General features: G+C 36.4%; 9 protein-coding genes, 3 long non-coding RNA genes and 2 pseudogenes across 35 annotated transcripts in view; 8 read left to right on the top strand and 6 right to left on the bottom strand.

Annotated features, from left to right (window-relative positions):
* The first annotated feature begins 6961 nt into the window (after window positions 1-6961).
* Window positions 6962-8163, top strand: LOC147501150 (uncharacterized). Its single transcript, XM_086603736.1, has 4 exons — window positions 6962-7160; window positions 7296-7408; window positions 7492-7607; window positions 7728-8163. The coding sequence occupies exons 1-4, from the start codon at window positions 6962-6964 to the stop codon at window positions 8161-8163; spliced, it is 864 nt and encodes a 287-aa protein (XP_086459862.1).
* Window positions 8164-16808: 8645 nt separating this feature from the next.
* LOC147501149 (putative transferase At1g60990, chloroplastic) lies at window positions 16809-21890 on the top strand. The gene is made up of 12 exons (XM_086606187.1): window positions 16809-17062; window positions 17128-17229; window positions 18093-18126; window positions 18920-18993; window positions 19123-19188; window positions 19325-19389; window positions 20115-20202; window positions 20308-20373; window positions 20680-20845; window positions 20932-21015; window positions 21112-21239; window positions 21330-21890. The coding sequence occupies exons 1-12, from the start codon at window positions 16853-16855 to the stop codon at window positions 21510-21512; spliced, it is 1266 nt and encodes a 421-aa protein (XP_086462313.1). The 5' UTR covers window positions 16809-16852; the 3' UTR covers window positions 21513-21890.
* Window positions 21891-22099: 209 nt separating this feature from the next.
* Window positions 22100-28942, bottom strand: LOC147501148 (alternative NAD(P)H-ubiquinone oxidoreductase C1, chloroplastic/mitochondrial-like). The gene is made up of 11 exons (XM_086606186.1): window positions 28647-28942; window positions 28374-28558; window positions 28185-28280; window positions 27959-28025; window positions 27637-27820; window positions 27341-27434; window positions 26898-27113; window positions 23728-24129; window positions 23503-23579; window positions 22596-22699; window positions 22100-22511 (listed from the first exon to the last, which is right to left on the bottom strand). Exons 1-11 carry the CDS (start codon window positions 28687-28689, stop codon window positions 22372-22374), a joined length of 1608 nt encoding a protein of 535 aa, XP_086462312.1. The 5' UTR covers window positions 28690-28942; the 3' UTR covers window positions 22100-22371.
* Window positions 28943-28958: 16 nt separating this feature from the next.
* On the top strand, window positions 28959-30841 carry LOC147501147 (uncharacterized; annotated as a pseudogene).
* An 8041-nt stretch (window positions 30842-38882) lies between these two features.
* On the bottom strand, window positions 38883-40021 carry LOC147501146 (uncharacterized). The gene is made up of 3 exons (XR_015219772.1): window positions 39863-40021; window positions 39674-39771; window positions 38883-38995 (listed from the first exon to the last, which is right to left on the bottom strand). It is a non-coding gene; the product is annotated as an uncharacterized LOC147501146 (long non-coding RNA).
* Window positions 40022-40258: 237 nt separating this feature from the next.
* Window positions 40259-40813, bottom strand: LOC147501145 (uncharacterized). The gene is made up of 2 exons (XR_015219771.1): window positions 40567-40813; window positions 40259-40440 (listed from the first exon to the last, which is right to left on the bottom strand). It is a non-coding gene; the product is annotated as an uncharacterized LOC147501145 (long non-coding RNA).
* A 2534-nt stretch (window positions 40814-43347) lies between these two features.
* On the bottom strand, window positions 43348-44519 carry LOC147501144 (aldehyde dehydrogenase family 3 member I1, chloroplastic-like). Its single transcript, XM_086606185.1, has 3 exons — window positions 44408-44519; window positions 44078-44226; window positions 43348-43799 (listed from the first exon to the last, which is right to left on the bottom strand). Exons 1-3 carry the CDS (start codon window positions 44502-44504, stop codon window positions 43560-43562), a joined length of 486 nt encoding a protein of 161 aa, XP_086462311.1. The 5' UTR covers window positions 44505-44519; the 3' UTR covers window positions 43348-43559.
* Window positions 44520-44891: 372 nt separating this feature from the next.
* On the bottom strand, window positions 44892-48507 carry LOC147501143 (aldehyde dehydrogenase family 3 member H1-like; annotated as a pseudogene). The gene is made up of 7 exons (XR_015219754.1): window positions 48241-48507; window positions 47884-48160; window positions 47373-47441; window positions 47190-47286; window positions 45903-46109; window positions 45042-45155; window positions 44892-44960 (listed from the first exon to the last, which is right to left on the bottom strand). The product of XR_015219754.1 is annotated as an aldehyde dehydrogenase family 3 member H1-like (transcript).
* Window positions 48508-53799: 5292 nt separating this feature from the next.
* Window positions 53800-56570, top strand: LOC147501142 (uncharacterized). The gene is made up of 2 exons (XM_086606184.1): window positions 53800-54695; window positions 56139-56570. Exon 1 carries the CDS (start codon window positions 53867-53869, stop codon window positions 54689-54691), a length of 825 nt encoding a protein of 274 aa, XP_086462310.1. The 5' UTR covers window positions 53800-53866; the 3' UTR covers window positions 54692-54695; window positions 56139-56570.
* A 217-nt stretch (window positions 56571-56787) lies between these two features.
* On the bottom strand, window positions 56788-60435 carry LOC147501141 (uncharacterized). The gene is made up of 2 exons (XM_086606183.1): window positions 59151-60435; window positions 56788-58149 (listed from the first exon to the last, which is right to left on the bottom strand). The coding sequence occupies exons 1-2, from the start codon at window positions 59967-59969 to the stop codon at window positions 58060-58062; spliced, it is 909 nt and encodes a 302-aa protein (XP_086462309.1). The 5' UTR covers window positions 59970-60435; the 3' UTR covers window positions 56788-58059.
* A 12065-nt stretch (window positions 60436-72500) lies between these two features.
* LOC147501140 (uncharacterized) lies at window positions 72501-73522 on the top strand. The gene is made up of 3 exons (XR_015220858.1): window positions 72501-72723; window positions 73040-73146; window positions 73398-73522. It is a non-coding gene; the product is annotated as an uncharacterized LOC147501140 (long non-coding RNA).
* Window positions 73523-81706: 8184 nt separating this feature from the next.
* On the top strand, window positions 81707-85916 carry LOC147501139 (protein neprosin-like). Its single transcript, XM_086603735.1, has 7 exons — window positions 81707-82114; window positions 82250-82336; window positions 82881-83069; window positions 83447-83548; window positions 85277-85330; window positions 85465-85614; window positions 85716-85916. The coding sequence occupies exons 1-7, from the start codon at window positions 81983-81985 to the stop codon at window positions 85914-85916; spliced, it is 915 nt and encodes a 304-aa protein (XP_086459861.1). The 5' UTR covers window positions 81707-81982.
* A 16143-nt stretch (window positions 85917-102059) lies between these two features.
* Window positions 102060-109182, top strand: LOC147501138 (uncharacterized). Of its 16 annotated transcripts, none has more exons than XM_086606170.1 (6): window positions 102060-102603; window positions 102740-102792; window positions 102952-103129; window positions 104856-104954; window positions 105354-105425; window positions 105523-106624. In XM_086606170.1, exons 3-6 carry the CDS (start codon window positions 103039-103041, stop codon window positions 105984-105986), a joined length of 726 nt encoding a protein of 241 aa, XP_086462296.1. In that variant the 5' UTR covers window positions 102060-102603; window positions 102740-102792; window positions 102952-103038; the 3' UTR covers window positions 105987-106624. The 16 variants fall into 16 exon arrangements, 13 of the variants coding, with proteins under 13 accessions (XP_086462296.1, XP_086462295.1, XP_086462303.1 ...); XM_086606169.1 differs by having other exon boundaries at window positions 102702-102766; XM_086606177.1 differs by adding an exon at window positions 103587-103647 and having other exon boundaries at window positions 102060-102766; window positions 102952-103102.
* A 724-nt stretch (window positions 109183-109906) lies between these two features.
* The window catches only part of LOC147501137 (uncharacterized), a 10742-nt gene continuing 7874 nt past the window's right edge, over window positions 109907-112774 (top strand). For 3 of the 8 annotated variants that reach the window (XM_086606164.1, XM_086606165.1, XM_086606163.1), the window contains exons 1-2: window positions 109909-110334; window positions 111669-111786. The gene's annotated coding sequence lies outside the window, so the exon portion shown is untranslated. Of the gene's footprint in view, window positions 110339-111668; window positions 111787-112774 lie in introns of all 8 variants that reach the window. The other 5 variants (XR_015221243.1, XR_015221241.1, XR_015221242.1 and 2 more) reach the window with 5 other exon arrangements.

Here is a 112774-nt window from a genome sequence, read left to right as displayed (position 1 = left end):
GATATGGTCCCCCACTGCCAGCCAATATACCCACCCGGGAGGTAGAGTAAAAAAAAAAGCTTTGAGTGACGTGTAAAAACTTCACCTTCTCTAACTCACATCTCAACACTGTACCAGCATAACTTTTTTACACTGAAATAAAATGGAGTAAATTTTGTATCATCTGGCAGTTGGAATAACTGAAAACACAAAGTATCCTTCCAAGGCTAGTCTTACTAATTGTCTTTCATTTCAACAAGAGTCTTGATGCGTTAGTGGTTTCAACAAAAAGCTAAAAGTAATCCCTACAAACCAAGCTAGCAAAATTGTTGAGGTCTATATAAGTAAGCCTTTTAGGTTCCACAACCTTATATCATTTTACACTTTAGAGTGGCCAAAAATCAGTTCTGACAGGATATCTTATTGTTTTCCAGGATACTAACAACCTTGTTAATCCATAACTTTATGAGAGCAATAACAACATGTTGATCATGATGAGGGAATGTTCTAAAGTGAAACAGTAAATCACACCTATGGCCATTTGTATACAAATATTGACGATTACAGTAATCCCAAATATGCTAAATGCTGTAACGTATGCATATGACTCAAACACCCCATTAATCCCAACTGAAGGTGTCATTAAACCAATCCCTAAGCATATAAAGACAGTGCCACTACACTTAGACAGTTGGTCTACAGCACTTGGCATATTAGTAGTTAGATCAACTGGAATTTTTGTAGTTCTGGCTCTTCTATTTGCTTCGAACTTGGAAGGTCTTCCGAATACTATTTATTTGTTTCAGCAGTTTATATATTGTCAGCAGGTTGCTTTCACCAGTTGGGAACTGTTATCAATTTCTCTTGTTTATTAACTTAATTTTCTACGCATTATCACTACAAGTCTACAAGGTAAGAGAGTAAGACCAAGTATTCACACTGCATAAGTGCAGAATCATCTATAAGCCAATTGGACCAATGCCGTTTGAAAGCGATTCCTCACCAGCGAGTTAACTGACCGTTTCTTCTTTAGTTGATATATTGACTTCGCTTTTGGTTAGAGCAAGAGTCATACTCTTTAACAAATGAACTAGCAAAGTTTGTAAAAATTTTGGGTGATGATACCAAAGGTCTGGGAACCCGCCAGCATTATTGAATGATCTCATTTAAAACAGACTTGCCAAAAAAAAAAAGAATAAACCAGCACTTTTAAACAAGTGAAGTAGTGAACTACACAACCACAAGTTGTAAGCTTTGGCAAGAAACATCGAGAAGATTACTAGACAAGATTTTGATGAAATGGAACACAAACATGCTATTTTAGGTAAGTATTCACATAACAATAACAAGGGTGCTAGAATTTTCCAACCCAAATTCAGAATCCACATGCAAGAAACATCACATAATGGATTCCAGACAACACAAACACATAATGATCGTTCTTATTCTTATAATGACTGCAATTATAGTCAGCACCACACTTATTCTAAGCACACCAACATGAAAACAGAGAAAGAAAAAAACATACCAAAGGATAAGTAGCAGTACTGCGCTACTACAAAACGATTTTGGAACATGCGCACCTAGCATTTTCAAGAAGAAGACTTTGCGTATGCGAAGAGAAAACAATGAAAAATAAAAAAGACATGCAATGAAAAAAAAAATTACAAGAAGAAAACTTTACTGTACCTTGAGCTTGTTGCAAAAGAGAATATGTTTGAGGTAGACAATAAAACTTGGAGTGGAGTTGTTAAATAGATTTGAGCGTAACAAACCCTACTATTCTCGGGGCAACTAAGTTTGCGAGAATTCCCCCGCCAAATGTGGTAGTCCTATTCTCACGGGAAAGCCCATGAATGAGAATGGTAAAAACAATAGGAAATTCACACCTACGCCATAAAAAACGAAAAAACAAAAAAGGAAACTTGAAAAGTGAGAGCTCTCCCAGGAAACCTTGATTTCAAATTATAAGAACAACAAATCTACATAACAAGAAAAGAAATCGATCTCACAGAAGAAGAGCAATCGACAATAAAACAAAACCACCAACCTTCGTCAAACGTGATCACAAACTCTGCTCCCAGAATATGTCCCTGCTCATCCTTAAGAACTGCTGCTCCAGCTGCTTCTCCATTATCCCTTTCACTATCAAATGTTATGTGGAAGAGCAAGCCAATTAACATTTCTTTCAATATTATTTCCGTATTTCACGATGGAGTATTAGTGAATAACTGCATGTGTTTGACGGGGATGTGTAAATAGTGTATGAGGACAAAAACACCCAATGCCAATATAGTGGACTGTACATACGAAAAGAAACCAATACCAAAATGGTGGGACTATACAAAAAATGATTTTGGAATTGTCACTGATTATAAGGCTTAATTGTCGTTGATAGGAATAATAGATGATTATGGATGGAACTTGATTTTTGGCAGTACTCTTACAAATCATGGGATCTTAGACAAGAAGGACTTGAGCATATATGCTTAAATATCATATGAAGGTTAAACTCATTATGGGGAAGGAACCTTCAATGGAGCCATACATAGAAGTAGGTGTTGACAACTCTATAACTCAAAAGAATCTTAAGATAAGAAATTGAATGATGAACCCAGACCGTGAAGTAGACTAGGCTCAAATGCTCAATTATGTCAATGGTGCCTTACTATTGTTGTTGGAGTGGTAATTTTATCTGAAAAAACAATGTTGTACATGTGATAAAGTAGACTAGGCTCAATTATGTCAATGGTGTATTGTTATTATCCATTGAACTATATTCTTGAATACAAATGAGAACAATAAGATTTTGTATTAGTGCAATATAGCTACACTAAAATTTTGACATGGACAGTTCTTCAATTCTCCAGTTTGGTTTGGTAACTCTTAACAACATGTTGTGCTTAAGGGCACCTGCTGAAACTGATATAGTGTTGTTCCAAGGCCAAACTAAGTTCTCATTATGATACCTAAGTGTAAGAGCATCTTTAGGTGAGACACTATCTTAGCATCAAACACCAAATTTTCAATAATTTGGTGTTTTTTCATCTTTGGGAGAAGACATGTTGATGAAAATACCAAAAAAACACCAAAGCAAACACCAAATCGGTCAAAATTTGGTATTTGCTTTGGTGTTGTATCAAATCAAACCGCGCGGTTTTTTGAACACCGTATGGGCTTGGGCTAGAGTGTGGGCTTTAATCACGCGGTTTTGCGAAAACCACGCTAGAAATTTGAAAAGAGAAGAAAAAAAAAGTTGATGTGCGACACATGGAGCAGTTTTTGGAAAACCGTGTGGACTTGGGCTTATAAGGTTGGCTTTTGTGGCGCGGTTTTGCGAAAGCTGCGTGGGCTATACGGTGTGATTTATCCAAAACCGCACCATTTGATGTCAACTATTTGATATCGCTCATGAAATTGGTTGGTGTTTTTTTAGTTTGGTTAAAATATTTGGTGTTTTCTTGGTTTCTCTCGTAAAGATGCTCTAATGAGGAGCTTGGTTTAACTCAACATAACGTGTCTTAATAGCCATAAAACAGCATCAAGAAATAATAATTCTGTCTTTTATTACTGTGAGTTCTCACATGATTTCTTGGATCCTCTTACAAATTTGATTTCTCCTTCCTCTTACAATTTTTTCCTTTGTTCGTTCGCTGGTTCTCTTTAGTTGATTTTAGCTTAAATTGAAGTTACCAAATTGGGAAAGTGTGAGTGAAGAAGAAAATTATAAATTTGTGGTCTAAACAATTAACACAAGAAATGAAGTTGATGGAATGGATGAATGTGATTAAAACAAGAAATGGAGTTAGTGGAACTGATCGATATGATTGAAATGGTGTAAATAAAGTTGGTTGAGGCTATAAGGGTTGAGGATTTGAGGGTTGAGCCTTTAATGACAAGTAAATGCATGTGAATGAAGAATTGGTTGAATTTGGCTAAGTAAAAATCATGTTGAGAGTCTGGATGGTATGGAAGGCAGACTTTCTACCGTCCGTCCATTTAATTAAAATGGGAGACAGATAACACAATTTATACCGTCTGTACACAACTTACTAATAGACGGCAGAAACTATGTCGTCCGTCTCCCGAAACTTAATTATGGCAGCTGTTAAACAAGGCCACAAATTTTACTGGGTTTATCACACCATCCAAATTTAGGAAACTTTTAGCAGCCCTCATTAGAATGCCATTTTGGTGTTTGGGGTGCTATATATATTGGCTTTAGCAGCCCCATATATCACCCTATTGGACTTGATGCACCCCAACACCCCATACTTTTTCTTTTTTCTTTTTTTTTCCGAAGAAGTTATGGGTTAAGGCAGACCCAAACCTGTATTAAGTTAAAACCTTTTGTATATACATCCTGTGGCATCCTCGTGCACTATTATTCGATTTTTCCTCAAGCGGACATATATGACGGCTTAGATTTTCATCTTCGGGGAACAAGATTTAGCAACAAAATCACCTGCCTATTGGCTTCTCTATAAATGTGTGCGACCTCCAGTCTATTGAATTTATGCTTATGCATCTTGATAGCCTACAACACATATATTCCAACAATACCATGGTGTTTGCCTCATTCTCATTTACTATATTCACTACTATTTCGAATCGAGTTTATGTGTAAACACCGAAATCTCATCCCATCGCTATCCTCATGCATACTTCAATGCCTAAGAGTTCTAAGAACACAATAGACCTCTTCTTGCAGCCACCCTTATACAAAAGTATAACTCTTCCTTCTTCGTCCCTAAACACTCCACCATAGCCTACACGAAGATTTTGAAGTGTACCATCACAGCTTTAGCATAACAAATGATGAGGAGGAGGTTTATGCCATTGCACTTGCTTTATCCTTATACTTCTATAGCTCATGTTGATGCCCAAACTATCCATCATATGCCTTGTTGCCACCGTGTTTATCAGCATTCTTGAGTTCCTGCTGTAAATAGAGCTTCATTTTTTTAATATATCCTTTAGAACTTGAGAAGGCGAAAGGGAATCTCTTCTTGAATATTCTCGTTGTTTCTCTCGCTCCATAATGCATAAATCACGCACTAGCTACGACCCTTATGATCTCGAAATCGATGTATTCTTCCTTGTTATTCTAAATATCCTGTACCACTCTTGATTTGAATCAAGTACATCCGCTTCCAATCCCATACTTCTCTTAGCTCCTGACCACACCTCCTTGGCATAAGGACAATTGAAAAAGAGATGATGTGAATTCTCTCTAGAATTTTTTGCAATATACATTCAGATTGTTGGAGCATGTTCTTCTTAGAGAGTCTATCCCGAGTAGATAAGCTGCCAAGATATAAAGGAGTGTTTAGCTAGGTACACGAGTTTCCCCATACAAGTTTGTACCATTTCACTTTTCCCTTTATATGCTTAAGCCCCAAGTAAGTTGATTTTGTCTTTGTAATTCCCGGAAAGAAGTAGCGCACAAACACAATCTTGTCCTCCCCAAATAATGGTGAATTTCGACACTCATTATGCTCTTTTTCAACGCGACCGCACCTCCTCGGTAAGCTTGTAACCTTATGGTTCCACTGACCTTGTTGAATCGGTTCAAAGAACCGTAGCCTCCTCGGATAGCTGTAACATTTGTCTGGCTTCCGCATTGCTGTGTAAACACTCAGTTGAACACTATGGCTGATGCCATAGGCCAGTACCTTCCCCATTACAGATCAAGTATGGTTGATGCCAACACCCCAAACTGACCAATTCAAATGGGGAACAAGGACATGGGTCTCAGGCCCAAAGGTTAGAAGTACAGACACAGGGAAGTGAGCTAAAGGACCTAACTGAAAGGGGGAAACACCTAAGCCCACAAGTTAACCAGATGAGTCTAGGTCTCGTGATGATGGATGCTCAAGCGACTTTGGGCTTAACCCACTCTGGAAAGATTTGGGATAATAAGATGGAGGCCTCTCACGTAGAAGCGGTTTGGGTTTTGGATACTGCTAATAAGGGAGATCAGGTGGAAGGAATGGCTGATGAGTGCGATAGGAGTAGGACAGTGGAAGATAGATTAGGTGAGCAGAGTGTTTATCCATCTCCCAAAAAACCTTCGCCTATTTTCAAAAATGGTGCCTCGAGCCTCAAAAGATCTGTATCAGGCCAACCAAGCCAGAAGCTACATGTGCAAGAGAACCAAGCTGGCAAGCAAGCAAGCAACCACACCAGACCAACATGTGGTAGAGACTTTAAACTCATGGTTTCCCGAGGTGGAAGAGAAAAGGGCTCCAGAGCTGAGATTAAAGCAAGGCTGGAAAGAGACGAAAGGGAGCAAGGAGAGATCTTTAAAAGAAAAGAAAAGAGAAAATTAGATCTGAGTTGTGTCGAGGAAGGGGAAATGGTGTTGAATGGGGGAGTTGGATGGGTTAGGAGAAGCAAAAGGGTAGTAGAACAAAGGTCAAAGAAAGCTAAGCAAGAGGCAGCTGAGATGAGAAATCAGGGGAAAGGGCACCTCTTGATTCCAGAAAATGCTTAAATAGTGCAAGTATCGAGTGATTCAGCCATATCAAACTCCTCATAGGAGTATATTGATATTGTTTCTACTACAGATCCTACCCCAACTGCATCGGAGGAGACGATGGATACAACAACAAATGAGTCAGGAATTTCAGAAGAGATGATTGGGGAACGTACATCAAGTACCAACGGAATTTTATTTTTCGGATAATGAAGAGGAGTTGGAAAAAGAAGGGGGAAATCAGAATCAAAGGGGTAGACATGGACATGAGGAAGAGCTAGTAATCCAACCAGCACCGTTGGCTATCGATGACTCCACTGTGGATAGAAATGAAGCTCAAGGAACACAAAGGACTCAGAGGGAGCAAGGATATGCTGGAGTGAGCAAGACATGTTCAGAACAGAGGATGGAGGAAGAGCAAAGCATGGGGAACTCTTACAGTGGGGGTCTGGATACTCCTCCAGGGTTCGCGGCGGCTATCCCATCACAGCTGCCTTGGTATCCATGACGATCTACGCCTGGAACTGCCGGGGGATAGGTACCACCACGGCGGTTCAACAATTAAAGGACCTGATGGGTAGGCACAATGTAGATATAGTGTGTTTGGCAGAAACTAAAGCTAGCAAGGAGGGTATTGGTAGGTTAAGTAAGAAGCTCAAGCTGAGTGGTCATTTTGCGGTGCCTGCACAAGGTCTAAGTGGAGGTCTGGCAATTCTATGGAAAGAAGGAGTGGACATAGAGATTCCGGGGCATCTACAATGAATCAAGTCCGCAAGTAAAATTTCAAATTATTTCAGTCCTGTTGACTGGTTTTTCTCTTTTGTTTATGGGGAACCAGCTGCCCACAATAGGAAAAAGGTTTGGGATGAGTTGAGGGGACTAGCCCCTCTGATTCCTGGACCTTGGGTGTTGTTTGGTGACTTTAATGCCATAACTCAGTTGAATGAGAAGGTGGGAGAAGTATCCTTACCAAGAGTATGCAGGAGTTCAACAGCCTTATTAATGATCTTGGCTTGGTGGACTTGGGTTTTAAGGGACCCAAGTTCACCTGGAGCAATAATCGTAGACCTGGTGCCCATGTTCTTGAAAGGCTAGATAGAGCTTTGGCCTCTCCTGAGTGGCTAACTCTGTTCCCTCATGCCCTTGTTCGGTGATCAGGCCAATGCCTCCTCGACCATATTTCTCTTATTATTAAGATGGTTAACAGGGAGGAGTATAATCCTAGACCTTTCAAATTTTTTAATATGTGGCTCACTAATGATATGTGTAGACCTGTGATAGAGAAAGCTTGGGATACTATAACCCATGACCTTCCTGATAGCAACTTGATTCATAAGCTTAACAAAACTAGGGTGGATCTGTCTGTGTGGAATAAAGTTGTGTTTGGTAACATTTTCTCGAATATCAAGGCTACTCATAAGGAGCTGGACAAGGTCTTGGCTAAGCCTTTCTCGATTAAGAATTATATTAAAGCAAAAGAGTTGAAAGAGACTCTGCTGGACTGGTATGATAATGAGGAGGATTTTTGGAAACAAAAGTCCTCCACTGACTGGATTAAGGATGGGGGAAATAATACAAAATTCTACCATCTCTCAACCATATATAGAAGGAGGAAAAATAACATTGAGAAAATAAAAAATGAAGATGGGATTTGGCAGGAAGGGAGAACTGCTGTGGGAAACTCCCTCAACCACTATTTTGTTTGATTTTTTCATTCCTCGATCAACCCCGAAAGGGATGATCAGATTATGAATCTGTTCCACAGAATAGTGAGTGGGAGAGAGAATGAGATTCTCATTAGTGTCCCTAGTAAGGAGGACATTTGGAAGGTGGTGAATAAAATGGGCAGCCTTAAAGCTCCTGGTCCAGATGGTTTTCAAGGTGTTTTTTATAAAAAGTGCTGGGACATTGTTGGTCCGGCTGTGGTGGCTTTTGTGCAAGACTTCTTTACCAATGGGAAACTTAATACTAGCTTCAACGAGACCTACATTGCCTTGATTCCTAAGGTGGCGAACCCTGATCATGCCTCCAAATTTCGTCCTATCCGCCTATGCAACTTTGGGTACAAGATAGTATCAAAAGTTCTTGCCAATAGGCTGAAAGGGCTGTTGAACAGGATTGTGTCTCCTTTCCAAGGGGCCTTCATCAAAGGAAGGAGCATTGGAGACAATGTAGGTCTTGCCTGTGAGGTTTTCCACAATATGAAAAACATGAAACATAAGGGAGAGGGATGGTGTGCCCTTAAACTAGACATGGCCAAGGCCTACGATAAGGTGGAATGGACCTTTGTGGATAACATCTTTGAACAACTTGGGTTTACAAACAAGTGGAGAAGCATGATTCACCAGTGCTTATCCACTGTTTCATTCCAAGTTATGCTTAATGGCTCTCCTTTGGAGAAGGTGATTCTTGAGAGAGGGCTGAGACAAGGGGACCCCCTATCCCCATATATTTTCATCTTGATCTCGGAGGCCCTCTCAAGGATGATTGCTAGAGCAGAGGTCAACAATAAGCTTCATGGTGTTCGGATAAGGAGAAATTCTCCGGCCCTAACACACTTGCTCTATGTTGATGACTTAATCTTATTCATTAAGGCTAATCTTGCTGAAAGTGGACACCTCAAAAAGATCCTTGAGGATTACTGTCAAGCCTCTGGGCAGAAAATTAACTTTGAAAAGTCCAGTATTTTCTTCAGCAGAAATGTAAACTATAGACAAAAGATTAAGCTTAAACGTTTCTGGAAGATGAGGAACTTTGACCCAAAAGAGAAATACCTTGGGGTCCCCATTATGCTGTCTAGGAAAAAAGCTGGGGATTTTGACTTTCTTGTGGACAGAATCCATAGGAAAGTCAAAGGTTGGAAAGCCAGAGTGTTGTCTCAAGCTGGGAGAACTACACTCATCCAAACTGTTATCCAAGCCACCCCCCTATATGTCATGTCTACTTACTTGTTGCCTGTCTCAACATGTAACAAGATAGACAAAGCTTGTAGGGATTTCTGGTGGAATGGAACAAATCTATCAAAAAGTGTTCACACTATAGGGTGGGATCAGATTTGTAAGAGCAAACTTGAAGGGGGCCTGGGGCTCAGGAAAACAAGAGATATGAATGTGGCTATGTTAGCCAAACTACCCTGGAAAGCAGCCACAGACATTCATTCTCTGTGGACTAGAACAATGTTCAGTATTTATGGAAAGAAATGGATAGGAGATGTGGAGAAACCTCCTGATCAAGCCTCCTACTTCTGGAAGGGCATACATCAAACTTTTAATTCCATAAGTGGGGGGCTGATATGGAGAATAGGACAGGGATCCACTACTTCCATTATGAAGGATCCATGGCTAAAATGTCTTGATAAGCCTGTGACTCTAGAAGAATTGGGAGTAATGGATAACTCTCTGTCCAATTTGCATGTGTCTGACCTCTTTATGTCAGATAGTAGTGGCTGGGACTCAGCCAAACTTAATCAGCACTTCCACCCTTTCATATGCCAGTTGATTCAAGAGATTGTTGTCAGACCAGAGGGGGCAACAGCTGATAAAATAATATGGGCTATGGAATTAAAGGTTTGGAAAACTCACTGTGAAGTCTGTCTATGATTTTCTGAGGGGAAATAAAAATGCTGAGATGGGGCAAAGTTCTGGTATGAACTGCATAGCTCTTAAACAAATATGGAAAACCCCTCTGCCTGCCTATATCCAAATGTTTGTCTGGAAAGTGTACATGAATGTGCTCCCTCTAAGAGACAGGCTGGCTGAAAGAAATATGAAAGGGGATTTCACATGCCCTTTTTGTTACAAAGAGCTTGAGACAGCTGAGCACTTATTCTTCAATTGTGACTAGACTAGAGCAGTATGGTTTAGCTCACAAGTGGGATTGCGAATCAATCACTTCCAGCAACACCAAGACTTGAGGGAAAGAATTTATATGTTCTTGTCCTGGTGCCATAGCAAAAACAGTGAGATAGCCTTGGCTGGGACACACATCATGTATCTGTTCCAACATATTTGGAAAGCTAGAAATGAAGCCAAATTTGAACACAGGAAGGCAAATAGGGATCGCATCATCAGACTGAGCAAAGGATTGGCAGACAAGTGCTTCGAGGCTTTCAGAGAAGCTTCTCTAAACCCTCTAGAAGCTTCTCTCTCTGAATATGATTTGAATAATATGTTTCCTATTATACCAAATGATTGTATGGTGATGAGATTTGATGCATCTTTCTGCAGGAACACAGGTTTAGCAGGGGCTGGAGTTATCGCCAGTAACAGCGAAGGGGATATAGTTGGAGCTGCAGTAAGGAGATTCAAGGCTAGGGAGTCAGGGGAAGCAGAGATGGTTGTGTTGGGGATTATACCAATACCAATCGATTCCCCCACTACACAGATAACTTGTATTTGAACACAATTCAACTCCGGACAAAATCTAAATATCAACTACAACCTATACTAACATGCCCAACTCGCTAAACAACTATTAACAACAGATAATAATGTAAAGCAGTAAAAGCAAACCACAACACAAAGATTTACCGTGGTTCGGCCAATGATGCCTACTTCCACAAGAGCCAGTTCTTAATAAAGTGGGAAGGAAGATTACAATCTCTCCTTTTCGGTCTCTCACCTTGCTAGATCACTCTTATCTCTTTTTGCTGGGGTTGTATCTCTCAAAGGTTCTCTCTTTTTGTTTTAGTCTGGATTCCAATCCTTCTGACTTGTTAGGTTAGGTTTTCCAAAACCTTGATTTTGGTTTTATCTCCAAAAACCAAATTCACGGGTACTGTAGCAAAGGCCCACGAAATTAGACTGGAATACCGAAGCCTCTTTCTTTGGCCTTGGCGCTCAATGTAATCGAGTTCGAGCACACCTCGCCCTCTATGAAGGGTCGCCTATTCTATCGAACTGAGCCTTGAAGTCGCTTATCCGGCCTGGCGCTTTGACATTTTCAACGCCGAATTCGCCCTCTCTCTCAAAATTTTTCTCCCTCATGTGAGGGATAACTCATCAATCTCCCCTCCCAACGGTGAGGGGGGATACCTCCATGCAATTGCCAAATCAATCGGGGAGGAGTGTGCCGCCATTCCGCAATAGCACAACAAACATCAAACTTACCTTTCGGTAAGACTTTGGTCATCATATCCGACCCGTTCTTGTCGGTATGGATCTTCTCGATACACAAATGCTTGTCCTCGAGTACTTCTCTAATCCAATGATAACGCACGTGTATGTGCTTGGACCTAGAATGAAAACTCGGATTCTTGCTCAAGTGGATGGCGCTCTGACTGTCACATAGAACTACAAACTGTTTCTGCTTTAGCCCTAGTTCGTCGAAGAACCTCTTCATCCATAGCAACTCTTTTGCAACACTCGGGGCTGCAATATACTCGCTTACGTAGTAGAGGGCAACACACTTTTGCAACTTAGATTGCCAAGAAACTACTCCCCGCAAAGTAACCGGATAACCGGAGGTGGACTTCATCGAAATCAACATCACCGCCATGTTCCATCGGTGTAGCCTTCAAGTAAGGGCTTACTTCCACCAAAGCACAAACATGATTTGGAAGTGCCTTTGAGATATCTCAATATCCACTTAACACCTTCCCAATGTTCTTTACCCGGATTTGACAGAAATCTGCTTACAACCCCAACGGCGAAAAGCAATATCCGGTCTAGTACATACCATGGCATACATCAAAGCGCCCATCAAGCGGATGCATACGAATCTTTTCCATCCGACTCTGCTCATGCTCACCCTTAGGACACATCTCTTTGGTCATGCGGAACCGCCACCAAGTGGATAACCGACCGTTTCGCTTTTGATCCATGTTGAATCTCTTCAACACCTTTCCAATGTAGCTTTCTTGAGAAAGCCACAACTTCCCACTCTTTTCTCGCCACGAAAGTGATCCGCGATCCCAAGTATCTGTTTTGCTTGACCCAAATCCTTCATCTCAAAGGACTTACTCAAGTCTTTCTTCACTTTTGATATCTTGTTGATGTTTGGGCCAACTATCAACATATCATCCACATACGCCAATAGCACAATGAAATCCCCATCCGAAATCTCACGAACAAACACACAATGATCGGGCGGACTTCTTGTATCCTTGCTTCACCATAAAGGAATCAAACTTTATGTACCAATCGCCTCGGTGCTTGTTTCAACCCATACAAGCTCTTTATCGACCTTGCATACTAGGTGCTCCTTGCCTTTGACCTCAAACCCTCCTTGGGCGGTCCATGTAGACATCTTCTTCAAGGTCTCCATGAAGAAAAGTTGTCTTAACATCTAGCTGCTTTCAACCTCTAGGTTCATACTTGCGGCCATACCCAATACCACCGGATAGAAGTCATCTTTACTACGGGAGAGAAAATCTCATCAAAGTCAATCCCTTTTCTTTGACCGAATCCGCTTCACAACAAAGGCGAAGCTTTATGCCTTGGGTGAGGATTGTTCTCCCCATGCTTGACTTTGTATATCCACTTATTCTTGAGAACTTTTCTCTCCTGTGGGTTTCAACTAACTTCATAAGTGTGATTCTTATGCAAAGAATCCATCTCGTCATGCATGGCCTTCAACCACTTTTCTTTGTCCGTACCTTCAAGTGCCTCTTGATAGTACATAGGTTCTCCACCATCCGATAGTAGCACGTGACGTTATGTGGTGGATACCGTTGAAGCTATTCTCCTCAATCGGACCTCCTTGCCCCATCTGGCCGGTGCCTCGAGATTGCACTTCGCTTGCTCGGTGGTGGTTCATGCATCTCATCCGCATCTTCTATACCAATAGGTTCTATCCCATCATGAGCAATAGGATTCTCATCATGAGCTTCAAACTCATGGTTCTCGTGCATTCTCAATGCCTTCTCGCGACGCTCCACAAGGGAACTTCGGTTCGAATCAACAAGATCATTGGTGAAAGCCCTCAGTAGCTTCTCCCTCCTCAAAGTCTGCTATGGTTTGGTCTTCTAAGAACACAACATCTCGACTTCGGATTACCTTCTTGTTAATCGGATCATAGAGTTTGTAACCAAACTTTTCATCTCCATAACCCGGAAAAATGCATCGGCTTGGCTTTGTCATCAAGCTTGGATCTCTCATCCTTCTGAATATGCACAAATGCCCTGCACCCAAATACCCTCAAGTATCCATAATCAACATCTCTCGCCGACCATACTCTCTCCGGATAATCACTATTCGTAGGCTTTGCCGGGCGACAGGTTGATCACATGCACTGCCAGACGATTGCTTCTACCCAAGTAGCTTCTAGGTAGCTTAGAGTGAGATAGCATGCATCTCATCCTCTACAATGGTACGGTTCATTCTCTCGCTATTCCATTACATTTGCGGTGTCTTGGGGAACGGTGCGCTCGACGAATCCCATGACTCGGCAATACTCTTCAAATGGCCCAATGTACTCACCCCCATTATCCGGCGAATACACTTCAACAACTTCCCAGGTCTCTCTTTCCACCATGCGTGGAATTTCTCAAACACGCCAAGTACTTCATCCTTGGTCTTCGGACTATAGGCCAATATCTTTCTTGACGATCATCAATGAATGTCAAGAAGTACAAAGCTCCTCGGTGGGACTTTACTCTCATAGGACCACATAAGTCCGTGTGCACTAGTTCAAGGGACGATTGTCCTTTTCGTGAAGACGGGAATCTTTGGAAAGACACCCCTGTTTGCTTTCCTACCAAACGATGAGTACATGTATTTAAATGTGTACCTTTAATGTCCGGCAAGGCCTTTTGCTTAGCAAGAACTTCCATCCCTTTTATGCCCATGTGACACGCCTCTTGTGCCACGATTCGGATGAAGCTTTTTTTTCGCATTTAAATTCGCTTTACACAAACTAGCCTGTGTTTTTGTAAAGAGAGCAAGTTTTCTTTCCTCCGCCGCTACAATGGAACCTCTCTTTCGGTTTCCATACCCCGCTACCAAACGAGTTTACAAAGCCATCGCCATCTAATTTCCCGCCAAATTAGGCTTAACCGTATGTCGTGGACATGTCTTACATCCTTGAGTGTCAAGGTGTAGCCAACATTGGTTTCTATATGAACATCTCCAATGCCTATAATCTTCGAGACGCCATCATTACCCATCCTCACTTCACCATATTCACCACGGTGTAGGTAGTGAAGAATCCCCGCGGCGGTGTGGCGTGATAGGATGCTCCCCGTATCTATCACCCACTCAGATCCCGACATGAGGTACTAAGACAAAGACACACTACACCGACCTGATTCCCACTAGGTCGCCGACTAGTGCGGTAGTATCTCCCCTTGTTTCCGCCTCCGCACCATGTCTTCATGTACCGCGCTTATTCTTCTCATCCCTTTCGGTTTACTTCGACTCATATCCGAAGTGGCCTTTTATGGCACAATAGTAACAGTAACATTGCCTCTCCTGCTTTAGGAGTTCTAGCTTCACCCCTAGATTTACTTCGCCATCACCTCTAGAACGAGATGGTTTTTTTGTTTTGACCTCTCCCCGCTTCTCTGTGAAAGGATCTCCGAGTGAGAAGAGCGCTTTAATTCTTGCACTCTTCTAGTCTCCTCATTCAACAAAGACGTGGTAGCCATCTCCATGGTAACAATTCCATCCTTGGCCGCTCCATGTAGAGAAACCGCTAATGTCTCCCAACTTTCGGGTAGAGCCTAATAGAAACAAAGCCTCAACTTCGTCTCCCAAATTGATCTTCATCAAATGCATCGATTGATGATATTATGTACTTCATTAAGATGCTCGGGACATTGAAGAACCTTCTTGGTACTTCGTGGTAATCCGCAAACTTCTTAACGACTAGCACTTTGTTTCCACCCGACTTCCTCCTCATAAAGGTCTTCGAAGTTTCTTCCATAGGAAGGTCGTAGTCTCTTTAAGCACATGGTGAAAGACACCGCTCGCCAATCCACTGTCGAATGTATCCAATTCGCAAGCTTTTTCCACCACCTCATCGATTTTTCTCGGTTTTACTCCCTCATTCTCAATGGGAAGTGCCAAGTCCTTGCGGTATAGCAAGTCTTCCATCTTGGCTTTCCAGGATGGTGTAGTTCTTCCTATTCGGACTCATCATACGAAGTGTTCATGGAATGGTCCATCTCTACAAGTTATTTAACCTCAAATCTTCTCTCGGGAATTTCGCACAAACACCTTCCCACCAAGATTCGGATAACACCCTAAGGCTATTCTAACCAAGGCTCGATACCACTTGTTGGGGATTATACCAATACCAATCGATTCCTCACTACACAGATAACTTGTATTTGAACACAATTCAACTCCGGACAAAATCTAAATATCAACTACAACCTATACTAACATGCCCAACTCGCTAAACAACTATTAACAACAGATAATAATGTAAAGCAGTAAAAGCAAACCACAACACAAAGATTTACCGTGGTTCGGCCAATGATGCCTACTTCCACAAGAGTCAGTTCTCAATAAAGTGGGAAGGAAGATTACAATCTCTCCTTTTCAGTCTCTCACCTTGCTAGATCACTCTTATCTCTTTACAGGGTTGTATCTCTGTAAAGGTTATCTCTCTCTTTGTTTTTGGTCTGGATTCCAATCCTTCTGACTTGTCTGGTTAGGTTTTCCAAAACCTTGATTTTGGTTTTTATCTCCAAAACCAAATTCGCGCATCAGAAGAAAGGCCCACGAAATTAGACTGGAAGCTTTGGCGAGCTCTTTCAGAGCGCTTTAATGTACCGGAGTCGAGCGCGGTCGCCCTCTATGAGCTGGTCGCCCTATTCTATCGAACTGGCGAAGTCGCGCCTATCTGGCGGCGCTCTCGACATTTCCAACGCCGAATTCGCCCGTTTCTCTCAAATCTGTTTTTCCTCCTCATGTGAGGGATAACTCCAACAGTTGCGTGAAGTGGCGGCAGCTCACGTTGGCTAAACAAATTGGGACATAGCAATTACGTTTTGGAAGGTGACAATCGGAAAGTGATCAAAGCGCTTCAAGGAGATGACTGCCCTTGGTTCCTAGAGACGCTGAAGACCTCTATATCTTTTAACATTTTGGGTTTGAATTCATGTTCTTTTGTTTGGAGAAGTAGGACTTTTAATGGGGATGCAGACACCCTAGCAAAATGGGCTAACCATCAGCTGGGTGGGTCTGATCTTCCGAAGTATATGCTTGATCAGAATTGTTATCCTGTCGCCATTATCTAATATAAGTCGGCTTATATCGAAAAAAAAAAGATATACTGATATACAAAGTATTTGCTGCGTTTCAACATTCAAGCCTAAACATTTAGGGCCTGTCGCCATTACAGATTTGAAGGCCTGTTTGCAAGGCCCAAATATACTTAATCACCCGATATATATATTGTTTAACCTTTGATCAGTCGACGACAATTTTTTAAACTCCACTTCACTCCACCATGGCGACTATCTCTGCTTCTTGGTGCATTGCTTTCTGCACAACACCTTTAAACCCAAAAAAGCTTCTTCTCGCCAACCATTTTGTCAGAAGCTCTGTCTTTCATTCTAACCATGTTTTCAAAATGCCAAATAAACTCACCTCAATCTCTTCAACTTCATCTTCTTTTGAATTCAACCTTGCCCCTCCACCTATTGACCACGACCTTCTGGTAAGTCTTTTTAAGTTACTCTCTCAATTCGTATGTTAAAATTTTAAGTTTCTTTCTTGTTATAGGACACCATGGTGGACTTGGGTGCAAAAGTTTCAGAAGAGGGAGTTGTCGAGACATTTGGAAATGATGATGAAGCAATTCATGCTGCTTACGAGGGCGTAGCGGTAAGGTTTCACTATACTAATGTTCACATTTCAGTAATTGATATATGTTCAATGGGGGAAAAAAAAGAAAAGTGAACTAGTTGATTGTAATCTACTTAGTCAATGGTGTCGCCCCACGCTTCTGCCCATATGAACGATCACATATTGCTGAGCTGAGGCGGGGCAGGGCCAGGGGCGGCTCAAGCCATTTGGGGGCCTAAGCGAAGTTCGAAAAGTGGCCTTCTACTATTGATTTCACTCGCTTGTTTCTTGTTTATACCTCTAATATTTTCCTTATACATCTATTGTGTGTGGACATCCTTATGTAGGGTACATAATTGCTACAAATAGTGCCACAATAAATAAATAAATTGTTTCTTTTTTGGTTCATTGGTGAAGAACTATTTATTACTTAAGTACTCTTATTACTTATGAGAAGTGAGGGGAACGAGTTGAGGGATTTGTTTATTGAAAATGTAATTGTATTTTCTTGTGTTAAATGCATTAATGTTTTTTCAAATGTTATTATAAGTTCTTAACTATTAAAAATAAAAAATGAAATCCAAATAAATTATCAGTGGGCTGAATTGGGGGCCCTTTGGACTGCTGGGGCCCTAGCTGCATATTCTGCTATATGGTAGAGCCGGCCCTGGGCAGGGCAGGGTGTTGCAAATGAAATGAAGTTACTTTCATGAGTGCATATTGAAGTTAACTGTGACGTAGCTAGTGAGGTAGCTGTAGAGGTTATTATTAGCGTAGGTATGCCCATTTTGTGTTTGGTTACTCAAAAATTACTTGCCACACAGACTTTTTGTTAGAACTGTATAAACTTATATTACTTTTCTCAAAACCTTTCATGAGTTAATTCTGTTCATGTGTCCTAGGTTGTGGACCTTACACATTTTGGTCGCATAAGAGGTATGTTTCTTTCTCCATCAAGATCCAGGCTACATTTGGCATTTCTGTTGTTGTAAAGTACCCGTTCCTTTGACATTGTACCTTATACCAAAATTCATGCCATATATCCATTATTAATTGTGTCCAAAACTGATTTTGGAGAAGTAAGCCTATTGAAAACTGTTTGTAGAATGTCAATTCAGACATGTTTGGCATTAGGATTGAAAATAGTGCAGTACTGCATATAAAAAATATTAAGAGACAAGGACTTCAAGGATCTCAACAATGTCAAATAGGTCTCTAGTAAATTTTGTTTTATCTTGCATGCAACTTTTTTTCTTTGCCCAGAACTGAAGATGTCCTATTCAAATATTAGTAGAACTTCCCCACTTGAAGCAATAGAGAACAAGTTTATGGGAGCAAAACTCTAGGAAGCACCTGTCTGCCCTACATGGTTGGAAGCTGTGTGAATCTAGAAAATCTTCCTATTCCCGAGGTTTGCATACTCAAGTATCATGGATAATTCTACAATCATAAGCATCAAAGAGTTGAATTTTCTCATGCGAAGATACTAAGTTGATCGCACTTATGAGAAACTTAAATTCATTTTCGTGTACAGATACACTCTTCTGCTGGGTATTAATTATCTTTTGATCAAAATGCAAATACTCAGTTTACATTCTTGTCAAGAATATATGTCATTGAGCGGTTGAGCTCAATCTGTGTCACGTCCTTGCATGTTAGAGATTCTTTTGAATTTTCAGTATACAACATGTATTGTTGGATTAATCGGAGATTTCCACTTTTCTTGTAGTGACTGGAGAAGACCGAATTCAATTCCTCCACAACCAAACTACGGCAAATTTTGAAGGTCTATCTGAAGGACAAGTAAGTTCTAAATTTCATTATCATGTACTTTATAACATCTTTGGCATGCTAATTCATGGTTTACCTTTTTTCTTCTTGCTTTCATTCTTTTTGTTTTCCTCTTTTTTCTGTTCCTATTGAAATATGCAGGGATGCGACACTGTTTTTGTTACGCCAACAGCTCGGACAATCGATATTGCCCATGCATGGGTGATGGTAATTTCTAAGGCCCGCATCTTATTTAGATTTTTTCTTCCTTTTTATTTTAATTGTATTTTTTATAATCGTGTAATCGACTGCCTATACAGATGCACCATAGTTCTCTATATTAAGCATGTCCTTTTGTTTACAGAAAAGTGCGATAACATTGGTAGTCTCGCCAATAACCTGCAGAAGCATAACTGAAATGCTTACGAAGTATGTGAGTGTAATTCACTATATCTTTATTTAAATATAACTCACATGAAGTGGATTTAATTAGCGTGCATTCACTGTGTCAGATTTGCTTATTGGGTTTCCAATATGTTTTTACATCCTTCTGTTTAATTTCTCCTTAAGGGTAAGAGACTCCATGTCTTGGTCCATCAAGAAGTCATAGAGACATAGACATTGTATGATTGTATCTACTAAAATCGTATACTTTTCTTTAGTAGATAAAAACTTACATTTGCAACTTTGGTTGCTTGCCAAATTATGTGGTTAGGAGTTACAACTTGAAAAGTTTCTATTGTATTCCTGAGGGAAGTACTTCAACTACCAGTGACGCTCCTGACACAGGTAAAATAACATTGAAGAAGTAATGATAACTTGATAAGGGTATTGGGTAAAGGTGCAAGGTGCCAAGGTCCAACCTCCAGTGGTATTAATTTTCATAGTGGGTGATGTTGCTCTAATCAGTTCTTGCAGATAGACCTCATATTATATATAAATATATAAAACAAGTAAGATGCAAGGTCCAACACCCCCCCCCCCCCCCTCCCCCCTCTCTTCTCCTCTAAACTGAATGTATGCAGTTTTATCAAGACAAACAACTTGAAAATGATTTTTATTACCTTAAAAGAAATGATGATCTAATATTGTGAAGGGTATGCAGTATGTTATTTTCCCATTGTGGTCACTTGTTCCTCTGTTGATGGTTGTAGGTACATATTTTTTGCTGATAAGGTAGAAATTCAAGACATCACAAAGCAAACATGTTTTTTCACACTCATTGGTCCCAAGAGCAACCAGGTACTGAACTCCATTTGCGATTCAACCTCTTTTCTACTTCTGATAATATTCTTTGTGAGTCCAAATTTGACGAAGTTCAACTGTTTCCTTTTGTAACATGCTAAGGTAATGGAGGAATTAAATCTTGGGGATCTAGTTGGACAACCATATGGTACACATCAACATTACAGTGTAAGCTCTGACTTGTTAGTGAAATGTAATAATCTATCTGTTAGTAACGTGAGCTGTCACCACCTCTCCCCTCCCCTGCCCTTCTCAAAACAAACACATACACACTCTCAGCTCTCATTAGATGTTCTTATTATTGGATTCAATCCTATCTGTAACCTCGATATCTACAGAGATGAAAACTATAAATCTAATGGATTTTGATTTCCAATGAAAGGGGACAAATGAGTTTTAGTTTTTTCTCTATAGTTGTAATTTATTGTTATGTAGAATATTGGAATAATAAAATATCAAATTATCCACATGCAGGTAAGTGGGACACCCATAACGATAGGTGTTGGAAGTGTTATTGCCGAGGATGGGTTTTCATTGTTATTGTCGCCAGCTGCTGCGGGGTCGGTCTGGAAGACTCTTCTAAGTCTTGGTGCTGTCCCCATGGGTGCTAATGCTTGGGAGAGATTTAGAATCTTCCAAGGTATTCACCAGCGATAGTTGTGAACACTTTCTAATTTCTTTGTATTAGCATCACTACTTCTGACACCGCAACCAATGGTTTTGCAGGTAGGCCAGCTCCAGACAGGGAGCTTAGTGATGAATTCAATGTCTTAGAAGCAGGACTTTGGAATGCTGTTTCTCTTAACAAAGGTTGTCTCAATTCTTACAACAATATGTTTCCACTTCCCAGTTAGATTTTGTGTTATTGGTGATGAAGCTGATCCAAAACGTTTTATAACTCTTCAGGGTGTTATAAAGGGCAGGAGACTATATCCAGACTCATTACCTACGACGGTGTCAAACTGAAATTGTACGGCATTTATCTACCAGCCCCAGCAGAACCAGGAATCCCCATCACAAAAGATGGAAAAAAGGTATGGAACATCTCCCGCCCCCTCACATGCATTTTGCTCTCCCATGTTTTGTAATTAAAAATATTAAACAAGGAATTGGGATCCTAACAGGTGGGGAAGTTAACAAGTTGTGCAGTTGGAAGAGAAGCAAATGAGCATTTTGGCTTAGGTTATATAAAGAGACGAACTGCTTCCGATGGAGATAAGGTACTCGTTGGTGACATTGTGGGGACACTTGTAGAAGTTCCTTATCTCGTAAGGCAAACACCTCTGACGAAGATCTCCAAAACATAAACATAATGCAGAGCAAAAGATACTACTTGTTGATTTCATCAATTGATACAATTTCGTGCCATGCAGCAAAGTCAATGTCCAATATTTTCAGACAATACAACAATTGTTGAGGAAATTGTAAGATGCTCGATGTGATATGTACCAATCAAGAGTTCTGAAGAGGCTGCACCACTCGCTAGGTGCCTAGGTGTAATGCTGGGCAGTTGGTATTTGATGAAATTTGCTAGGCTGCCCTGTACAACAAATAATTTGATCTGAATTGGTTTTTCTTAACCAACCAGTAACATGTCTTGTCCTCGTGTAATCCATTTACTGTGTAAATTAAAGCCCTGCCCAGACGCAGAAGTCCTTATGTACCCGAAGGTTTTTTTTTCTTCAGCCTTATATCTAAAAATGATTGCTGTTGGAATTTGTTTTTTATTTTCATAATGATGGTAAATCGGTAATATAGAGGACGGCCTTATCATACATTTCTTTTCCGAACTCTTAAGCCAACCTTCCTTCACGATCTGGGGCAGATAATACAAGTTTTCTTTACGGATTAAGTACCGCTGGAAGCCTGAAAGTGAAAGGATGCATCAATAATATACTCGAATCTGTGAGGTTCATTGAATTCCCTTCAAGCCATTACCGTCTGTACTCTGTAGTGTGCTCATTCCTCAGTTGTATACTTGTATGTGTACATTCATCTCTTTCAGTAAGAAGCTACAATTTCAGAGTTGTGACATCTGTTGTAACTTTCAAGTTTCAACTGTTTGTTTGGGGCCTTACATCACTATCTCTACAGAATGTTCATGTATTGAAATTAATTTAGATAGTGTGAAACATAACAACGTGGATTAAACTCCAGGCGCAAGATTCATGAGCCTGAAAGAACTTTGGTAACATTGCTTTGAAAGGACGCAATAGAATCTACTGCAGATTTTGTGAGCCAACTGAGACCCACCTTAACCTTATGTTCATCAGTGGGTAATCTGATCAAGTATGCTATTTTCCTTGCTACAATAGGCACAGCAGAAAACCTGGTTAGGAAATTTGACAGCCACAAATGACTAACTAATCCAGAGTAATAAATAATTTTACCAGTGTGGCCGATGGGGCCATCCAAGGTTAGCCCCTCGATGAAACTGGGAGTTATAGCCCCATCATTTCTCCCGAGAGTCATCATCTCACCAAGATTCTGAAATCTGAAAGTAACAAAAATAATGTAAATCGGCTTTTAGAGAAAGGTGAAGGGAATATGATGCTACAAGTTACCTCAGAAACGTGGAATAGTGTGTGTTGATTGCCTGAGGAATGAGGACGATATATTGGTCTAATTAATTTTCTTATTTTACCCAGAAAGACAACTAAGGAAGCACAATATTAGTACCTAGCTTGTTCTTAGATTACCACTCTCATGAAAACTTCTTTTCACGTTAAAACTAATAGCCTAATACTCTGTCGCCAACAGAAGAAACATCTGAGAGCAATGTCCCCTGGCTAAGCAATACGTTGGTACACAAAAAATAAATTACCAAATTCACCTCAACTCTATCCTAGAAAGTATTTTCCAAAAACTCATGCCAGATTCAGCAAGGAACTACAGTCTATACCATGCAATGCCATAAGTGCACTGGATATAGTTGTACGGTGCCTACTTGCCAAATTCAGCAAGGAACTTGTCATCGAGTTTTTGATGTATTCAAATCCTGCTCAGATTTTACTATTTTAGAAATAAGAGGAAAAACTAAAAAAAAATCGTTTGGAGAGTATTTCAAATCTAGAATAGAGTTCTTCTATCCTAAAATATGATAGAATACTACAGGGTAACAATAGAACTATAGAAGTATATGCAAATTTCGAAAAAAGGATTGTGCTTCTTTTCTATTCCAGTATACAACTGAAAAAATCAAAACAGAAGCACACTTTCCCGATCAAGTAAAAAATATGCGAACTCAATGCGCTGTATGTTTTTGAATCTATGGTTTATTGGTTTTAGCTCACAAACCTGAATGGCAATAGAGGTCGGTCGTTGATTGCGGCCCACAGATTCCAACCGGTAAAGTCTGCTTGTTGAAAAGCAACCTAGGAAAATAGAGGTAAACTCATCAATATAATTCAATAAGACATCAAAGCCACTTTCATGTATTCTGTCAGGAGTAAGTTTCTCTCTGGAGCCATGAGACATGCATGTTCTCTAAATGTAAGGACATATCACATAAATCAATTAAACCTGTGCAGTGGCTGGAAGAATCCTCCCAGCCGAATCCCTTAAAGCAGCAGAATCGCCAATAGCAAATACTCGTGGATGTCCTTTGACACGAAGAGTTTCATCTGTTTCAGCTTGTCCCCGGCCATTAACAGGAAGCATATGAGGTCGATCACCGAACTCCACCTTAGGAACAAGAGGTTTAGACCCCACTGTCCACAATACCAAATCTGATTCCAAAATTTGACTTTTTAGGCCCCTCTCAGCGGGCTGCAGTTCCAAAACTAGTTCCGTATGAGCTTGTTCGGACACAATGTCATTATTCCTTTCGAAGACGGACAACTTTGAATCTTCATATTTGCCAGATTTTCTAATGCAACTGACAAAATAGCCCAAGAAAAGCTGCACATTCCTGGACGAAAGAACCTGATAACCACAAAAGGCAATTATGAAGCAGAAAAAGAGGAAATAAAATAAAATTTGATCTTGAGCAAGGATTTAAGCACAACGATGCATATTATACTCTTGTTTATACCATGGCAATTTCAGCCTTAGAGATTTCCATTAGGAACATAAAAATGCATCTCTGTTCGAAATTACTTCATGAAAATGATAAACATACACAGATATGAGTCAGTATATATATGTATGTATAAATGGGACCAATGCCTGTCAATCAATGACAACTCTTCTGCATGGAAGCGAGGAGTGGGGGTGGGAAGGGACATGAAAAAAGAATAATAAATGATAAAAGATAATGCCCAATATACAGAAGTGGTCCAAGTATCAGAACAGTGTTCAAGATGAAAAGGTGTTGATGCTTCCCATACATTTATAGAGAAATAACATAGCAGAATAATGCTGCCACGATTCTCCAATTGAATAAGAAAACTGTGTTACTGTTGCTCCTTTAATGGAGGAGTGGCCTTGGCAAGATCAACTGCTATAGGACTAAAGGACTATAAGCACTAAAATAGACAACAATTCTTCTCTCCTCTTGATTGATAAAAGATCTTATTAAAATCAATCAACATTAATAAGAAACATTGCTACTGCAACTCATTTGGAGGGAGAGCAAAAGCTAGCAAAGAGGGAGATTCTCTCATTCTACAGGAGAGCACAAGAACACAACTTGGCAAAGACGGAGATCCTCTCATTCTACAGGAGAGCACAAGAACCTAACACCGATAGGCTATAATGTATTGCCTTGAATAGCAGTTTCCCAGTTGGTCCTAAGCTCCTCTACCTCTTCTCTCCGGAAGAGTGGATACCCAATACCATATGCTAGCCTTTATTGAGAAATGAGACTACAATATTCTCCACCATCATAGTCTTGTTGCGAAAAGTCAGATAATTTCAAGTTCTCCACAAACACCACATAGTCACATACAGAGTCACTTCTGACACCATTTTCCCAACATTGTTGACAAAAGGTTTTGGCCATAGCAGGAATGCGTTCTTTGTATTGAGAAGAGTAGAGCCAAAATGTTAATATCCCTACTGTTAAGTCGTTCCTACACTTTGCATTGCATGAAAAGATGAAAAATTGTCTCCTCTTCAGTTCCACAAATCACACAAGTGTTTGGAATACTCACCCCTTGCCTTTGTAATTTTTCGGCCGTTAAAATTAGATCTAAATGGCGCAAGTGCACAACACATGAAGAATCAAAGTTTTGAGGGATATTTATTTCCAGGCAACCTTGCATGGGAAGTTGATGGGTGTTGTCACTCCCGTTACAAAACCACTCTCCTCTCCAATGTTTGCATATATAAAGATCTAACCGAGAAGATGATGTTTTTTCCCATATCGAGACCGTCCTCCCTTTGACGATTTTGAAGAAGCACCAACAGATTCACCACGCTATCAACCTCCCAATAATTTATTAATTCTCGAGTAAGAAGATTCCAGGATACCATATTGCCTTCGCCAGTCATCAAGTTCTTAATCAGTCCAAACTTGCTCCTTGACATTGCATACAAGTCAGGGAACCTATTAGCTAGAGAAATTTCAGCACACCACACACCCTTCAAGAACAATATTTTCATATCGTACCCACTTTGTACTGAATTCCTTTTTATTTACCAAGGGAGCGTTCACCATGACACCCTTCCACAAGCTGCACCCATGTGTTTGTCTCACTTCCTTCAGCCACCACCCATCATGTCCCTGAAATGTCAAAAGTCCAAATTGCGTTCTCTAACTTGATCCCATGCAAGTGAAACTTCCATTTTTCTTCTCAAGAACCCCACAGAAGTCTTTAACAATCTTTTCCAGCCCATTTGCAACACTTACAGGAATTGTGAAAAGGGACATACAGTGTATGAGTAAGTTTGACAAGGTGCTTTTGACAAGTGTTAAATGTCCGCCTTTCGAGAACAACTTTCTTTTCCAGCCATTTAGCTTTCTTTGGAACATACGAGTAACCAACTCCCAAGCTTCTCTGCATTTGTAGTTTTCCCCAGTTGGTCAATTGGTAAATCCAATTACTTACACGGTAGCTGTCCCACCAAGTATTTAATAATAATCTCCAATCTCCCAATGTTCTTTACTCTTCTATGCCCATGATTAATGTCTTGGCTAGACTGGCCTTAAAGACCAGAGACCACTTCAAACAGAAAGAGATTTTTTTTCACCATGAGTACTTGACTTAATGTTGCATCTATAAGGAACAATGAACCATCTGCAAACTGTAAAGCAGCTACCTTCGGACCATTATTGACGCTCTGAACTCACAACAGATCCAAGGATTTTCTCTCTCAACCACTCTTGGACTTCTTGGTAGTGCTTCCATCATGACGATTAACAATAAAGTGAGAAATTGGGTTTCCTTGCCTCAAACATTTCTTGCTTCTAAATAAACCAGTAGGCAATAATATAAAAACTTCCGTAGAGACGCTAGTTCGGATCCATTTGCACCATAAATCGTCAAATCCCATCCTTCTCTACATATAATCTAGGAAATCCCGACTTACATTGCCGTAAGCTTTAGACTAGTCTGTCAACATGATTATAACAGGAAATCCTGGGACTGGACAGACTAGTTTCATATACTTTCATATCTAGAAGATTTTAGGAAGTGCAAATGATCTAGAATAGTAGTATCACATTGTCATAGCCTATGATTCACTGATGAGCTGCTGAAAAAGAACATCATACATACTCGAATGAAACTGACAGTATTTGACTTTTTTACCTTTGCTGCAGCTTCCCTATTTCCAGGTGGGGCACCTGGCAAGATAGTGGTAGAAACATTGATGGCTTGAACTCTTCCTCTGCTTTGCAGTCTCTCTGATACAGTGGCAGCCAGCTCAACTCCAGAGTAACCGCACCCAACAACAGCCACCCGGATTGGAGATAGATCCTTTCCGAATTTCTCTCGTTCCAATGTTCTGAGTTTAGTATTGACCTTCTGTACATAGTTAGCAAATGTTATATTGCAAGACTAGATTTAAAATAAAATAAAAAGCAAGACTAGATTTTTTTTAAAAAATAATAATAAATAATGGGTAGAGTACAATAGCCAGTGATAAAATATGAAGTATGAAATATCCTTGAAGCAGACTACCCTCAAAATTTATTCAGAATTAGAGATGGTTAAAGTAGATAACAAGAAATTACAGCTCAAAAATAACTTACAAATGCATCCTCAAGGGAAGAGAATGGTAATGCAAATTCCGCAGCACCTGGTACAAGATCAAGTTTGGGTTCAGCTCCCAGCGCAAGAACCAACCTGGCTGTCCAGGTGTAAGGACACAACATTAAGTTTTCTAAATTCAAAATAAAAACTTGATGCCGGAAGCAAACACAACAAGGTTAAACAAAAATCTGGGATTTCATACTGCGAGACCTATGGACAGTGAACTGCAAGGATTTACAAGTATATAAGATCTTAGAGGAAGATTTTTTAAAGGTAGAATGGTAGCAAATGTTACCAGTCATATTCAATGCATAGGCCACTTTCAAGTTGCACTCTTCCACCACAACTAAGTCTTGTAGACCCATTCTTTCCCAAATGATCAGATGGCTGCAAAATTTTCACCCTGTCTTGGACAAATTGCACGGCAGTGTTAGCCAGTAAATCCAAGAAGCGAGGTGCAATTTCCCATGCATCCACTTCTGCAATTAAACAAATGGGATGTAAGGCTACACCAACTATCAAAGGGAATAAACAAACCAACAGAAAGAATAACTGAAGTACTGGAAGATACACATAATAAAGGTAACTCAATTTGAGCTTTGTAAAAAAAAGCATACCTCCAGATAGAAGCTCATACAACAATGGCTTAAAAACAAATCGATCAGATTGATCTACAAGAAGCACCTGAAACGTTACCCGAAGTAAATTTCCAAATAATGAGTAAATAAGCTATATGCAAATGTAAGAAACAAATAGTGGAGCATGTACAAAATAAATAGCTAAAGAATCTTACAATAATCAATTCGAAACAAATTAACATGCCGAGGAATGATAAGTTGTTACCTGTGGTTTCTTGTCATCCTCCCAAACAAGAGACTCTAGCCTTAGAGCAGTGTATAACCCACCAAATCCTCCACCTAATATACAAACCCTTGGCCTCTGTTATACAGTGCCAAAACAAACATGTTATGTAACAGCAAAATTAACAATTGTGAAATTGAACAAAGTTTGGAATAATAAATAATTAATTACCTGTTTATCTGACCATGCATATAATGGCAAGGGCCTGGGCGTTTCCCCATCAACAACGTCGCCACCACTCTTTGCCTTTGAGCTTGACACAACTGAACAAAATGTCCTTCTCCTAGAAAATTTACCCAACATGGGTAAATTGCTGGTTGCATTTTTTCTGAGGAAAATGGGAAATTGTTTTCCACCTGAAATAGTTTTACAGATAGAATTGAAGTAAAACAGAATTTAGTTTCTTGTCATCATAATAATAATAAGAACCAAACGTTGACTTACATCTGAATGGTGTTACAGTTGCCCAACCAGCTAACGAACCCATCTCTCTTGAATTCAGGTGATAGAAAATTTAAATTGTTTTAGGACTTAACAAGACACGTTTGTTTCGGCGTAGCCTTAAAAGTTCGGTATCTTCTCCACCCGGGTGGAAAAGATCACATTTTTACACCTTGCAAATAATTATTGACACCTGTCCACTCATTTAACCCCAAAAGTTTATGCAACTAACGGTGTTAAATGCAGAATAATAATATACCTTCCAAGGTTTGTTTCAGTTTTACGTTGTACCATTTATATCTGGGAAATGTAGTACCTTTAGATGGAGTTTTCAATTCTAGTTTGATAGAATGGTAAAATTGATCCCTGGAGGGCTCGTAGTTGGCACCAGGCATTCACCTTCTTCGCTATGACTTTTATCTGATTATATTAAATTGATTATAAGGTTGGCTGCCATGGATGCAGAAATGGCTTTTCTTATGGCCAATCAAGCCTTGGTGAGTGGTGACACCGGGGAAGCTTGTATATGATCCATTTGTTGGTACTGGATGCATTCTTGTTGGGGCAATGACAATGGTCTGTGCCTCTCATATATTGTCATCATTTCTCTTTCAACAGTAACTTATCCTCTCAACCTGTGTCTTTATACAGCATGCATTTTCCACCTTAAATGAGTGGGGTCAGTGATATGGTTTGATTAGACTAACATTAAATTTTCAGGATGCAGATATTGACATTAGATGTAGAGTAGTACGTGATGGGCGTGGCCCAGAGTGCAATGTTTGAAGCAATTTCGAGCAGGTATTTCACTAGATTGGTTATGCTACTCGACACTGTCACTATGACCTGCCTATGTTAGTTCAGAGGATCTGAATGTAGGGAGATGTATTTTTCCTGTATGTGTGTATTGAGAGCATATCTAGAAAATTTAAATCCTGAGTTCATTCGAAAAAGTTTGATGTTAGTCTGCATGTGAAAGGAAAATTGATATGGATCCATCCATAATGGATTAATGGGAATATTTTTTTGAGTAGCCTTGACCAGTTCGTTAGAGTTCTGTGAATACATTTTTGCTTGATGACTAATAGAATTGTCAAAATTTGGTTTGTCAAGTTTAGACACATTCATGTATATTATTTGTATAATATTCATGTTTTTTTTTTTGCAGTATGGGTTGCCAATGCCAGTTTCTTTGTTAAGGGCAGATAACAATCTTCCTCCTTGGCGTCCTGGACTAAAAGAGGTAGCCCTTGTGCTTTCATGTTGCTCATTTAAAATTATGTCTCTATCAGTTTTCTCATATACCTAAATGGTGTCCTTGCAATGCAACTCCTGCTTCAACCCAAGTATGTAAAGAGAACCCTAAACCTGTAATATATTAGCTCATAATTAAAAAGCCTAACATTTTTGTTTTGAATATGATATAGTGTGACCGTTTACACAGTCAGATCTGCAATTGAACAACATCATTTATATTTGTTTGAGTATGAGTCTCGTTCTATATTATGCCCTGTAAGGAAATTATGATGTTTTTGTGCTGTAGCCTATAAGTGAATGTGCATGTCTGTCTTGCTTTGCCAAGTATATTTGTTAGTGATCAACTTAACCTGCTACCAGTTTTGTATGATATTTCTTTGTTAGGTGTTCGATGCCATTATATATGATCCTCCTTATGGGGTTTGTGCTGGGGCCGTAAATCTGGTGGCCGCAAATTATTGAAGGGTATTGTTGATCCATATACTGTTCCTGATGACAAACGGTTAGACCACGTACCATCAACTGCGCCTTACAGCTTAGCTGAGTGCATCCACGATTTGTTTGAACTCGCTGCTCGGATGCTTGTCATGGGTGGGAGGCTTGTATTCTTTACCCAGTACTAAGAGAAGATGGCTCCACAGACACCCATTTCCCTGAACATCCATGTTTCATGTTAGTTGCCGCTTGTGAACAGATTCTTAGCTTCCGCTATAGCCGTATTTTGCTAAGTTGCTAACCATGGTGAAGAAGGGACCTTACAGTGAGGAGATTGCAGATGCAGCTGTCAAAATGCATTTAGATTTTAGAGAAACCATCTGAAGTGGCTGGAAGATGGAAAGCTTCATTCTGCTGTTTTTAGCCCAAATGACTCTCAAACTGCATCTGTGGAATCCAAGTTGATTAAGGATTCAAAGCCAAAGTACAGAGGGAAGTATGTCTAGTTACACCTGTAGCATTTTTGACTGATTGACGAATATGCTCATGTAATGCATGTATGTGAAGGTCATGTGGAATTATGTGCTGTACTCTTGAGAAAGTAAAATTTAGTGCAAGGGAATACCTTAAGCACTGCCCTTTTATTGTCAGTGGGTTTCACTTGAACCAAGACGTGCGAAGAGAGAAAAAACTTTTTTTCAAATGGTGCATTGGTTCAAAACAGTTCATTATGCCTAAAAAGTCACTTACCTTTCAGAATGAAGTAATTTGGTTTAAAAGCAGGTGTTTTATGCGAAAAGGTGTGACCTTTCGAAATAAGCACCTTAAAATGTAAGAAACAAGACTTTATGCCAAAATAGTCGTCTTTTTTGAAACATACAACTTTTCAAACTTTTTCAAAGAGTCACTCTGTTGTTTGAAAATGCACTTCTCATTTATAAATAGTGGATAAATTTGGAGAAAAGACACACCATCACACATTTTCTGATCTTTCTTTTCTCCCTCTGTTCTTAGTCAAATACTATGTTTTGTTCGTTGATTCTATAAAATTGAAATGCTAGCTTTCTATAGAAAGAAATTCGTTAAATCTTGGGAGATAGTTTCCTATCAACCTTCAAGCACCGTGAGGGAGAAAATCAGTCTTAAGGACATAGTGTTTCTATACTAGGCTCGGATTTAACAAATAAGTACAAGACACTTACAAGACAAAAAGTTTGTACTGTTTGGTAATTGGTAAAGAATAAGTACATTTAAGTTGTATATTCATAACATTTGGTGCTGAGTTTTGGTCCAAACTATGTGTGGATTGGCTTCAGATCAATCTGAGTTGAGAATTCCTTCAGCATTTACACATTCAACTCTCTCCATCAATTAAGGCTATTTAAGTGAAAACCAATGTGATGATGTAAGTTTCCAATGTATAGTAGTTTTATCCATTTCGTTATTTCTTTAGATGAACTGAAGATTTAGATCTTACAACTATATCTTTCCTTAATCCCCTTCTTCTTCATAGATTTCTTATGTCAAAACTTCCTTTACTTCTTATTATTGTCTTTTCAACTTCATTTACTTTCTTACTTTCTTGTATTTTAAATAATATAAGTAGTTGTTTTTTACAAAACTAAAACCCTTCTCTCACTTTTCCTTTGGTTAATAGGTGTCGTTAAAACTAGGATCCATTAGCTTGAATGTGGTAGACACCCCTTCTTACTTTATACTACTACAAGAGAAAGCTTATAAAAATTGATAGTAGTGTTTTGTTTGGCCTTAAGTGTCTTTAGTTGTCAAAACTTCTTGCGTTAACGAGCATTACCGTCCCCCCCCCCCAGATGGGAAATGAGAGTCATCCGATCACTTAGTATGTACACTTGAATGGAAAATTATAACACATGGCACAAATTTGTGGTCCGTTAGGGCATCACCAATGTAGGCCCTCAAAATAGAGGGCCATGTCACCATTTTTAAGGTTAGTTTGAAGGAGAAGCTTGGTATAAAGGATCTCTAAATCATGTGTTCTACAACGCGAACCTTATAATCAAAGTTAAAATTCAAAGATATTGAGCAATCTGGTTAACAGTGGACACTCTGGCAAAGTTTGGGACTAAATAATCTTGAGGTTAAGAGCGCCTTATGCCAATTATGCTGGGCTTTTATCCTTTGAAATATTTATGGATGTATTTTTATTGACCTCGCGAAACGGACCGGGCTCTCTATAAATGTGATAGAAATAGAGACAATTTTAGAGGATGCTAAGTATAGAGGGGCATATACATACTGCATTGGAAGCCCATTTTCTATTGTTCCATTAAATATGAAGATAAAGGGCCATATAAAGGTCCCATTGGTGATGCCCTAACTTCATAACTCTTTAACTTTTTCTTACATCAGAATGTCTTAGAAAAATCTCCCCACGATTTTATTTTTTTTTCACTCTAGTTTCTATAGTTGGTTTGCCTGATGAAGTTTTGATTTCTAGTACAGAACTACAGAACACAATTTCTATTGTGAGCAGCAAAATTATCTCAATCCTTAAAATCATCCTTAAGATCCGACATTCCTCTGCAAGCTATAAACCAAATATTTGTTGTACTATATGTTGAATTGTTAAACAGCAAATATGAGAAAACCCATTGGCCATATAATAGCTACAGCTATGATGTGAACACATGAAATCTCCATTTTCTTCTCGAACCAACTAAAATTGACAAATGGCAATGTAAATAGGAAATAAGATTACTCAAATTCTAAAGCATCAAACCGTACTTTTCAATAAAAATATGAATTTTCAGACATGTAAAACTAATGACATCAAGTTACATATCAAATTATCAACCCCTCTCTGACATAGTGATTAGCACCAAGCGGTCTTAAGAACATATAAGGGAACTATATGGTTTTTTTTTTGTGGTAAAGGAACTATACTGTGTTGTTATACTTACACCATATTGACATATAAAATCTGTCTCTAAGAGCCATATTCTTGCTAGGCTATGCTTAAGCCATAATCCATAGTCATATATGTTGTAGCTTATGTGGAATAGTATATCTTGTCTTTAAAATAGATAATCGTCATTATGTAATTGAGTGAGGTAAATGAGGACACATGAAATGTGTTGATTGGATTTATTTCATGTTATTTTATGTTAAACATTTTATGATACATTTTTGTGATTGATTTGATTCATTAGATTTATTTTGTGATGTTATCCGATTTTAAGCATATTGGTTATTATTTATATAACTAAGACAATTTTTTTTTTTTAAATATTAAATAAATTTTACACCGCTTTTATCTAGACTAAAATAACATGAGAATATGAACATTAAAAGCAAATAAAAAAATGGAGAGGGCAAAAGTATTTATAAGCTTTATTATGATCGGAAAATAATTTTGGAGACATTATTTATTAGGGTTGTAATGTTCAAAAAATAAGTTATAATTTATTAAACTTATATTGCGATGTTTTTTTGTAATATACTATAGTTCTTAACCAATAAAGAGTCATTTATAACTTATATGGCAGTGACACGAACACATTCATCATATCACAATTCACAATTTGGGATCAATCAATATAATGAACTGAAGTAGAAAAAAACAACTATAAAAGAACAAAACATATATCAATATAAAAAACATAAGAACAACTATTTTACTATTTTTTAATTTTTTTTTGTGGGAAAATATATTTTTATTTAAAATTTCAAAACATTTAAAATTTGCCCCAAAATCTTTTCAAAAATTTCAAAATTTCAAAACATTCAAAATTTTAAAACACAAAACACTAAAAAATTCTCAAAACCCATGAAATTCTGCGGGAATTCAATTGTTTAAAACATTTGGGAGTGGTTCTAGATCTTTCTTATCTCTCTATAAATAGACTTCATACTCCACACTGAAATTTCACTCATTCTCTCTACAATTCAATTTTTATATTTTTTTCGCACTCATCATTCCCACCATAGGGTGCTTGTCCATCGTCATAGGAGAGCTTTTGTGCCTCTGTTGGATTTTCATCCTTATTCCCCAAATTTTGGGTTGAATTATTTCCAAAATATAATGGTGAGCAACCCAACAATCCTTTTTAGCTTATAGCCTAAAGTGTATTGAAACACATTTTAGTATTTGTGGTGGGCTTGCAAAAGCCCCTTTAATAAACCTTACAAGTCATTGATTATGAGAGTGATTTGAGATGATCACTCTATATCTTTTTTTTTTTTTTGTTTTTTTTTTTTATAATGATAACAATTTTTACAAATAATTATGACAAACATGCAACAAATTTTTATGTGCTTGGTTTCCGATGGCAACACTCTATATATATATATTTTTTTTTGATAATCGATAACTTGAATTTTACAAAATAAAATAATTAGGGCGATTTTTGTTTTTTTTTTTTGTTTTTGTTTTTTTTAATTTGGTAATTGACAACACCCTATATCTCTAGATCCAATCTTTTACATTTCTCATGCTTTCTCACAAACACCTAGCAATATGTAGCATTCTTCTCTAATCCCTCTAGCAATGGTTTGTAACATATATATACTTTACAGCCTTAGAGATGTTATTTCATGGTATAAACATAAGTGATGATACATTTTTTGTGATCAATGTTGATTCATTAGATTTATTTCATGATGTTATCTGATTTTAAACATATTGGTTATTATTTATATAACTGAGACAATTTTTTTTTCAAATATTGAATAAATTTTACACCGTTTTTATCTAGACTAAAATAATATGAGAATATGAACATTAAAAGCAAATAAAAGCGGGAGAGGGCAAAAATATTTATAAGCTTTATCATGATCTTGGAAAATAATTTTGGAGACATTATTTATTAGGGTTGTAATGTTAAAAATAAGTTATAATTTATTAAGCTTATTTTGTGATGTTGTTTTAGTAAGATATTATGGTTCTTAACCAATAAAAATCATTTACTTACATGATAGTGACACAAACACTTTTGTCATATCACAATTCACAATTTGGGATCAATCAATATAATGAACTGAAGTAAAAAAAACAACTATAAAACACAAAACACATATCAACACCCCATATATTTAAAAATGGCTCTCAGATTTAAAAAATTCAACTTTGTTGTCTCCGGTAATAACATATATAAACCAAACTAGCATAATTCAGGAGAAACACTCTAATTATTTGATGCTTGAATCAATGAGCAAATAAAAATAAGATATAGGTTTGGTCATTGATTTTTTTATTTGCTCTAAAATAAGATATAGGAAATTACCAAAATAATAACAATAATAAGATATCTATCTATATCTTAATATTAAAAGCTCCCACAAGGGATATTTTTTCGATCTCTATTAAAAGTTCCACGTCATCCCCTATTAAAATGAGAATTTGTCTCATATTAAATGCAGAATCTCATATAATATATACCTTTCAAGGTTTGTTTCAGTTTACGTTGTACCATTTATATCTGGAAAATGTAGTACCTTTAGATGGAGTTTTCAATTCTAGTTTGATAGAATGGTAAAATTGTTCCCTTGATGCATTCTTGTTGGGGCTGCACACTGGGGGCAATGACAATGGTCTGTGCCTCTCATATATTGTCATCATTTCTCTTTCAACATTAACCTATCCTCTCAACCTGTGTCTTTATACAGCATGCATTTTCCACCTTAAATTAGTGGTCAGTGATATGGTTTGATTAGACTAACATTAAATTTTCAGGATGCAGATATTGACATTAGAGTAGTACGTGATGGGCGTGGCCCAGAGTGCAATGTTTGAAGCAATTTCGAGCAGGTATTTCACTAGATTGGTTATGCTACTCGACACTGTCACTATGACCTGCCTATGTTAGTTCAGAGGATCTGAATGTAGGGAGATGTATTTTCCTGTATGTGTGTATTGAGAGCATATCTAGAAAATTTAAATCCCGAATTCATTCGAAAAAGTTTGATGTTAGTCTGCATGTGAAAGGAAAATTGATATGGATCCATCCATAATGGGAATATTTCTTTGAGTAGCCTTGACCAGTTCGTTAGAGTTCTGTGAATACATTTTTGCTTGATGACTAATAGAATTGTTAAAATTTGGTTTGTCAAGTTTAGACACATTCATGTATATTATTTGTATAATATTCATGTTTTTTTTTTTTGCAGTATGGGTTGCCAATGCCAGTTTCTTTGTTAAGGGCAGATAACAATCTTCCTCCTTGGCGTCCTGGACTAAAAGAGGTAGTCCCTTGTGCTTTCATGTTGCTCATCTAAAATTATGTCTCTATCTGTTTTCTCATGTACCTAAATGGTGTCCTTGCAATACAACTCCGGCTTCAACCTAAGTATGTAAAGAGAACCCTAAACCTGTAATATATTAGCTCATAATTAAAAAGCCTAACATTTTTTTTTTGAGTATGATATAGTGTGACCGTTAACACAGTCAGATCTGCAATTGAACAACATCATTTATATTTGTTATTTGAGTATGAGTCTCGTTCTATATTATGCCCTGCTGTAAGGAAATTCTGATGTTTTTTGTGCTGCTTTAGCCTATAAATTGAATGTGCATGTCTGTCTTGCTTTTGCAAAGTATATTTGTTAGTGATCAACTGAACCTGCTACCAGTTTTTGTATGACATTTTCTTTGTTAGGTGTTCGATGCCATTATATATGATCCTCCTTATGCTGTTTGGAGGGACGTAAATCTGGTGCCCTGGGGGTATTGAAGGGTATTGTGATCCATATACTGTTCCCTGATGGCAAACAGTTAGACCACATTACCATCAACTGCGCTTACAGCTTAGCTGAGTGCATACACGATTTGTTTTGAACTCGCTGCTCGGATGCTTGTCATGGGTGGGAGGCTTGTATTCTTTTACCCCAGTACTAAGAAAGATGGCTCCACGGACACCCATTTCCCTGAACATCCATGTTTCACGTTGGGTTGCCGCTTGTGAACAGATTCTTGGCTTCCGCGCTATAGCAGTATTTTGCTAAGTTGCTAACCCTTGGTGAAGAAGGGACCTTACAGTGAGGATTGCAAGATGTATCCAAGAGTCGCATTTAGATTTTTAGAAAACCATCTGAAGTGGCTGGAGATGGAGCTTCCTCTGTTTTTAACAGCCCAAATGACTCTCAAACTGCATCTGTGGAATCCAAGTTGATTAAGGATTCAAAGCCAAAGTACAGAGAGAAGTATGTCTAGTTACACCTGTTTTGACTGATTGACGAATATGCTCATGTAATGCATGTATGGGAAGGGCATGTGGAATTATGTGTTGTACTCTTGAGAAAGTAAAATTTAGTGCAAGGGAATACCTTAAGCACTGCCCTTTTCTTGTCAATCACTGTAAAATTTGGTGCTGAGTTTTGGTCCAAACTCCGTGTGGATTGACTTCAGATCAATCTGAGTTGAGAATTCCTTCAGCCTTTACGCATTCAACTCTCTCCATCAATTTAGTAAGTTTCCAATGTATAGTAGTTTTATACTTTTATCCATTTCGTTATTTCTTTAGATGAACAGATGAACAAGAAGATTTAGATCTTACAACTATATCTCTCCTTAATCCCCTTCTTCATAGTTTTCTTATGTCAAAACTTTCTTACTTTCTTGTTTAAATTGTAGTGAACTAATTTTATATATAAAATTCAAAATCAACCAATGAGTGACCACAGGCTGTTCTAAGAAGAGAGAGACAGGGAAAATGTCAAGACTTGAAAATAACCTCCATCTCATGGATTTTATCAAGTCTGCCTCATGTCTGAAAGCACGAAAACTATTTCTATAATGTTAGGAATAATACAAAGGGATGCAATACATGTGTACTCATATACACTTTCATGGTCTATACAAGACCCTCTAGAATCCCCATACCCTAACAAGCAAAGACTGATTTCCTTTTCATGCAATTGTCCTCCTCACATTAAGTCACTGAAACTTGAGACTCTATCAGAAATGGAGTAGTGATGGAAGATGACTGACACTTCACCTAAAAGTTAAGCTATCTTAGCTATGTCTGAAGATCAATCTTAAATGTGTTCATTTTCAGGATGAATTAGAATGAGAAATAAAAATAAAAATAGCCCTCCCCTTATATCCTAGTGGAGCTTAAGCTTTAGTGAATTCAAAATTTCTAAGCAGGCAGTCAACTCAAGCAAAAGGTATCAAGTAAACTTTCCTTCACCAACAGAAGAAATTCCTTTCTAAACTATAATTATGACACGGAATTGATCCTAAGACTGTGTCTCAAACAAAAGGTATCAATGAAACTTTCCTTTACCAACAGAAGAAATAATTTCCTTTCTAAACTAGTAAACTATAATTATAACGAGGAATTGATACTAAGACTGTGTAAGTAGTATTTAAGATTTATAGAGAATTTTAAAAACGCCTTGTAGATTTTGATTGTTATATATGAAAATCAAAATCCTAGATTGCAGTTATCCAACTAGAAAGGTATAGGATTAAAACCAATGGCCAATATTTTGTCCCACTTCTGTTCTAGCAGTGCAGCTGCTTCAGGAGCAGCACCTCAAATAACTCTTATGGAAGAAGTATCTAGGTATTTTCTATGAATCTTGCAAGTAATGAAGATGGCCCTTAGGAGCAATTTCTGATGGTTTAAGAACCACTGCATTCCCAGCTGCAACAGCTCCAATGATTGGATCAAGAGATAACACTGGAAGGAAACAGAAGAGAAGTTTAAAAATTAATTTCATGGTCACATAGGAATTAAGAATAATATAACAGAGGATTTAATCAAAACTTCAAAACCAGACCACCTGAAAAAAATGAAATGAATGAGTTTCAAATTAGAAAAGATGTTCGGCAATGAGCAAGAACCCTTAATATCTAGCAAAAAACTACAAACTCAAATTCGAGCAATAGAAGGGAAAAAAATGAAGAAGAGTTGATCAGAATTAGGATACAATAGTTTAGCCACGAGTTAAATAATTTTTTCCAAGAGGTAAAGAACAAAATCAAAAGAAAGGAAAATGAAGGAACTTTTGGTAGAAAGCTGAGGCAAATGAGCGAACTCAATATTCCTAGATAGTTCGAAGAACACGGTTGCAGGGTAAGCAAAGGAATATGATATGACCATATACAGTCTATTTGGACTTATTGATTACTCATAAACATATAAAGGAAATGAATCCCTGTTATGATGAACACTGAAGTGACAAAAATCTGGAACAATACCATTAGGAACTAAAGATAAAACACGAATAACTTGAATCAGTAGCACATAATTATTTGTATACATTCAAGGATTGCTAAATACTGATAGGCACTTAAGTCAGATACAGTCATACATATAGGCGTGCATCTAAGTAAGATTTCAATGATTGCTACATACAGATAGGATAGTTCCATGTCGAGATGACCAATACAGCTCCTAGTGGTTCAGACACAATTTCTGCTGATGACGGAAAAGTTGTAATTTCAGTTTTTGACCTGCAAAATGTTAAAATCTTGCATGATATAGCGTTTTCTGCATAAGTCAAAAGACAAACAATTTCCAAACTGAATGTTCATATAACATTACCTTTTGCGGCTTCATCCAGTGTTTTAGTTCTTTAAAGAGCCAGTTTACATGAGGTCTTTGTCATAGAAATCTGCACTACAAGCCTAAAGATCTCAAATTTTAAACACAAAATGCACCACAAGTTAATACATAAAATCCATTGTTGCCAAGGATGAAATTGTCGTTGCAAAGGGTTTTACTTTTACATTTAAGTCTCACCAACATTGACAATAACAAGACCAGTAAACAAATCTCCCAAAATTAAGTAAACTGATACCCAATTCAAACTAGAATCATAAATGAAAATGATGTAAAAAGAAATCGAACCTCGGCGACAAACTCTCGAACTTAGGCTTAGAAAGATCTTTAGCAAGAGCTTCAGCAATCTCTGATTCATTTTCATCCATCATCTTAATAATACTATTTATCTGAGCCACTCTCCATTCATAACTCTTGGTTACACCCGACCCAAAACTCTTTCTCAACTCCTTAACCAATACAGAAGCACTCTCACTATCAAACTTCTTGTTCTTATTCTCTTCATCAGCCATTATACCAACTTGTTCAAAACTCAGAGAAGCAGATATTCTACTACAGGTCTACAGCACAAGCAAAACAAAGCTTAAAGAATCTGCAGGCCAAGTGGATATATAATATCTATCTGTCTATCTAAACAAAACAACAAACGTTGGGATGTCAGAAGTCAGGGAAAACAAGTTACGTACGTCAGAGATTTTAGATTCGGCTGTTGTCCTCCGTGTGATTAATAAGCAAAGTACGGAAACCGTTTTGTACATGATTGTTTTGGCATTTATTGTCGACCACATATGTTAAATGTATGTATATATCCTTTTCAGTACCCACATCAAGATTCCTGTTGATCACTACCACATATTTTATTTTGTTTGTGGTGGGATTTGCATTGACTGCCACTACTCAGTGCGCGAGATGGTTGAGTGCACGATGTTTTAAATTAGGCCGTTATAAGACTCCTTAAATTTTTTTTAAGAATTTAATATCCCAATTTGAACAGAATATGAACTGAACATCTGTTACCCAACTTTATCCATAATATACGAAAATATCTTCACTTGGAAACAAACATAACCGATTATCTATCCTAGTGGAATGCAAAACAAAAATTTTAATTTCACACAAAAATTTCATTTATAACCATCTATCTTTACATTTAAAAATGCATATAATGAAAAAACTCAAAATATTATACCTCCAATATTTTGTTGAGGCATTTGACACTAGTCGTTAAGTGTAAACTCCAAATCACTGGACACTAAACCCAAAATCTTTATAAACTAGATCCTAAGCCTAAACTCTAAACATTAAGACACTAAATTCTAACCTCTATAAACTAGACTCTAAGTCTAAACCCTAAACCAACCCGTTGTATTTAATAGTAGTTAATCAAACCCACAAAATAAATAATCAAATGCATTTTGTATCTGTATTTTAAAATGCGTGGTGTGTATGCATTTTAAAATGTATAAGTTTATAACGTGGTCGATTCTAGATTTTAAAATATATAAGTTTATAACATAGTGCATCTCATTTTTAAAATGTATACGTTTATTATAACGCTAGGATTCAGATTTTAAAATGTTTGCATTCAAGAAAAAGCGTTTTTATAGAATCTGCAAAGTGTATCCATACAATTCAAACCATTGATTTTTAAGATTTAAGATGGGGGATTTACAAATTTATAAAATAAGGGGAGAGTCATGTGCATCAAAACTCGACATATAGCAAGCATCAGAGATACGAGGTGTTGAGGAAGAAGTATAGTCAAGTAAAAAAAAAAATATATATACCATTAATACCATTGATAATCACAAACCGAAACTGTTGAACATCAACCAAGTAAAAGTAAGGTGTTCTCCTACACCTTCCATAAAAAATTACACACTCCCACAACTTTGTCAAAGTAAATTCACATTTTATAACTCTGTATAATTCTATGCCCAAACAAAAGGTAATGCAAAGGAATTTAATAAACTCACACGCACAAATGTAGTTTTTCAAACAATTCTTTCTCATTCATGATTCTTGATCGCCCTACAAACCATTAAATCAGACAGGCGAGTCTCGAACTTGATGATGTGAACCCAAAAGAAAATTAGGATCCGAGATATCATTGTGGTTTTCATCTTGTTGCCTCTATTGTGAGATTTGTTCATTTGCTCTCCAAATAGTGTTTTGCTCATTAGATGATCAGAATTGTTTTGGCTCATGGATTAGCATCATGCGCTTTTACGAAAAGATTAAATTGAGAGAAGATTAAAAGAATGATGATTGCATAAACTTAAAAAAGTTATGTAAAGAAGAAGAACAAAAAATAAATTAAGGGCGGTTATTTATCTACTAAGTAGTTATTTTGCAAGGGCAAAAAAAAAAAAGAAATTATCTCAAAAAATCACAGGTGGCGGGCTTGTCTCGAGTCAAAAACCCAAATTCTAATAATTTTCTATAAAACAATACTTATGCGGATGAAAAGAAATGATGGGGTATTAAAACTCAAAAAAATTATTGGTTTGGCTTTTTAGTTGTTTTTTTTTTAAACTAGGCTCTCTAACCCATTTTTTGGTTTAGATTTAGCCATATTCAGTGATGTGGACAAAAAAGTCATTTGGTTGGTTTCTGTCTCATTTCTTCTTTTTTCGTTCCTCCTCTCTTTTTCTCTCCCTCTCCACGCCCACTCCAATCTCTCCCTCTCCCTTCTCCATCCTCCCTCTCTGCTGCATAGCAGTATACTAATTTATATACTAATATATTAATACATAGTTATGTTATAGTTCATAGGCATACTATAGACTTTAGGAAATCTTTCAGAAGAACAACTATACAAGCTTTCTCTTAAACATTAACGGACATGGTATCTTGAATAGTTTATATAGTGCTTTGAACAACTTTTTCATTTATGCTTATTACATGGTGAGGGCAAAACACTAAATAAACTGTTCAAAATACTAAATAAACTGCATCAAGACACTATATTACTATAGAGTTGAGGGAATCCTTCACACTAATAATAACTGTTTATTTCCATCATTAATGATTATTACATGCACGTGCAGGTAACATACTACCAAGGCCCAAAATATTTCTGATATATTGCTGATATATATATCGTTTTTTTGGTACACCGATATCAATATATCCGATATATATATCCACCGAATATTGAATTTTTTTTCCGATATATATTGGAATTTCCGATATAAAATATTATATCACCGATATAACCGATATATGCGATATTTACAATATATATCGTTTGACTTTTTGGCCATTTTTTAATATAAATATCCGATATTTCCAATATTTTATGATATTTTTTTACCGATATTTTTGATATTTTAAATAGTTTGGTCAAAAAAAATTGATATATCCGGTATATATATCAGTTTTTAAGTACACCGAAATATTCACAGAATTCGATATTTTGGGCCTTGCATACTGCGTATTGTTTCACATTTAAAGACACTTTCACCTTTTCTCTGGTGAACACCGATTGTTTCTGCTAAATATATATGGTATCGATTCTCAAATATGCACACCGATTAGTAAAAGGAATCGGAGGGGACAAGGTTACCATACATTCATCGTGCATGCTGATCAATTATTCATCATGAAGCACGAATATACAATTCGCTTAAACTCAATACAAAGTATAAACATTCATCAAGACAACCAATCCCATCAATCAAACTTTAGACCATCCAATTAGAGAAAAAATTGCGCCAAAGATATCACCGTTGAGGAGGGCTGTCAGAAGTCTCTGTTTTCGAGGAGTAAATGGTGGATACCTTATTGGTGCATCACCTACAAATCCACGGTACATAACTGCCTTCTTGTGACTGAAGGCATCAAATGAGAACTTTCCATGGTACGCACCCACTCCACTCTCTCCAACTCCTCCAAAAGGTAGTGTATGAGCCGTAAGCTGCAACCAAATAAGAAGCAAAAAAGGAAGTTGGGATGATTAGTTCCTGGAAAAGTGCGCGACTGTCCAGAGGACATTATGCCCCCTCCCAGCCATCCCAGATGCCATCTTAGAGTAAGTACTTTAGAATGGTGAAAATCTACACCCACATTCCCACTTATCTAAGAACAAACCCAACAAAGTGAACACCAAGACCTATATTGTTGTATTGAATGTCACACTTCACCTGTATTGCATATGCATGCATTTGTATTAAATTACTACGGGAATATAATTACATGGATGACAGTGTCGTTGACGATCATCCCTCCAGAAGAGATGGTGCTAACAAACTTCTGCTCAAGTTTTTTGTCTTTTGTGAAAAGATAAGCTGCAAGAGGCTTATCTTTAGATAGAATCAAAGCAAAGCTTTCTTCAAGTTGTCGACCTACATCAAACCAAGAAGAATGATGAAATTATTGTAAAATGCCTCACGTCCAAGATGCTTGCATGAAGAGATGATTGATCGAAGAGTAATTGAACACTTTCTCATCTGTACATAATCAAACTTGAGAAGGAAAACAAAAAAGAGAAAAGATGAAGGTTTCAGAAGCAGCCTGGGCTCTCACAGTGACAATGGGAAGTAATGGACCAAAAATCTCCTCTTGCATGATTAGAGAGTCTTGAGGAACATCCAACAAAATGGTGGGAGCAATTTTTCTGCATTGGCAGCAAAACACATAATCAGTCTAACCTGATCTATTTTTTTAAGACAAAGATTTCATGAGCCAATGCAGTCATGGAAAACTCACAGGCGTTTTTTTCATCACGCTGGCCTCCATAGACAATCTTATCAGAAACCTTATCCTCATCCAAGAACTTTGTCAAGCGTGCAAAGTGATTGGAGTTCACAACACGCTGATATTTCTTTTTGATTCCATAGGATCTTTCCCGTGGAATTCCTCCAATCTACTTAAGTAAAAGCATCTACCTGATAGAATGACAGAACTAATGAAAGAATGAAACAAAAATGATTTATTCAGAATGCTTGTACATCTCTTCCACTATAAATTCTTACCAACTTGAGCCAAAGCTTTCGTGGTAATAATGTAATCAGGAGCAATGCAAGCTTGCCCATTGTTGCATGCCCACTTTCCATAGGCAATAATGCCTGCTTGCAACCTTTGCATCATAAAAAATAAGGTCAGCCTGCTTTTGCAGTGAATATGGGACGAAAAATAAATGTGAAATGATTTTTTTTACCTTTAAGTCGATGTTTGAGTCAACTATGACAGGAGATTTCCCTCCGAGCTCTAGAACTACAGGTGTGAGGTGCTTTGCAGCAGCACTCATTATAATCTGCCACTCGACCATTACCTACAGAAATTGAGATTATCCATTATTTATGATATAAAATTCAAAATCAACGAATGAGCGACCACAGGCTGTTCTAAGAAGAGAGGAAGACGGAGAAAAAAGCTTCTAAGACTTGAAAATAACCTCCATCTGATTTTATCCAAGTCTGCCTTATGTATGGAAATCCCGAAAACTATTTCTATAATGCTATGAATAATATAAACAAATGCAATATTATACACTTCCAACATTTCATGGTCTATTACAATACCCTCTAGAATCCCCAGACCCTAAGAAGCAAAACTGATTTTCTTATCATGCAATCATCCTCCCCATATTTAGTCTACTGGAACGTGTGACCCTACCAGAAACAGAGTAGCAATGGAAAGATTACAGATACTTAAACATAGTTTAGACATTTTTGCTAGGTCTGAAGATCAATCTTATATGCGTTCGTTTAAGGATGATACGGAGGGATTAAAGCAAAATCAAACAATTAGCCACTCCTCATATTCAAGTGGAGCTTAACCGACTGCAAAAATTTCTTAAGTAAATAGTCAACTCAAGCAAAAGGTATCAAGTGAACTTTCCATTACCAAGCGTTAACAGAAGAAACAATTTCCCTCTTAAAATACATAAATGACAAGGAATTGATACTAAAATCTATATCGTAGTATTTAAGATTCATAGAGAATTTTAAAGGTATAGAAAGTCAATATTATATGTTGCAGTCATCTAACAAGAAAAGGTATAGGATATCAAAATTACCCGTGTAGAATATTTTGTCCCACTTCTGTTCTAGCAGTGCAGCTGTTTCAGGAACCGCACCCTCAACAACTCTTATGGAAGAAGTATCTAGGTATTTTTCTATGAATCTTGCAAGTAATGAAGATGATGCAGGAGCAATTTCTGATGGTTTAAGAACCACTGCATTTCCAGCTGCAATAGCTCCAATCATTGGATCAAGAGATAACACTGGAAGGAAATTGAGAGAAGTTAGAAAATTAACTTTCATGGTCACATACGAATTAATTAAGAGAAAATATAACAGAATATCTAAACAAAATTTCAAAGAACAGACCAAATGACAAAATGAAAGGAATAGGTTCTAAATTGGAAAAAAGACAGTTTAGCAATGAACAAGAACCATACATATATCTAGCATAAACTACAAACTCAAATTCGAGCAGTAGAAGGGAAACAAATGAAGAAGGGTTGATCAGAATGAGGATATTTTGGTTCAGCCACTAGTTTAACATCTCTTTGTCCAAGAGGTAAAGGAGAAAATCAAAAGAAAGGAAGACAAAGGAACCTTTAATTGAAAGCTGAGGCAACTCCCATGGGACTTACAGCCTCGATGGAGAGTTTGCCTAAGTAAGTTACATTATGTCAGAATCACCTCCATTTGGAGGGAGAGCAGTGTTGCTGCTGATTTAGTTGCTAAAGTTGCTGCAACTCTTCAACCTAATGAGAGTCAAGTGTTTGAGGGAAAGCCACCATGGCTGCTAAGATGGGAGGCTCCCTATGAGGTTTGCTTGATTGTAATGTTGGTATTAGACTATCACTTTATGTGATGTTCTTGTGTCCATTTAGCTTTGAATAGAACAGGTATGACTGTATGACCTGTTCACACAGCTTCTGCAACTCTTTGTAAATGTTCATATATTATTCCTCTTACCAAGCAAAAAAAAAAACAGAAAGCTGAGGCAAAACGAGCGAACTGCATATTCCTCTATAGTTCGAAGACACGGCTGAAGCATACGCAAAGGGAATGATAAAAAGTTAAATATTGAGTATGATATCCATTTGGACTTGCTGATTACTCATAAACATGTGAAGGAAATGAATCCCTGTTATGATGAACACTCATGTGACAAAACTAAGGATTAATACCATTACTAACAAAAGCATGGCACAAATAACTTCAATTAACAGCACATAAACATTGGTAGACATTCAAGGATTTCTACATAGAGATAGGCACTTAAGTAAGACTACAACATACAGTCATACATTTAGGTGCACTTAAGTAAGATTTCAAGGAATGCCACATACTGATAGGATAGTTCCATGTCGAAATGACCAATACAACTCCTAGTGGTTCAGACACAATTTCTGCTGATGCTGGAAACGTTGTAATTGAAGTTTTGACCTGCAAAATGTTAAAATCTTTTATAGCATAGCGTTTTCTCTAACTCAAACAATGTTCCAAACTGTATGATGGTCATATAACATTACCTTTTCCGGCTTCATCCAATGTTTTAGTTCTTTAAGAGCAACTTTACATGAGGTCTTTATAAAGGAAATCTGCATTACAAACCAAAATATATCACAATTAATTTTGAGCCGAATATTCTTAGAAAACAAAAGAAAATGTAGTACACATTAATACAAATAATTTTTTGGTCGTATATATAGCTATATTGTTTTGCATACACCGGATACATTCAGCTAAAAATAAAGGGTTTTTACTTCAATACAAGTTTCCATTGTCGCCCAAGGATGAAATTGTCTTTGCAAAGGCGTTTACTCCACATTTTAAGTCTCACCAAAATTCACAATAAAACAAAGATCCCAATTATATGTTACAGTTAACCACCCAATTCAAACTAGATTCTAGCCTATATCTCAAATCATTCATGCACCAAAATATCCAACAATCATCAACATTGATATAAAAGCCAGACTCATAAGAAAAAACATAGTACTACCCTTAATTTACTCAAAATTAAGTTAAAAGAAATCGAACCTCGGAGAAGAAAGTCTCGAAGCTATGCTTAGAAAGATCTTTAGCAAGAGCTTCAGCAATCTCTGACTCATTTTCATCCATCATCTTAAAAATACTATTTAGCTGAGCCACTCTCCATTCATAACTCTTGGTTACACCCGACCCAAAACTCTTTCTCAACTCCTTGACCAATAAAGAACCACTCTTACTATCAAACTTCTTGTCCTTATTCTCTTCATCAGCCATTATAACAGTCATTCTACCAACTTGTTCAGAACTCACAGAAGCAGATATTCTACTACAGAAGCAAAACAAAGCTTTAAAGTTAGCAAAACAAAGAAAACAGTGGACAACAGATGAAGGAGTTGAAATGAATACCGAGAAGAAGAGAACAAATGGTGGGGTGATGATGTGTTGTGCTTAAAAGAATCTGCAGGCAAGATAGAGAGAAGGGAAAGTGGCTATAAAAAAACACGAAAACACAAACGTTGGAAGTCAGAAGTGAGGGAGAACAAGTTACTAACTAGTGCGTCAGAGATTTGGATTTGGATTCTCTGTTGGTCCTCGTGCATGCGTGTGTATTTATTAATATTAATAAGCAAAGTACGAAAGCCGTTTTATATGTGGTGATCATTGGCATTTATTCATTTTATTGTAACCAAAATACCAAATCATTAAGGCAAGTAAAAATAAAAAAATAAAAAATAATTTCCAAGGAGCAAATTTTGTTTGATTTTACTATTAATAAACTTGTTGTTGTAGCTGGATCCATTTTGAATTGTCTATATTATATATCACCAGATTCACCTAACCCATGATTTTTATTTTTTTTGTTGATTATTGAGGTTTTGTAACCCCACTGCCTTTTTTTTTTAAAAGGTGTCGCAACCCCACTTCCATAGTCACGTTGTATGTGATCAGATCTGATTTCTTTTGAATCCGATTACAATGTGTCTAGCTGGTCAAAATAATTAAACTTGCATGTGCCAACTAGCAAAATTAGCAAAATTGGTAAAATTTTTGGGTGAAAAACAACTAAAAAGAATATCAAACTTGACACTTTTGACAGTTTGGGGACCAAACTTTTTTTTCTTGACAGACTGTTTGCTTTTTGCAATTTAGGAACTTCTGTCAAATTTCTCTAATACTGTTTCTAATTTTTATTTTTTTCGAAAAATAAAAAATATACTGACCTATACAACTATAACTCATACGCACACACTTTTTATTGATAGCAATAGGTCTTCCCCAAAGAAGGGGAGGTTTACTCTAACAGCTAAGTAATCTCTAAAAGCTAAATAATACTGAATTACACAGCCATACACCCCTTTAAGGCCCAAATTCTTGACAAGAATCCACTCCTGTTGAGGCACTTTAGCAACCAACAAGTAACGAAGGGTTGTGAAAACAGTGACTTTATACAAGGACCTCATATTCTTGATGTAATGCCCAAGGACAAGACTGAGTCCATCTTAAATATTGTTGTAGAAGAAACATAGTGTTGGAACCCTTTGGATTTCTGGGTTGGCCAAAAGCATACCAATGTTGTCTTAAGTTATTTTATGGGTCATTTCATACTCTAACTTTCTCTGCCTCTCATAAAACCAACCAAACATGATAAATGCAGGATGGAAATGGCAAAAGGTAACCATCCACCCTCTGGAATCTTGGTGAAGACCGCACTAACATAAACCCCTTCAATAAGGAAAAATGTGACAAAGTAAAGAGCGACCAACACAATTGAGGTCCTCCAAATCATGAGCATGACCAGTGTAGCAATATGGTGGTGATTAGCATAACTAGACTGACCACGACTCCAAATACATTGCTGAGATCTTTCCCATCTCCAAACACAAGTACATCGGTGACACAGAGAACCATGAGGATGTAATTAACTTATGGAGAGTAAACCTCCCCTTCTTTGGGGAAGACATATTGCTATCACGTGAGAAGTGTGTGTGCGTGTGAGTTATAGTTGTACACGTCAAGATATTTTTATTTTTTCGAAAAATAAAATAAAAATACAAATTAGAAACACTGTTAGAGAAATTTGACAGAAGTTCCTAAATTGCAAAAAGCAAACAGTTTGGTTCCCAAACTGTCAAGAAAAAAAAATTGGTCCCCAAACTGTCAAAATGTGTAAAATTTGATACCCTTTTTAGTCGTTTTTCGAATTTTTGGGTGATAATACTAGAAATCTAGGGCTTGAACCCTGCTAGTACCAAAGGGTTACTGATTTTATTTAAAATAGACTTGCCAAACAAAAAAAAAAAACTAAAACTAAACTTGGTGTGAAAGTGTGATGCTGTAATGGCTGCCATTATATCTTTTAAAAACTAATACTAATATTATAAATATAGTGGCTAGTTGAACCATCTCTGTCAGTTATATAGTTGAATCATTAAGGTTTTTCTTTTTCATTTTTTTCCTCCAAGCTTCACGTACAAGTTATATGTTGTACGAGTTCTTTTTTCTAATGGTTAGGTGATTCAGTCGAAACTAGGTGAAACGGATACAACAAACAAGCTAGATAATATGTGACCTGCAGAATACGTAACTCTCTTAAATCAACTTGCTTAAAAGCCTAAACAATTGAACTGTGTACAATGGTTCTTACTTCTAATTAGGGGTGGGATGGTGTATCTGTTCAACTAAACCGACTGAACTTGAATCAGATTTATAATTGTAATTCATTTTTGATAATCGATCAAATAAATTATGTGTTCCCGATAGCTATATTAAATCCTGAGTTTTGTACTGTTGTTCTAGTTTTCCTTGTGATATCGTGTTGTATATATATATATATATATACAGATTATGAATTATGACTATCTAACCGGCAATTGAACACTTCTGTTCTTCTAGCTCTTTTATCTATTATATTTGTCAAGAGTTTCTAGTATTTTGTAGCTTGATATATTAGAACAATTTTACCAATGTTAGTAGAAATTGACACTTACTTAAAGATAACAATGAAAAAGATGCGGAAATATAATAGAAGTGATACTGACGTCCAAACCAGAACTTCAACAAAAACAGTAAGAAACAGATTAGTCGTGCCTAAATAGTCCAAGAGTGCGAGTTACGTTGCAAACCATATAATGTATGCATTAATTCAAACATGTGACATTATTAGAAATACTCAAATACTTGGGTCGTCTCTCAAATCTCACTACACTGCACCTATATTTTTAAAGAAAAAGTCACGGTAATTCCTTTAGTTGGCCTCAGATGAAAATAAAAATAATAAGCTATATTTGAGACCAGTTAAGTGCTTGCATTGTAAATAATTTACTTCCAATGTGTTAGAATTTATGAAAGGGTATAGCATCAAATACTTAGCAAGTTAGCATTACTAACAAACTTGTTATAAAGAGGGGGGAATGAAACATATTAATCCTTGGAAATGACTTACTTCCACAGAAGTACAATGTGATATAAGGTAGAATAAGTGAAGATTTGGAACTAAAACTTGAAGCTAAAAAGAAGTACCTGTACTCATAAAAGAGCTCAATGCTTAGGCTGGGGAAGATGTTGAAAACAGCAGAAGGGGTAAACCGTTTAAAAGTAAGGTTTGGAACAAGGGAGTTGATACTTGATACAGCAGAGGTGATGGATGGACGACGAAAAAGTTCTCCTATCCCCCACGATGAAGGGTAGATATGCAGATAGGGATGGTGATTGTTTTGAACGTTTCTGCGTCCATGGCTCCACGCCATATGCAACAAATGAGTTATTTTGGTTTTTACCAATAATTGAATATACATTTCTGTCTTATAGCAACTTGTGACTCGTATAATGTACACAAGGTAAACTAAAACCACAATGTAAACGACGTTGAAAAGAGTGAGGAAGAGAGCAGAGATGAGCTCATGCATGATGCAGCCATTCAATTTTATTAAGGCTGAGGCTGTGTTTTATTTTATTTCATGATGCATGCATGAAATCAGGATAGAGAAAAATATAATAAGTGTACAACTCTGTTCACAAAAAATGGAACCTAAATCACATATTTTAAGCGTATGAAAATTAAGGAACACAACTTTTGTTGGTAAATTAAGGAATACGACTTATGCCATTTTTAAAATAAATCCCAAAATCTTTGGAGTGTGAGTGTGTGACATTTTCACACTGACATTTGATAGGAACAAAAACCACGAGCTTTGGTGGGCTCGAAGTGCTAATTGCTAGGGAAGAAACCACTGGTGAAGGGTAGATAAAAGCCTAATAAAAGTTGGATCAAACGTAAAATTAGACAAAAGCAAAACCGCCATTAGTTTCCTACTTTCCTTCACCTTCCTAGTTTCCGTCACTTACAATTTAACCGTTGAGGATCTAATGAAATTGAATGGACCTATCAAAGAAAGAAAATCTCTTGGGCCTGATGGCCTCGATGCTTGTCTTTTACACGGGGCAAAAGTCCAATGAAAATATTTTGTGCCATTCTCCTTCATTGATTCAAAAGATTTGTAATGTTCCGTAGAAAATATTGATTGAATGAGTTCTAAAGATAGTCAAGAACCATTGTCACCAAATTCAGAAAAAAACGCATTTAAAATCCGAGATATTGGCAAGGCATCTTGTTCCAGCTTAAAACCTGAGTTTTAAAAAAAAAAACGCGTTTTAAACTTAAAAAACGTTTAAAACCTGAAATTTTGAAAATCTCCCATTTTAAACTTTATTATTATTATTATTATTTTAAATTTAAAAGAAAACGCGATAAGAAAAAAGGGTTTTAGAGTTTATCTTTTTAAAGAGTGGGCGTTAGATTGACTTATTGAGATATTTCTATTTTGCTTTGGATTATTAATAATTGGAAATTTTAAAGTTATTAACTTATTTGTAGTACTTGATTATGCGATTATGGTTGGTAATTAGTAGTATCTTATTTAGAGTCGTGTTTTGGTACTGAATCTAAAACTTCTAGTATTTTAGTATTTGGATGAGTAACGATAATTTGATACTTTCATGTATTTAAATTTTCTTTTATTTGTATTATTTTTCTTTTTATTGTATGTATCTATTCTTTTTTCCACTCTTATAAAAAATCAAACTCCTTATTTATTATATTATCATTTTAAACCTGTTTTTTATGTCCCACGTTTTTTTACATTTTTTTTCCGAAAGGTTCTATTTAAAATACAAACTAAGTTTTTTTTTCAAGTACACCATTTTAAACCCATACTTGGTCACAATGTCAATAACCCTTTTTCAAGGTGCTGCAATTTTTAAGGCTAAGTCCAATGGTGCGGCAAAACACTAAATATCATGTAAATTGTGATCCAATGGTACGTGAAATCGCTAACCCGCTAACGCTATCGGTATAAGTCTCGCTATGTATACAGTCAATTTTAACGATATAGCGTATGATCTGCACGCCAAAACGAGTGGCGGCCAACAGAACAAAGAGCCACACGCCAGTGTGAATAGCGGTTACAAAAGTTTGTTTTTTCTCTCTCCAAGCCACACGTCATTGTGAATGGCGGTTACAAAAAAAAAAAAATTCTCTACACGGCGTAAATGGTGGTTACAAAAATTGTTTTTTCTCTCTCCAAGCCACACCAGTGTGAACGGCGGTTACAATTTTTTTTTTCCTCTCTCCAGCAGTTACAAAAAAAAAAAAAATTCTCTCCTACACGCCAGTGTGAGTGGCGGCTACAAAAGAAAAACCATTGGGTGGAACAACGCTATCCCACTAACCGCATATACTGTGCTATTGTGGTTTAGTGTTTTAGAGGTTAAAACCATTGGACTCGGCCTAAAGGGACACGAACTCTCTAATAAAATCATTGTGGCCACTAAAATGTTCACAAAATAACTGTGAACACCAGGGGCCTAGTGCATCACCACGCCACCACATACACAAAATCTCATCTGCCAAAGCCAAATTTCAAATTTTGACCATGCTTGACTCATCCTTTTAATGTGGACAAAAAAGAATGAAAGGGAAAGTGAAAGAGGAGAGAGGCAGAGAGAGTAAGTGAAGAGTTTTGAGAGAAGAGAGATGCTTTCACTAAAACTGGTACGTTCTCTAGTTTTAGGACACACCATTAACTTAACAAATCAACATAATCATAAACATGCAGACCATCAAAGTAGAAAACTTCACACAAAAACAAAGACCATCCCATTTCTTATCTTTCTTCCAACAAATGAAGTCATCAAAGATACATATAGACTATGTACCATAGCTAGAGACATGGGTATGAACTTACATCCCAACCCCTCACTTTCTCATATCATATTCTCATGGCCATCAACTTCTTCATCATCATCACTGCCATCATTGTGGTCATCGACATCATCATCCACATGGTCAATGTCTAATGATTTTGTTCCACTTCCTTTTCCTTCTTTTGCCAATGCTTCATTAACTCATCTCACTTCCTTTGTTCATCTCTCTAGAGGTTTTTTCAAGCTTGGTTTTTGCAAACTCAAGAAGAATGAGAGTGTGAATGACAATATTAACATTTGGGATTGTTCTTCACTTTCCCTTTTTTCTAAGGTGAGTGGTGATAGAATTAATAGTATGGAGAGGTTTTCTAGTGTTCTGGTTGGAAGGGGTTGGACTATGTTCAAAACTAAGAATGGCTCATCTTTTGTTTCTGGGAATTTTGGGTCTACCTATCCTGTTTCTGTGTATCTCTATAGGAAGGTTGATTCTAGTCGAGTCGAGATTGTAGATTTGAATTGCAATGTCAGTTCCTCTGAGAATGGGAAATTCAGAATTAGGGAGTTGAGATTGCCTAGTTTGGATTTCAGGAATGCCCCTTTAAGGATTTTGCAGTATATACTTCTCATGACTGATGACATCTTCTACCTCGCGTAAATTGGTATGTTTTTATATACTTCTTTGTTCTTTTTAGTGATTTTGTTTATGTTTGCGATGCACACAGATTTTATTATGTTTGTATTGTGTATTTTAAGTTATCATTTGTGTTTGTTTTGATTGAAAACCTAGACATATACTATTTCATAACACATTAGGGGCAATTTTTTAGGTTTCGTGATGTGAATGATATGATCGACATTAGCATATAGTATGTTGCTGTCAAGGTTGCGTGTTTCACACTTTTGGCGGTACCTTAGAGGCTTAGATTGCTCCAATTCTGAATATCAGGATGATTTAGTAGATTAGTGATAGCATAAATTTTAGAACTGACAATTACTCAACATCTCTGTTACATACATATATCCTTTTGTCATGGACTCCTGGTATAAATGCAAATCGGTGCAAAAAAATTGATTTGGATAAAGTGGTTCTTGTTCATTATCTCGTTCTCAATCATCTTCTTATGTATATTTATGCTCAAATTCAAATCTTCGACATAATTCCCAAACCTTGCTAAGTACGTAGTGATGTAGTGATGAGAAGGTTTTGGTTTTCTTGGTCACCTAGATATCATTTGTGATCGACAAATGTCATTGAGCCTTGATTGCATCTTTAACTCATCCTCATCTTCTTGTCGCAACATGGTTCTGCTTGCAGTAGACGGAAAAGTGAACAACAGAAAATGTGAGGTTGAATTGAAATCATCAAATTTAGAAAGTCAGTTATGTCCAATGAAGGTTTAGGTGATGAAAATGTCATATCATCTTTGAACTGTAAATAACCCCAAAGATATTAAACTTAACGTCTTCTTTGACTTGCTAAAATCAGCGGTAACACCCTAAATTCCTTGATTCCATCTATGCGAAATTTTTGACAAAGGAGTAGTGTCATACACTGAATATTGCATCATATTTTGATTTTTTCCCCCCCATAAAGTCTTTGGAGACAGCTTGAATACAAATCCATCCGAATCTGAAATTCAACCATCAGCACTATTCGATTGTCGGAGCTTTTTCAAATCTAATCTATTTGTGTATAGATAGGGAATAGGCAATATGACTTTCAGCTTAGCTGAATGGCTTCAATTCAAATAAGAATCAGAGTGATTTTTCTGTTTTTCTAAGTACTGCTTCTAGAATGCTGACTACATATCAGACCAGCGAACAGTTAAATACTGATAGAAAAGAAAAACAGGTGACAATATTTTCCTTTTCTGCCCGTTGGAACTTTTTGTGTTTGTATACGTTGCTTCTGCAGAGTGCAGCAGGTCTTGCGTTGTCTTGACGAATTACACTCGCAGTTCACTCATCCAACCTCTCTCTCATGCTGTTAATGTTTGTGATTACCGAAGTTCCTGTTTCTATCAAGTTTGCTATTTGAGTTAAAAATATCTTACTATATTACTATGTGTTTCTTAGGTTGGGTTTTGAATCTGCATTTACAGGTGTTGCTGGTTAGAGAATTAGCTGATGATGGGTGGGTGATAGTGGATTCCATAATTGTGAAGGAACTTGATACATCGCCAGTTTTGACAGGATCCCTTGGGATGGATGAATCTTCAACCATGTCCGGAGGAGAAGAACGTAGAGACGGTAAACTTTCATCAGATGGTCGTGATAAAGGATCACAACCTCCTTGAGTTAGATCCTTTTACAGTCTCCTTAACAGGACTAGCAGTTCAGCAAAGTTAGTTTTGAGGCGTTTCTTTTGAATCTTATGTAATGAAGCCTGTGCGTTATACCTAAAGTTGCTCCTTGTAATCAATTTTAACATTACCAGTTGACAAACACGAAGATGTCAAACGTTAGATGTGTAAATATTGGCAATTGCTACCACTTACTCATTCTATGTATTCTTCTAAGAAACACTTTGTAGCTATGTCAGTTTCAACTTCTGTAGTAGTAGCAATAATGATGTGACGCACTTCCAGGTACATGCATTTTAGGAATAACAGTTGCGGATAGGTTAACATCCTTAACAATATAAGTTTAAATGACTCCTGCACGCCACTGTTTCGTTCTTGAGACAATCGACACACACCAAGTACCCAATATTTGCTCCGATATCAAAGTTCAGATTATAAACAGACCAAATTTAAGGTATAACAGAGAAACCATTAGTATAAACACTTTATGTTATATTATACAATAGATTCCATAATTGCCCTGCAAGGCTCTTATTTTCCAGCCCGTGGACTTGAAAACCCAACCTTTGGCAACAAAGCACGGGCCTAAGAACCACATTGAATTCAACACAGAATGGGTCACAAAGATCGCTGTACAATGAAATACTCACTATATGCATTACTGCAGCAAAATACTCATTAGCTAGACGAAGAAATCTAACAATTGCGTCAATGCCTTGTAGTTATGATACCTAGTGGATTAAAGCATACAAAGAGAATCATATCTTCATGTTTTATGTGCACCATGAGTTCGTGAAGCCCATATTCCAAATACAAGAAACCAGAAGACAAATAGAATTGCCCAGTAACGCGCAGGTCCATACTTGATTCTGGTAAGCACTATCTGTAATATCCATAATGAAATAAATCAATTTAGCTCTCATCAACTCAGCATATGCAATTGAAAGCTGACAACACAAAGAAAGACTAAATAAAGTTTTAGTATAGACAATTTCACAATTTCTTGGCAATTGCAGTCCAAAGCCTCTGCAGGTTAAAAGAACCTTGGTGCATAGGATTTCTGAAGAAAGAACACTTGCTCCTAAAATAGTTCAGTTCGAGTGTTCAACACCAAAAGGAAGCAGTAACCAATAACTTGCAAGCAAGGATCACGAAACTGTAATGAAGCACCCAACATACATTTCCACGAAAAGAAGAAGAAAATGGAGAAAGCACAGCAAAAGGACTTAAAATAAGCATTTTCATTTCATTAATAAGAGCCTAGCACTAAGCCATTAACTTTACAGTGAAAGAGTAAGATCTATCACGGGAAAAAGACCTTGGTATAGAATAGACTCTTAAAAAGTTAAAGTATTTTGACGACCCTCTCAAACTAAGCTTTCATATAGCGGCATTTTCTAATTGATGAAGACAATGAGATCTCCTGGCAAAGATTTTGCTTGAGAATTTGAGATACTACAATATGGTATCGACAAAAAGGAAAGAGCGATGAACATGTGAGGTACTGATACAACCATGATGAGATTGTGTTGTAATCAAATAAATAATGCAGATAATCATATTGGTATAGAGAGAATGAGATTAATTCGAGGAAATCTCAACCTCCGCATCGGTTTACTAAGGAACCATGACCTCTATTGCAACTCTAAGTTGAACAATAACAAATAACTTTAGCCTACTGGTTAATATTCATTCTACCACTTAAAAAAAAATCAAACAACTAACAGGTACTTACAAAGCAGGGAAGATCACAACTGTCAGTGCACATACACCTCCAAGGAGGATAATGAAGGCCCATCTTTGCAGTCCTCTGCATTGTAAAGGAGGAATTTGTTAGATACAACATATCAAGAAGAGAAACTTTGGAAAGGGTAAAAAACTGACAAATATATTAGGGAGGGATCCATATACAACACCTTTTATACAACAATTCATACAACACCATTTTTTTTAAGTTGAACTAAAAACTGAAATTTTGTGGGTATTATCTTACCACTATAAAAATCACATCCACAAAATTTGAGCTCATTTCGAAATCTCTAACCCTTTCAAAAGTTGATTTGAAAATGTAATTTTATTTAACAGTCAGGATTAAAAATTTTCTAACCCTCTTTTGTCATCTTTAGAAATTTCCAAATGAGCCCATTTTTTTGCAGGATGTTATCCATGGTGGAAAGATAGCATCCACAAAAAATCAAGTCATAAGTATTATATTTGTAGAGTGAGATGGAGGTCATTGTATAAATTGTTGTATAAAAAATGTTGTATATTGATCTTGTCCCAATATATTAAGTTAACATATTATTTCAGTTTACCCATAAGCTACTGATAACTGATAGAATACCCTTTCGCAGTTCTGCACAAGCTCAATCACATTGAACATGATGTGATCGATATTCGGCAAGGAGATCTATTCTTATATTAATACTGAAAAGAAGATTTTAAATATGAAAGTACTTTAACCAGATAGGAAGATGATATCATGGAAGGAAGATACAAAAGAAGTTCTCAGTGGGAGGGCAGACTCGTTAAGTAAATTTACAAAAAATAATTTATCGGACAAACCACTATTCTCCATGCACAATACTTGGTTTTACATGGTACGAAAGGAAACAAAATGTGTGTGTGTGTGTGTAGATTTTTTTTGGGAAGGAGGGGAGGGGGGGGAGGGGGAGGGGAGGGAGGGATGTAGAACAAATGGAAGATAAACAAGTGAAACTAAAGAAACACCCACCTCAATAGTTTAGAATGAAAATACAAAAGCTTCCTATTTAAAAATCCATAACAGATTAAACTTACACCTAAGCGTACCTTTCCAACACGAGGAGCAATTAACCATGCCAAAGTAACAGTAAGAAGCCCAGTAGCAACTAGAATGCCAGTAATTTCAACAGCCCACTTGGTCGCACGATTTTCATTGGTAAGAGCGCCCTCCATAGTGTTATTGGCAGAAAGTTCTATAACTCCCTGTGAAACTGTTGTGGAACTATTATGACTGTTATTATTGTTGGTCATATGAATATTGAACCACAGCGCAATCTCACTAAGCCTTTGTCTCCTAATACCAGCAACAGCATCAGGATCTACAGCAGAATTTCTCCGCACATGTGTCGAAGTTGGTTCCCCACTTACAGTCTTTTGCATTAATGTTTCATAGTCTTTTAAAGAAGCCACAACCTTTTCAAAGTCAGAAGGCCTGATATTCACCGCTACACTTCCACAAATTTCACACACAGTGGACCCATAGTTAACAAACCACTTCAATGCACAAGCATAATGAGCAAGTGCAAGATCACTTTTGCAAGAACAACCAAGACCAATCAGCTTATCTTGATGGTGATCAAAACCGGCCTCTAAATCTACACTACAAATGAATATCTCTCCAGTGGGGCTTATGAACTCAGTAACCCCAGACTCACTGCCATAACTTTTAGCTCGAACAATGTCACTTTTAGCACATTTCTGACCTTCCAACCCATTATCGTCATCGATACTAGAAATATCCTGAGAGGGTGGGCTAATATCCAAAAATCCCAATGCCACATCACCCCTTCTATCAGATTCCACACATTGACACACACGACAAGTTGTCAAGGTTCCCTCCATATCTATACTCTGACGCGGTGTCATGACGGTAAGTATATTTTTGTTCACGTTCGACGGGCATAAACCTTCATTCTTATTTCCACCTTTATTTATATCCAACAGATCTTCTTGTAGGCCTATCACATTATATAACTTAATCTGTATTCATGAAGTATGCCTTTTGAACAATTCTAGGCATCCCATCTTACCATCTATAAGCAAAATAGGCTAGATGTCAAGCAAACCACTGAAAATAAACACTTGCAACCCAAACAGCCCAAGAAAGCCACTAAAGTAACAATTGTACATAATTTATGTATCAACAGTGGAGATAATTAAAAAAAAAACTGAACTTAACTGCAAAAGGGAAGAAGGATTTACCAGTTAATTGACAGATCCAATATTCTCTGTGGACAAAATCAAACTTGTTTTTGAGTTTCTTTGTTGCTTTTCACAAGTGAAGTGCTTTTGTTTTACTTCTACTTACTGGCAAGTAGCAACCAAGTATCACGTGATGAAGTTCAACTGCTCCTGGTTTTAAGACAGCCTATTCTTCTACCTTCTCGTTTAACGCGACACGTCTCACCACGTCCCATGTTAATTAATTTTAACCAAGTCCAGTGTTACATTACATGCCAACACGGCAAAATGTGATTCTACGGACAAATTTACATATGCCCATTACTGGCGATGACCATATATATTAAACTTTTATATATGTTCAAAAAGCTTGGAGTAATGTAACTTTTGGAGTAATGTATCAGAAAACACATATCATATCTTTCTTTTTTTTTGATAATACCAAATATATTATTAATAACCATTAAACCAGAACAGGAATAATCTTGTCTGTCTGAACACAAAAGGGTAGCTGCTCCATTTGCTGCTGATGGATGGCCCATTGTGCTAGCAAATGTGCCTCTCCATTAGCTCTCCTGTTTACCCACTTAAACTTACAGAAATCAAATTCGGAGCTTAACTTAATTACATAGTCTCGCAAACTCTCAGACTTTCAAGAACAAGATAGGCCATTAAGTGCCTTAGTAACCTCTAAGCAGTCCCCTTCTATATTCACAACATTCCATCCATGATGCTTTGCCAATCCTAGTGCCACTTCTGCAGCTACCATCTCTGCTTCCTCTGCAGACCTGGCCCGAAACTTTCTGGTGCCTGCCCCTACTACTTTGCCTTCCGAGTCCCAAGCTATTGTTCCAGCAGCTGTCTCCCCTGTTATAACCTGAAATGCAGCATCATATCTCATATTAATACACATATCATATCCAGTTTACACATTTTCGATAGCATCATACATCCGACTTTTTAAGACATGGAAATACAATGCGCCCTGCTTTGTTCATTAATTAACTATAGGGAAGCAACTCTAAAGATAAGCTCTAAACACGGAACACCGACATGGAGATCAAGTGCAAAGCAACTGCAAGTTTAGTCGTAGCTATCTATCTCCTGGTTAGAAAAAGGCGATTTAAGAGCATTTCCAATGCAAGTCACTTTTTTTCACCTTGACGTAAGACTATTTCTCATCTTTGCTACATTTGCAGTGAAAAACAAGAAAAGGTTGTCCAATACAGATGTGACTTTAAATTTCAGACGGAATGTTTGATTCTGTCTGAATGTAAAAATCGAAAAAAACGGACAGACGGAATGAAACATTTCGACTGAAAGGGAAAAAAAATTGAAAAAAAAACGCAAGACGGAATAAAAATCTGAAAAAATATAATAAAAACACACGAGACGGAATAAAAAGTTCCGTCCGAAACTCACAACTCAGTGATAATCTCGGTAGCAACTGCTATCTTTGTTGTGACTTAGTCACAAGTCAGTGTCATTATCACCTTTGCATTGGACAAATATTTTATGGTCCACAAAGGTGAAAACTCTCCATTTCCTCTCAGACTTGCATTGGGAATGCTCTAAGGATACTCACTCAGAACCTCGATCACTGATGTTTACTGAAAATAACCAAAAAAGAACAAGTCAAAAAGGCAAGTCAATTAAATGAGAGAATGATATTATAGACTAACATTCATGAATAGATATATCAAAGAAGATATTTTAATTCTTTGTCATTTTTTAATTTAGTACTAGTATTTTGCCGAGTGCTGCTAGGGCTGTCAATGGATCGGTTTGGGTCGGGTTCTGAAAAATTCGAACCTGAACCGATAAGAAAGTTAGGAACCCGAAATTGAATCGAACCGATAAGACATATTATAAATCGAACCCGAACCGACCCAAACCGAAAACTATAAAATCAATTAAATCTTAAATTAAATCAATTAATTTCAACTACACAATTGATAAACATATACAAAATTAATCATAAATATTACTAAAATGTCATCTTATCGGTTCGGGTTCATATCGGTTCAGTGGAGGGCACACTCGAAACCAAACCAATATCTTATCGGTTCGGTTCGGTTTCGGATCGGTAGAAAATAAATCAAATTATTAAAACCCAAACAGTTTTTTATCGATTTGGTTTGGGTCGGTTATCGGGTTATCAAAACCCATTGACAGCCCTAAGTGCTGCTACACTGACACAGAAAATTGGCACATTTATCCGACACAGTGATGTGGCAGATGATACATGTCTTGTATCATCGTGCTACAAGTCATATATCATTGTGATACATGTCATGTATCATTGTGTAAGAGGGTGATACATGTCATATATCATATTGATACATGACTTGTATCATCCGCCACGTCACTGTGTCGGATGAATGTGTCAATTTTCTGTATCAGTGTAGAATTATTGGTATTTTGCCCCTGTACGACATTGTTTAAAGTAGGCCCAAAAGAACCCAAACCCACCTGACTTTAAAGCCCACCAAATGCGATAAAACCCAACCCACTCGATGTGATAAAACCCAGCCCATCAGACAATAAAAAGGCCAACTCGACATCCTTTGTTGACCAAATCATCAAGGATCGAGTACTTTTGTGCCCAAATAACAAACTGCACACACCCCACAATTTTTTGGATCCCCACGTCATAAACAACCAAGAAAGCAGACATAATAAGAAAATCGACTTGACTAATTTTCGGAAGCGTAATAGACTAATCGGATTACAGCCAACATATCTCGTTGGACAATCTTCATAACTATGATACCTAAGATGATCAAATTGTATTTTTTTTAACGATGACAGAGGGCTTTAACAGGAAATTAAGAAAAGAATATCGTTTATAGTTGTAGGCGTGTAGCATTGCATTTACTAGGAAGTGTTGTAGTTTGGAACTGGAATCAATCAAGTGTTAAGCCAGTTGTTGTTACCCGGCCTCAATACTTTCAAAAGGCGCAAAAATTACAATGCATGGTAATTTTGAGTGCTTAAAGTTATCGCTGGAAGAAAATAAAAACTGAAAAGGTTTTGAAGAGAAACAATATATAGACGGAAGGAAATGATCGTCATAGGTTCCTAATCTATTGACTTGCACAGTTACAACATTTCACCAAACAATTCTAGGGAAGGATAATGACCCTGAGTAACTCGGAGCGACCCCAACAACGTTTCTTTCGTCCATAAAAAGTAGAGCACATTGGCGTCCAAAGTAACTGAAGACACAGGTACTCTACTGAAGAAACCAAACAAAAAAGTCAAAACACGGGCGGTGTAGTTGTGACTTGTGAGTTGCTTGAACGAAAGGTAGATTCGGATGTCAGCACATCCAACCACATATAGTATTTACAGTTCAATCATCAGACGATAGAAAGTAGATATGTTCAATGAACTAGGAAAAGAAAAAGGAATGTAATGAGGTCAGGGCCGTCCCTGAGTTTTTAATGGCCCTGTGCAAACGGTAAAATGTGGCTCTTTTTCAGTCTTCCATCAACACAAATTGGATCATCGAAATATTTCCCTTCTCACATTTTTGGCTGCAAAATCATCAATGAAGCTTTCAAAGTTAATTTTATTTAAAAATTCATTTTCAATAGATATTAACGCTAGCCCATTTAGGCTTTCTTGTGACATAGTCGATCTAAGGTATGATTTCAATAATTTTAATTTTAAAAACTTTTTTTTCTGCATAATGCTGATGAATGGGAACAATCAACAAAATTCTATAAGCTATGAATGCATTAGGAAACAATCATGTCGTTTCAAGAAATCAAGTTAGGTGAATAATATTAGACTAGATTACTTTGGAATTAAATTGAGTTATTGAAAAAATATTTAAGAAAAGGAAAAATTGATTTTGATCTCTAATTTACTTGAAAAATAATCAAAATTTAGGTGAATAAGTAATTGAGATTGATCTAAATGAAAATTAATACAAATCCACAATTGTAAAGAAAGAAATTATTGAGAATGAAAGGATACTAGATGGTCATAAGGTGAATGAGGGGTTTTTTTTTTTACTATTTCTTTTTGTATTTGAGTAATTGAGGGCAACGCAAACAATTAATTGGAGTAATTTTCCAAAAAAAAAAAACGTTATTAATTAGGAAGAGAGAGATCTAGTCAATGAGAAGATCTCCTCATCTATTATATCTATTGTTATTTTCTTTTTTTATGAACATAATTAATGAGGAAAGAGAATATGAGAGAGTCGACTGTTTACTAATGTGAAATTTTCGGTTTTTTAGGTTTTTCATCGGTTTGGGCTTTTGATTTGCGAAATAAGTCTTTTCCACTAAAACTAGTTTTTTGGGGCCTTATATATTGGGGGCCCTGTGCGGTCGCCCACATGGCACCTGCTCAGGGCCGGCCCTGAATGAGGTTTAGGTTATTCATTGGAATCAAGTGCATAGACAATAATAGGGTTAACTAGTATTACCCCCACTACATGAGCCAATTAGGATTGGGTTAACGAGTACTACCCCTCACTATGATACCTGAGTACTTGTGGCGGAACATGATGTGCCATGGGAGCTTTGCGAATAACTCCCCACTCTTTCTTGGCAAAACCTCGACTAAGTCCTGAATAACATCTTCTTGTTCGGTCTTTTTTAGGTGCTCTACACTTTCTTTTTCTTGTTCTTATTTGTCACTTCTCATCATGGTGGAACTCTGAATGCAAGTCAACGCAAATGTTTTTTTAAAATATTTTTTTTTTTCTTTAACCAATCATATCAAGTATGACATATTGAAGAATGGAAACCATCTAAAACTTATATATAGTTATATCCGAAGTTTTTTTTTTTTTTTTTTTTTTTTTTATTATCCCTACTAGATAAGCCAATTAGGATTTCCTCCAATTAGATGGGGAAATTAGAGTCTCCCCCAAGTACACAAAAAAAAACACGGTGAACCCAAATTGATTTTTTTTGTGTACTTAGGGGGGGAGACTATAATTTCCCCATCTAGTTGGGGCAATTCTAATTGGCTCATCTAGTAGGAGGGTAATACGTACTAGTTAACCCAAAAAAAAATTATGGGGTTAAGGCAGACCCAACCTATATATAGAACCAAATGCATAAATTAAAGCTTACAAGATCCCCAAAGAGTATAAGCCTCTCCTGCGGGCGAAAGCAGTGGTTCTCCTCCTCGTTCCGCGCGAGAAGAAATAAAGCGTACTAACCTAGATCTCTTCTCAAACCCTAGCCTCCCACATTCAAATCTCACCTCCTCTACAACCCAAACCCCAAACCTCGTAGATTATTTTAGATCTCTCAACTGGAAGTGATCGATGAAGAAGAAAAAGAAAAAAAACTTCTATTTTTTCGTCTTCTTTGTTTGTATGTAGGGGTTTCTCTAACCCATTGGAAGATTGGCACTGGTCCTGCTCTTCAGTTTCAGGAGATCTAGGTGTGGGTTATGGGGTTGTCTTTGAAGCCCCTTTTTCGAATTTTACAGATCCGTTATTGTATGAAGACCATGAATAAGTCAGATCTAGGTTTTTGTTGATGTTCTGCTAGTGGTGTTTGGTTCAAGTTGGTTCTTCTAGGTTTAGCATCTCTCACTCGGTGTCAATGCCACGGGTTCAGCCCCTTGAGTCTGAAATTCTGGTTTGGCTTTAAATTTTGTTTGTCCAAAGCCATGACTCTCTCCCTAAATCTACCCCCTTTCCGAATTGCTGGTTTGGGTACCTTGGTCAGGCCACCGCTCATTTATTGGGCTTATGGTGGGGCGTTCCTTTTGGAATTGCCAATCTGCCACCTTTGTCGTGGAGTTTTATACTGTGCGATTTGAAGACTTTCGAGTCTTTACTATGGGAGATCCAATACGGTGGATGTATGAGCAAGTTTGAAGTTGGTCCGGAAAAGAAGATGGGGTTTCCAATGTGGTTTTGTTACTGCTATTGGGTGCTTGGATTTGGTGGAGTTTATGTTGAGAAGACAGGATTTTTAGTGCTCTTGTTTGTTCCAGTTGTACTGATTACCTCCTTGTGTTTTCTTGCTTTCAGGTTGTTGTTATGAATGTAATGTTTTTATCTTTGAATGAATACAATCAGGCAGTTATCGAAAAAAAAAAGATCCCCAAAGAGTATGATCTTTTAAAGGGGTACATCTCCTCCCCAAGATAACTACAAATCCCAAAGATTAAGGCTATAAGCCATACAATCATGAAACACTCATGAACATAACCCACTAGGGTGCACATAAAAATAACAACACAAACATCTATCTACCACCAAATAAAAGTTTGTCCCTTAAGACTGGATGATCTTTCCTTAGATGTTTTTGTGCATTCTCAAAATCATAGAAAAAAGTCCCACATTCACAACAAACATATGTTAAACCAAGAGTGTCATCCCAAATCTCCTTAATGTATCCATCAAGGTTTTTATCTTTACATTTTCCCTTGGATGCTTGCTTCATCATAGCTAAAGTAGGACTAATTTAACCAAGTAAGCCCCCCTAACTGCATTCGGAGAGGGTTCTTTAGTTACCGTAGTCATTTCCTCGACTGGAGTTGCAAAATAAATTATTGTCGTGTTGTTGCTGCTACAAGACTTGGCTCTAGTATTTGGTGGAGAAACATGAGACTGTTTCCACCCACTAGCTCTCTTAGCCTTTGCATTCTTTTTGGTCAATACCGGAGTGAATTCCCTTTGCTCCTCTTCCCTGGTAGCCTCTAATTTTGAGAAAGGAGGATCAATAGTGGAAGTTATCAAGTTGTTGGGTTCCTCAACAAGAGATGGTTGAAGAATACCATCTTGGTCTTCAATATTGAGGACACCATGAGCACCAATATCAACATTAACAATGGCACCAACAACAACTTCAATGGCAGGAGAAGGAGAAGGAAATTCAACTTCAACTTGCCCAAGGGTGTCAGAAGCAATATCTTCGGTTTCAACAACATTACCAACCACGTCAGTAGATTGTATATCAGATTCTAGCTCCAACTCGACTGTTGGTGGCTCCATGGAAGGAGTTTCAATGATTTGAGTAGAGCTTGCATTTCTCACTACAACATGATGAGATGGTCGAGGGTTAGTACTAGCTACAATATTAGCACCTTGATGAGTATTCTTCTTTGGAGTCCATCTCTGATGGGGAATACATTACTGCACTTTCTGAACTCTAGTTGGTTTTGGAACTTGAGTGGTATATGAGTTTTTTCTGTCACAGGTTCGTCCTTGTTTAATGGACAATTTTCTTCAGAGTGCCCAAATATTTTACAAGCTCCAAACTGCTCTGGTATCCAGTCGTAGGCCAAACCAATATCTTCCTTGTTCCCTTCACCTAGATTAATAGGAATAAAAGAAGGAAAACCAAAATTGATGTCCACCACCACACATACCCTTGCATAATTGATTCTCGTTCTTTTGGCCGTCGCATCGTCCATGCAAATGGGTTCACCTAGGAGGCTAGATACAAAATCAATCCCATTTTTGGTCCAAAGTTGTTTAGGTAAATCAATCTTAACCCATAAAGGTAGAGCCTTGATTTTGTTTCGATATTTTTCAACAGCTGGTGACCAAGATCTTATAACTACAAAAATTCTACATGCTAAAAATGATGGACCATGATCGATAACATACTGTCTATCTTCATCATTAAAGAACTTAAAGTAAAAAAGGTATTTATTTGCAATCACGTCGAATCCACCTTTTAGTTTCCACTGTTTTGTTACTGTTTGTTTAACAAAAGGATATGATAAACGTTTTTCAATGAAAAACCCACTACATAATCCTTCCAAAGCTCCAGACCCTCCTCCAAAATACTCGCTGGTACATCAGCTATACCATTAGTAAAGTTAGGGCATACCTTTTAGAGATTTGGTTGAAGTCTGGAGTTTTTGCTTGAAGTAAACAGAGAGCTCCACGACCTCTCGCCTGTAGAGTTAGGGCTTAAGGGTTGAACTTCCACTCAATCTGTTGTAGCAATAATAGAACTTGAATTCTCAGGTGGATCTGAGATCCTACCATCTTCCATGTTTCTACTGATGCAGAGTCAACGGTAGTAACCCACCGAAGACCATCAGTAAAAGTTTGCCAGAAATGGCAAGTTTCCTTCCTAATCGGTATTTCGAGTCAAAAGAAGTAATAAAAAGGGAAAAGACTGAAATACCCTCAAGTTTCACAATGGATTGTGATGTTAATCTTTACTGTGATGGTAGCTCTTCTCCATCAAAAGCTATATAGACGGAAGAATTGGAAACCATCTAAAACTTATATATAGTTATATCAAAAGCTATAGAGACGAAGGGTAAAAGGAACAGGAGTTAATAGGGAACAAAGTGAGCAGAAGAAACGAGAGCGTGTATGTAGTTATGTATGTAAAGGGGAAGTGATAACAAAGACAGACAAAGACAAACGACGATAACAACTTGAGAGGAGTGATGAATTACAAACAAACAAAGTATCAACTATGTAAGAAATAACCAACCAAATAGTAGAGACATAAAGATTTACGTGGTTTGGTTTACGCCTAATCTACAACCAAATGAAAAATTTTAAATTGAGAGAATTGATTACACACTCACCTTGTTAAGTAGAACACCCAAAGTCCCAAATCTCTCATACTCATGGTTAAAACCCTTTTTTTATAGTGTAGTTGAAATTTCGGTAGAATACGAAATTTTGGTTCATTCCGGCTTATGGGTGCCAAAATATTGATACCAAAATGCCATCTCAACAATGGGAATCAAGAAAATGGCCCAGAAGCCCCGGGCACCAGGTTTTCAGGGTATATGCCCATGAGAAAAGGAATTAACTGGCCGGCCAACAGATCAAGTCATACTCTTGGGAAGGACATAAAATAAGAGTCCAGAGAACCAATTTCAGGGAAAAATAACTCTAGAGGACACCGTTCACTCGGATATGGAAGCGTAATATACACTCCTGTTACTAGATTGCGCACAACATACTTCATTGGACTGTCGCATTCAAAATGATCTTCGGAAAAACATAGTATTCCATTAACAAAACCTAGTATCTCCCTTGCGTGCCATATGAAAGGCAAGTCAAGAATATATGCTTCTGTCACTGAAGTTTCAAGATTAACAAATACTTGATGATCAATCAAGTTAAAATATTGACGGCTAGTAAGGACTACAACACAAGGGGAACACCGGCTTTGAATTGCCATTTTATAATGCATTTCGGCGAAACGAGGGTGGCGGATTAAACCGAACCAGGTCTTGCTTACCCATCTGCATTGACACAGGGATTTTAGCGGCATTAATACATTAAGGATTATCTCACTTGGGAACGTAGAGAACATTCCTCCAATCATTTCCAACAAATGGTATATGTCCATTTCTTCTTGTTCGACTTTTTCTCGATCATGTGTACGAGAAATATGAATATAACGAGGGCTTATATTGTCAATGACTACATGACTGGGAGCTTTGCGAACAAGTGTCCACTTTTTTTCGGAAATACTTATAGTAAGTCCCATATTTCATCACGGTCTCTTCTTCTTCTCATGATGGAACTTGTTTTGAGAAATGGAACAATAGAGGGAGTAAAGCAAACGCGTTCGGCAAAATGAAATGCCCATGCAGCCATGACTAATTTTGGTATAATTTACTGGGAAATAATTTGACTCTGTTGGGAATAAAATAAATAGGCTTTAAAAAAAGGAAAGCTAACAAAACACACGGCACAGAATTCTTTGGTGAAAAGAGACTCCCCAGTTCCAACAATTGTAAGTACAGTAGTACTTTTGGTGAACATGCACCACGGGATAGGCCTACAACTTTTTTGCTTGGGGTCATAATAACCGAGATCTTTGGATCCATGCTGCACGAGAAGCTCACGTTCCTTAGTTTTATCAAATTATAAGAACGATACGAGAGAATTCTTGACACTTCTGTGGTGAAACTGTACTCCTTAGCCCAAGAGCTCTGTACTCCATAGTCTTTCATCACCCAAAGCTCAAACTGATTTATATCTGCACCAATCAAACAGAGTTGATCTTCTATCACTTTCAAACTGCAGTAGTTTGGGTTGACAAGAGGAGGAGGTCCGACTTCATGGAATTTCTCAGTACCCACATTGAAATCGATGATGGCAAAGGGACTATTAGGATAGCTTGAAATCCAGTGAAGATTATTCTGCACGAGTACACTATATGTATATTTGGGCCAAATGGTCGGACTATCTTGTATCCTTATCCAACTGCATGAACACCTCGGCCTCATTTTTGTTTGAAGGGAATCGAATGACTTTGTACTCATTAGTTGTGGAGTCAAACCCAAAAGCAAACAAATCGATAAAATAAATTATACTCGGAAGTGGAAGCGATGGATTGCAGACAACATACATCACTGGATGATCACTCGGCAAAACAAAGTAATCCATTAACGAAACCTATTATCATCTCCTCAAGGACTTTTGGCGTTAATGGATTACTGCAATCTTTTGGCGGTACAGTTCAGATGGCAGACTTTTGGCGCTGAGGTTTCAAGATTGTCAAATACTTGATGATCAATCAAGTGCAAGTGTTCATGGTTATAAAATTCCTCAAGGACAACACAAGGGGAACAGCGGTTTTGGATTGCGCATTGGTAATAAAATTTCTGCGAAACGAGTGTGGTGGATTAATTTGTACCAGGCCTTGCATACCCATCTGCACTGACAGATGGATTTTAGCGGTATGCGAGAGAAGATGTTGAGGATAATGTCACTTGGGAGGGAAGAGAATGATCCTTCACTCTTTTCCAGCAAAACATATATGTCCATTTCTTCTTCTTCTTCTTCTTCTTCTTCACCTCTAATATGTAACGCCCATGAGGAAAGTGTGTTTGAGTGATTATATTGTACATGACTTGCATACCCATCTGCATCGAAAAAGGGATTTTAGCTGTTGAAGATGTTGTTGTAGATGATCCCACAAGGGAGCTTTGAAAAAAATTCTCCACTCTCTCCCGGCAAAGATGCTATGTCGTGGGAAGACACCCTGTAGCTAAGTCTGGATCTTAGTTTGCCTTCATTTTCTTCTTCTTTAACTTCTTCTTCATTGTTATTTTCTTGTTCCTGCCTCTATACTTTCTTCTTCACCTTCGCTGCTGTCTCTTCTTGTCATGATGGAACTTAGGTCTTCTATATTGATCTAAAATCAACTTCTCAACAGGTTTTAATTATAGGCAAAGGACACACTGATTTATATGCAAAATAATAAGAGGTTTTACGAACTTCGACTTTTACTTGAACCGAGGCCCTAAACTATTCCATATACGTACACCGTTATAAAAATTCTAAGGAACTAGGACTCTCTTTTTTTCGAGCTTCGAAGTCTCCTTGGCATACAGGGATTCTATATAAAAGGGAACTCCTATAAACCCTTCTAAACCCCAAGTTCCAACACAACTCTTCTACCCTACTGAAAAAACCTTGAATCATTTTCTACATCTTGTTAAAATTTGAGCACCATGGTGAGCATGAACCCAGGATTTGCATTTTCTGCCTTAGGTTCCTCTAAGGCTCTTATGTCCTTATCCTCGCTAGGGCCATCGAAGATTCTTCTTTTAGTCGCAGCAACTGCAGGTTTTTTCCTTTCTTTTGTTTCTGAACATTCTTAGTTCACTTGTATATAGATTAAATTATTTTTTTCTTTACTAAGTTTGGGTTTTTAATTCATAGGGATTAGTGGATTCGTTTTTGCAAAGATAACTTCAATAACAGATATTATTGCGAAGGTTAATGCATTGTCCGATATACTCGATGATAAAGTTGATGGAGTATCATGTGAAGTTAAATTACAGGAGGGCATTATTCAAAAATTAAAGGCTGAAATAGGTGGATTATCAAATAAGTTCAGTAAACTCCAGGTATATAAACATATTCCAGTCAACGATTGATTCTGGCATCCCTATGCTTTTTGTATATTTACATAAGACGTGATTGCGCCTACCCATTGAAAAAGACTAATGTTTCCCCCCTGTTGCGTTTTTTCCATATATGCATGAAAAAAATGTACTAACTTTCGGTTGGTGAATACTTGAAAGAAATTTGCTGTCTTATTGAGTTATTGCTGCAGGAATTAGTTGCGCAACACAGTTCTTCATATAAAGTTAGTTCTGGTAAAATAGTTACAAATGAATTTGAGTGCAATCTGGTTACTTTAAAGAATTTTATGGTACTTTGTGACTTCAGATTTTAAAAGAGAGAGAGAGAGAGAGATGGCACTATGCCTAGAAAATTAAATGTAGTGTGGTTGGTACTTGGTAGTGGAACTAATGGCCTTTAGATGTGAACTTATAGCAGATCATCATATACAAATGATCAATACCTGAAAAGGGAGAAAATGAGAAGGACATATGAGTGAGCTGTTTTATCAGTTTATAACGTGCGTCTTGGGTGTCTTGCAGGTCTCTCATATCACAGAGGAAGTGAACAAAATGGATGGAAGATTGTCAAATGGAAAATCTAGCCAGAATGGTATCGTCTTTTACCAACTATAAATTAGAAATGGAGCTATTTGTAATGATTACTTCTATTATCAGAAAATCTGCAGGCACTCTGTTTAGTGTTTACTGCTCGAGTTAGAATTTCATAGTCTCTTAATCAAAGTTTGTGAATTTGTTCATTCTGATTTTGATAGCAAATTGCAAACCAAAATTTTTACATTAGCCCTATTAATACTCAAGTGGATATTGTTGATTTACAATTAGAGCTAGAATGTGGTGATCTCTTGTAACTGGTTTTGAGGTAAACCTATGTATACCATCTCATTGTAGACGATTTGTCTTTCCAGGGATTATACCAAGATATTTAGCACCAGCTGTAGCAGTGAAGTTACAAAGATATGTCGGACCAGCTATAGCATTGGGGGCAATAGGCTATGGATGCATGTGGTTTCTGGTTAGGATTTAATTTGAAAAATAGTTATATTTTTTCTATAACATTATTTCTTAGGCCGTCACCTACTCTTAAAATCTTTTTTGAGATCCATACAGCTTGAAAAGCCTGGCTTCAAAAAATTTATGTAGACATAAAACACTGCCAGGCTCAAATTTCTCCAATACTGTTTATGAGCAAGGCGGCTTTCTTGTCGCTGAAGTCACTTTGGGAAGATTTCAAGGACTTACATTTTCATTGTTTTTAATCTTCAGGATGTTTCAGTGTCAGATATTGCGAGTCTAACCAAGCGTAGTTTGGCAAGTGCTTTATCTAACATTACAAAACATCTGCATAAAAGATTTGCTGCACTTAGCGTAAGTTCTCTATTTCATTAATCCTACTCATTTTCTTACTTCATTTTCTCATGGGAATTGTTGTATGCATTACTACTATTACATTGAGTTTCTTATTCGACAAGCTTATTTATAAGTTGCGCTATGTTCTAGTAGAGTAAAAATCAGTGTAGCCAAGGAAAATTCATCTATGATGTCTAACTCATAAATGGAAGTAACCTGATACTCAGCAATATCACTCTGACACTCTAATATGTACAGAGAATAGTTTGTCTGTACATGTTAAGATATCTATCAAAACTATATATTGATATTATCAAACTTGGTTCATCAATGTGGTCTTGTTGTAAAACGTGAAAGCATGGCGTAAGTGCATGATTTTTTTTTCAATTCCAAAAAATTTACAGAGTTCTAAGTCGTACAAACTAATAGTAAGTGAAAAACATAAATAAAGTGAAGTAAACTATGTAATACAACATTATACAAAAGAATTTATTCACAAAGTTGAGATTTGTTCATAGTTTCGTACCGTTAAGAGTTAATATCTACACTCCATTCAGTCCATTGTGCACAACAAGAAAGAATACACAAATTATAATTTGAGAAATAATTTAAAATTGAAGCACTTGCAAAATGTTAAAAGATGGTTTAGTTGGTAGTTGGTACATCCATAGTTCCATATTACATAAAGTTGATGCCTCAACAACGCCTCAAGAATGCCTCATACACTGAAGTGTACGCCTCCTATGCATACACGCTTTGCTCAACACTTCAAGGGCGTTTTAGGTAAGCCTCACGCACTGAGACTATCTATGTCTATATCTCAGATTTTTCTATGGCTTCTGTTCTTCAGGAAACAATGAGAAACTTGAACGAACGAATAGAGAAGTACGAGAAACTGGATGAGCAAAAGAATGAGGTAGTTTCTATGTTTTTCCATGACCTTTATAAACTAACAAGCATACTGAACAGTTCTGTTTTTCTTCTATGCAATGATAGCTTTACTAATCCTACAAGATTATTCTATACAACCATCGAGAAATAACTGTTTCACACATGTATATTGTGATGTGCTCTTTAACCAGGTCCGTCTGATAACTGATGAAGCATCAAATTGCTATTCTGACCAAGAATATTCCGATCGCTTATTTGATTTAGTGATGGAGGAAAGAAATGAGTTTCCTGAAGATTTTTTGGAAAAAGTCTTTGATCTTCTGAATATGGATCTAGTCGCCGCAAGAGATTTCATTTCTATAACTCCAAGCATGCGAAAGAAATGGTTGACAGACATCGCTAAGATGAATGGTTGGGGAAGAGAATGAACGCTCTGCAGCAGACTTGATTACAAAGAGTTCAGATTTCGGAAATTAATTGTCATATTGTCGCAGGTAGCTAGGATTTAGTAGCCCTTTGCTCTTGTTAAGCTCTTGAACCGTGTACATTTACTTGTCATGCCTCTAAGTTGATATGCTCGATCTACTGCTCTAGGTTATGAGATTAAACTGGTAGAAGTACGATGACCAAGTGCGTTCCTGCATTTAAATCTAAATATGTTCTCCGTCTGCCGATGCTTTACCATGAAAAACTTGCGATAAGATTAATTTTATGTGCTAGAGGTTTCTGGTGGCATCGGTCTTCAGATTCTAATGCAGTTCAAACTGTCTAGTAAATCAATATTCAATGGTGGCTCGGGGCACACCCAATTGGAGATAGTAAATCTGGTCTCAATATATTTCTTGATAAAAATTAAAGCTTGCTAAGGTAATTGATGCAATAATGTCCTAATGCAGTAACAAAGGCCGCAATGTTGAAATTTAAATCTTTCACCTGTTTTGGAACAACGTAAGCTCAAAAACTTTTTTTTTTTAAGGTAGACCCCAACCTTTATTAATCATCAATGAATTCTCTCATACATTATTCCAGACGCATCCCGCTCTAGAATATTACAAAGTTTTGCATCATATGGACCTATGAAAAAACTCAGATGATCATCGACTTCCTTACTGCACTTAGAGAGAAAATCAGCTGCTTGATTGGACTCTCTAAACACATGTATCACATTCACTCTCTCAAAAGTTCAGATCTTAGCCATGATTGAAGCATGTAGATCAGCACAGTACCATGGGACTTCTTCTCTTCCTTGTATTGCATTGACTGTCTGTAAGCTCAAAAACTTGTTTCACTAATAGATATACATGATTGTTTTACTTGGAGCGAAATGCGGTGAACAACAATAAGCTCAAGGATAGCAATGTAATGCCGTGAACAGCAATTAGGTCGAGGATAGCAATGTATACAACCTCCGCTATCATAAAATTCAGGTCTGGCTTTCCTTTCCCTTCTTCATTTAATTTGGACTTTGGAGAGGAGGCTTCAGAGACACAAGGCACTGTAATGGTCATTAATTGTTGTTCGTGATTTCTAACTCTTAAGTTCTACAACCATATAAACATCAGTCAATATATATCGATTTTAGTCAGAACTATATTGAGTACAGATTCTCATCACGAAAATAGAATTGCTGAAGAAATATTTGACAAGATTTTGACCGGGACCATGTTCTGTGCTTTGAGGCTTGATGTTAGTAGACATGTTGGATACAACTTAACCTATAGCTAGTAAACAACAAGAACTGATTGACTGGTGAACCAAGTGACGGCCGGGGAGTCCACTGAGCTACACTGATGGTTTTAGGAGGTCGCTTTTTTGGCAATAGAAATAAAAGATCGAATGTAATTTCGTAATGGGTCATAGTTTTCCACTTTATGTGCAGATACACAGCTTATACAAATTTTAAGTATCTAGGATGGGAACAACATTTTCTATTAGACTCACTTATACAACATTACAACTTGACAATTTGAACGGGCAACACTCTAACATGTTCCATCACAGAAAATATTAATATCCAACGAATCTGACTTTGCATTCATTTTTCAAGAAACAAAATAATTAGCATCGACTTATCACGTATATCTTGAATTGATTATCCATGGAATAATGATTTTCAGAAAAAAAAAAAAAAAAAAGGATTATATCATGTAATAATTGGGCTCAATGGGTTTTTTTTTAAGAAAAAAAGTCACCCTGTGGCCTGATAAATCTCGTTTCGATGAATTTGACCGCTGCTGGACATAATTTTGAGATTAGCGTCCCAGTTATTGAAGCATAGTAGGACTGTTCATTTGGTAATTTATTCTTCTCCAAGAAAACAACTCTTGCCTCACAATAATAAAAGTCAAAAGAACCTCTTGCCTCATTAAGTCATTAGAAACCCTACTATAACGTGTTTGTTCTTCCCAAAACGTAGCCATGGTGTACATGCAACCAGGGTTGGCATTTCCTTCCTTTGGAGCAATGTCTTCTAATAAGATGATTATTCTCGCCACCCTAGGTTTTCTATTTTCTTCTATTTTTATTTTATTTTTATTTTTTATTATCAATTATTTTTTTTATTTTTTTTTGCATGCAAATAGGGAGTATATTAAAGTATAAAGATTTGTTACAGAGAGAGTATATCAATTATTCACTTTGAAAACTCTGATATATATCAACTAGTGCTTTGTCCTCAGGATTTGGTGGGTTGATTCTCGCAAGGACTAGGGGATTATCCGGGATTACTGACAATATTAATAAAGCATCCACTGAGTTTAAGAAAGGAGTATCTGCCGAAGTGTGTAAGATGTCGAACAAATTGACAGATCTAGAGGTATTATGCTCTATAGATATATATATCTTGTGGTTATTATTTTTTTGTGTGCATGGAGAGCAAACTAATTTATCACCAATTGAGGTTTTAAGTGTTATCACATGGTTATATATCACTAGACTAGGCAAAGTTGAACAATACGTTTGTATTGAAAGTGGTAATATGGTTATCCCGTCTTACATAAAAGTAATAAGTCATAGTATAATCTACTCGTATATAAACTTTGTTTCAATTTTTCGTGTATTGGTGGATTAAGAAAAATATAAACTATTTAACATACTATAGATAGGAAATTACACTGATCTTCTTCTGTCTAATTTGTGCAGAATGCATTGAATGAATTCAGATCCTCGAACAGTACTGATTCTGCTGAACTAGTAAGTTTACTAGAACTGAAGTTTACTAGAACGGTTGCTATGCAAACTTGGTTTTACACTAAAACTAAAAAAATTTATTTTTATTTTTTATTTTTTTAGAAATAAAATTTTTATTGATAATAATAACGAATTTCTAATAATGATAACGAAATTTTATAAATAATTTTATTTTATTTATTATTATTATTATTATATTTTATGGTTAAATATTCTTTACGGTATTAAGTGATGTTCGTTTAGAATGGGTTTCGGTTCCAATAATAGTTTAGACTCATGGCCAAGTTGGCCTATGAGTTGGAAATGGGCTTATATGCCTAAAATATTTTGTTGGGCTAAAAGCCTCAAACATAAAAACATTAATGCAAATTACTTTCGTTGCACGAGATTTCGAGTAATACCTACTTTTTGTTTCGCTCTAAGTGTAATACACTGATCTAATACCTACCTGCTACTACCAAGCTAGGCCCCAAGCAAAAAGCAAAAAGTTATAAAGGAGATGTTTGATAAAATTTATACGAAGTATAGTACTTGTAAAATGAAAAAATGTATGATGTTTGATAAAATTTATATGAAGTATAGTACTTGTAAAATGAAAAAATGTAATACACTAATGATCTATTTTGGCATTTTAAATGTGTCTTGGACTTTGGGCTCTCCTATAGGTGCGTATTGTGCAAGAGGAAGTGCATAAATTGGAACCAAAATCTGGCAACAATGGTATCATCTTAGACCAACTATTAAATAGACTGCTGATACTTTTCTGTTTTCCTTTTATGAGTACTTTTATGATCAACAAAAGCTGCAAGCATTATTGTTAGGTTATGGAACCGTAGAGCTTTGCTCCGGTGTCCGACCATGTTGTCGATCTTCAGCATGTTTTCATTCTGAGAAGAGGACACACCCGCTTTGAGAAGAGGGCACGCCCGCGCTTCTCTACAATCAGACCCAAGGGGTGCATGCGCTCATGTTATTGGAAGTTGGAAACAAAGAAGGCACGCACGCGCTTTTCTTTGCCTTGCCCGCGCTCCACCTTTCTGAAATTTTGACAGTTTGTCGATATTTCGGCCCAAAGCCCGTTTTCTTACTTTTTTCTATGTGTACATATATAATGGAAATAGATTAGGGTTTTGAGACAACTTTTGATAGATTCATTTCATGGGATTTGTGGGAGTTCTATTGAGCTAGGGTTTGAGTGAGGCCTCTTGTTCTTGATTCTAGTTACCTATTGTAAACTAGAATCTTTACTTTTCAATCTTTACTATAAAGGAAATTCGGCTCTTGTGTGGACGTAGGTAACATTTACCGAACCATTTTAAATTTTTGTATTTCTTTGCATTTACTTCTATATTTATTGTTTGTTATGAATTGTAATGATAAATTAGTGGTTTTGCTTTATTGAGTTTGTTGTGATAACTACCAAAGTTTTGGGTGGGTGACTTTTTTGGTATGATCTCCAAGTTGAAGTGTCATTTGGGATTGAAAGTAACTAGGTTGAGGTGACTTCTTAGTGAAATCTCCCAACAATTATCTCTACTGCTCAAGATATATACACAAGTCTTTCATTATTTCTTCTTGAAAGTTTGGAAATTTTGTGTCTAAGCTAGTCTAGTCTATATGATCCAGTGGATCAGGTTGTTTTGCAACTTTAAGCCTGTTATGAGCATATATATTTCAACTGTAGGTGTATGTATTTCTACCATCTCATTTTGGATTAATTGTTTTTCCAGCGATTATAACAACAACGGTCGCGTTGCACATATTGGGCTTTGGATGCATGTGGTTCATGGTCAGGACTTCAGAAAAATTTATGCTTTCCTTTTCACATTCTAAATTTATGCGTTGTACATATTCTTTAGAGATGCACAACGAACTAAATCCACTCACATATGTTCTAAGTTTTTTCTTTATGGTTGCAATGCTCTCTTTTTATGGCAAATGAGCCAATCTTAATTGCTTGCATTAAATTGACTTACGTGTTCATTACTTGTAATTGTTCAGGGTATTTCAGTATCAGATATCGTGAATGTAGCCAAGCGTGGTACTGCAAATGCTTTATCAAGCTTGACAAAACAGATTGAGCAAACATCTGCAGCAGTTAGTGTGAGTTTTTAATTACGTGAATTTCTCGTTTTGTTATGTCATGCTTGGTCACCAAAGTGCTTAGTGCATGCTTAGAAAAAACTTGTTGAAAAATTTATTAGGATTTTTTTTTCTGCTACCAAAAAACAAACATAAATCTTTGGGAATCTGCTTTGTTTTTCCTAGACTTTTAGTAGAAAAAAAAATAGGTTGATCAACTTTTGTGTTGTGTACTTGTGTGTCTATTACCCTATTGATCTTTGTGCAGAATGATTTCAATTCCTTCTATTTTTCTTCTGTATGTATATTAAAGATTAAGAGAATGTGCGTAATTGTATGAGTGCCATCTTAATTCTCAATGTCTTATATTGTTCAGGAAACAATGAAGAATATGAACCATCGAATAGAGAACTACTCCAAAGTGGATGAACAGAACAAAGAGGTACTTTTATCCGTTCCCAGCTATTTATTCAACAACTTTAGGCACAAGTGCATGACATTTCGAACAAAATGAAATGTTTCTCTTGGGATTTTTGGCGATGCATAAAGTGATAAAACAGATTGCCTAAAATTAATATTCTTGACAAAATTTTCCATATGTTTGTTACCAGGGTCATACGATATCTAAAGCATCTAATTTGAATCTCAATCAAGACTATTCAGACCGCTTATTTAAATCTGTGATGGACGCTGGACTTGGATTTGAAGAAGAGTTTTTGGAAAAAGCTTTTGATTATCTGAATGAGAATCACGTCGCTGCCAGAGGGTTCATTTCTAAACGTTCGCACATGCGAATTAAGTGGTTGACGGAATTCGCAAAGAACTTGGATTTGCAAGGGATGAGTTCATTACAATATATTACAATATAAACCATTAACATTTCTACTTTCGCTAGTTTTTATTCATAATTTGTATAGATGTAATACTCTTTTTTTAACCTGTTTTAGATACCATGCCACTACGACATAGCACATACACATTTTATTAATTTGGAAAGTGATTTATGGATAAACTTTTATATTTTTATCCCTGAATTTCGATTGAAGTTCAACATAAAAGTCAACCCATTTCTTGATTAGATAACTTTGGGTGTAGGACGTCAAGAGAATATGTGCAAAAAAAAAAAAGAAGACTTTGTGATGCTGTAGGGAAAAATAACGTAGTTATTATAAATTTGATAAAAAGGTATACATGCAATCTTGCACAGTACAAGGTTATCTGTGCAGGTGTTCCATCTATCCGCATCCCTATTGTAAATATATACCAGGAGCTAGCCGGCAGAGAACATGAGATAATCGTCGTCACACCGTCAGTCTTACTGTATAGATATTGGAGAACATTTGTTCTTCTCTACCATTACCGTATATAAAATATATACCATTCTCTCTAACCTCCCAAGAGCAATAGTGATCACATTTATTGTAATCCCTTCTGAACTCGTAAATATCGTGAGTTTGTTCCAGTAGTATGTTGTTATGGGTGTAATGCTTAAATGAGCACCAGAAACGCGTGGTGCCCCAAAAAATTTGCTTTGAACTCCCAGCTGTAGGTTTGCAAATTTTGCAGTGTATGTGAACCCAGATCATCGTCCTTTGATTTACAATAGATTTCTAGTGACTTACCTGGAGATAACTTGTTCAGCACATTTACATGAACTTTCTCTAAGATCCTAGTACTGGATACCAAGGAACACCCACATAAAGCTAACAGAACTAGAGCAATGGGGAATCGAAAACCAGGATTATTTCTACCGACCAAACAGTAGCCCATTGTGGTTGTTTTGGTTCCAGTTATTAGATAAAAAAACGAAATCTTAGGCCTTATATATCTATATATTAAGATGTGATATTACTATATATACTACTAAAAAAAAGTTTGAACAAATCCACTGGGGTTTATAGTAGTGGTGCTCCGTTAAAAAGCCTTGTGCAGTTGTGCGGTTGTGCCTAGGTGAGTTTTGGACTTTTATTCCATAATTGACAGGAGAGAAAAAAAAGTATTCAATTTTTAACAAGAATATAGGAAATGTTGTTTTATGGGATAATCATTTAATTTGTCTGCAAATTTTCACAAATCTAGTTTAGCAAAACCAAAATTAGTGTTTTTTGGTTAAAGTTGAATTTACCAAAATTAGTGTTTTTTGGTTAAAAATTGAATTTACGGATCATTTCTCCACCAAAATCTCCTTATTTGTGTATCCTTTATTTGTGGTTCATGATCTTTAACCTACAATAGACTTTGGTTAAATTTGTACAATTGTACATCCAATTGATTTTTAGTGTATATAAATATCAAGATCGAGCAATGCACTAGAATTTCAAGGCATACATACTTAGACAATGGATGTAATTTCTTTGGCTTTTTTGACTTGTTCTTTGGCATTGAGTAGTTATGTAGTGGTAGGAAATGGAGATGACAACTTAGTGTTGGAAAACCAACAATTTATCCAAAATTCCCATGCCACCTTAAAGGTAATAATTTTCCCCTCTAGCTCCTCCATTCAGTAATAATAACCGAACCCACAAAAAAATATTTCTCTTTCAAAATCAAAATTATATTTCGGTCATGGCGTTCCCTAATTAATTTGAAATAATTTTTGTTTGCAGACTGCATATGGAGATTTATATGATTGTGTAGACATCGACAAACAACCTTCCCTAAACCATCCCCTACTCAAGGATCACAAAGTTCAGGTTATATTGTAATGCATCTTACAGTTTTGTTTACTTAGCTTGTTGCCACTAATTAAACTAACAAAACAATCAATGTAATTATTGTCCTTAAATCCATATATATTAATTAGCAGGAGTTTGCCTGCATTTGTCATTTCCACATATCTTGTTACGATCTTATTATCAACACCAAGGAGTGGAGGGCTCCGAGCTCGCAGGTTTAACTATATGAGCCGAGCTCGAGCTCGAGCTCAAATTAAAACTCTTGTAACAAATGAGTTTGATAAAGCTCGACACGTTTAGTTCAAATAGCATATTTATAGTGTAAAATAACCGAAAGTGGTTCGGCTCGCTCGGCTTGGCTCGTTTAAGCTCGCCTCGAGCTCACTCGTTTAATTTTATGAGTCGAGCTCGAGCTCAATTTAAATCTCGTGTAATTAGCGAGCCAAACTTGAGCATGGTAAAACTTGGCTTGTTTAGCTCGAATTCCACCCTTATTCTCGAGGGGCAGTGTTTACTTAAAAACGAAACGCAAAAGTGATTTTAAGAAAAGTTTTTTGAACAGATGAGGCCTAGCTTCGCATCAATTGAGGAATTTGATGAAACATCAACTACCAGAGATTCAGATATGCAGGTACTGAAGGACGTATGCTCACCCGGGAAGGTTCCAATTCCAAAGACAGGGAGAACTTCATTTCGTCGGTTGGAAGAAAGTGAAGCCAAATTTCTTCGAGTTAAAGAAGATGGTACTCATGTACGTGAGTCACATTTCTACTTCATTTTTTTTTTCTTTGCAAACAAAGTGATCATTCGGAAAAATGAGTTGCCCCCTGGTTTGCCAATTTTGTGTGAAATTGATGACATTACAATCTTATCATCCTTGTTCAAAAAAAAAAAAAAAAAAACTTATCATCATTAAAGTAGTCCGGTCTGAGCATCCAAATGGAATTCATTGTAATACTCACTCATATAAATCTCAATATCACCAAATTGCTTATGGTTCATTCCAGTGGTCATACTGATTAACATCGCCCACTTTGCTGGTTGATTGAAAAATAAAGAAAAAACGTAATTTAGTTTGGAGTAATTTTTTGCTAATTGCTAATTGTTTATTTTGAGTTCATTTTCCAGGACGTAGGATATCGTACAAAAGGAGATGCACAAAAGGGCACACGGGAATCGCTGCAGATATATCTATATACAACCCAATCCTTAAGAATAATTACCAAGCTAGTGGAGCCGCGATTTCTATTCAAAGTGGACCGGAAAATGAATTGAACATAATTAAAATTGGATGGGTGGTATATCGTTTGCCCCCTTGTCCCTTGAAGATACTGTTTATTTTCAAGATATATTGTCACCTGTGGCATAAGTAATTTTTAGTATTTTCTATTTTGCTATACTAATAGCATCTCTAGGTGGTGGTAGTATACTCTTCAAATTTGAAGAAATTTTTTGAAGAGTATGGTCGCAAATTTCGACCAACTCTAGGTGGTCGCAAATATCGACAGCAAATGCAATTGTAGGTAATTCATCGCTGCTTATCATTGCCATTGAATGGCTTGACGCCAAGATTAATATCGCAGCGACATTACCAATCGTCCTCTAAGTTCAAAAAAACTCACTCGCCGATTAATGTCGTACCAAATTGAAAAAGTAAAAAAATAACTGCGCGACATTAGTAGTGGCGCCCAAGCTATTACCGGGCGCTGGTGCTAGTCAAAGTAAAAAAAAAACTTGGGGCGACATTACTAATGTCGCCCGTATCCAAATTGCCAAATTTGCGAACAAGAATCTTGAACAAGCGGTGATGACTATGAATAAGGCCACCTAGAGATGAAATTTCGATAATTCTGAATTTTTCTTCAAATATGAAAAAAAAAAAATGACAAGTTATACTACCACCTAGAAATGCTCTAAAGTCTAAGGGGGTAATGTTGATTTTATGAAATGGAAAATAAATAATTGTATGCATGTTGTAGCACTTTTCACCAGCCAAAAAAATTAGAGTACCGTATGGTAGGGGTGTAAAATGGGTAGGGCGTTTAGCCGTAATCAATCATAAAGCCCATATGATTTGAGGGTTGGCCGCCCAAATCTTATGCTATGAGGGTCGGGCCTGTGAGGGCCAACCAACACTTGAATTATACGACCCTTTGCCCTCACCTCGACAGCCCCTTTAGAAAAATCCATGGGTCCGGGCCGGGGTCGGCCCATGGGGCCGGGCATAACTTGTCAATTATTCAAAACTCTTGAATACAACTTGTTTAGACTTCATTAACATATTTGGTTTTTATCAGATTTCATTAACTGATTAACATATTCATTACAAAAATTCTTGAAAACCTATCAAACTTCATTAACATATACAATAGAATATATGAATATATTCTTATATCCATATAATACAACTGTATCCTATAGAATATATTCACATATTCTAATAATATATTCATTACAAGAGAGAGAACCTTCATTACAAGACTTCATTATATCAACTACTATACTTGAAATTTACATTTCTACCCTATGTAATAATAAGTAAAACTTAAAACCCTAAGGGTATTATACGTAATTTTGTTTAGAAAATCTAAATATCAATGAGGGGCCTTAATACGGGCTTTGTGAGGGGCTTTAGAGGGTCGGTGAGGGGGGTCACTCATGTTTCCATATCTAGGCCCTTACCCTCCCTCAAAACATGAGGGGTCGGGTTAGTCTCGCCTCAAATTGCATCTTGGGCTTAAATTTGAGGGCTTTTTTGGTCTATGGGCCGGGCCGGGTCGGGCGGGCCGAGGGCTTGAGGGCCGTTTTTACACCCCTACCGTATGGTCACAAAATTTAGACCTTCCCCACCGATAGACCAGAACTAAATTTTTCTTTCATTGGTTAGATTGTTTTTTTTTTCACACTACGCTCTTGTTTATTTATTTTTATTTTAACTTGGCTATATTAATTGTGCAGGTAGATCCAAATTTATATGGTGACACATCAACCCATTTGTTTACAACTTGGACTGTACGTAACTATATGATTAGTCTCCAGTTTCATTTTTCATATTTATTTATACAAATTGACTGTCACTATATATACTTTGATGAAAGCTTGCTCAACTAATTCATCTTAAATTGTTATTGTGTGTCTATCAACAGTCAGATAACTACGCTAGTACAGGATGCTACAATCTGCACTGTCATGGTTTCGTGGTAGTGGATTCCTATGTACCGATAGATAGTAGCGTTTATGGCAATCTCTCAGTTACGGGTGGAAGAAATTACGAAGCAAATTTCGCACTTCTCCTGGTATGATTTTTCTAAAAAACAAATAACCTGTGCCATTAATCCATTATTAATTTATTATACAATTTTAAGATCGATCTCCTTATTATTTTTCCAAATGTTAGGACAAACCTACGGGTAACTGGTGGTACTACTTGGGCAATAATCATGTTGCACTTGGGTACTGGCCCAAAGAACTATTCCCTCATTTGTCTAATGGCGCCGACTCTATGAAAATGGGAGGATTCGTTTATCTGCCGCCGGCTGGTGATTATGATTATCCTCAAATGGGATGTGGTCGTAAAATGAAGAGGGACGTACCTTGAATGATGAATGGAGAGATACAAGCCACTTTTCTAGAATTCAATTTCGCAATGAAGCTCTTCAAGTAGTTGATCCCGATGTAGCTAATCTGGAAACAATTGAGTATCGTTGTTATTATGTTGCTCACTGGGAAAACAGGAAAGACGTTGGCTATAGTTTCCTTTTTACTGGTCGAGGGACTATTAGAAGGAAGAGAATTTGGGGGTTTCGTGGGTTTCGTGAATGTTTAGATTGACAACAAGTGTAACCTAGGGCAGTTAAAAGTATTTGGACTGAGATTTTTTATATAACTTATTCTCTTATTCGAGATGGTAATTTCTTATGATGGCATTTAATTTAGTTAGGTCCATTTCTAAACCCTAAACCCTAACTAAAAATGCTGCTTAGTCGTCTTTGATTTCAAACTCTAATATTAATTGTGTGAGATCGGGTGGAATATTATATTAGCTTGAGCGCAAGATAATAAAGTTGTAACAAGTTCAATATGTTAGAAATAACACCATATACTTCAATACATATTACCATGGTTTTATGACTCGGCCGGAATCGTATCGGAGCTCCTTGTGGTTTTAAGTATTATTCCGATTCAATAGAAATTGGTAAATTCAGTGGTAAACGTTAAATATTTTTGTATTATGTGCAATATAATTATTACCTCAGATTGTTATCTGGACAAGGGACGCTATCAGTTGGTGACTTGGTGCAATGAGATCTCTTGAATACTCAGCTCTGATATCTCGTCAATACTCGACTCTAAAATCTCTTCAACAATATAATGCTAAATAGATGAAATCATACGCTGACTTGGGCTTTCGATCCTGGAAGAAAAAAAAATAGATGAAAAAATATGATTTGACCAAACTAAATCTAACTAATTTTATTTAAATTAAATACAAATTCTAAACATTCTTAAATCATGAAAGTCAAAACAATGGTTCATTAGCCAAATTCAAATAAAGGAAAACTAAAACTCTTTAAGTACAAGAACATTCTAAAAGAGCACTTGTTTATTCGGATATATAGATGTTTTATAACTTTCATCATTCTAGACATCAGTCAATGTGTAAGTACAACAATGTGAACAAGACGCGAGTTGATAAATTTGTAGGCTGGAGTTTTAAGAAGATTTAATGTCTGGTATTATAATTTTGTGATTCAGTAGAAAGCAGAGTGGCACATACGAGAGAATTTCTAAAACTTTTTGACATAATCGAAACATAATTGTAACTTACTTTACTACCTTAGAGATATTATTTCATGCTTATAAACATAATCGAGAGTATTTTATTTTTCATGATGTTATTTGATTAGATTTATTTTGTGATGTTAGTTGATTTTAAACATATTAGTTATTATTTATATAACCAAGACAATACATTTGCAAAGATCAAATAAATCTTAACACAGTTTTTTTTTTTTTTTTTTGCTAGGTAAGAATGAATAAATATAAATAAAAGAAGTTACATGGTGTAGGGAAGAGATCTTCCCTGATTCAAGCTCTCATGCACTCTCTGTTTCCCAATCGGAAGGAACAAAGATATCACTCATTAGTATCTAAAACACCCCCATAAGGCATTTCCCATTTCTTAACCCGGTCGGGCTTACCATTGACCACTTGAGCATTTGTATTTGTAAGTCTAGCTCCAGCTTTGGAAAGCGATCTGCTGTAGTGTTTCCTTCCCTCCATATGTGAGTGATTTTGAAATGTTTGAAGTTGTCGTAGACAATTTGTCCATCTTGGTGTTATGTCCCATGGTAGAAAGTTAGATCCAATGCCCCGACGGCCGCCCGAATCGATTCTACCCGGACTAATGACCATCCTCCTCGAAAGTGATAGACAGTTCTACTCCTTCAAGAATGGCTAGACATTCAGCCCTATAGTTGTTATCTACTCCAATGGATCTCCAATATGTGAGCTTGAACCCACCTTCATGATCTCTCAAACTTACCCCTAATCCAAATTGGACTGGGGTTGCCCAAAGCACTTCCATCGGTGTTAATCTTGATCATGCTCGGTTCGGAGGTAGCCAAATGCCTTGTTTGATATTAGGTCTTTGGAGGTGCGGTCTCAAAGAAACATTCCAAGCAGCACCCACAAATTTATCTCTTTCATTATTAAAGGAAAAGGCCTTTGACAATAATGCAGTAGTATAGACTTGATATCTAATCGAGGCTTTACACATGTTCATGTCCCTTGGCTTTCCTTCAAAATGGATACTATTTCTCAATTTCCACAAAGATACCAAAGTACTAGCAACTGCCGAGTGCCAAAGATGTTTCAATCTTGGACTCCAAAGTCTTGCGACTCTAATAGCTTCAGTAAAGCTATTGAAGTTCATAGAAATCTGAAATCTGCTTGTAGTCCAATGCCATAAAGCTCTGGAGAATGAACATTCCCAGAGTATATGTTGAAGGTTTTCCACTTCAACCTTACATAATCTGCATGAAGAAGCAAGATGAACACCCTTTTTTTGAACCATACTATCGGTTGCCACACAATTGAATGAGCTTCCAAGCATTTGCCGCTAGTCTCGGTGAATATGGGAGTTCCAGATACTCTTTGCCCAGCCCAATTGGGTTGGCTTTCCTTCTTATGGAGTCGGCAGATTTACAAGTGAATCTACCGTGAGTGTCCCGGAGACCGCACCATATAATCTTCATGTTCGAGGCTCCTCTATGAACATTATCAATACTCGAGACCATTTTGCATCCAACATATTTTGTAAAATAGGAGGAATGGACCAATTGTTGTTAACTAGGATAGAGTTAACCTTTGCATTAAAGCCCTTCAGTTGCGGGAGAGTGAGTTCAAGAGATGTTTGAAGAGAGGTCGAGCTGAGCGAGTTATCTCCGATGAGATCGGCTTTAAGCCATTACCAATCACCCATTGGCTCCTAGATTTTACTTCTAGGAGGGCTTTCATGAACCGGCCCAAATTGAAGATGCTTTGTAGTATTGACAAGTATCTCCATCCCTAGAGAAGTATTTCAGCTTCATGAATGTTGCAAAATCATCCACTTCAGTTAAAATTCTCCATGCAAGTTTCATTAGCATAGAAGAGTTAATATCTCGTAATCTTCTAATGCCAAGGCCTCCTTCGTTGAGTGGTTTGCAAACTTTCTCCCAACTGATTGTTGTGGCCCTTGACCTTGACGGATCACCAGTCCATAGGAAGTTCCTCATAGTTCTCTCTGCTTCTATAATGATAGAAGATGGCCATTTGTAAATGGACATATTGTACACAGGGATACTATTAAGGACAGATTTAATAAGGATTACTCTGCCTTGAAACGACATCATAGACCCTTTCCAGCTAGTCAATTTCTTCTTGATTCTATCCAGGACTGGGGCTACCAGCGATCTAGTGACTCTCTTTTGGTCTAAGGGAACTCCCAAATACTTTTCAGGCAAGGTCCCTTCAGCAATACCAAATTCATAAATCACTTTATCCTTCCTTCTTTGAGTGAAGCCTCCCATAAAGATTTTGCTTTTTGTCTTGTTCAAAGCTTGGCCGGAGGCTAGCTGATAGACTTCAAGAAGGTTAAAAAGAAGTCGCAAACCTCGAATGTCACCATTTAAGAAGAGAATAATATCATCTGCAAATAAGAGGTGAGATGGAGCTGCAAGACCTCTAACAAAAGTAAGAGGTTTAATCTTGTTATGCTGAGTTAACGAGTGCAAGCCTCTGCTAAGAACATCTTCTGCTATAGCAAAGAGCAACGGGGACAAAGGGTCACCCTGTTTGAGACCTCTTTGCATAGGAAAAAAACCAATGGGACCACCATTAACAAGAATAGAAATTCGAGCAGATTTCATAATTGCATGAAGCCATTTTAACCAAATATGGGAGAAGCCCAACCTAGAGAGAACCTCAAAGAGAAATTCCCAACTCATAGAGTCATAAGCTTGGGAAATATCAAGTTTAATAGCCACATTACCTCCATGTCTTTTGATGTGTAACTCATTAAAAAGTTCCGAGGCAAGACCAATGGTTGATTGAGAGCATCGAGAAGGTACAAATCCCACTTGTGCTTTAGAAATGATCTTAGAAGCAATCTCATTAAGCCTAAGCTGCATGATCTTGGTGATGGCTTTCATAAGAAAATTCCCCATACAAATGGGTCTATATTGGCTGAGTTTTTTTGCACCTTTTTCTTTAGGAATGAGGGTGATAAAGTTGGCATTAAGACCCCCTGGAACAGCAACATGAATGAAGAAGGATTGTATGGCAATACACACATCTCGCTTAACAATACTCCAGCAGTTGTGAAAAAAATGACCCTGAAAGCCATCAGGTCCGGGGGAACTATTGGAGTCCATACTGAATATAGCATGTTGTATTTCCATGTAGTCTGGAATTCTACACAAATTGTAGTTCTCATCCTCAGAAATCAGCTTTGGAATCAAATCCATGAGTTGAGGATCTTGATGAGTAAGGACATGTTTGAACTTGGCTTCATAGAATTGCGCAATGTGATCCTTGATTTGTGCTTGCTCAGTCATTGTAACACCCTCTTCATCTTGAAGTTCAGTGATAAAGGATGCCCCTTGTCTAATCTTGTACAGATTGTGAAAGTATCCAGAGTTTCTGTCACCCTCAACATCATTTTTTATCCTACTTTTCTGCTTCCACAAAGTAGCTCTATTGTTTCTTGCCTCATCGACCAGCCATTCTTTATGTACTACTTGAGAAATCATGTCTTCATCTTCATTATCCACATTTGCTTCAGCAAAAATCTGAGCACTCAAAAGTTCATGTTGAGCCTTTCGAATACTCACGTCCAGATGACCGAAAATCTCAATGTTCCATGTCTTTAGAACACCCTTCAGTCTTTGTAGCTTCTTAATAACTCGTAGAAGTGGTGGAGCAACCATTTCTTGAGACCAGCTTTCTCTAACTATCTCCATAAAAGTAGGGTGAGAGATCCATGCCTTTTGAAATCTGAATGGAATATTGTGAGGTTTAGGGACGTGAGCATGTAGCCCGAGCAAGGGAGAATGATCGGACGCCTGCTTAGCACATGCTTTGTATCTCCAACCAGCAAATTTAAGATTCCATAGATCATTATAAAAAATTCTGTCCAATTTCGCTAAAACTCTACTTGTACCCCTCCTGTTGTTGCACCAAGTAAAAGTTAATCCTTCACAGTTGCTCTCAATCAGGTTACAAGAGTTGACAAAATTCTGGAATTCTGTCATAGAAGTTCTATTCGGAAGAAGACCTCCTTTCTTTTCCTCATATCTTAGAACTGCATTGAAGTCCCCAGCAATGAGCCACGGGGCTATGCCATTGAAAAGCTTTAACTCGTCCCACAGAATTCTTCTCTGAACCAAAGAACAATTTGCATGTACAAAGGAGATAAAGCAGTTCTCAACAGAAACAGTAATATGTTGATCAGAAGTATAAAGCAAAGAAACATTAACTCCTTTTTTACACAAGATCCATAAGTTACTAGTTCTACTCATTCTATCATTGTGTATAATAGGATTCTCATAATAATCTATACCACAGCTAGCTAAGTAACCCTGTTGAGGTGAGATCATCGGTTCAGCAATACACAGTAAATCTGGGCCATGAGTCCTGGTGAGGTCTCTCAATCTATCAATAGCATTAAGTTTTCTAAGCCCTCTAACATTCCAATATATTATCTTCATTTAGATGTTGAGGGGGTAGAGTGCACCTGATTTTGACATCTAGTCTGGAGGGGAGGACCCGGAGGATTCTTATGCCCCTTTGACTTTTGCTTCTTCTTTCCTATGGAATTCTCTCCAGTGTTAGGATTCATAGTAAGGCCCTTCCAAGCAGCTTGAAGAAACTCCTGAGATTGTGAACTCTCATTGTCCTCCTCGACCATAGCAATAGCCTCAAAGTTGTTTCTAACGTCCAGTGGAGCAGCAGGTATTATGATCATGTTTGCGTCCACTGTGAGAACAATCTGGTACTCAACTGCTTTTATCGTATGGACACCAGCATCACCATCTGGTTCAACCCCCTGAACTCTTGTACATGCAGTAGGCCCTGTTGGCTCAGAGTGTACATTCCCTTGTACTTGGCTAATTTCGACTTGAGAGGCCTCAGTAGGCCCTTGCAGAACAATTTCAAGTATACCTTCAGGAGATATCTCACATGCACCTTGTTCACTTCCATGCCCTATGGCTTCAACCACATCAATACAGGGAAGGATCTCAACACTTGTTTCAACAACCAATACCTTACTAGGCAAAAACTTGTTCTGCCCATCCATTACTTGTTCAGTTAGTATAGCTTCTGCAACCACCATGCTAGTACCACCTTCAGTTTCGATTTGAATGGCATTTTCCTCGGATTCACCTTGCTTGTCAGCTTGATTTTCACTAGGAACTACCTTGAAGTTTTCTGCATTTTCAGTTGAAATACCCAGAGCAACCCCATTTTCTTTACTACCAGAAGAACTTGCACCATTTGTGTTTTTCCTTCTCCACCTCTTCCTCTGGTTCTTACTCATGATAGACAAATCGACATCTACTACCACATTGGACGTTAATGCTTCCTTATCAACATTCTGAACCACAGGTGATTTCTCTTTATGAGCGTTTGCTGCCTTATCTCTCTCCAAATCACTCTTCAGGAATTTACATCGAGCCACTGAATGCCCAACCCCTTTGCAATGGTTGCAAAATTCAGGAGTTTTCCCCAGTTTAACAGTTTGCCAGAAGCCTACTCCATGCTTTTTAGATTCTACCCATATTTTGTCAGGAACCGGCTTTGACAGATCCAAATCAACATATACACTGGCATAGTAGCCTAGCTCTCGTTTAGCAGTAGTTTCATCTACATGGATTGGCCTGCCAATAGCCTTTCCAAGAGCCAACAAGTTTCTCACTTCCCAGTACTCCAGACTAAGACCTGGAAATCTAACCCACACTGCAGCATGGGATTGAGTTTCCTTCTCTGTGGAGAAGTTCGGCGTCCATTTAACTAACCTCAAGATTTGTTTGTCAAAGATCCAGGAGCCTTGATCCCAAATCTTTTGAAAATCTTCAGCTTTGTCAAACTAACACAGTTTTTATCTAGGCTAAAAATAGTTGAGCAATAGAAACAAATAAATGCGGGAGAGGGTGAAAGTATGTAGACGCTTTATCAAAATCAGAATATTGTTTTAGTGACGTTCATTTAGGATTGTAATGTTAAAAAGTAAATTATAACTAACTTAAGTTTATTTTGCGATTTTTTTTTAGTGAGATACGTTGATTTTTAACCAATAAAGCGTTATTTATCTATATAGTATCACCACAAACACATTCATCGTATCACAATTCATAATTTGGGATGAATTAATAGAATAAACTAAAGTAAGAAAATCAATTGGAAAAGAACAAAACATAGATCAATATCAAAAGCATACGAACATATTATATATAATAATTAATTGAAGTACAAGGGAGTTTGCACATGCGAATTAAGTGGTTGACGGAATTAGCAAAGAAGTTGGATTTGCAAGGGAGTTCATTACAATATATTTGATGATAAAGGGTTCTTGCTTACTCCCCACAAGAGTATATAAACCATTAACATTTCTACTTTCGCTAGTTTTTATTCATAATTTGTATAGATGTAATACGTTTTATTTGACCTGTTTTAGATACCACTACGACAAAGCACATTTTATTTGGAAAAATGATTTATGGATAAACTTTTATATTTTTAGCACTGAATATCGATTGAAGCTCAACATAAAAGTCAACCCACCTCTTCATTAGATAACTGCTTACATCATTTGGTGTGGAACGTCAAGAATCAAGATAATATGTGCAAAAAAATAAAGACTTTCTGATACAACAAAAACAAAAACAAAAACAAATAGTAGTTATTCTAAATTTGATAAAAAGTTATACATGCAACTGATGCAATCTTGCACAATATTATTTGCGCAAGTGCAAGTGTTCAATCTGTTGGGCTCCCTCACCATGTGCTGGTGATAGGGGTGACTTCGGATCGGATAAAGTTCTTTCGGAAAAATTTCCAATTTTTTTCGGATGACAATATCCTTTTCAAATCCGATCCAATTATTTTTCGGATGACAATTTTTCTTCCGAATTCAGAAAGTTTGGAAAATCGGGAAATTTTCAGAAATTTCAGAATCTGCAAAATACGAAAGTAAATCGGAAATTTAAATTATATAATCGGATTCTCTTAAGGATAACCATTTTTTATCCAATTAATATATTCATTTAGCAATTATTTTGAAATATATTAATTCAGTAAACAAGTTAGACCTTTTAACACGTTCATTCAGCAAGTTTTTTCTTCATGTTAATGTATTAATTCAGTAAATAGGAATATAAGAGAAATTGAGACATGTATTAGAATGACAATATTGATTTTTTTGAAATTGTGAAAGAAACAATATTCTATTTATTTAGGGTTTTTATTTGGTTTGTAAATTATCTGCAGTTTTAATTTATTAACTATATGAAATAGATCGCTATATGTTAAAAATTTGAAAATTAATTGAAAATCGGATCGAATCGGATTTGAAAACACATCCAATTCCGATCCAATTATTTTTTGGAAAAATCGGATATCGGATATCGGAACACAAATATCATGGCCAAATTCGGAAAAGTATCGGATCGGAATTCGGAAAAATTGGGTTTTCGTTAAAAAGAGACACCCCTAGCTGGTGACATCGAATTGGTGTTGTTGGACAAAACCATGGGATCGGCTCTGAGGAGCTTGACTGATCTGCACACATCATTTGAAGCTAATGATTCTAGAATTGAGCTCAAACGATCTGAGCACATTGAACCGAAAAGAATCAGTTCGACGCCATTGCGTCGAATGGAAGTTGATATCTCGACATTGGCATGTCGGATGGAACTGGAATTTCACAACTCGCCGAAATTTCATAACACTATAAAACGAAATTTCGGTTTTTGAGTAACATAAGTTTTTGAGATAAACCAATTTTGAGAGAAAATCTTAGCAAAGAGAAAAAACTTGTAAGGAGAGATAAGTAAAGAGAGATCTAGTAAGTTGGAGATACTTGAGAGGAGTGATTGTAATCTATTTTCCTATACTTATAAAAGGATTGACTCTTGTGGACGTAGGTGATAAGCACCTAAAACTGTAGTTTAAGCCCCTTAATAGTATTCTACTTAGCCCAATTATGTTATTAATAGCGTGAGTTTATCACTATTTACTTGCTTTTATATATTTCAGGCTTTCGAGTTGAATAAGTGTTGAAATGATGTCAATTGTGCATAAAAAGAAACTAAATTGATTGCTAGGTGAAAACTATGGAGAAAGGCCAAGATTTATGAAGAAAAAACCATCAAAAAGCCTAAGTCAAAGGACTCAAGCGAAAGTCAATCCGGAATAGAAAACTACTGAAAAGTCAACAAAACTTTAAACGGTCATATATTTAGACTCAAAGCTCTGATTGAGGCCCATTTTATATCAAAATAACCGGCTCGGAAATAGATTTCTAATAATCTAGGCCTAAACCTATTTGGAGTAGTATAAGTTAATGAAAAATGTGAAATAGTAAAATACTACAGATTTGGACCTTGATTATTGGACCCTAGTGAAATATTTTAGCCCATGAGCCTATGGAGAGATAGAATTTCGACCACAATATGTAAAACCTTACTTGTTCTATATAAAAGTAGTTGTTAATTTTAAGTTTAAGTATTTGATAAGCACCCAAAACTGTAATATAAAATCCTGTAGAGACATGACATTTTGGTTAATTATGTGTTTAATAATCATAAAATAATCGTATTTTCGTGTTTTTGCAGGTTTGAACAATCAACGTGAAAATAAGGGAAAAAAACCCAGTATTTAAGTACGGAATAAGGTGTCTACATGAAGTATTCTAATTTAGCCCACGTGAAACCCAACTAAAGCCCAGTGAAACAGAACAGACAAATTCAAGTCAGAACAGAATGAATGTGTCAAAAAGCATCAAACTCCATAAGCCCATATCTTCGGAACCTAGACTCCAATGGCGGCAAGTGAACCATTAGAATGATCAGTGCGATGAGCTCTTCGCATAGGCGGGACTTTGTTAAAAGTTAACTTTTTGACCCGCCACTGGTTGAAGCATAAGGGATCTACTGTGCGGACACACAGAATTTGGTAATAAAGCTCACACGTCAAGCTTCCACACAAATCAAGCTGTAGTAAAACCATGAAAGATCTTTAGGCACTTTGGCACAAAAGTCCTAATTGGTGGCATGATTAGGTGGCTTAATTAAGTGGCACAAAAGTTCTAATTGGTGGCTTGATTAGGTAGCAAACAAATTTATTTGATTTTGGCACAAATGTCCTAATTGGTTGCTTGATTAGGTGGTATAAAGTCTTGATTTGAAAAAAAATCAAGGTCTCTCATTTAAAGATGCAGTTGGATGGTGGAAATTCACGTGGATGTAAAGAAAATGAAAGGAATCTCTTGCTATAAAAAGGAGGCTTCATTAGCAAGAAATAACTTTTGCTCCATTAGCTGGTTTTAGTCTGGAGTAGAAAGTAGTTTAATTTCTATGTTTGTAATTTTTGGTTTTATTAAGTTAAATTTGTAATATGTTTTCAAATCTATATAATTAATTAAAATCTTTTCTAAATAATAAGTAGAATTTTCTTTGTTATTGTATTTTATTTACAATCAAGTTAAGTTGTTGCAATTTGTAGAATCTAAGGATCATAAGAAAATCGGTTTTTGCTTTTGTAAGTTTTAGTAATTTGAATTCTAAACACCGTAGAGTAGTTCGATTAATCAATCACAAATCCTTCTCACAAATTCCCTAGGTATAAATTCTAGTGAAATAGCTACAAACAAGTGCTCATCTAAACTTTAGGTGTGGAACGATTCCCTTACTCGAAGTGTATTACAACATACATGTGAGTTAGTAATTGAATAAGTGTACTCGAGTGTGTGTGAGAATCAAATATATTTTTACACGTGTAAAAGTGCATCTATCAGTATCCATGGTAGTATCCATTATATTATCCAACATTAGTTTAGTTTTTAGAATTAGAATTAGGGTTTGTGGCCTCCATTAAACCTTCATTAATAAAGCTCACTATACCAAAACAGGATATACCTAACGGTCAGAAACCGTTAGTAAAAATATTTGTAACGGTTTTTTTGCGTCACAACTTTGGCGTTTCTAATTCGTTATTAATATTCGTAACAGTTCATAACCGTTACATAATTATTTCCTAACGGTTTTCCATTCCTTAATTGCGCTAACCTTTTGTAAAAACAGTAACGGTTTCTCAACTTTTGTAACGGTTTTTCGTGCTTACTAATGCATAGAATTCCTAACGTTTTTTTATTCTTTAGTAATGGTTTTGCTGCCTTTATAAGTGTTATCAATGCAAACTTAGTTACGGTTTCTCACTGTTAGAAAACTATTTTGTATGTAAAAATAAATTAATTTCCCAAAATCACGCTAAAAGGTTGGAATACCTGAACCTGGACAAAGATGTCACCTTCTTTTGGGTATTCTACTGTTCTACAATTGTATAAAGCACAACAAGGAACCTCCAAGTTCATCCAATCATATCATCTTTTATTAAAATTTAACATCACCAAAAAATTTTACATAACTAAGACTTGTCACCAAACACCAAATATGCAAATTCTGAATTTTTTTGCACTATGAAGGAAATAGACATTACGATGAAGGATTGTGCACTACTAAACTAGAGGCCACTAATACCTTGCCTTCCTGCAATAGTACATAACACTTGAGGCCGTCAAGTGCAGCTTCTAGGTTTCTTGAAATAGGACCTATCGCATTCCTCCAGCACCTTTCCAAAAGATTCCCCTTAAACCACACCCGCTAATTATAGATCTGTATTCAAATTACATCCAAATAAATCACATAAGGAAACACAACTACTAGAAAAACTAGTGGTACTAACTGATATAACTTGCATTGTACACTTCAAGAACAATAAAACTTGTAAAAAAATACATTCAAAAAATAATTCCTGCAATGGTATTCCTCATTGATAAACTTATCATGGGTTCAACAAGATATATAAATTTTTTTTAAAAATCAAATATATAAACATCCATATTTGATAAGAGTCAATGCTAACTTCAAATACCTGAAATACTACACAGTGAGATGATAATCCAAATGAAGGCCATGGTGTCCTAAGTTCTAAAAACCATCTATAGTCTTTATTTTTGGCTCCAAATCAATATCACGAGCTACAACCGTAATAGTTGTGGCTGGAAGTTGTAAGGAAAAAGGACGTTGATGATGATCTTAAATGGTTCCTATGGAAGTCCCAGTCCATAAATGGGGGAGTTGGTATGTCAAACTATAGTGAATACTTAGCATTTTGTTAAGTTTTGTGGTTAAAATTTTCTGTTGATATTGTTCTATTTATTTGTTCTTTATCCCTTTTTTCCCTAACAATTTCATTTATTTAATTAGGTCACTGGAAAATTCAACATTTCTAGACAATTAGTTTGTAAAACATGTGGTTTGTACAAATGGTCAATGGTAGGAGCATTTTAGTTTTGTTTAAGTGACATTGGGCACTCAACACTAAAATTAGAAATCAACATTTTGTTGGTTTGTACCTTCCTCCTTATATGCGTGTTGGTTTTAGCTATCTTACATGGACAACCATGTCTTGGAAATAATCTGGGTCGAATACCTGACACACACCCATAATTTATGTGAGATACTTCACTGTTTGGAAATTTGGATATACCTCCTGGTCAAGTGGTTTCTTTTACAAATACGGTGATATTCTTGTTTTTACTGCCAATGTGTTGTACAAAATTGAAGAAAATTCTATAATTCGTATGCCAGTTTTGCTGAATGATTTCATTACTTCAAGACTACCTAATTTCTATTGTAGCTTATTTAAGTGTAATCTTAAGGAGCAGCTTGCTTGACATAGGTGCATAACACATGTTATGCCAACTGAAGGGAGCATAGTGATTGCGTTGGAGCTTTTCAATAATTTAGGACAGGAGGATGACACTTCTACACATTTCATGATACATATTTTGTTTCATGCATCTCGGAAGGACAAATTTTCATTACAAAAAGATTGTATCATGATTATGCACTCCTAAGGGTGTTATGGAGGTGTTGATTTTGGATGTAACCTTCTTCATGTATCTTTGTATTTGATTTTTCATGTGGATATTTCAGTTTGGTAGACATTTTGACCTGTAAAATAGCGTCTAGAAATGGCAATAGAACCATCTGAATGTGCGTATGTATGCAGTAGTTTAAATGATTGGAATTGTTGGTATAGTGTAGTGTATGGTAATTCTTTCATAAAAAATTTGACTAGGAGCGGCAGAGGCATATGCTAGAATCACAATAAAACATTTTTCTCCTTGGCACAAAATGTGGATTTTAAAGTTCACAATTAGAGAACAAAAACTTCGAAACAGGCAATACCTAGTCTTGGGTAACGCCGAAAAACACGGTGAAAAAAATGATGTAATTCGCGCTGTCACTGACTTCACCACGGGAATGTCTTAGTTTGCCCTTCATCACTGACGACGAAGTGACGAATACAATAATACATTGACACTTTGGGCACACTCCATGAAATATGTCAGTCTTTGCAATTTCAGACGGAATATCGAACTTTTACAAGGGGATAAAAATTGATTGTGATGAAATTTCTACTGATAATGACATATATCATAAAAGTCGGTAGATTACTAGCCATATGTGCACGCTCCATGAGCGTGGATTCGATTTTCTTTGTTTATAAGAAAAAAGGAAAATTCTACAGTGTTTCCGATAAATAGAAGGTTTTATCTTTCTTAAGTTCATATTTATTTTTAAGTTATTTTTTTAATAATAAAAACTCAATTTTATTTGTTAATCTGTTTTATTAAAGGGGGGAAAAAAAAAATGAAACTTTCAACTTGAATAATAAATTACCCTGTTAAAATGAACATTTATTATATCCAACACTCACAATTTCATTCTAATTGTTAAAATAATTAAATAATAATTTCCTTCCAAACTTCACGCTTGCCACGTAAAATGGACAACAAACATAATTTTAGGAGTATTTAACCATTTATTTAGCAGTTTTTATTTGTGCTCATTGTATTGAGATTCAAAATCTAAATATTGCTTAGAAATAAATAAAATATATATAAAAAATTGGATGTACATATTTGGGTAGGCGGGGTTTTAGCTATATACCCAAACCCAAAACCAATCGGGTTAGTAAAAATAATCCGAATCCAAAATTCGTGTTCAAATTGGATATGAAATTTTAGATGCCCGACCTGATTTCTTGCCGTATGTTTAAATGGGTTCTAATGGAATTTCAAGAATTGTTAAAAAAAAATTATTTTATTATTGTAAAATTAATATTTGAATATGGATATGATAGGAAGTAAAATGGGTCTCAATGGTTTAAAAATCCGAATCCAAAATTCGAGTTCAAATCGGATATGAAATTTAAGATATCCGACCCGATTTCCAGCCGTATATGTAAATGGGTCCAATGGAATTTCAAGAAATGTTAAAAAAAATTATTTTATTATTGTAAAATTAATATTTGAACAGGGATATGATAGTTTGGGAAATGTTAAATTTTTTTATTTAATTATTGTAAAATTAATATTTGAATAGGGGTATGTTAGGAAATAAGGAATACAATGGCATATATACCCTTGGCTTAACTTAGTTTAGTTGAATTTTGTTTTATGGGTGTTGTAATTTTATTGAAACCAAGAGGGTAAAATTGGAAAGCTGAAATATATGAAATATGAGATGGTATATAAATTAGATGAGTTATGATATGAGATATGAGATATTAATTAATTAGATGAGAATATGAGATATATGAGGTGAGATGAGATGAGAATATGATATGAGATTTAAATTACGTATGCACCCCTCATTTAATTTAATTTAAATTTAAATTTACTTTAATATTGTATTATGAGACATGTAATATGCAAATGTTATTAGGGGTAAAATGGGAAATAAAAAAATCCAGGCGACCCAATCATTACTGTTAGGCGAGGATTTTTCATTAGTGGAAAAACTAGCCTTTTGGGCACGCTCGATGAGGGTGAAATTTACAATGAGCTGCATGTTCATACGTACAAAGATTGTTACATATAATTATCTACTATACAATTTTGCTATTTTGCATGTGAACATATGTAAATGAGATATAAAGATTGAATCATGCATTAACATAATGATGCATAATTGCATAAATGAGAGCTCAATTCGATTAAAAGCTCGGCTAAAATATACACACCCTAATAGACTGATGCGTAGATCAAAGCTTAATTAAACCAAAAAGTTCAAATATAAATAATCGGAAGTTGAACCCACTCGCGTTTATAAAATTAAACCAATCCCAAAATTCCAATTCAAAATATAAATGTTCATAAATGTAAATATATTGAATTTGTGGTATAAAATAACGTAAATTTTAAATTTTAGAATATATCAAAATTTCATCCGGAATTTCAATTTAGAACCTTTGAAATTTTAGATGTGAGAGTGTGAGAGTAGAAAGAATAAAGAGAGATAGAAAGAGATATGCGATATTGAGGAGAAGATGAGATGAGATATTAACTTATTATTAAGAGAGAGGGAAAGAAAAAGATAAGATAAGATATAGAATAGATGAAGAGATGAGATACAGTAAACATGCTTACTTCTGTACCCATAAGATGAGATGAGATATTAACTTATTATTAAGAGAGAGGGAGAGAAAATAGAGATAAGATATAGAATAGATAAAGAGATGAGATACAGTAAACATGCTTACTTTTGTACCCATCTTTTATATCACTTATTATTACATTTTTTTGCTTTGGTAATAGTTGAAATAAGCGAAAACGGTTAGGAGCAAAATTGGAAGAAAAAAATCCAGTTGAATTAAAGAATAATGTTATGGGAGGAGTTTTGTTTATAGGTGAAAGATTTCTCTGCAACTCGTACCCAGCCCATCTTAGATAACGCCGAAAAACATTTTTAATAAATTAGGTGTGTTATCCACAAGTAGCACGTGCACCTACTAGTATAGGGTCGGGATGTACTCGACTCATCAATTGGTTTAGGTGTGTTATCCACAAGTAACACGTGCACCTAATAGTAGTTAATATAGGTGTGTTATCCACAAGTAACACGTGCACCTAATCTAAACACCTTTAAAGGGGAGTGCCCGCGCTGTTAAGCCTGGCTTTAGCCGCCACGACATAGAGGCTTTCACGAGCTAGCCTTCCACCGCCATACCCTCTTACTGCTTTTGAACATCTGTTGGTTTTAGTCTTCTAAGCCTTCCGACTGTGATTCCGTTTGTCCGATCCTACCAGAATGGAACACGTATTTTTCTCAGCCACTCAAGCCTTCAAGCCGTTGTTTAAGGCTGTTCTTATCCTTATCTTATGCTTTTCATCATCGATCCTAACCAAATATCTTCTCTCGCTAAACTCATAACGCCTCCAAATAACGCTAAACTCATAAAACCCCAAATTTCTTCTCACGTAATCGACAACTCTCCTCCAGTCTTCCTCCAAACCTCTTGCCTCGCTAACCCAAATCACCCGAACTCCATTGTCGCAAGCTATTTTATTTATTTTTTTGTTTTATTTATTTTTGTTCTACACTATAGTTGAGCGAAGCGTTCTTTGTTGTTTTACTCCGTGTTGGATTGCTTTGAAGCAGCGAAACAACAAGGTCAGACTTAACAACTTCGGTGCTCTCTTTATTTTGTTTAGATTTATTATTTTTGTGCGATAATTGTTAATACATATTTTTTTTGTTCTACGCTATAGCTAAACAGAGCGTTCTTTGTTGTTTTACTTTGCGTTAGATTGCTTTGAAGAAGAGGAACAACAAGGCCAGGATTCACAACTTCGTTTCGGGGTTTTGTATTCTCTCAGCTGCTTCTTTATCCTACCAAATTTAATTATTTCTATTTCTATACGTTTTTATCTTCTGTATGCAAACTTATTTTCCCCCTGCTCACAAAACCCAAACTTGCCATTAGATCAAGAATTACAATTACTCGAACTTCGATTTCAGATTAGCCAACTTTGCCATTGAAAGAAATAAAAGATCAACAATCAGAAGCGCCTTGAAGCAAGTCTACTGGAATCAAGGATTTAGTTGATGGTTCACTCCTCCAATCAAGTGGTCAAGCCAATCCCTCATAACCAGACAATTTCGCTAGCCTGTATCCATCTCATAGGCTTCTTTAGAGGTTTTCCTACTTCGCTACTTTTTTAAGATTGAAATTGTCTCTTTACAACTTCGGTGCTCTATTTTTTTTTTTTAGTTTTCTAATTTTTTGTGGGGAAAATGGTTTGCTGAGATAAGAGAACCAAATTAAAGGACAAGAATATGGCTTGGTTCATATTCAACACCAATTGCGGCTGCAAGAGCTTATGATACAACTGTTTTTTATTTAAGAGGTCCATCTGCTAGACTTAATTTCCCTGAGTTTTTAGTACATAAAGATCATTAACTTAATGCTTTATCAGTTGAATCTATTAGAAAAAAAGCAATAGAGGTTGGTGCCAGAGTAGTTAATCTTTCAATAGTATGTTATCCGGTTCGAGCATATGTCCATAATAAAATGTGAAAATTCTTCATATGTATCAAAGAGATGAAAGCTATTCTATTTTACTTAACCACCTACTCTTTTGTACTTGACAAAGTTTGGAATCGTTGCATCTGGAGCACGTCCTGAGAAGTAGTACGATGTAAATATATTATGAGGTGAAAATTTATTTCCATATGTACAGGGTACAATTTTATATGCATGCTCATTTGGATTATGGACATTGTAAAACCTCATTTAGTTAGAAACTGCTCATATTAGTAACCTCATCATGTTCACATGTTAGCCACAATCATATAGTAATCAGTGTTAATTTTGCAGACTTTAATATTTTTGGTGGATTCCTTGGACATTCTACATTGTTCCTATGTTAGGTTTTTAAAGAGGAAAATGTTGTCTTATATATGCAGCTTCTGAAAGGGAGGTCCTTTGCATTAGTTACTTATAATCACAATTGTGAATAATGTCATAGCTTTGGTTGGTCATTGTTTAATTTGGTTTCTTTCCTGCTTTGCTCTTGGTAGGTATAATAAGTAACTGTTGTCAAACCATAGTAGTTGTATACACAGTACAAAATACCGCGATATTTGGGGATATCTATCCATATTTCAGAGAAAAATATATAAATATCACGATATGTTCAGAGATATATACGACTACAAATATCAATGATATTTCAACGATATTTGTGATATTTTGTGATATTTAAATATATTTTGTGTATATAACAATTTTATTTAATATTTACTATTATATTTTAAATAAATATAAATAATGTATCATGATATATCAAGAAATATCTACAATATCAACGACATTTATCGATATTTTGGATATATCCACAATATTTGCATGTGAAACAGTGTCAAATATCTCCAAAGAGGAGGATATATCCACGATACATATTCAGAAATTGAATAACGATAAATACCCATATCCTGATATTTTGTACTATGGTTGTATATCTATTACATGGTAGATCTACATATGTGTTGTATTATTGATATGATATGCCTAAATTGAAAGTAGAATTAACGTGTATTTTTTATTACTTTTTGTGTTTAGATACAAAGAAATCTGAATAGGCAACCATTATGATATTTTGTACTTATAAGAAATCTGAATAGGCAACTATTATGATAAGATTCAGCTATATTTTCTCACAAAGTAGGAAATTCAACAGTCATGTTTATGTAATAAATTGATTGAGCTGACAATTTTTTTTGATAATCATCTTTGAGACTAATGGTCTCTCTTCTACATTAAGTTTTTTTTTTCCCTATAATGTCATATATAGGAAATTATTGGAAACAAGGATAATATTTGTACTTCCTCTGTATTTGGTCATCTTTATCTTCTATACCAGGCGTAATGGCATTGTCGTGGTTTCCAGTTGACCATTCTTTCATGCCAACATGTGCAAAATGCAAAGGACAATCAGACTATTTGTTGGGATTCGAGGGAGGTAGGGACCTTTTGATTGAATTCATATATATATATATATATATATATATATATATATATATATATATATATATATATACAGTCCCTCTTTAAATGTAGGTACTTAATATAATAACTAACGGAGTAAGCCTCACAAGATATCCCACGAGATTTAGTCAATTCTAAAACTAAAAAACCCCACCGTATCTCTCTTTTATTTTCTCTCTCCAAATTTCTCTCCCACTTTTTTTGTCTCCCGTAACTCTCTCTCTCTCAACCAAAGGAACCAGAAAAAAAAATGAAAAAGAAAAAAAAAACTCTTGTTGCTCTCTCCCACTTGAGTAGTTTGATTCTCAATGGTAATAAATTGGGGATTTGAGGACTTTGAAATTTCTTAATATGAGTAATTGTGGGTTTTCAGGAAGAATTCCAGCCAGCATTGGGAATTTATTGAGTCTCACAACGTTGGATTTGAGCCATCAAAATTTTTCTGGTGAGGTTCCAATTGAACTTTCTGGTTTGCGTAATTTGCAGTTTATTTCATTAGAACAGAATATGTTATCTGGTGTTATCTGGTGATGTACCTGAAGGGTTTAGTAGTTTATCGAGTTTACGGTATCTGAACCTAACGACCAATGCTCTCTCCGGTGAGATTCCAGCAACTTACGGCTTTCAGCAGGGGTTATTGGTACTGTCTTTATCTGATAATTGTGTTTCTGGCACGATTCCAACTGAGCTTGGTAACTGTTCTAATCTTGAAGTACTTGTGCTTAGATCGAATCGGTTAACTGGTGGGCTACCAGTTGATCTTTCACGGCTTTCCCATTTGAAAGAGCTTGATCTTGGGAACAATAATTTTTCAGGTCAAATCCCAGAAGAAATCTCGCAGTGTACAATGCTAACATCTCTGTTATTGAATGAGAATTGCCTTTCAGGTAGCATACCAAACTCGATATCTAAGCTATCTAACCTAACTAGGCTGGATTTATCTGCAAACAACTTAACTGGTGTAATTCCTGAGTCATATTTATATTGCTGGATTTCGTATTTTTGAAACTTATTTCTTGTAGCAAATTTTGTTGTTAGTATTTTTTTTTTGCGGCATCTTGAATTTCAATATCAGGAGTGATGGGTATGTCAATGGGCATGATGTAGTGAAGCTGAATTTGAATTTGGTTTTACGTTTTTTTGTTGTGTTTCTAATGGTAATTAGTAAACTGGTTTTTATAAAGTACCGATAAGCACATTCACAAGGATTGGATCTTTAGCTCAAATGGTATAGCACTTTGGGGTTATCCAAAGATATGGTGGTTCGAATCCACCAAGATCCTATATATTGTTCATCTGTATAAATTTAAGAGATGTTTAGAAAGTATTCCTTGTGTTAAAATGAACTGGATCGCGAAGCTAGATACCACCAACTCCGGTTTAACAGATACTAAAAATGAGAAAGAAACTGCTAATACCAAGTGCAGGATGAGAATAAGGATTTTGCACTTCCTGAGTGATGCTTAAGCTTGGCTGATGAGTTTGAAGGATCAAGATCAAATGTTTGTTTGTCTGGAATTGTTGGGATTGCAGTTTTTTTTTATCAATGATAAGGACTTTTAATATGAGCTTTGTCAGTGAGTTATGAATTTTCTATTCGAATTTTGATGTTTATGGACTAATTGCAATTTCTGTTCTGGTTGACATTCTTTTCACTGTGCATTGAAATATCTAAGGTTCTTACTGCCTCAAGCTTTAGCTAGATTGTTCGCTGCCTTCAACATATTCAAAATGAATTAACAAATGTCCATTCTAAATAGCATGAGGCCTTCAGCTTTGACTTTTTATCCCAATAGTGCTTTACTAAGAGACGCTTAAGATTGCCTTTACTGAGAAGTCTTTATCCTCTAATTCTCAAGTTGACATCCTGTCCAGCAAAGCTGCCACATATGGTTGTTTCTTATTGTTTCATTTGGCCATTGCTTCAAACATTTGCTATTACATCTCTGTAATATTTCTGTCATACTTTGTTCTTATTAAAGATAATCTAAGGCGAGTGGATGAAGTCTCTCTCCCAAGTAGAGGGCCGAACGATATGTCTCCTTATTGAGCTCAGATAGCCACGTGTTAAACAAACAGTAGCCTTTTTAGGTTCTTTAGAAAAAACCTTTGAAGTAGATTGATGTAGAAGGAAATCTTTTTATCTTTTAGGAGATGGAAACCCAACAAATGCATATATCTTTGATAAACATATTAGTTAGGAGGTCACAATCATGTAAGACTTCTTAAGTTGTATATGAATTCTATAATTGTTGCTTTCTTATTTGGGTGCAATACCATTATTTGAGTGTTGTAGATTGCCATGTTTGGCATATCTTATCTTTGGCAACGTTCAAAAACAATGCAATGGTGTTGTTATAAATTTGTTTTCTTTCTGCGTTTTGAAGATCATATTTAATTTGATTGCGTTGATAGGTAGCCTTCGTTGGCATTCTTAGTCATACTTTTATCATTAGTATATTTTGGGCATACTTTGAAAGGGAGAATGATTATTGATCAACGTTTTTCGTTTTAAACAAGTGTTGGATTTATTGTTAGTTCTTGAATTTGATTTTGATTCCCTCCTGTTAGTGCTTTTAAGATTGTTTGATCATAGGGTATCAATTAGGTTCTTCTAAGCTACTATTTCTTCAATTCGAACTCTGAACAAATATACAACTTTTCATATTGATCTTTTGAATACACTTTGGAGCTCAATTTTAAACCAAGAAAGTCTGCCACTAAAATTGAGGCTCTCTTTAGGCATTCTCTTTGAGACCTTGAACTCTTTTAGTTGTGTTATACAAATTTGGTGCAGTGCTTTGAAATATAGAGACTATTGTATTGTCACATTTGATGTAGAAATCCATTGGACAGGTCGCAATAGTAATTTTGAGCTAAAACTGTGAATGAACCTGAGTGAGCTAACATTTACATGTTTTCATATATGCTTACAAAGAAGTAACCCATCTTTATTATCACTAAATGTTGTTTCTCCCCTTGGTTAAGTAATATGCGGAAGTTAATCTCTTATAGGTAGTAATGCAAGTAGTCTATGGACTTAAGTATCCAAGGTTAATGACTAGGGATTCATTTTTTCTTTTTTCGTTTAAATGAAGTAGGTCTTTTTTTGTCATTGTACATATTATTTAGCAGTGAGTTTGTAAGTAAACATTGTAGTCATATTCAAAAGTATTGTTGAACATTTAGTGACTATTTATTTGCTTCCTCTTACCTTTGCGGCTTTGCATGCCATGAAGAGTAACAGTTGTGTGCATGTCATACATAGTATACATTGGTTGATTGAGCTATAAAAGGTGATTTCTTGACTTAACGTTTGTTCATTTGCTCATAATTTAGTGAAAAGCTTTTAGGTGCTTTTAAGTTAGAATTGTAGCTTACAGTGAGGTATTAAATGTTGTTATTTCTTATTTCGGCTTATAGAATCACGTCATTTTGCAGCCAATGCACTGCTGGTTTGTTATAGCTTATTTTATATCATTTTTGCTATTGTTTAATAAATAACACTTCCATTCCATTAGATTTGTAGTTTACTATGGTGTTTACTATGTTAGAAACTTTTTCTATTCACCACTTTATTTTTCCGGCACTAAATGGTTTCAATGGTTCCACCTTTACATCACCACTTTTGGGGCAATTGTATACACATGAGCTTTGGCAATGGCTTTATTGCATGGTGTTTAGCCTCGCCAAATATTTCAATAACTACCAAATACCAGTTACCAAGGTCAAGCACTTGAGCCTTATTGTTACGGGATTCTGGACTTGCTGCGGACGTGACTCTAATGGTAGTAAAGGAAGGAACATAGTGGATCAGTGTGTAGACAAACTAGCTAAAGACATCATGAACAATGGAGACTCAACAACTCTCACTGTGATGGGGCTCAGAACCAGAGACCGCAAATATGAAACTATCAGGCAGTGCAGGTGGCATCCTCCATCACTAAAGGCAACCTAGGAGTGGTCAACCAGGGAGTGTTACTTCGTTTCACGTTGAGAATTATTTTGTTGGCAGGCGTCGTCTAATTCTTTTTAGGGTGGACAATCCCCATAGTATTTATTTCAAGTTTCATTGATTAGAGCATGTAACTCATTTCATATGGTCCATTTTCTAACATTATAGAATTATTATACATATCTGTTTTCTGTTAATCATTACAAAGTAAAAAGAAAGCCAAATAAATCAACAATGGTTTTTTTTAGTTGTTTTTTTGATACCTTCCTTGCTGCAACCACTGTACATTGTACCGGTTTTAACCTTATGATGGCACTATTACTTTAAAGCAAGGCCTAAAATATCAATATCGGTTAATATATCGGTGTACCCAAAAACCGATATATATCGAAAATATTGGTTTTTTGGTGACCAGTCCAAACTATTTAAAATATCGGAAATATCAGAAATATATTAGAAATATCGGATTTATATTTAAAAATGGTAAAAAAGTCAACCGATATATATCAATTATATCGGAAATATCGATTATATCGGCGATATAAAGTTTCATATTGGAAATTCCGATATATCTTGGAAAAAAAAGGGTTCAATATTCGGTAGATATATATCGAAAATATTAATATTGGTGTACTAATTTACTGAGATATATCAACGAGATATCAGATATCTCGGCGATATTTTGGGCCATGCTTTAAAGTACCAAGAAAGAAAATATCTATGTAGTAGCAGGTTTACAGTTTGATTATTGAAAGGACGGTTTTCTACACTGTAAAAGCCGGTCATCTGCACATGTACAAGAGTCAACAGTTTTATGGCAGAAGTAGATTACAACAAAATTTGTGTACAGTTAACTCATTTATTAAACAATAGCACTCCTATAGCACTCCACGTGCTCAAGAATTGCACTCCTATTGCATCTAAAAACCCATGTGAAAACCTTTTGCCCACGTGCGTAGCACGGAACCCTACTAGTTGTAGTTAATATAGGTCGGGCGCTGTACTCATTTATCGGTCCGCTCCTTCCATTTTCTGGGTACCGAACCTCCACAAATGTTTTGTTTTTTATATATATATAGCCAAGCAGAAAAAGGAAAGGCGGCATTTAAATTTGTACTAGAAGAAGCTTCAGTTGTACAAAAATGGATAGTAACAGGTAATAATGGAGATCACAGCTAGCCGTAGCCGAAGAAGACTATTTTCTTCTCTTCTGATCTCAAAGCTAAGCATGATGAAAAAGAATAAAAGACGGAGGTATAAATGAGCTCGTTCAGGAAGTGCAATTGGTGGATGAACATACAGTGAGTATTACATTCGGGGAGTTCGATCGGCGCTTACCACCTATCAATATCGTTCCTCTGGACTAGTACTCTCTCTTGTGCTTAGTTCCAACTTGACTGTAGGTGCCAAAATTATAATATTTTTCATGTACACTGTCCTCCATTTATAATTAGTCAAGAACATGGTATGGATCAAGGAGTTGGATAGGTGTTTCCACCACTAAAATGTATTTTTCTTGTAAAACTTTTGCAGCTTGGAATGGTCTCTCTTTTTTTTAAATAGGATTTTGGCGGTGAAAACCCTTTCCCACTCTGTTTCTTGGGATATTTTTCCTTCCCAGTACAAGTGCTGTAACTTTATTCACTCTCTTTAGTTTTTTCAGGTTATCCTTTAGTTTCTTGTAAGCAAACTATGTCCGTTCGTTGGCACTATGTCCGTTCTCACATACTAAGTTTGCTAACAGCTCAATTATCTATCTTCTAGCTTTTACTCACAATACCCTTTGACATTATCATAATGTTTTCACGAACATTTTAGCCGTGACCACATAATGTATTCAGTGCCCTCACATTGTTGATTATAACATCTGACATTTTCATGAGCTTATTTCACAATCATGGGAAGAAGCTTAAATGCAGTAGGGAGAACTTTTTGTGTGGATGCCGCATATTTGTGTTTGTCTATGCAGTTTGATGGTATTCTCTATTTTGAGATATTTGTTTGGTGAAGGAATAGGCTTAGTTATACTGTAAGATCTTCTTTGAATCTTCTTTATTCAGTAGCATTGTATTGTTAACTTTACGCGCAGCATTTCTAATTAACTCTAAGCAGGTTCTTTCATGATTCAATTTTTAGGCTGACAGTGTCATTGTACAAGCTTTCACAAAAACTGCTTTGAATATTTCACTGTATATTTAATATTATAAAGTTAACTATTAAATTGGTTACATGACTTTTAAGAGTATTTTTTCTCGATGCTTGGTTGTTTACTTTTCAGCATTCATCAGTGTTGAATATAGATAATTTAGCATTTAGGAACCTTTTTGTGTCCCATTAAGCATTCAGCGTTTAGTACCAAATTTACAGCTGAATGCTGAAATTCAAAGTACTCTTTATTTATCAAAGTGCTGAAAATTAAACCGTCTTAAACTATACTTCTATAATGTAAGACACAAAATCAAGAGAGGATATATTAATATATATGTATGTGGTACAGTTATGAAAGAGTGACACTTAAAAATATACAAATCTTGTCGTCTGTATGTGATGGAAGGATGATCAAAATGTTGTGTATGGTTATCCATTCACAAGCCCATTGTAAAAGTTTCCTCTGTATTCATTTTCATAACCAGGTCTTAACGTTTCTGTAATTGTTTGGTAGCCCTGTTCTCTTTGTTTTGGTTATTTGCCTAGTGTTTATGTACTTTGACATGATGTTTGTGATCGTTTCAGATTTGGTTCTGCAAGAGCTGTCTGCGCATATAACTCCTCATCAAGAACACGACAATGCTTTAAATTTATATAGCGTTGTATATGGCATCCCTTGGAAGCAGAAGAACTGTGTAACTGGGTACTTTTTTTCTTTTTTTAAAGAAAATGTTCAGAGTGTAATGCAAAAGAGTTTCAAAATGTTCAGTGCTAAAGGCACGATAATATAACATACTGTTTTTTGCTGGCGAAAAAAAAAGTATTGATATCCTATTAAATTTGTTTGTGAGTAATTGAATCAGGAATTCAGGATACAAATGAAGGCTTTTTAGTAGACATTATACTACTGAAACTGATTTAATTTTTTCCTATAAGGATTTCTCGGTAGAGTGAGTGAAGTAATTCTGTATAGTGATCTTCATGCACATGCTTAAGTGAACCTAGCTGCTAGAAATTTTATCATGTGCTGTCTTACTAAATCATTTACTTAGCAGTGTGATTTACTTTAAAGTAGACTTTGGCTAGCTTTGTTTGCTTCCTCCTGTTGATAAGAACCCAGTCTCCTTCAATCTATTTTTTCTAATTTAATTGCCTTACTCAAAAGCTTATTTTCGATGCATTTTAATATATTCGTGTAGTACTTGTTTAGGCTTGTAAATATCCATTTAAAACTCTAAGCTCAAACATTGAAGATATTAGTTTGCTGCCTGTTTTGGAATGTCAAAATTTGTAACGAGAGCTCTGTTATTGTATACCTATATATCAACTTGGGAGTTCGCCAAAGAAGAAAAATGGGATAAAACCTAACTATCGTGGTTTTGGAATTTCTTGGCTTTCTACTGATTGTTGGAACCTTTTGGCTTCAAACATCTCTGCCAATGGAGATAATTTAGAGCAAAATCCCTATTCGATAAAACATGTCACACAGGAGAGTTCTTTCTCTTTCACTCCTTATTATTTCCTTTTTTTCTCTGAAAAAAAAAGATGTTTTGTTTTGCTTACTGTGGAAAGACGGGTGAAAGTACAGATCATGGCTAGAAATATGTTTTCATGGTTTTTTGTGTTATACATCATTGCATTATGTGATTTGTTACTACTCCTCATTATTATGTATCTGATAATGTCGTTCT

Source organism: Coptis chinensis, chromosome 4, assembly GCF_015680905.1.
Source record: "Coptis chinensis isolate HL-2020 chromosome 4, ASM1568090v1, whole genome shotgun sequence".
Classification (NCBI taxonomy): domain Eukaryota; kingdom Viridiplantae; phylum Streptophyta; class Magnoliopsida; order Ranunculales; family Ranunculaceae; genus Coptis; species Coptis chinensis.
Note: the sequence above shows the minus strand (reverse complement) of the source record. Positions and strands in the feature narration are given on the sequence as shown.

Coding starts and splice junctions, on each gene's coding strand:
- LOC147501150 (XM_086603736.1), top strand. CDS start 6,962: ATGACGATCTACGCCTGGAACTGCCGGGGGATAGGTACCACCACGGCG. Junction 7,161..7,295: donor TGCACAAGGTCTAAGTGGAG/GTCTGGCAATTC, acceptor ATGGGGAACCAG/CTGCCCACAATAGGAAAAAG. Junction 7,608..7,727: donor TTCCCTCATGCCCTTGTTCG/GTGATCAGGCCA, acceptor TGATATGTGTAG/ACCTGTGATAGAGAAAGCTT.
- LOC147501148 (XM_086606186.1), bottom strand. CDS start 28,689: ATGGGTTCGTTAGCTGGTTGGGCAACTGTAACACCATTCAGAT. Junction 28,281..28,373: donor ATGCATGGTCAGATAAACAG/GTAATTAATTAT, acceptor ACTGTATAACAG/AGGCCAAGGGTTTGTATATT. Junction 22,512..22,595: donor TGGCCCCATCGGCCACACTG/GTAAAATTATTT, acceptor TGCCTATTGTAG/CAAGGAAAATAGCATACTTG.
- LOC147501139 (XM_086603735.1), top strand. CDS start 81,983: ATGGATGTAATTTCTTTGGCTTTTTTGACTTGTTCTTTGGCATTGAGT. Junction 82,115..82,249: donor ATTCCCATGCCACCTTAAAG/GTAATAATTTTC, acceptor TTTTGTTTGCAG/ACTGCATATGGAGATTTATA. Junction 82,337..82,880: donor TCAAGGATCACAAAGTTCAG/GTTATATTGTAA, acceptor TTTTTTGAACAG/ATGAGGCCTAGCTTCGCATC.
- LOC147501144 (XM_086606185.1), bottom strand. CDS start 44,504: ATGCAGAAAAATTGCTCCCACCATTTTGTTGGATGTTCCTCAAGACTC. Junction 44,227..44,407: donor CATTACTTCCCATTGTCACT/GTGAGAGCCCAG, acceptor GGTTTGATGTAG/GTCGACAACTTGAAGAAAGC. Junction 43,800..44,077: donor TCAACGACACTGTCATCCAT/GTAATTATATTC, acceptor ATTTGGTTGCAG/CTTACGGCTCATACACTACC.
- LOC147501149 (XM_086606187.1), top strand. CDS start 16,853: ATGGCGACTATCTCTGCTTCTTGGTGCATTGCTTTCTGCACAACACCT. Junction 18,127..18,919: donor ACATTTTGGTCGCATAAGAG/GTATGTTTCTTT, acceptor CTTTTCTTGTAG/TGACTGGAGAAGACCGAATT. Junction 21,016..21,111: donor TGCTGTTTCTCTTAACAAAG/GTTGTCTCAATT, acceptor ATAACTCTTCAG/GGTGTTATAAAGGGCAGGAG.
- LOC147501141 (XM_086606183.1), bottom strand. CDS start 59,969: ATGACACCGCGTCAGAGTATAGATATGGAGGGAACCTTGACAACTTGT. Junction 58,150..59,150: donor TTGCTCCTCGTGTTGGAAAG/GTACGCTTAGGT, acceptor TTTACAATGCAG/AGGACTGCAAAGATGGGCCT.
- LOC147501138 (XM_086606170.1), top strand. CDS start 103,039: ATGGTTCACTCCTCCAATCAAGTGGTCAAGCCAATCCCTCATAACCAG. Junction 103,130..104,855: donor TCTCATAGGCTTCTTTAGAG/GTTTTCCTACTT, acceptor CTTCTATACCAG/GCGTAATGGCATTGTCGTGG. Junction 104,955..105,353: donor TTTGTTGGGATTCGAGGGAG/GTAGGGACCTTT, acceptor GTGGGTTTTCAG/GAAGAATTCCAGCCAGCATT.
- LOC147501142 (XM_086606184.1), top strand. CDS start 53,867: ATGCTTTCACTAAAACTGGTACGTTCTCTAGTTTTAGGACACACCATT.